Raw genomic sequence first — 126,649 nt, 5'->3', positions numbered from 1 at the left:
AATTTGCGGGCAGAACCAGCGACGATCCGCGGAGATTTGTACACGCGTGTCGGGAACGCCTGAATCGCTACGGAGTGCCGGAGTGTGAGTGGGCGAACAGGGTGAGCACCGCGCTCAAAGGCGACGCCAAGACGTGGTGGCAGATCGTCCAGGAGTATGACATGCCGTGGACCGAGTTCGCGAGATTGTTCGAGGCCAGATTCGCGGACGTGAAGACAGAGATGAGAGTGCGGACGGAGCTGTATTGTCTCGAGCAAGGCGCGACGGAGGCGGCGGAGGCGTTTATCATGAAAAAAATACGTCTGTACAAGCGGCTGTTTCCCGGAGAAGAACCTACCGGAGTGCTGGAGCGGGTAGTTGAGCTGATGCGCCCGGAATTTCGCCCGTATTTACGCCCGATGACGCGGCGTCCGGCAGAGGAGTTCGTCCAACAGGCGCGCGTCTTAGAGCAGGACCTACGAGCTGTCAGACCGACCAGGATCCACGCCACCCTGAGCACCAAGCAGGAAGACACGACGCCCGCCGACACCAAGGCGCTGGTGCCCTACACGGCGCCCACCCGAGACCAAGCTAGGCGCGACGAACCCGGACCGAGCGGCCACGCGCAGCTGACATGGCGGAGACGGACTACCGGCGGCAGCCCACCACCTCAGTGCCACACGTGTCCACCAGGCACGTTCCATTGGCACGAGAACTGCCCGGTGAGGAACAAGTTCCGGCCTGACTTCGCGGCGCAGCAGCCGTCGGGAAACGGACGGCAGGGGGCGGCGCGCTAAGACAGCCCACCTCCCCCGCCTCACCTAACAACAACAGACCTACGGCGGCGGGGCCTCTCCTGGGTCACGTGGGAGCGGCGGAGGCCGACCTGTTGCGCATTCCGGTGGTTGTCAACGGGCGCGCAGTCCACGCGCTTGTTGACACCGCCGCCAGCCACAACTGTGTGGCGGCACGCGTGATTGGCCGTGACAACTTCGAGTACCACCCGGGCCAACTCCAGCTGGCTACCACGGGGGACGCCTGCTACACCCAGGGCGTCGCGACGCTGGAGGTGGACGTGCGGGACCAACGGTCCGTCACGACGGCGCTGGTGGTGGAGCAGTTACGTGATGACGTCATTCTGGGGCTACCCTGGCTCTACGAGCAGCACGCAGCCATCGACATCCGGGCCGGCTGCGTCCACGTCGGCACCCAGGGGCGGCGGACCATCCACGGGCTGGGTAAGCCTACTCCACCAGCAGTAAACCAGGTCAGTCTCGACGAGTTCCAGCACGGAGTTCCCCCCGAGTTTCGTGCTACCATCCAGCAGGTCCTCGATCATCAGTGTAATGTGTTTGCGTCCGCGGACCCGCTGAAACGTACCACCATAGCTGAGCATGCCATCCCGACCCATCCTCACGAGCCAATGTTTATCCCACCCGGTAGCTACGGCCACGTTGGTAAACAGACCATCCTAGACCAGGTTCAGGACATGTTGCATGACGGGATAATTGAGCCTAGCGAAAGTCCGTATAATTTCCAGGTCGTGTTGGCAGAAAAAAAAGACGGGAAACTACGCTTCTGTGTCAATTTCAAACCTATCAATAGAGTGACAATTAATGCCCCACCCCCCCTGCTGAACATGGCCGACACACTTTCAGGCCTGGGTAACGCCAAGATATTTTCTTCCCTCGACCTAAAATCTGGGTATTGGCAGGTGCCGATACGTCCGGCGGACCGACCCAAGACGGCGTTCACAGCCCCAGACGGGCGGAGATTTCAGTTTTGCGCGATGCCATTCGGCCTACAGGACGCCCCCGCTACCTTCCAAGGGATGATGACACGGGTCTTAGACAACTACTCGGGCAAGTTTGCGGCCGCGTATCTGGACGACATAATTGTTTGGTCTCAGACGTGGGAAGAACATGCGCATCATTTAGCATTAGTCTTGGAACGCCTGGCGAGCCATGGTCTGACATGCAATCGCGAAAAATGCCACCTGGGGACCACAGAACTAGATTTCCTGGGCTTAGTGGTTAACGCGGACGGAAACCGACCCACGGAAAAACAGCTGAGTGTAATTATCAACAAGGAGCCCCCACGCACGCGCAAGCAACTGCAAAAGTTCTTGGGGCTAGCTAACTGGCTGCGAGCCTTCGTCCCAGAGTTCTCGGTAGTAGCGGCGCCGATGACAGAACAGCTGTCACCCAAACGTCCGTTCAGGTGGACCGTGGAAGCCCAGAACGCTTTTGACGAGCTAAAACGCAGATTTCAACAGTGCCACTTACTCGCGCGGCTGGACCCAGGCAGACCCCTGATCGTACAAACAGACGCGAGCGAGAAGGGCATCGGGGCCATCCTGTTACAACTCGGCGACGACGGCGAGCCTCGGGTGATTGAATATGCAAGCGCCAAGTTCGGCGACGTCGAGCAGCGGTATAGCGTGAACGAGCGTGAGTGTCTAGGCGTAGTTTGGGCCCTCAGACGCTACCGCCCACACCTGGAGGGGCAGAAATTCGTACTGAGAACTGACAGCCAATGTCTCAAATGGCTGGCCACGATGCAGGGGCGACGTTCGAAGCTGACGCGTTGGGCCATGCTTCTACAGGCCTTAGATTTCGAAGTCGAGCATGTACCGGGAAAACAGAACGAACTAGCGGACGAGCTGTCGCGAGATCCGGACGTCACCGTCACAGCCTGTGACGATGCGGAGTGGGAGGAGCTTTTGCCACCACCCAGCGGGCGCATACCCAGGACCCCGCGCACCCCGACAACCCAAGCCGCATTGTGTGCCCTAAACCTTAACGTCACACCGACATTACCGCCAGGCGCGGAGCTTGATGACTTAGACGCCTACGTGCGAGCGGCCCAACTCACGGACACAGACACACAGGAGATCGTGCGCCGTTGCGGGAGCGGAGAATGTGAAGGCTACCGTGTATTGGACGGGACACTGCAGGCGCGACCTAAGGGGACAGCTGGCCAATGGCGGACGTTCGCGCCAGCCGCCACCCGCCGGGAGGTGTTTGACATGTATCACGTGAACAGGCTAGCCGGACACCCCGGCGCAGACCAGACGCGACGCGATCTGCGGGAACAGTTCTACTGGCCAGGGGTAAACAAGTTTGTACGGGACTGCGTGAGGAGATGTAAACATTGCCAGAGGCACAAGGCGCGCCGCACCGACGGGACAGCCCAGCAGGTACCCAGGCAGCCCACCGAGCCATTCCATACAGTCGCCATAGACCTAATGGGACCATATCCCCGCACGCCCCGAGGGAAAAGATTTTTGTTGGTGGTGACAGACTGCTACACGCGTTGGGTGGAGGCCTACCCCCTGGCGAACATCCGCGCCGGCACCATTGCACGCAGCCTGGAAACGGAGTTTTTTCCTAGGTGGGGGTACCCCTGGGTCCTGTTGTCGGACAATGCCACCCAATTTGTCGGGCGCCGGTGGGCGCAGCTGGGGAGAAAATGGCGGGTAATCCTACACACCACCCCCGTGTACCACCCCCGCGCGAACCCCACGGAACGACGCAACCAAGAGGTGAAGGTTCAACTGCGGTTGAGGCTCGCGGATGACCACGCCCAATGGGACACGCACATCCCGGACGTTCTGTACTGCATCCGGCGACGGGTGAACGCGGCAACCGGCGAAACACCAGCCACCATGGTCCAGGGGCGGAACCTCACCCTCCCCGGGGAATATCACGTGCGGCAACAACAAACGGACCCGGACGTAGAGAGCCCCGAAGGACGCCTGAGGCGATTGGCCGAGACGCACGATAGGGCGCGACGTAACCAGGCAGCTTACCAAGCACAACGCACACCCGAGACGACCCGCCCGCCCCCTGAACTGAAACCAGGCCAGCTGGTTTACGCGAGGCTCCACCCCCTCTCCTCCGGCCGACGCAACTTCTGCGCCGGCCTGGCGCCAAAGTGGTTTGGCCCGGTGGCGGTGGTCAAGGCGGGGCCCACGGCGGTCGTGATAAAGTTACCCTCAGGCCGGGCCGCGAAATATCACCGGGACGATGTGCGCTGGGCACAGGAAGAGACGGAGGCGGCGGACGAGGCGGAGACGGGGCAGGAAGAGACGGAGGCGGCGGACGAGGCGGAGACGGGGCAGGAAGAGACGGAGGCGGCGGACGAGGCGGAGACGGGGCAGGAAGAGACGGAGGCGGCGGGCGGGGCGGAAGAGACGGGAACGAGACGTGACGGAGCAGGGACGCGGCAGAGAGAGACGGAGGCGGCGGACGAGACAGACGGGAGGGCGGCCGCACAGCTGGTCACGTCCACCCCAACAGACGGGGGCGGGTTCAGAGGCTTCCCGGACCTGGGGGCGGGACAGGCGACGCCCCTCGCAGTCACAGATGTCCGGCCGAGGCGGCTGTTCGAAGACTCGGGGAGTGACGTCTCGCCTTTCAGGGGATTTCTCAGGGACACGCCCGGAGTGACGGAGGGCCAGTCGACATCCCAACCACTGATAAGGTGGCCGGAGGAAGTAGAGAGTAGGCCGGGTTCGCCGGACGAGCCATTATGGCCGCTGCATTACTCGTTGGCAGACTCCACGTTCAGGGTGACAGTAACCGAACCGCAGGAAGACGAAACACCGCGGGAAGAGAGGGGAGACCGGGCGTCACAAGACCCAGTTCCGGCTCCGCGATACACGCTACGACCCCGAGGGATCGCGAGGAAGCACAGCTGTTGTTGATAAGGGGGCGACCACGCCCACAGGCGACCCAGCGGAAACGTCGACATGACCGGCTATTCGAGGGGGGGGCAATTGACGTCAGCCGGGGCTACGCCCCATGAGCCTAGTCAGTCTCCATTTCCTCAACATTCCTCTCCCCTTCCCCGGCATTTGTACCGCCATGTACGTAGTCGTGTGTTTGAATTGCGCGCCACGAACTACCACAAGAGGGCGCTTAGAAGCAGTGCGGCGATCCCTAAAATTGCTATGTTAATATTAATTGTAAGCCTTTTTGTTGTTTTCATCCATCTTCGCCCCAGTGCTGTGTAGTTTACTTGTGTTTCTTTAATTTAAATAAGTTACCTTAAATAACTATAGACGTTGCCCGGGCGGACCCGAACAGGCACGGACTTGGACGAGGATAGGAATGCTTTTATATGAATTATCATTAAATAAGTAAATAGTAACAAACTTTCCATTGTCAGTAATTTTTATATATTTTTAATGTTTATCTGTAATTTACTCAACTTTCGCCGGGGCACGGAGTCGTAGAATACAGTAACGGTAATTGTGTTGGCGCGAAGGGCGCCATGTTGCCACCTGCGAGCGATGAGCTCAGCCCAGTCGATCTTCATCACTGACCGAGAGCAGACGCGCCAGCACCCCGGGGACTTCAACCTTTGTTCTGCACTGACCAAGTAATCCTGTCTCGTTAAGTATTTCTGAATCTCTTTCGCTCGTCATCCTCGGGGCAGCTCTCGGTCAGCGGACTGTTTAATTAATTAATTGTCTCAGTCGAGTTTCTTTCATCACCGGGTAATAAGTAAACTTTGCAGCATGGCCACGTGTGCGGACCATGCCTTCACCTAAACCGATTCGTGCCTCAGGCTTTTTAACCGTGTAATGTGTAACGTGTAACGGGCGTGTAGAGAGACGTGTTAGTGAAATTAAATCTGGAGAATAAATATAAAGTGAGTACTTATTTAATCACGTGGTGAGTGAGTCTAGGAGTGTGGCGTGCCCGACGCCTAGAGCGGGCCAGGTCTGGGTAGCTAGGATAGAAAGGGCTGGTAACTCGTCCCCACTTGGGCTACGTCACGCCCTGAGTGAGAGACTCCGCCGGGTCCACGTGCCCTTCCACGTGGTGGCGCCCATAGTTAACATCTCGAAATCACCGGCAATGCGCGACCAGCCCTCAGTACTAATGTTTTACTGTCCCAATCAAACATATAATAATGATATCTTTGTTAATAAGTTTTGCTATCAATATTCAGAGTAAACGAGGCTTAATGAATGGATTGATATTTTTCATAGTGAAAAATAAATTAAAATAACTTTAAAAAGGTTAGACTAGCATTTGCAATCATCTATAAAATTTTTTTGATGTTTTACATTTGTGCTTATACACCAAAAAATCTGAGGACTTTTAAATAGACAGAATGGTATATAACATGTCAACACAAGTGTATTTAATGATGCTAAACTTACACTAGTTTTGTACATTATCTTCTGCATTTCCTTATACAGTTTAACTTACAATGTACTTAATACATTTTTGCATAGTGCACTGCCTCCATGGCAAAAAAGTAATGAACACATTTAATTGCAATAAAAATCCAAGAGAATAGTAGGATAAATCTCATATAAAATACAACCGTCAAGCGGGGTGACTACGGTCACGGGGGTGACTATGGTCAAAGCAAAGATATATTTTAAGATTGCTCCTATCCTACAAAAAATTACACTACTAGCAATAACTATATTTTTTACAGAATATATGAACATATTGAAATATAACAGGAGAATGTTAACTTAAACTTCGCCAATATATATATATTTTTTGTTAAATTTTTTGTACCAGCAAATTTACCCCAAAATAAATGTTGGCTAAACTGTTTAACACAGCTGATCAGTGTCATGTGGTATAGCAAAAGGAGTACTTGTGTAACCTGCACCAAGATTTCAGGATTTTAGGTAAGTAAACATGTAAGCATTTATTTTAAAATTGCTGTATGCCATTAATAATTCTAATAAATAGTGTAAATACATAAATAATTTGGGGTTACTATGGTCATTTGTTAATTTTCATTATAACCTATGAAACATGCATATTTTTTAAAATATTAATGTCTACGATAGGTAACCTATTCAGAATTAACTAGCAATTAGGCCTTAAATGTATAAAAACAAGAATACAGATACTTATCACTGTGTTCTTTTTATATTTATTTGCAGGTGATCTTCATGGTGAGAACCTATCAACGATCCCCTGGGTCGCGATCCTACATGGATTACAGCCCAGAACAAATGGATTCAGCAATTACTGCTGTTAGAAAGGGAATGAGCATGACAGCTGCCGAAAGATACAAAGTAAAAATGGAAGTGTTGAGGAAAAGATGCAAGAACATGGACATGAAGAGACCACGGGGACAGACAATATTAACGGAAGCTGAAGAATCTTTGTTGTGTTCTTACACCACCCAGCTTGCTGAATGGGGCTTCCCAATAACCTCATTTGAGTTACGTTTGCTCGTGCGATCAAACTTAAAAAAGCAGGGTAAAACAATCACAAGGTTTTCTGATGGGTGTACCCCAGGAGTAGAGTGGGCTCGGTCGTTCATAAAACGCAACAGTGAAAAAATATGTTCCCGCATGGTCTCAAACATCAACCCCAAACGTTCTCAGTGAAATCCTGAAGATGTTAACAACTATTTTGACAGTATGGCAGACATTAGTAACAGAATCTACAGACTTAGGACTTTTCTTAAAAAATCTCGAGGGGGTTTCTTTATTTGGTCAGACAAGCCAGATGTTTCTGTCATTGACAAAGCACAGGTAATCAGAGTTCTTCCTGCATCAGTTGAAGAGAGAAGAGGCAGGTTAATGTTTCATGTAACGTTTGATAGCTTTAATGTTGGTTAAACTTTTCAACCGAACGTGTGTTTTTTAGTGACGTTGTTGGAGAATTTACAAATTGGTTGGCAAAATGAACAATTATGGAACTGCATGTAACATAACTATGGGTACCATAGATATGATGCCCTATTTAGGACTATTTTATATATTTCACTCTTGTGTATTGCTATGTATTCATTATTTTGTGTGACCATGTTCACCCCTTTAAAAATTCACCATTTTCAGAATGTTTTGCATTGGTTTTGTGTTGTGACCATAGTGACCCCAATCGGTGAGGTGACTATGGTCACAATGTATTATTTTTTTACTTAAATATATAGGCTCAAAAAAATTCATGCTAATAGTATTTTGAAAGCCAGAATCAAGTACTGTGTTGTACAAATTTTTAATGAAATATATAATTAAATATAACAAATCTGGTATGAAAAAACCATTAAAAGTGACCATAGTCACCCCGCTTGACGGAACTGTCTATTTACTTTGCAGGCAAAGGAACTATCTTATTTACTCATGATATGGCATGATAAACCAAAATAATAGGGTAAAGAACAAGTCACAACAAAATACTGTAGTATTTAGAAAAATATATTCTTGTTGTTAACTATAAATACACAAAGATTTTTAACTCGTATGAACACTTAGTTTAACTAAAAATACAATAAGCAATGTGCAGAATTTTTTAGTTATATTTAGCCAACCCACTCTTTTTTTGTTTGTAGAAAAGCATTATAAATGTCAGTCTAAGAAAACAATGTTCTACCTTATCTACAAATATAATTTATTCTAATATAAACATTAGTAAATAATTTTATCTTAAAATTTTTTGAAATTACCTGATCCTGTGATTAGCCAAATGCTATTTTTTTAAATGAAATAAAGTAATGTTAATTAAGTTTTTGGTTTCTAGAGTGAAATTCCAACAATATACCTCCAAATCTATACAGACTCTATTAAACAAATTAAAAATGTATATAAACATATATATAAACAATTGTTACAATTTAGCTGCAATATATGAATTTCTAAAATTCATTTAACTCTCCGTTTCATGTATATTTTAATTGCTTTTGAAAATGCAACAGAAGAAACTACAGTTCATCAAACCATAGGTTTTGACTGAATAAAACTTTTGACACTGTAACTTGAAATTACACAAACCTTTTTTTCTTCTTATTCCTGTGGCTATGATAATTGTACTATACATAAATTATTCTGTGCTTTATGTAATTAATGTTATACTATGTACGCGTAAATTCGACATTATATTTAAGTGTTGGTAAGACAAGTATGCAAGGCACACTGAAAAACTTTGTTATATATGAAAATATTAAATTTTTCAAACTTTATGTATTATTATCATAATGATTGGACTATACATAAACCTGTCAGATATAATTTATTCACTAAGTTCCTTGTAAATCAAACTGTCATTAAAAATGTCTCGCAGATATAGTGCTTTTTGACTGTACAAAGTCTCGTGCTCCACTTGTAGAACTTGATGGGGTCCATTATGATGCAGTGCCACTTGTGGTTTGCTGTCAGCGACACCCTGGAGAATCCTTGGTACAGCAGGTGGTGTCCGTCTGACCCCCAAACCCACCTCCTCGTGATCCAGTTGTAAATTCCTCCAATCCATCTCTCCAAGTGCGCTGCAAAAACAACTTTTACATAAGTACACGTGTGCTTGATTACGTCCAGCAATAGACACAGATTTTGCGCTGGATAAAATCAACATTTGAAGTCATTTAGAGTTTGTGGCAATATGAACCACACAAACCTTAAAAGCACGCCAGAATATGAGAATTGAGGTTGAAAAATAATCGAAATTTGAACAAGAACACAGCTGACTGTCTTTTCAAATTAAATAATGTAACCTATATGCGTTCCTGAGGCAGAAGTCAAGCAAGAGTTATACTGGAAGTATTTGTCTGCATTAGTAAACTGCAGCATGTGGAACTTTAGGTGTCATTTGCCTATGAAATTGTTCGGCACCCAGAAGGTGAATACTATAAGTAAGACGAGCGTGAAGCGACAGACTTAAACTCTGTAACAAAATTGAACTATGGAAATTATTATGTGGCAAGTGAATAGTCAAGAAACGTACATTTGTTATGGCCTACAGACTTTATTTTAAGTGATGCGCATCTGTAGTCTTTAACCTTTAATATTGGCAATTTAGTGATTTCTTAATATTTTTATATATGCCTTTATACCTTGTAATATATACCGAGAGTATTTTGAGTAGGTATCGTTAATTTTCAAAATGGTGTATTTTAGATTTTTAAATTACTTAGAATGTTTGAATATCTTGGTGTTTATTTATCCTTTTGTTCACACTCGCCAGCGAGTATAATGGGTAATAAGATGGTGAAATTCTTTAAAGTATTCATGAAATTAGGAATTCTGATTTAATACAATTTCTTGGATATATGCCATTGCAGTTTTGCACGGTTTGTCATAAGAAAAATTCATAAATAAAAAATAAGAATTAAAAATGAAAACATAAACCCACAGAAAAACAAGCCTAAATCAGCTGATGTCAAACAAATAAACCCAACGAAGAACCTAAACAGGTAATTTAGACAACACGACAACATCAGCACAAATAAACACATTCAAACTTTGATATCACACAGCTCGAGTATTCCCTGGAAGGAATTTAATCATGACAAATAATAATGGTACAGACTAACACAGTTGGCTAACTAACAACGAGACAGTTTCAACAATACAAATGTTGTTTGAGTGCATTTGATATATTTTTTTATAATTTCTAAAAAAAATTTCAAAAATTTTGGGTTATTTTTAAAGATAATTTATATGGTGGCCAAGATGGCTGACAATGTCAGTTGGTAAGTTAACAGGGGGAAGCCTACAACTCACGTAGTTTCGGTTCCCTGCAAGAATTTCCGAAGATTTCCGAAGTTTTGCGTTTTGGTACTAACGCCACTTTAGCCGCTAAATCAGAAGTTTCCAATGAAAACAAGCATGTGACTGACCTGACCTAACCTAACCTAACCCAACCCTTCGATTTTTTTAATTTCGATTTTTGAGAGAAATCCGAAGTTGCACGAACGTGGTAGGGAACCGAAACTACGTGAGTTGTAGGCTTCCCGTTAACAGGTTGGCGGGTTATAAATGAAGCAATATGGTGGTAGCAAACTCTAGCAGATGACAGAAGAATCCAACATGTGGCCAACATTGCTGTCATGACTTCTCACTGGTTGGAGTAATAATATGTTTTGGTTCATCAAGGAGGAAGGACTTGTTTACTTTTTTTTTACAAGTGAATTAATCAGGAATCGAACCAAGGACTACAAAATCCACATGGTAAATGTTTATAAAATATTTTAATTTTAAATTGATTTCTTATCATTGATATATATATATATATATATATATATATATATATATATATATATAGAGGAAAGTGCCCAAAACCGGACTACCCCCCCTAAAGCGGACCCCCGGTCTCCTGGCTCTGCATTCTCCTGAACTCTAGCGGTATCGAGTGCAAACAGTAGCCCAGGCTTCTGCCACGCCGTAGCGGAGCGCACACCTCGCTCGCTTCACTTGTAGCGTGTCCACCCGCCATTGTGTGTTGTGGCAGTGTAAAAAGTTTTTGCAGTGTGCTACATAATTAATCATTTCTCCAAGATATTGGCAGGTAAGCCTTTGGACCTTTATATGTTTTTAATGGTAAGGTGTACTGTAAATGTTTGTATCAAACCCGCTTCATTTAGATGCTTGATTAAAAAATTATTGGGTTAGCAAATTGTTAGCTACAGTCGCGCAAACCGGACCCCCTTCAGTTGCCTAAACCGGACCCCTTGTTCCCTTAACCGGACCCCTTACATATTCATGTCTTAAATCGGCTTCTATTTGTTTATACTCTTATACTTTTGGAATTCTGTTGCAGATTCCAAAAGGGTAATGGGGAAAATTGATCAAAGAAAGTGGAGTCCATCTAAAATGACTAAAGCTATTGATGCAGTTCGGAAAAAAAAATGGGTTGGAAGAAGGCCAGTAAACAGTTTAATGTTCCGAAAACCACACTAATGAGGTTGTCCAACATGAAGTACGGTACTCCTAAGGAAGCAGCAATTACAAAAAGAGGCAGACCTACAGTTTTGGGTGAAGATCTTGAACATGAGCTTGTTCATTATTGTCTTGCTATGGAAGCTTCTTTTTTTGGACTTACTCGTAATGACTTGCGAAGAATTGCTGTACAATTGGCAGAGAGAAATGACATTGAACATCCTTTCAAAGACGGAATTGCTGGGAAAAAGTGGGTAAAACTTTTTCTTAAACGCCACAAAACCAAACTGTCAGAAAGGAAGCCTACTGGAACATCCTACAGCCGGGCTCTCGGGTTCAGCAAAGAAAATACAGAGAAATTCTATAATGTTCTGGAAAATATTTATGAGAAAGGTAAATTTTCTCCTGACAGAATTTACAATGTTGATGAGAGTGGAATTACAGTGGTACAAAGTAAAGTAGCAAAAGTAATTGGCCTTAAGGGTAAAAAACAGGTTGCTGCCTTGACATCAGGAGAACGTGGGGCACTTATAACAATTGTTGCTTGTATGAATGCTAGTGGCTCATTTGTACCACCTTTAGTAATTTTTCCGAGGAAAAATATGAGTGAACAGTTGAAAAAGGGTGCTCCACCAGGAACAATCTTTGCAGCGCACCCTTCAGGGTGGATCCAAACCAACTCCTTCACTCAGTGGTTTCGACACTTCATCGAGTTTGCCCATCCTACGAATGAAAAACCTGTGCTGTTGCTCTTGGATGGTTACTTTAGCCACACACAGAATATTGATCTGATCGACTTGGCAAAAGCGAATAATGTTACCATTCTGTCACTGCCACCTCACTCCTCGCACAAACTACAACCGTTGGATAGAAGTTTCATGGGTCCTCTCAAAGCTTATTACAGTGAGGAAATCAGGCAGTGGTTAAGGCACAATGAGCGCGCCGTCAGTCCTTTTGATGTAATGGAATTGTTTGGCAAAGCCTATATTAGATGCCAAACTGCTCAAATAGCAATCAATGGATTTAAAATATCAGGCATATACCCCTTGAACAAGAAGCTGTTCTCTGATGCTGAATACATTGAAGAGGCAAACAAAAAACGAGATTCAAGTTTCTACGAATCTGTGTTGAAGAAACAAACTGCAGAAAATCAGAGCTATCGAGAGAGCAGAGAAGAACGTAACACAGAGGAACCACGAGTTATTGTAGAGTTTGAAGCAAGTCAACCATCAACGTCTTTGGCACGTCATGGTATTCCGCGGCCATCAGCTACAACTGAGGATCCTCAGAGTTCCACATCTTCTAAGACAAGCCCATTTGACATCACTCCCATCCCAAAAATTAAAAAGAGGACCTCGAACAGAGGACGAAAGGCCTGCAGTTCTACGGTCATTACATCCACTCCTTACAAAACCCAATTAGTGGAAGCTAAAAAAGCTAAAGAAGCCAAGGAAGCAGAACAGCAAGAACGAAATCATGGTCAAGGACGCAAAAGGAATCGTGGCCGGGGACGTGGTTCAGGAACAGAGCCATCAAGAAAAGTAAAAGTGCTCGTGACAAGGCATTTGAATTTTGAGAGAAATGTGAAAGAATCAAGCACCGAAGATGAAAACAGCATGTCATCTGGAAGATCCGAATTGGACTTTCTTCCGGGAGTCTCCCCACCCAAAGATGATGATACTTCGTGTATGTTTTGTGACAGGAAATTTACGGAGGATTCTAAAGGGGAACTTTGGGTCATGTGTGTTATGTGCTTATTGTGGGCCCATGTAGATTGTGCAGGGGCTGAACAGGACGTTAATATTTGCGACTTTTGTCGCTAAATGATGTAATTCTGTTTATAACTAATGTATCTTGACATTCTGTAGGTTTATTTGAAACTTAATCAGTAACTGTTTATATTATGTATATTTTGAAACAATAGATATTATGTTTTCTTTGATTTAATACCTAATTTGTTATTTTACTCTGTGTCATTTTAATAGTTTTTACAAGGGGTCCGATTTAGGCAACTATTTTTAAGATCGTCAAAGTGTAAGGGTTTGGTAAATAATTTTTTTAAAGCAATTTTTAATTATATTTTCCAAAATTACAAATGTAAATACTTTACAACTTAACAAAGTAAATATTTCATGCGTTAAAAACATATTTTTTTACAGTTTACTTTGTGTTTTTATTAAAAAACAAAATGGGGGTCCACTTTTGGGCACTTTCCTCTATATATATATATATATTATTTTTAAATTGAAAATATATGATTGCTCTCACAGAGTCTCAAACAGATGACTCTAAACTCTAAGATACAAATGCTTTTTTTTATTTAAATAGTCTTATTTACGATTTTTTTGTAAAATATTTTGATGACTAGGCTCAATACAAAATACAAATGAAATACAAAGTCTCTTTTGTAAATTTGGGTTTAAAAATTTTTGGTTGCGAATTTTCTCTCAAATTGGGAATTTCCAAATGGAAAAAGAGAATTTTGTGTTATTTTGGGGGCATTTTCAGTCAAATTTGAAGTTGGACAAGATAATACAAGATGGCGACCATGAAATCGCAACTCCAAGATAACAGCTGACAACCACCCACGGGCATTGTTGAGAAGCCTAAGATGTACATCAAGTTCTGTCCCTGCCCGAACACGCCCGAATATTCACCTTCGGCCAACCTCGGGATTTATTTTATTTTTGCGCAGGAAAAAAGAATTCAAATATTAAAAGTGGTCGGTTAGGTTAGCTACATTAAAACACTTTAAAACACTATGGACGGTTAGTTAGGTTAGTATAGCTACATTAAAATAAACAGAGAAATATAATTTTTTATTTTTTTTTCCTAACCTAACTAAAACTAAGTGTATTTTGGAGGGGTCCGGGTTAGGGAGGGACCTAGGCAGGGATGTTAGACGTACCAACTTGTTGGTACACATACCATTTTTCAGGGTCTTGTACCATGTACCAAGTATAAATTGTGCTGGTATGCAGAAATACCAACTTTGAACATCGACCATACGCGATGCGCCATGCATTAACAATTAACATTAGGCGTGGACGAATAATTCGAATAGTTGCGTTTTAATAATTCCATCTGTATACGTTTAATAAAACAGCATTTTAAGAGAAATTTTTAAGTGCTAATTTAATTGAAACCATGCATACTAGGTGCTAAAGTTTTTATGGCCATCTTATAATTTCAGAAGCTAGTTCTGTAGAAATTGATCACAGCGCCATGCCGTATTGCCGTCATGGCGTGCGGATTGAATAAAAAATAGGTTACCAACCTTATCATACTTTATTTGTTGACAATTGTGTAACCTTTTATGTTTCCATAGTATATATCGTATTAAAGCAGTTTATATAAATATCATTATATATATATATATATATATAATCTATGAAACAAAACCTACAGGATCTTTGTCAGTGTAAGATCTTGGAGTGTACCAGTTTTTTTTCTTCAGATACCAGCTTTTAGTGACATCTGTACCAGGTTCGTTGAGCCACTGTCTAACATCCCTGGACCTAGGTGCGTCTCAGGCCGAAGCCTATACGCCTAGTCATGCTGGGATTAGCCATGCAAGGAGAGGGTCGCATGCATCATGTGCTAGGAGGGGATTGGCCAGCCATGGCAGCGATTGGCGCCATGACTAACTCCCCTCACACTTAAATCTAGACTATAACTAGAGATAGGTTGGGCCCAGGTAAAACCTGCATAGACACAGGGAAAACCCTGGGCACATTCATGCGGGATACAAATTGGCATGCATTACGTGTAGGAATTTACAGGAGACAGGATGGTCTGGATGAAGTGTTGGACAGAGTAGAAAAGAGTCTACCATGCGGGGGTTGGGCACTTGGACTCGTGGTCCGCTTTTCCAGTTTTCCAGTACTGGATTTAGTGACCAGGGACGCAAGCGCTCCTGGTGGTGAGTGGTTGCACTGACCACTCACTCCGCCGCCAGTCAGCACCTAAAAAACTAAGAAACTAAAACAGAAAAAAGATAAATGACTTACAAACTAGGCATTTCGTTACGAAATATGCAAACACCCAACTCAGGGATGGACGTGCAATGCTTAAGATATAACTAAAATAAGAACTAAAAATATATTTTTTTTTAATTTTTTTTTTTTAGATTTTTTATTATTATTTTAGAAATATATATTTTTGATGTCTATTACTAAGTATCTAGGACTTATTACTAATTTACAAATCTCTAATATCTACTACTATACTACTAGTTAAATATAGAGGAACTGTCGGTGTATAAAGTTACAGGTGAATTAAGTCAAGACCTATTCGCATTCTGGCATTTGTTGCAAGCTTGTAATTCAAAATCCCATGTATTTCAGAAACACAACCGGCACTGGAGGTGAAGCCTGCCAGGCGGGCCATGCCCATCGTGCATAGGGAGTCAGCCCTAACACAACAGGCAGTGAGCTCCCGGGAGCCAAACCTACACTTGCATGCTTCGGACCATTTTGAATTAGCTAATTATTCATTAATGTCTATAATTTAAGTTTCAACTCGCGGGAGACTGATTGGCCGATCGCTCAGCCAGCCACAGCACACTACGGAGGTCTGTGAGCCAAGATTGAATTTGGCATTTTATATTTTCCATGCAACTCTGGATCTTGTTCGCCCAGTGATGAAATATATGGGTTTCTGCTTATGGCACATTTATCATAGAATTTTTGCGCAGTTCGGAAATAATAATGTTTCAAAAGTTCGAGTTTGAGCTCTCTGTGCATAGCCCTTACGGGGCAATACACAGGCGCATCTGTCGCAATACGAATACTCTTATTCTGAATTCTCTGTAGCTTGATTAAGTGAGATTCCGCTGCTGTTGCCCACACCGGCGCTGCATACGTGATTATTGGTTTTATTAGTGCGTTATAAATTATTATTCCGTTTTTAACAGAGCTACCTAAACGTCTGCTCATGACGGGGTAGAGGGCCATGAGCCTAGTGAAAGCTGTTTTTCTTTTCGCCTCTATGTGATCGCGCCATAGTAGTTTCCTATCCATGTGCACGCCTAAATATTTAACAACATTTTTGTGAGGAATTTGCTCATTGAAAAGTGTTAGTCGTGGTCTATCTTCGAGTGGCGGGAGATGTTTACGCGTAAAAACTATAGCTTCTGATTTAGTAGGGTTTACCTTAATTCGCCATTTTGTGCACCACTGTTCTATTGAATTTAACGCGGTTTACAATCTGTCTGCTGCGAGTTCTAGAATACTAGATCTGCTAAACAATACCGTATCGTCCGCGTAGCAGCCAAACTGAACTGATCGGTGTGCGGGCTTAGGCATATCATGGATATAAATATTGAATAAAACCGGCCCCAAAATGCTGCCTTGTGGGACTCCTGCTTTAATTATTTTTAAATCGGACTGTGCTCCTTCTGTCGTGACTCTAAACGATCGATTTTCTAAATACGAGGCCAGTAATTTAATATAACAATCGGGGAAGCCAGTTTTATATAATTTATAAATTAAGCCTTCATGAAGTACTCTATCAAAGGCTTTTTCTATGTCCAAAAACGCTGCGAGATTATAGCTATTCTGATTGAACGCAGTTATTATTTGTTCTGTCAAACGGACCAGTTGCGTTGTTGAATGCGCGCTGCGGAAACCAAATTGTTCGTCCGGCAGTACGTTATTTTCTTTAACTCGTGCATCCCAGAAAAGGTGGTTAGATTTAAGCAAGATGTACTGACGGTGTATATTAGGGATTTAATTTCTCAGAAAAATAGATTAAGGCGCGAATATACTCGACGTAGGCAGCGCGACATTAAAGCGAGAATTAATGAATTACAGAAAATAATTTCCGATGAAATAACTCTATGGAGGAGCAGCCAATGGGAGACGAAAGTCTCTCAGCTACAGATGCAAGATGGTAGCACCTGGAGTATGACAAAGCGATTCCTTCATAAGATAGATAAAATACCTCCGCTACAAACTCGCACTGGGTTCGCTTTTACACCGACAGACAAGGCACAAAGCCTTCGCGAATACCCTTGAATTAGCCTTTCAACCTAATATCGAACCCTGTGACCCGCAATTTAATGCCGAAATATACAGAGACCTTACAATTAAACTTAATCAGCCTTTAACTTCAAAACCTTACTTAACTCAATCTCAGGAAGTTAAACAGGCTATCAGGCGTATGAAACCACGTAAGGCACCGGGAAACGATGGCATTCAGGCAGTAGTCCTTAAGAAACTGCCCGACGAAATTTTGTAATACCTAGCTCAATTAATTAATGGAATACTTAAACTACAGTATTTTCCATTGCAGTGGAAAGAAGCGAATGTGATAGTTTTTCATAAATCCGGAAAAGATAAGACACTGCCCCAAAATTATAGGCCCATTAGTCTGCTGAGTACATTGTCAAAAGTAGCCGAATGCATAATTCTGCAGCGACTAAATGCTCACATTAATTGCAGTTTGAATTTTAACTGTAAGTTCAGTGACTGCTGATTCGATGTTATCTTTCGTTTCGAAGTTGGCAGCATCGGCTGCAGGCAAATTATCGACTAAATACGTCTGAAAGCCTCTCCAGTCGGCTTTCTTGTAGTCTTTAATTTTTCTCGGAGGACTGATGTCAGTGTCCACGTCATCGAATAGTATATGTACTGGAAAGTGGTCAGACGACATTTCGTGAAAAACTCTGAGTTCGAATCCCGTTTGAACTCTCTTATTTAATGCAATATCTAGAATATCGGGGTTGTGCCTTAGTACTCCGCTATCATGAGTGGGCTCTGAGGGAGCATGTACTTGATAATTTTTGTTAGACTTGTGTCTTTGCAGCAGTAGGCCATTGGCTGTATTGCTCCGACAGTTCCAGTCTTTATGCTTGGCATTAATATCGCCGACTGCTAGAAATGTGGGAGCTGAGCCATATAAGATGTCCAGCTCGTTTTCAGTTAGTGACCTCCCCGGTGGTGCATACATCGAAATAAGCACTATTTGTTGTTTATTGACTTTAAAAGTAATTGCAACAGCTTCTAATTTATTAAATTCAGGTAAATTAAATTCACTATGTTGTATACTTCTGTGGATTAATAGGGCAACCCCTCCACTTCTGGTATCGCGGTCGCGCCTATAAATAGTGTAATTTAAGATAGTTAGACGATCTGTTGGAATTAAGTGTGTTTCGTTTATCGCCGCGATTCTAATATTATGTTTAATTAAATGATCGGTAAATTCGATTATTTTATTTCTAATTCCTCGTGCATTCCAGTAAAGGATGGTACTTAATCTACTGTCTACGGGGGTAGTATTAATGACAGAACCTAAATTAAGGGTGCGCGGCATTAAAGCTGGCCGCTAATGCTGTCACGAAGCCCGTGGTGGCTTTTATTTTGTCCTCTATTGACTTGGACGGATTACACCAAATAGCCATTAAAATGCACATTGGTTCCAGGACGTGTGCAAGGTTAGGGTCCTGTGCAATGGCATCCGATTGGCCTACAAGCTTCAGAAATTCACTCGCGCCCATCGCTGGATTCTCCAAGGGTTTTAGCTGCGGTGAAGCAGTTGGCAATTCTGTTGGTGAGTCAGTCTGCACCGGGCTGGCTTGTTGTTGCGCGACTTTCTTGGAATCACTGGGGGGAGGGGTGGAGTTGGGTGGCGCCTTAGTACCTGGCTGATCCGTCACCTGACCTTGCGCCCGGCCTTTACCGTTTTTGTGCCCCGAATGGTGTTTCTTCGGGGGCCTCTGGGGCAGGGGCTGGCCTCTAGGCCTGGGTGGGTTTGCCAAGACAGGATACTCCAGTTCATGCCTATCGCTCAACACTGAATATTGATTAGGGCTCTGCCATTGCGGGGGGGCGGGGTAGCTCGGGGCTCGCCACGGCTGCCTTGGAGGCTGGGGGCAGTAGCCTGAGGGGCCGGCTTGTTGTGGGGGCGGGCGGACTTGAGCTGCGGCAGCTGCTCGCTTGTTTTCACGCACTGCGCGTTTGGACTGCAGCTCTCTGTCTTTCCGCTCCTGTTGCGGGAGGTGACGCCAGTTCTCCCTCTTGTAGGCCATGCAGCCTCTGTAATTGGCGCAATGCGGGCCTTCACATCGCGCGCACTTTGCCTTCGTCCTGTCACCTCCCTGGGGGCAAACCTCGGTTTTGTGCCCTTGGCTGCACCATCGGCACACAGGGGAGGCTCTGCAGCCTTTTGCGGGGTGGCCAAACCTCTGACAGTTGCCACATTGGAGGGGGCCTTTGGGGTGTCGATAGTCCTCAACACGAATGCTGAGGCCTCCGAATGACTTCAGGTCGTAAATCCTTTCTGGATTTACGGCCTTCGGGAGCTCTACGACTAACTTATTTATAGGCTGCCTGGTCTGCCTGTTGTACAGAAACCAGAAGTTCTGCACTGGAAGCCCCATTGCGGTGAACTCGGCCTGAATGAATTGTTTGTCGGTGCTGCTATGCACTCGACAAAACACAAACTTGTTCGGGATCTCGTCCCATTGCAGCAGCACAGAGTGTTGCACTCCGGCCTGCTCCAGTGCACGCACTGCCCTGTGGTACTCCTCCACGGTGGCAGTGTGAATCATGAGCTGGTCATGGCCGCGACTGACGCACGACCAGCGCTCCTGCAGTGCTGCATCCAGCACTGTTTTAATGGCCGGGTAGCTGTGGCCAGAATCCACGAATACATACAGGGGTTTCACCTGCATTTTCTTTGCCTGAGGGGCAGGGTTTGGCGGGGCAGGGCTCGAACCTGCGGACGTGTTGGCGGCCGTTTGACTGGCCGAGTTGTTTTCCCATTCGACGGGCTGCTTGCGAAGTCGCTCGGCCTGCTGCCTGGCGATCGCGGGGTTCGTCAGTGGGGGGCGCAGTCTTTCGTCCTTTCCTCCCGTTTTTTGTTTTTTTGAGACGACTGTTGTAAAGCCGTCGTCGCTGGACATTTCAGTTTCGTCGTCGCTCGGCAGGGGCACATCGATGCACTCCTGCATCACCTGCTCGTCGCTTAACTGATCAGTCATGTCGCTAGTTACACCCTACAACGTACTAACACCCACTGACCACGCACCCGGTATTAAGCCGGGTTGTGGCTAGGCTGTAGGGTTAGCTACAACCCGGGTTGTTTTGCACGCTTACACTTCTTAGAAAAACCTGGGAATACCACCTGGCCTGTGCGCGAGTAAACAGGCTGTTCCTGGAATCTCGCAGCTCCGCTTGACGCGTCCGTCCTCGGCCAAGGCTCGAAGCGAACTCCCAGAGAAATATAAATATATATAAATAAACCCGAGGTTGGCCGAAGGTGAATTGTTCGGGCGTGTTCGGGCAGGGACAGAACTTTATGTACCTACATCTTAAGCTTCCCGGCTTTGTTACCTAGCTCAGGTCGGTTGAGGTAGCTCCTGATGTTGCTGTCCTCCCAGCCGGTCTCCATGGCCGCCAAGTCTGCGCCGGCGGCTCTGCACGCGAAGAATGCGTCCTGCCACGTCTCCATGGTCGTGCTGAACAGGTAGCAGCCGTTGCTGATCCGCACGAAGCGCGCAGGGCAGTTGTAGCGGCGGCGAGAGCCATCTGCCGTGCCTGTCGCACACTCCGGCCTCAGCATGGGGGAGAAACTCTGATTACCGAGACTGAAGTAGTTATGGGCCCGTCCGCTAGATAGTAGTTTTCATAATATATTGCTGACACAACTACATTATCAGGCAAACAAACCAGTGAAAATTCACTCTATTTAGGTAGCCACTAATTTTGTGGTGTGTAATACAATGATTTTTTGCACCTCCTACTCCTTTATTTATTAAGCATAACGGTTTATTACAAAACAGCATTAAGTATTTTCGCATCGATTAAATTAGTTTCGCGCCACCAAGGAGATAACTTAATATAACCAAAAAAAGTATCAACTAAAAAAACTTTGTATGAGAACCCTTATTCCGATTTTTTATTTGCTGGTAGTTATGGGCCCGCCCAACAGATAGCGACACATGTCGCGTGAAACATGGTTTCAGTTTCCACTGTAAGAGTCGCACTTCTATATCTCCCTCCTTGTTCTGTGGGCCTCAGACACGTTCATCTCAGCAGACTTTCTGTTTTGTTCAGCTTGGCACGGACTCTCTTCTCTTTGATGCCGGACTGAACACTCAAAACTTCTAGGGATCTTATAGTTTGTGTCTTGTCAATCATCTTCAATTTGACAGTTCTCTAACGTAGTAGGCCTACCAGTGGTACCTATTTCCCAACTGATATTTGCAAAGCATTACATGATGTGTTTTTTTTTTTGCGGACTCTGACCAAAAACATTGTTGACAAAACAACTTTGGTAGACCATTTGTACTACTTTTGAGAACTGTCAATTTTGAAGAACGTGACACTGCCTGTGAAAGAGACTTATACAAATATGTATTTATAAACAGATTTTAAAATAATAATTGAGGTACATACCTATAGAAAATTTTGAGAACGAGATCCATACTGCATAATTTGTGTGATACCGGGTCTTGCCATGTTTTACCCCACTTCTGTACCGCAACAATCGCTACTTTTTCTTCCAGCTTTAAAGCCTTAAATATGCTTGTCATAACACAGATTGTGTTTTTCTTTCACGCTATTTCGCCAGTTTAGGACTGAATAAAGTTGTGGAACCTCGTGTTTCAGGCTTCCTTTAATGTTCGAATGCTAAACACGTCGATTTTGAGAGTTGCTAAAGTTTTCGCTCCGGGAAGTTTACGAATTGTTGTAACTGTTTGTACATATTCATTTTTGTGCCAGTTAAAATCATTTGTAGTTGTATGTGTTTATACTTTAATAGTAGAAATAAGACACTTCAACATTAGGTGTAGGAGTGAAGATCCAAATGACCTTGACCACAGTGGCCTTGACATCACGCAGTTAATATATACTCCTGAATGTGGCCCTCGACATCGGGCGCCCCACTCCCGGCCGCTATTTTTGAAATTTCCCTCATCCAATGTATGCTCTAGGTCAAGTGTGGCATTGACTCGGTTGAGGTAGGTGACATCACGGTCGGACATTTTTAAATTGCTGTCACGTGTCAGTCCTGTTTGCCGGACGGAATGAAACTGAAAGTGACTTGTAGCTGGGTGAACATTTCCCCCCCCCCCCCCCCAATCCAATTACCTTCACGCCATCAACTGCCTCGCGCCTGCGAGAGAAAAATTCTGTTTCTGCTGCAGTTTCCTAGGTTGCGTTAGAATCGGAAAAGCCTAAGATGTCCGTAAAGTTCTGTCCCTGCCCGAACACGCCCGAATATTCACCTTCGGCCAACCTCGGTATTTGTTTTATTTTTGCGCAGGAAAAATGAATTCAAATATTAAAAGTGGCCGGTTAGGTTAGCTACATTAAAACACTTTAAAACACTATGGACGGTTAGTTAGGTTAGTATAGCTACATTAAAATAAACAGAGATATATAAATATATATAAATAAACCAGAGGTTGGCCGAAGGTGAATATTCGGGCGTGTTCGGGCAGGGACAGAACTTGATGTACATCTTAGGCTTCCCTTAGAATCGCTCTGTCCCATGCATGCAAGGTCAATGTTTCATTACCCACCAATGTTATTATCACCCATATGGACACATAAAAAATTTTGTATACAAAATTCACTAGAGGCGAGATTATTCGAACCATGACAGGTGGGACCTTTGGTATGAAAAACATAGTCTACGTCTTTGACCACACGCCCGCCGAGACACACAACATAGTATCAACTAAACATAGTATGTATATCTATAAATAATACATATTCCACTTGTATTTTTTTTTTCAAATGGAGAGAATTATTAGCAGCACTTGCTGGAAGTCCAGCATCGACCTTTGTTTTTAAATACTTGCTACTAAAAAACAATCCTGATTTTGTTTTCTAGTAGCCAAAATGCAACGCTACCGTGCATGAGTTTTGATTATTTGAGATTATGATTCAATCAGCATGCTCGGGCCGTCAGTCGAATCTTGTTTCTTACCACTGAGCCACCCTGCTTTTAAATGACGCAATATTTCAGCTTCTGACGTTCGAAAAGACATTTATTGGCGATATTGAGAAATATAAGCTACATTTTCCGTGCAGTAAAATATTTATTTGTCGGAAAAAAAGTAACGCTTAAAAGCAAGAAAACCACAAATTTGTGCAAAAAAATTTTTACTTTAATAAATTTTCCAGATTTGTATATGTTACACAAGTTATTACAACTATTGCAGTGATATCACTTAACAGTTGAAAATAAAGGTTTTTATGTTCATATAATTTGGTAAATATATAATGTGTAATGTCTTTTCAAACAGCTGTTATTTTTTTTAAGATTTTTAAATTAAAAGAAACACCTGTTTAGTGATATTATAAACCAGCACAAAAAAAATGGTAAAGTTCCTAAACATTAGTTAATTAAAAGTTACTAACTTATACAAGTGATTGGGAAACTTACCAAACCAATATGGTTACCTCGTTTATATTTGTATTGGAAAATTTCAAATGCAAGGGAAAAGTCACATTTTCGTATGGGTAGTTTCCCATGTTATTTCAGAAAATGTTATGGAACGTATAGGTTAGTAACTTCCATAACATGTTTAGAAATATTACCCACATTTCTTACAGCGAGGATCGATAATTTTACTAGCTTAGTTTGCAGTGTTGTGTCCCCTGTGTCTGGTGGTGCCTTAGTCCGATTAAGGCCCTTGCGAAACCTGTAACCGTGAGGAGTTTCTGAGTTAAGGCGGTGTCGTTTCTCTACCATCTGCTAATGGACTGCTTTATCCTGAAATACATTGCGTGACGAATTGCACAGCAGAAATTATGTAACTGTAGAAAACCATTACATGTTGCTTTCATAAAATTATTACATAACATGTCGCGATAAAATATTTTAATGTGCACCAAAGCGTTGTTTTAAATTAATGTCCTAATTATGAATTATTGTTTGTTTTTACTTCAAACAAAAAAAAACATTTATTACAGTAAGGTTACATTACCATTAATATTTGGCAAGTATGCTGTTATGTTGATAATTATTATATACAATCCTTTATTTGATGTTCCGCTGGTGTAAAAATATTTTTTTAAAATTTAAATAACCCAAATTTTTTATAGTTAAATCAAAGTATTGTCTAGCCTACTTATTTAACAACGGTAGCGCCACACAAAAATAAATGATGGATGAAATCCCGCTTTTGATAAATGTCAAAATTATTAATTTATATATTTTGATTTGAAACATGGAAAAATTAACACTATGCAATATAAGTCAAAACGAAATAAACCGCGATTTATATTTAAACTTTTGTTCAGTATTTTTCTATTACGGTTTATCTGACAACTATTTGCATTTCACGATATTTCATATTAATAAATTCAACAAGCAACAAAAGGGAAAAAATATACCTACCTAACTATGCATTCTTATTTTTAAAGAATGCTTAAGTTTAAAATGTAGTAGAAAAACTGCGAATACCTACATGTTTGTCATTTAAAACATTATTATTTTGATAAAAATACTTTTTAACGATTTTTATGCAACCAACGTTTTACAAATTAAAAAGTTTCACAATGTGCCATATGAAACAACAGACATAATATTTTGACTTCTTTAAAAAAAATTATATTTCAGTGCTAATCAGATGAAAATGATTTGAAAAAAACTGAGATTTTTACAATTTGTCTCGAAGTTTTAATCCAGATCAAAATAATTAGGAGCATTAGCAACAGTCTTGTTGTGGTAGGCCTATAACAGAAGTTTAAATTATTTATTTATTGTATATTCCACTTAATTAAATATACATTATTCTTATTTAATTTACAATAAAATTCGCGTATTAAAAGAACTCAAAACGAATTAAATTTATAAGATAATAGTTGTTACCGTTAAACACACTTATTGTTGATCGAATAAAATAATTTTAGTAACACCATTCCTCAGGTTTGAACTTGGTGCCTATGGTACTATGGGTTGAATGTTTACAGATAAAACGTATTTAAATTTTCTTAGGTTTTAAAAATCCTCACAATGAAATAAAATTAAATAAAATTATTTTTTTTTCTGAAAGAAGTCCAAACTATATTACGAAGTCACCAGTATCATTGCATTTAAACATGAAATGTTTCGGTTTTGCAGTCCATTTAATTTTCCTTATTTTTACGTCCCAAATCGTTAAAAATGTAACTTCGCCAACTAAATATTCAAAAAATATATGCAAAATAAATATTTTCATTTTGTGAATGTTATGTCATTTAAATTAATACAAGTTCAAATATGTAAAATGCACGGTGAATTTCTCACGAAGCCAAGGTGTCTGGCCTGCAGCTTATTTTGGAAAAATGTTACATGTATGGAACATTTCGCATATTGACCGTTAATGTTTTCCATTCGATCGTTTCGGTTAGTAAATTCCATTATCCGTCTAGGAACGTCACCAAATATTTTTTTTTTTGACGTGACAACGTCAAATAAATCAATGAACGCCGGCTGCACGCACGAAAAAGGATGACTCATTGTGCCGTTACGCACATTGTCCCGTTACGCTCATTGTACGCTTGCGCCGCATCTATCTCTCTTCCACTCGATTGGAACAACCATCGATTTGACTTTTTCGAGGCACATTAAACTTGAAACACTCCTATTCGTTTCCTACTTTTCCTATCATCGTCCTATCCTTAAAAGAATAACACAGATTGGAAGTAAGTTAAATAGCAAACATGTATAAAAGTTATAGTGAAAATAATCTCTTTGTTAAAGTAATAAACATATTTGAATTAATGAGTGCAAATAAAAGTAAATTTATCAATTAAATTGTAGATTTCATTTCACTCCTTCTTTGTATCCATACAAAATAGTGATAATTCAATAAAAAATATTAAATTTTATTCATAAAAGTACGCAATCATTTCATGAATGTTTTGTTATGACGTTGTCACGTTAAACTATCGTCCGTAAACCGACTTTACAGACAACCAACTTTTTTTCTCTCGAGTGGTTTTGTAACTGTCACGCAGCACATGCACGCCCTGACACAATTGTGAGTGATTCCAGGAACTGTCGACCTCCGACGCAGTCGCCGGCGGCGCGCGAACAGGCTTACCGCTCGCGAGGCACCAGAGCAGGATCGCCGTCAGCAGCCGCATGGTGGCCGGGTGGGCAGGTGGCCGGGTGGGCGGGTGGCCGGGTGGCCAGGTGGCCAGGTGGTCAGTGCGAGTCCCGGCGCATGGCGGAGCCGGAGGACAGCTGGCGGCCGTGGGCGGACGAAGAGACTGGAGGGACGACGCAGTCCGACGTTAACCCTCGCCGCGTCTATTTCCAGCCCCGGGCGGCGGTTGTGAGTGTGGCTCTGGGTGGGGCAGGAGTGGGGGGAACAGAGCCGTCTTGTCCCGCGACCCGGCCACGTCGCAGGCGCAAGAATACATCTCGCCTCATCGCGGCCTTCGCCGTCACTCCTCGGCTCGAGTCCACACGTGGTCCACATTCGATCACGGGTCCTGGACCCAGGATCGGATACACCCCCCCTTTCCCCCCAGGGGCGCAACAACTAAATTTCCAAAAGGGGGGGGGGGGCAATATACCTTTTTATAAAGAATCATCGATCCCCCTATTGAAGCGGGGGTCCGGGGGTCCTCCCCAGGGAAAATTTGTATTTCAAGGTGGAAAATGGTGCTATTTAAGCATTTTTATTATCTAAAAATTGATTACACAGCACTTTCTTTGCCCCCGCTTGCCCCCGCTTGCCCCCACTTCAAGGTTTCAGAGGGGGGGGGGCAAAATACCCTTGCCCCTCCCCCCTGTTGTTGCGCCCCTGTTTCCCCCCACCAAAATTTTACAGTCACGTGCCACATTATAATTGCATGGTTATTTCTTACCTACACTCTTTTTAGAATGTTATCTAACCTGAAAATACAGGGTAAAATTATGGTTACTATTTCATAAGTCCAAACTAAGCTATATTTTATAATATTATTGACGTGATTAACGTCTTATAAATCTATGAACGCCGGCTGCACGCACGAAAAATTGTCACGTTCCGCCTGAGCCGAGCGTGCAAGAACCGGCCGACCACCGTGCGAGGAAATCTTCTATAATGTCAAACAGGTTAAGGCGGGCTTCTTAACTAATTGTTGTTCGTGATTTATATTTAAGCAAATTATTTAAATTAAATTTGCAAAAACTGTAAATAATATTTAAAAATTTAAAAAGTATGCAATTTTTCAACAATGTTTTCCTATGACGTTATCACGTTAAATTTTCGTCCGTAAACCGACTTTACAGACAACCCCCTTTTTTACTTTAAAATAACCACAGCGAGTATGTATGAATAATATATAAACCCAGGGGTCCACGCAGCCCTATCCTTGTGGGGGCCATGGTCGCGTCTATCCTTCTAAGGTTAACGCGGAGTAAGTCGAACCGAGGGCTAGGAGTCGATTACGACCACCTAAGAACATTATGGTACTACATACAGCCGCGATTTCTAAAACGTCTTGACTTGATATTAAAAAAAAAATGAACGCACATTATGTTAACTGCCACGCGTGTGGCACTTTTTTGTTCGTGTCGCTTCCCTCGGGTTGGTATCTTATAAGTATTCCATGCCATTTACACGCTCGTGGAGTTGTCAAACTATCTTCGTGTGTCAGTATGTAGTGGCTTCCGTGGAGAAAGAAGCCATCGCCATTTTTAATCGAATGACCTCACTGGGGTCGATCCCAGTAACCTTTTATAAATTATATTATCAAAATTTAATAAAATGAATTTTTTTAAATTTTTTAAATTTTTTCCCAATTTTCTAAATTAATATTTACGGATTTTCAAGATGGTGGACATGACATCATCCAATATGGCGGCCATTATAACCTAATTGTAAAGGTCATGGCCTCAGCTACTAAGGGCGGCTTGTTGATGAGGATTTTAAGTTGCTTTTAAGAATTTTCCAGCTTCTGACGATTTTAAGGACTAAAAGGGGAAATTTTTCCCTCAAAACGGGAATTTTCCCCTCGAAATAGGGAAATTTCTAGGAATTTCGAGTCTTTTTGGAATAATTTTGAGGAAATTTGACAACAAAAATGGCCACTGTGAAGTCACCATTCAAGATGGCGGTCGGCACCTTACGTGCCTCACCCAGAACCCAGGCGCCCGGCTATTATATATTACTACTTACACGTGCCACTTGTAAACTTTATAACAAAAAGCGGTTTTTCACCCATCAAGCAAGCTATTCAACAAGGTGCCTCCAAAATTACAAGAAACATGGTTATGAAGCTCTTTGAAGAACAAGTACGACTTTTTGACTGTCCATTATTTCTGTTTTGTCATTGTTTATTTATTTTATAGTCAGTAATTTAAGTTTCGTTAAATAAGTAATCAGTGCAACTCTTGCCTATTTTTCCTTTTACGTGACTGGCTACATTCACTTCAGGTTCTTTAAAAAAATAAGCGATTATTTATGTGTGTTTATTTGCTTATTTATATGGCGTCATTGTATGATTGTAATTTTTTAGTACACAGTTTTCCAATATCTTTGTGTAAACTCACATACACAAAAGTATAATGTATAAAATAGATTAAATAAAAAAAATCACTGAACTGCATGCTGGAGTTTTTTTGAGGCTCTAACATCAGTGCAAGAGAATCACAACTACCAAATACTGAAAACATTTAAACTTCCAGGTCACATTTAATTGCGTATTTTAAATGGGGGTGTAATTTCTGCTTAAAAAACAGCTTACATATAACAATTTTAGTTTTAAATACATTAATTCAGCTATGCTTGACCGTAAAATATTTCTATTCCTGGCGTTCTTGTATAAGGACATAAGTAGTTTTCACCATCAAATTCTTTATGGTTTTTAACTAGGGACCGGAAAAATTCGCGGGTGCAATGACCTGCAGGATGAACTCCATAGTTCTACGTACACTCGGTCAAATGTAACCCACTCATTGGCTGCTGTCTTGTGAGACGTCCCAACGTAGCAGCCTGTGATTCGATAAAGCTTTGGTGGGGCGTTTCTCATTGGCCCAGAGTCATCGAGGTGAGTTGTGAGCCAATAGCAGAGGCAGTACTGAGGTATAACTATTCGTATTTTAGCCTGTCGCGAAATGAATTCGCGAATTTTTCCGGTCCCTATTTTTAACTAATCAAAATGTTAATAAAGTACGGTCATGAAATTGTTGTTGTTTTCACTGAACATCTTCCGTAGCTGCTCAGTTCTGGTGCTGGCGCACCGACATCTTTGAGGTGACGGAACCGCCAAGTTGATATCGAACCTTGGACCACGGAGTACCAACTTGGTGGTCGTAAATGTGCGCGATGCCGCGAGACGAGGTCGAAGCCATGACCCTCGCCACTCGAGGGAGGGAGACCTAAGATGCACATCAAGTTCTGCCATTCCCGACTACACCCGAACAATTCACCTTCGGCCAACCTCGGGATTTGTTTTATTTTTGCGCAGGATAAATGAATTCAAATATTAAAAGTGGTCGGTTAGGTTAGCTACATTAAAACACTTTAAAAACACTACGGACGGTTAGTTAGGTTAGTATAGCTACATTAAAATAAACAGAGAAATATAAATATATAGAATAAACCCGAGGTTGGCCGAAGGTGAATTGTTCGGGTGTAATCGGGAATGGCAGAACTCTATGTGCATCTTAGGCTTGCGTTAGCGATCTAGGCCACCAAGTACCCCAGCAGCCGATGTTAAAGTAATTTTACACCTACATCTGTTGGTGTATTTTTACTCTTGTGCTCAAGTAAAAATACTATCAATGGTGTATAAGTAGATCTGCCATTTTTATTGTAAATATATCATAGCCGTTGGTTCATTTTTTTTTTACTCTGTGATACATAAATTTACAAATGCATACATGTGTGTATTTACCACAATTGTCAGTCAATTTTACTGACGTTTCGAGTAAATTTACATTAATATTGAACATGTTAGTTTGTATTACTTAAAAAAAAATTGTATCAAATAAATGAACATTGTGTATTTAGAGTAATGTTTTTTATCAACCACAATTTTCCAAGTAATAACGTCCAAAAATCTGAGTGCATTAGCGGGGTATCGAACACACGGCATTTCGGTCGGTAGGCCAGCATCTGAACTAGTTGACGTAAAGTGGTCCTGGAACGCAGTTTCGCAGCTCAATGCGCGCCACGCGTGGAACTGTTGCACTGTTGTTCGTTCGTGCGCGGTCGCTGTTGGGTCCGGCTCTGCTCTGCTGTGGGAACCGGGTCTTGCATGGAGCCGCACCTTGCCACACTTGGTTTCCCCTCCCGCTGGTTCGCTTATGTACACTTGTATGGAGTGTTGTGTTGCGTTGGGCTTGTTTCAGTGAATATAGATCGTATCATGATTATTTTTCTGTTGCTTTTCGATTAAATTGCTGTCTGTTTTATCCGGGTGTGTTATCCGTAGGTGTTTGCAATAAAAATATAGACGATAGTAAATTACAAAAAGGCTTAGCAAGCTTTAGGAGATAATCGTGAAGCAGAAACTCATAAAACGGTTGTAACTATGCTCAATACAAATCTAATTTGTACATCCTTTTTCCAAAGGTTTTTGTGTTATGCTGATTGATACTAACCTTGCAATGCTTACCTCGTCGCTCAACAACTGCTTCAATAGTTGAATCTCACGTCAAATTTGCCATTTCTGTATGATATTGGTCACAATTTGCCATATTCACAGCCACATATGATGTGTATCGATGAGCTGAAAACTTCACTCCTGGCGTTGAGTGCGTGTGAATTCTTCTACTTAGAGGTTCAAAATTAGTGGTAGCAACTATAAGGGGCGCCAGAACACAACTGTAAGAGCACAAACCATATATGCTCGGGGCTTAACCGTTGAAGCACTAGAGGGTGGTACGTGTTTTTTGTCGTGATAACGTCTTATAAATCGATGAACGCCAGCTGCACGCACGAAAAATTGTCACGTCCCGCCTGAGCCGAGCGTGCAAGAACCGGCCAACCACCGTGCGAGAAAATCTTCTATAATATCAAACAGGTTAAGGCGGGCTTTTTAACTAATTGTTCGTGATTATATTCAAACAAATTATTTAAATTAAATTTACAAAAACTGTAAATAATATTTGAAAATTAAAAAGTATACAATTTTTCATCAATGTTTTCTTATGGCGTTATCACGTAAAATTATCGTCCGTAAACCGACTTTACAGACAACACCCCCTTTTTTTTGCTATGAAATGATGAGAGACAAGACAGGAGGAGACGGAATGACAGAACACACTCCTTGCATGCCCAGCGCACCTTCTGAAATGATCAAATGAGCCCCTTTCACAAATATGTTGGTATTGTCGTATCCGGCGCGCGTCTTGCTGGAAAACGTTCTCGGTACAGACCTGCATTGCAATGCAAATCTCTGCCTTCTCTTGATTCGGGTGTGCATCCATCTTGTTTGAGGTCCACAGCATGCAGTGGACTGCGCGGTTATTTTACAGTTGGCTCGAAAGCGCCATCCAGAGCTGAACCGGTTGAGTTCGAACATGCATTGCATTGTAACTTGTGCTTGTCTAGTTGCGTTCTATCATCCCCTAACGTATAAATCACGAATTTCAAAACAATATGTAAATTCAATTTGGTCTTCAATTTGAAAGTGAATTCGTTGCCATTAACGTGCTCATGTACTTGACGTTGAATTTTTCCACGTATTTTGAAGTACATGGCATTGCTTTGGAAGAGTGCCCCCGTAATTAAAACCAGACCTACTGAAATTGTGACAATGCCGATTTCCTCACTGATATAAATATAAATCCTGTGTTAAAATGCGACATGTCCAGATTTAAACATACATGAAGGTTGAGAAGATACAAACACATCAATCATCGTAAAATAATTTAGTTTTGATAATATATCTCTGAAAATATTTGGACTTGCTTATGTACACAATTTATTCAGTCTTGGCTAATGATAAATACAGTCAATCACTTTGTACAAAAAATTACAGGTAACAAAATAAATGAAAATTTGACTATTATCAATGAAAATTCTTAAATCAGCACAACAATAGTTTTAATACATTAATGTAAATAACTAATGAAAAAGTAAAGATTTTGCATACGCGGCGTTACACAAAAAGGACTTCATGGGTAGTACACACTTATCTGTTCAGTTGGAAGAATGTAAACACAAGCGAATCAAAGCACAACCATGATGTTCATATTTTGGTAGTTAAATAAACAAACTTATTCATTACATATTTTTTCTGCGTGAAACTGAAGCATACAAAAAAATACAAAAGATTCCAAACTTATTGTTTGCTTAGTTTGGCGTTACATTTGGCAGTGTTAAAGACAGTTACTGCGTACACAAAATCTTTACAAACACCACATTTGATAGGGGTTTGAATATTACATTGATGTCATAAGGTCATCTTAATAACCATACATACTACACAGACTAATTGTTTCTTGTTCCTTCAACATTTTTCTCATATAATTACGTCAAGATCAGTCATTTTAAACTTGAAAACACAACAAGAATTTGTCATGGTTGTGAACTACCATACTTAAAATTACTGTACCATTGAGTAGCAAACTTTGATATGACAAATTACACATTAACACAAATAACAGCATTAGAACAGATACAGCGGCGATCAATTACGTATTTACTGTTACTCCAGAGCCGTTTACTCCAGAGCCGTTACACAAAAGTACTAGCGAGACATATTTTGTTGCAAAAAAAAAAAAAAGCTCTACGGTGTAACTGTACATAGAAAGAACGTGTGTTTTTTTTCCCCTTGGTAGTGACTTATTTTTGATTACAGTTAATTTTTTTCTGTTAGTAAAAATGCCATCAATTAAAACTTTTTTTTGAAATAAAGGTTAACTTTGTTGCTGCACTTGAAATCAAATTGACAATGAGTTCAAAGTGACATAAATGTTACGTTGCTATGAATTTCCGAATATAATTTCTGAGGAGGTGAGTCCTGCCACAGGTAATGAGAGACAACTGAAAAGCCATACAAGCCAGCGACTTGGAATGCTATCACTGGCGTTTGGGATTTCAGAAACAGACGCCTCGAGTGGTCGGGAACAAAGCGCGCTGCTTAAAGCACAGCCAAGTTATGAAGCAGTTTAGGATTGGGTGAGTGAAGGCCGACGGATTCAGGTAGCACTGTGGGGAAAACCTGGACTCGCATTCGGGACTCACCTGTTTAATGAGGGTTCAGAAACTAAAATCAATTTCAGGGAATAGTGTTTAACTATATTGAGTTTTTCACTCCATTAAGAAACCCTCTCGTTTATCACAATACATATATCTACTTCATAGTGACGAGATTTTTGTCTTCCGATGACAGGGTTTTCCCTGTGTCTATGCAGGTTTTACCTGGGCCCAGCTTATCTAGTAGTTTAGCCTAGAGTTAAGAGTGAGGGGAGTTAGTCATGGCTGGCCAATCCCCTCCTAGCACATGATGCATGCGACCCTCTCCCTGCATGGCTTATCCCAGCATGACCAGGCGTATAGGCTTCGGCCTGAGACGCACCTAGGTCCCTCCCCTAACCCGGGACCCTCCCAAATACACTTAGATTCAGTTAGATAAGGGGGAAAAAATTGCAATTACTTCGTCAGGCAGAAAGTAGTAAGCCACGAGCTGATCTCGAAACTGTCTTCGCGAAGATCGTCTTAATAACTGGCTGTGAAACAGGGAGTTTAAAGGAGATGTATTGAGAAATAAGACGGCCTTGGTCTCGAGACACGAATATGAAATTAACACTTAAACATAAATTACTTATAAAGGCGTGAAGTGTTTGAACAAGAAAGTTTTTACTGAAATTTTCCTCAGTGAGAATAAAGGACATAGAAATGCGGCATAGAATTTCTTTGCACATGACAAAAAGTTATACGTGGCTCCATATGTGGAGGAAAAATATATTTTTACTGCTTAGGTGGCGATATTCTGTCTGTATTGTCCTTGGTTGGCATGAGTAAATCAAGAATGTTTTCCCCAAGTGATCATACTAAAATGCATGCCCTTAAGCGGGAATTTCGAAAGCAAAACGTTTGCCGTGGTTTAACTGTACCACATTCTAGGTAGACTTGAAATATTTACAAAACTCATCTTACTTAGTAAATTAGCATTGGCTCTACTTACAACTTTGTTTCATAAAACGACTTAAATTGGTATCGGAAAAATTTATCAGAAAATTTTGTGCTTAGTCCACCCACTTGGTTTAGTGGCTAGCATGTTTGGCTGGTAAGCCAAGGGGCCCGGGTTCGATTCCCGGAAAGGGAGGTTTTTCATTACCTTCTCCCTGCGTTCAGGACTGGGTGTTTGTGACGTCCCTTTCACCTTCATACCGCGCAAGACAATGGTAAACAACCGCCCAATCATCCTGTCTTCGGAAGCATGGGTGTGTCACGACTGTCACCACTGTGTGCTCACGGCACTCAGTAATATGTAAAAACAACTCATTGCCATCCTGTTGACTACAATTCGCAATTAATGAATGGAAACAAACGCAATATTAAAATATTTGGCTTATCAAGCACCATAGTTGCTTTAGATATCGGCAAAAAAATCTCTTTGTAATTAAAATTTTGGGAAGTCAATTGAAACCATTAATTTACTACGTACATAGCTTACAAATTTTTTTAACAAACCAGTGCTGTGGTGGATGGAAAATTACAATTTTTTTACAAATATTTTATGAGTTCAGTAGTAATCTTAAAGGATACGAAATCGAAGTTTGTAATGTAAGCTCATCTATAGTTGTTCTTATTACCAAAGGCCAAGCAACGATCTAGAAACTAACTTTTAAGATTGAAAATTAATTCAGTTTGTGGTCCCGCTAGCAAAAACCCATGACCCTCATAAGAGAACACAACTATAGAGTTAAGATAAATAAGATCTCTAATATTTTAAAAATTTCTTCAATTCATTGTTCCTTAGAGACTCCCGAACATTAGTGTCACAAGTGCTGTCACAACTGTCACTAGTGCAAGAATCTTTGTCAGATCCTAAATTAAAGTTGTCCGACAAATTATGAAGAAATGCTTTGTAGCGACTATTCTTCCTGGTATCTTTTTTCTCATCCAAACGTATAATTGAGATGCGAGAGTTGGACTTGCAAGTCGACTTGTGGATGCTGGTATCCCCGTACGGCAGGAACATGCTCTTTTCTCCTAGATTCAGCCTGACTGAAGGGTTGTTCGTGTAAACTGTCTGTCCGTTAATCACCACAAAAGTGTCGGACGGTGGCTCAGTTGCTTGCGGCAGCAAGCAGTATATGTGAGACAGCTGGCTGAGTTCTTTGTCGTTCTCCGTTATCCCGTAGCTCTCGTTGTTGAAGTCCCTGAAAGACAGGTTCTTGTCTATCTTCTTCTTGAGCTCGTAGATGTTGCTGGTGGTGGGGTTGGCGAGGCTGGAGAAGGAGCTGAAGCTGTTCTCCAACTGCGAGTCGCCCAGGGACTGCTCGGTGGTGGAGGCGCCCGCGATGAAGCTCTGGTCCGAGATGATCACGGTCTTGGTGTTGATGAACGTGAACTCCTTGCTGTGGTCCTTGCCGCCGAAGGCGTGGTTCTCGCGGCGCGGGGCGGCGGCCTCCTTGTGCTTCATGATGCCCTTGAGGGGCATCTGCAGGTACTGCCAGGAGGAGTAGATGCCCTCCTTGCGGGAGAAGAACTGGTCGGCGGCGCGCGGCCGGAGGGAAGTGGCCACGTCGTCGGATGGACCGCGGCGGCCCAGGTCGAAGGAGTAGTCCTCCAGCACCTCCTGGCACGAGATGAGGAGCTGGTCCCCGGAGGGGAGACCCGGGGACTGGGACTGGGACAAGGAGCAGACGGCGGAGGAGGAAGGCGGTCGTCTAGCCGCCAGCAGGCGCGACCAGGGCTGCTCGCAGCACAGACACAGCGTGCTCAGGCTCAGCAGTAGGTTCGCGGCGCTGAACACGTACTGGAAGGCGTGCCTCAGCTCGGAGAGAGCCAGCGTGCCGAACACCCAGGCGCCGCCGAACAGCGCGGCCGAAGCCACGGCGCACAGAACCTGCGCAGCGGGGCCTCGTCTGACACGCGACCACGTGCAGGTTTACCGGGGGAGCTGAATTGTTGCCCCTTGGAAGGGCAGCCCATCAGGGTATCTTTAACAGTGGTGTTTTTGAAAGGTTGTCTGAATTGTTGCCCCTTGGATGGGCAGCCCTTCAGGATTTTTCTGACAGTGGTTAGTTTAGGTCAGGTTAGGTTAGGTTAGGTTAGGTTAGGTTATGTTAGGTCAGGTCACTTTACAAACTAACCACAATCAGAAAAATCCTGAAGGGCTGCCCATCCAAGGGGCAACAATTCAGACAACCTTTCAAAAACACTACTGTCAGAAAAGTCCTGATGGGCTGTCCTTCCAAGGGGCAAGTTTTCAGGATTATTTAAACACCTAATGAAACATGTTTTCAGAAATTGGATGGGCTGCCTTCCAGTCGCTGTACAAACAAACCATTGCCAGAAAAATCCTGAAGGGCTGCCCTTCCAAGGGGCAGCATTTCAGTCGCCCCGGTTTACCAAGATGAATATTGTATCCTAGACATGCCGAACAATTGTCACACATACATTTAAATACAAAAAAAAATGGGGTTGTCTGTAAAGTCGGTTTACGGACGATAATTTTACGTGATAACGTCATAAGAAAACTTTGATGAAAAATTTCATACTTTTTAATTTTCAAATTTTTATTTACAGTTTTTGCAAAATTAATTAAAATAATTTGTTTAAATATAATCACGAACAATTAGTTAAAAAAGCCCGCCTTAACCTGTTTGATATTATGGAAGATTTTCTCGCACTGTGGTTGGCCGGTTCTTGCACGCTCGGCTCAGGCGGAACGTGACAATTTTTCGTGCGTGCAGCCGGCGTTCATCGATTTATAAGACGTTATCACGTCGAAAACTGAATTAACTTCAGTACAAATATGAAAATAACAACAAAAAATAATAATTTCGTTCACCAAGGACGCTCGGGCGAGGTAGCGAACGAGCGATGCCTTGTTGGGACACAACCGTAACCTAATTCGAGGAACGTGTCCAACATTGAATCCCAGCAACGGAACAAATCGGCAACCGTTTTGATAAACGGTGCGCCCTTGCGCGAGGCTAGAAACTGAGTTCGACGCTTCGATAAACAAGCGAATGTCGGCATCGGGGTCCATGCGAGACGTCGAGGGTAAATGAGATAAGACGGTATCATGAGGGAACCCGCACACACGCAATTGCCCACGGGAGCGTCCAATACATTTCACGCTTTTGAAACATCCGGGTTTGCACCGCCGAGAAATGAACCGGCTAGGTTCGGTGGGAGGCGATTTATTTGACCAATCAACCTTCGTTTTATAGTAAACTAGCGGCCCGTCCCGGCTTCGCACGGGTGGACATGATTTTTTAAAAATATTTTTACCTTTATTTTTATATTTTTTGTTGTTTCATTTCTATATTTTTTTAAACACAGTATCACATTATCTATGTATACTTACAATCCGAATTTGTCCATCGCTTTTTATTAAAGTAACTTATTTAATCTTAAGGGAGACATATTACTTAGTATTTTTTTATTTACATTTTTACAACATTTTACATTTTTATCTGATCCTACCTAATTAAATTTACTAAGTTTTTTTATATATTTACATTTACGATTTGTATTTGAAATCGGAACAGTAGTTTTTGAGTTTATTCATTACAAACATACACACACACAAAAATACAATTTTTTCCTCTTTATAATATTAGTGTAGATGTAAGAAGTAAACAAAAGCATTTTTCAACTTTTATTACAACCTTATTAATAATATCTTTGCAATCTGTCAGGAGAGTCACATGTTAAATGTCGCTGATTAAAAACTTTTAATAAATAAATAATAAATAAATTTTTAATAAAATAACCTGATTATTCTTGTCATCAATTATAAATACTTGGTGAGACATTTTCTCCATGTTGTATGCATTTAACATACTAACAAGTTATTTTCCCTTCAATATTGCTTAGTTGGAATTTATTCGTATTTTCTTACCTGTTTGTTTGTTACAATGACTTCTCCACTCGATCTTATTTTCCTCAAATCTTTCTTCTGAAATACATTTTTGCAGACAATGCTCAAAATAAAAAAATTGACAGTCATTATTGCGCAACATGGCGCAAGATAGGATGTGCAGTAGATGTAAATGTTTTGTGGCATGAAGAAGCAATATTTAGTCTCATCAGATTTGTAGAATCCCAAGTCGTACGCAGCACAAACGGCCACGGCAAAAAAGGGTAAAACTGGAAAAGAAGGAATGATCAGTTTTCTTTAAATTAAACTGCAATCATGAAATACCAGGATTGCCTTAAATAGTCAAAAAATATTGTAATTAAAACTGCCATTAAATTAAACATAATATGTAGAATATTCCATAACTCTACATAAACACATCATTTAATTATTTCTTTTTGGGTGATAGTCCCTGTCCAACAACACTCATTTTGATTTACCACGTTTTCTGAACATCACACCAGATAAATGCCGGTATGATATTTAACATATGCCATGGCCAACTCCTTCTCCGATTTCTCTTGATGAGGCGTAAATAAAGAGATTGCGATAAAACGCATTGACATGTGCAATGTTTGATACGATAACATATCGGGTGTTCTCAGACAGCGTGGTGCCTGAAAACTAATTCCTTGAACATCATCTTCGGAATCGTATAAACTCAAACATTATATACTAACATTTGTTTAAAATAAAAAAAAATAAAAATTAATTTACTATTCACACTTTTGAACTTTTATGAATTCTAATAATAAATAAACTTTATTGGATAGTTTAAGTGTTTACTAAAATATAACTAAATAAGTCAACGCTTATAATTTCATAGGGTTCCCAAACTCCTTGAGTAAAAGCGATGCCTAGATAGTGCTTAGTCTATCACATGCTTGCTAAGATCTGCTAGAAGTTCATGCGTTCCTGACGCGACCGACATTTTCTTTCCACCACAACACTACCATTCAGGCCCCACCCACTCCACTCTACACTGAGAGTAGCTACCGCCCTGTTCTCTTTACCGAGCTCACGCTTGATTGACGATAGTACGACGAGTAATTGACATCGTGTTGGGATGGCAAGCAAAAAAAGGGGTTGTCTGTAAAGTCGGTTTACGGACGATAATTTTACGTGATAACGTCATAAGAAAACATTGATGAAAAATTGCATACTTTTTAATTTTCAAATATTATTTACAGTTTTTGCAAATTTAATTTAAATAATTTGTTTAAATATAATCACGAACAATTGGTTAAAAAGCCCGCCTTAACCTGTTTGATATTATAGAAGCTTTTCTCGCACGGTGGTTGGCCGATTCTTGCACGCTCGGCTCAGGCGGAACGTGACAATTTTTCGTGCGTGCAGCCGGCGTTCATCGATTTATAAGACGTTATCACGTCAAAAATCTTATAAACTAGGGCACAAAGATGTTAATACACCTTTGCATTTCGAAATTTTTTATACCAATAGACTAATGATAACCACAAAATTACTATTGTGTGGTCTGAACACAAATCCTTCTGTATTCGAGTTCAATGGTCACTTCCGTGACACCTCACTCAATCTTATTTTATTGTGTTTTGAAACATGTTAATTATAGTCTCATAAACAACATTAATTACTTTTGAGTCAATTTGGGCAGTTGTATTTCTCGACTTCGACATGCTTCCATCCGAGGAGGTTAAATCATTATTATTTAAAGAAAATTTAAGTCATCAAAATAATTTAATTCTTAAAAAATTAACAATACTTATGAAATGATAAAACGCATAAAATGCAGCAATTTATTTTCTATCCGTTTTACAATTTGATGGTTTAAGAGTAATGCACTTAAAAGAGAATGTATTAATTAAAGGAAGCAGATGTATTTTATTATTTATTTATTTAAATCAAAGAATACAGTACAATAATTAACGGTTTATGTAAACAATTTTAAATTTTAGTTACGTTTTAGTTACAACGTGATCACATAACTTATAAGCAAAAGTAAATATATGTTTATGTTGTTGAATTTTATGCGAACATATTTTCAACTGGCCGTCGTTTTCAAAGAAACACGCTCTTTACGTTTATACAAGAGGGGAGGAAGCTAGGGCTCTGGTCTCCAAGGATGACCTACTTTTGAGCTCAAAGGACTTCTGTGTTCTCGACGCATTTCAAGCGAGTGTGGCTCCACATGTTTACTGCTATCAGATCTCCGGCGTGTATATTTATTTTCTCTCTGACCTTTCTTGGAAGTCTCGCCAAGAAAGGGGAACAATTCTGGTCTCGCGTCAGCAGAAGCAAGCGTTCCGGACAGACGTCGTGTTTTGATATTTCAAAAACTGACGGAAACACTTGATTGCTAAAAATATAATTGACAATAATCGATGTTAGGGATTCTCATTAAATGTAACAGATTTTTTGATAAATGTCATTTACCATGTCCATGACTGGCCCAACTATACATAATATTTACATACAGTTCTTTTTTTTCTGAATCCAAACGAGACATTGCGTGATATTAAATAAATAGCTCTAACTAATCATCATGGACACCGATGAATCATGACTTTTTTTTCTGTCCAGGGAGGAATTATTCAGAGAGGTATGATTATTTTTAACCCCATCCAAGTATGGATCGTGGTAGCATAAATAGTCGGTTCGAGCCCTGGGTTCTGGGTGTACTGTCTGTGTTGGAAACCACCATATCGGATTTGTGCAGAAAAGACAGCAATATTTTGTGATCTTGATCACGGAGGTCGCCTTAGATAACGTTATAATCGCTAGCTTTACATAATTTGACATTACATTCAAATAAAAAAAAAAATTGGTTGTCTATAAAGTCGGTTTACGGACGATAGTTTAATGTGACGTCATAACAAAACATTGATGAAATGATTGCATACTTTTATGAATAAAATTGAATCATTTTTATTGAATTATCACTATTTTGTATGGATACAAAGAAGGAGTGAAATGAAATCTACAATTTCATTGATAAATTTACTTTTATTTGCACTCATTAATTCAAATACCTATATTTATTACTTTAACGAAGATATTATTCTAACTATAACTTTTATACATGTTTGCTATTTAACTTCTTCCAATATGTGTTATTCTGTTAAGGATAGGACGATGAGTAGGAAACTAATGGGAGTGTTTCAAGTATAATGTGCCTCGAAAAAGTCAAATCTATGGTTGTTCCAATCGAGTGGAAGAGAGATAGATGCGGCGCAAGCGCACAATGAGCGTAACGGGACACAGCGTAACGGGACAGTGCGCGTAACGGGACACTTTTTCGTGCGTGCAGCCGGCGTTCATCGATTTATTAGACGTTGTCACGTCAAAAATAAATTAAAAAAGCCTGTACGTGTCTACTTGCACAATGGACGTTGGAGTTCTTGGTTCAAACACGAGGAGGGCCTTTAAAGGAAAATTACATACTTCATCCATGGTGTCCACAAGCAGACTGACTCTTACCACTTTTACCAAGTCAATTCATTGGCATAAAGGGAGCATTTGAGAGATAACTTTGTGTGTTCCCAGAAAATGTTATCCCATACCTAGATAAAATCAAAATAAAGACACCGTGTATAACAACCTAAACTTAAAAAAAAAAAAAAAATATTGCAAGGATAACAGAATGTTTTATAACAGTTTTTAAAAATGGAAAATATGACATCCTGCGAAGATTTTTGAAAATATAACTGACAATAATAATAACTTAATATTGAAACACTTATAATAAAACAATTATTTACATATACTTTACACTTTGAATATTATCATTACTAGAGACCCGGAAATTTCGCGGATTCTTCTGGCCTCAGGATAGAATTCAAAGTTATAGGTGTGCTCGACCCATTTTTACTTTCCCATTTGTTGATTTCTTAGCGAGAACATTTTTATACTTGTTATTAGGCACTACCTGATTCGCTTACTTCTCTCCTAGCTGGGCATGATTGGCTCGCGGTCGTAGAGGGGCGTGTCCAAACAACTGCGTGCCAATCATGAACACAGTGCGGGAGTGTGAAGGTTTGCATTCTAGCTTGCGACTAAATGAATCCGCGAAATTTTCGGGGACTGTAATCATTACTTATTTCACAGATGTTTGTACTTACTCCATGCAAAGAATATCTTCTTAAGCATGAAACTTTGTCCGTGTATTTCAGTGGCGTTGGTTGTGGCACAATACATGTCGAACGCAACGAACACCATCCATATGAGGCAGACGGGGACCAAATAGTGGTTCAGCAAGGCTGCGCCAGTGCAGAAATCAACCAGAGTCACGTAGTCTTTGAAAGCCAACGTCAAGAACGACAGGTTGGTCAAGATGAGAGACACGCATAGGTTCACAAATATTCTTCCTGTGTGTGTAACATTCAAGTTCCTGTGAAAAATAAATAAAAATATCTTATTTAACACCTTTGTAATATAAGTTATTTCAAGCTCATATTTAAAATTCAGTTATGAATGTAAAATGATTGTTTTTTTTTATTGTAAACTCATATTTAATTATTTTGTTATGGCTTGGTAAAGATAACTTAGTTCAATGTACACGAATCATTGTACAAAAAATATTAAACTTGTGGTTAATTAACACATAAAGACTATCATTGTTTCAAAGTTTACCTGCATGGCTCTAGAGAACTGAAAGTTAATTTTTTTTTTCAAATTGTCAAGTTTGTTAAAATAAGGGTTTAAAAAATTTAAAAAGAAGAACTCAAGTATTTTTTAAATTTGTTCTGACATATTTATTTGGAGTTTATTACATTTAATTACTTTTATAATCTGTAATGTCTACAAAAATAATGTGGCGACAAACAATTACTATTTTATCTTTTATAAGAGTAACTTAAACATTTATCTGACATTGAAATAGTGACAGACAAGTTAATGATTTAAACAATAGGTTCTTAAATATATCCATAGTTGAGAAATTACACGTCACACTGAAAATCTGTATTTTTTTCTGTTTTACACGTCTAAGCACGGAATAAAGAATTTTTTTGAATCTGCATCGTCGATGCAAAAAGCGAGATCATTTTATTTTCATACGTAATATTCTAATTCAAAACTAATTAGCCTACTTTACACAAAACCACTTAAAAAAATTTAAGTATTATTATTTTCTTATTCAAGAAATGATGCATTTTTAACTCAGTAAAAGTGATTTTAAAATATAAACATACTGATTTATTGCTATGCACGGTTAAAATTACAACATTTGTTTACATGAAAGTTTTTGGTGTTTTGTTTTCGTTATGTTTTGCTCTGGTGATATTTATGATAAAGTTATTTATGTCTTCGTTATTATGCTAGTAGAAGTGCCATCAATAAAAGTTTGTCGTTTTCATTAAAAAATGTGGAAAGTGAATAGATATTTAATATACAGTAATATAATGTACAGTAGAAATACTTATATATATATATATATATATATATATATATATATATATATATATATGCGTGTGTTGGTGTGTATGTGTGAGCGTGTTGAGAACAAAAATTATAGTTCAATACCTTGATAAATTGGTAATACTGAAATACACAGAATTTCAATAGAAAACAACAGAAAGCGTCCAAAACCCGCAATGGATACAACAGAAAATTTCTCTTGGATTCTGTTTATATATCTGTTGTAATTTTGGTAGGGTTTTTCAGTGAATTTTAAGTCCAACATCGCATACGTCAAATACCGTGTCATTACTGTGTAACTCCGTTCTTCATAAACCACGCACTTCTACATTCCAGCACTTATTTTCAGACATGTGTGTGAATTTATCAAAACCTTTTACTTCACAGTTTCCCCCAACTAATTCCCAGAAAATCACATTTTTCAAGAGTAAGTTCTTGAAATAAATCAATTTGGTGCTCAAAAAGTAAAAGGTAGGAATTGGGTTTTTCGTTTGTTTTTCCCCAAGTTGATAGCAAATTTTCCATCAACAATCTTGACGAAGTTGGTTAGGTAAGTTAAAAATGTGAAAACAGTGTGAATAAATTGTTGAAAAAAAATCTTTCTTAGACGTTGTAATTTAAATTCAAACTATTTCCGATTTTTTTTACACAAAAACCATTCATAACATGGGTTTTTAAGGGTGATGAATATCACTTTTAGCATTTTAAGGTCGTATGAAGGTGACTTGTTTAAACTATTTCTAAATATCCACTCGGAACAACCTCCAGAAATAATTTAGGCGCGTTTACTAACAAACTACCTGTACAATACCTGTAAAATCTTGTATACTACATGTTCAGGGTAGAAAATAACACATTACACACATTACCCACGAGACCAGTGTATTGGATGACATGCATGGCCCCCACATTCAATTGCGGGCCCTGGACCCAGGATCGGAGACGCCACCCCTCCCCAACCCAGGATCGGAGACGCCGCCCCACCCCATCCCAGGATCGGAGACGCCGCCCCTCCCCATCCCAGGATCGGAGACGCCACCCCTCCCCAACCCAGGATCAGAGACGCCACCCCTCCCCATCCCAGGATCGGAGACGCCGCCCCTCCCCATCCCAGGATCGGAGACGCCACCCCTCCCCAACCCAGGATCGGAGACGCCACCCCTCCCCAACCCAGGATTGTAGACGCCACCCCTCCCCATCCCAGGATCGGAGACGCCATCCCTCCCCAACCCAGGATCGAAGACGCCACCCCTCACCATCCCAGGATCGGAGACGCCACCCCTCCCCATCCCAGGATCGGAAACGCCACCCCTCCCCAACCCAGGATCGGAGACGCCACCCCTCCCCATCCCAGGATCGGAGACGCCACCCCTCCCCAACCCAGGATCGGAGACGCCACCGCTCCCCATCCCAGGATCGGAGACGCCACCCCTCCTTATCCCAGGATCGGAGACGCCACCCCTCCCCATCCTAGGATCGGAGACGCCACCGCTCCCCATCCCAGGATCGGAGACGCCACCCTTCCCCATCCCAGGATCGGAGACGCCACCCCTCCCCATCCCAGGATCGGAGACGCCACCTTTCCCCATCCCAGGATCGGAGACGCCACCCCTCCCCATCCCAGGATCGGAGACGCCACCCCTCCCCATCCCAGGATCGGAGACGCCACCTTTCCCCATCCCATAATCGGAGACGCCACCCCTCCCCATCCCAGGATCGGAGACGTCACCTTTCCCCATCCCAGGATCGGAGACGCCACCCCTCCCCATCCCAGGATCGGAGACGCCACCCCTCCCCATCCCAGGATCGGAGACGCCGCCCTTCCCCAACCCAGGATCGGAGACGCCACCCCTCCCCATCCCAGGATCGGAGACGCCGCCCCTCCCCATCCCAGGATCGGAGACGCCACCCCTCCCCATCCCAGGATCGGAGACGCCACCCCTCCCCATCCCAGGATCGGAGACGCCACCTTTCCCCATCCCAGGATCGGAGACGCCACCCCTCCCCATCCCAGGATCGGAGACGCCACCCCTCCCCAACCCAGGATCGGAGACGCCGCCCCTCCCCATCCCAGGATCGGAGACGCCACCCCTCCCCAACCCAGGATCGGAGACGCCACCCCTCCCCATCCCAGGATCGGAGACGCCACCTTTCCCCATCCCAGGATCGGAGACGCCACCCCTCCCCATTCCAGGATCGGAGACGCCACCCCTCCCCAACCCAGGATCGGAGACGCCACCCCTCCCCAACCCAGGATCGGAGACGCCGCCCCTCCCCATCCCAGGATCGGAGACGCCACCCCTCCCCATCCCAGGATCGGAGACGCCACCCCTCCCCATCCCAGGATCGGAGACGCCACCCCTCCCCAACCCAGGATCGGAGACGCCACCCCTCCCCATCCCAGGATCGGAGACGCCACCTTTCCCCATCCCAGGATCGGAGACGCCACCCCTCCCCATCCCAGGATCGGAGACGCCACCCCTCTCCAACCCAGGATCGGAGACGCCGCCCCTCCCCATCCCAGGATCGGAGACGCCACCCCTCCCCAACCCAGGATCGGAGACGCCACCCCTCCCCAACCCATGATCTTAGACGCCACCCCTCCCCAACCCAGGATCGGAGACGCCACCCCTCCCCATCCCAGGATCTTAGACGCCACCCCTCCCCATCCCAGGATCGGAGACGCCACCCCTCCCCAACCCAGGATCGGAGACGCCACCCCTCCCCATCCCAGGATCGGAGACGCCACCTTTCCCCATACCAGGATCGGAGACGCCACCCCTCCCCATCCCAGGATCGGAGACGCCACCCCTCCCCATCCCAGGATCGGAGACGCCACCTTTCCCCATCCCAGGATCGGAGACGCCACCCCTCCCCATCCCAGGATCGGAGACGCCACCCCTCCCCATTCCAGGATCGGAGACGCCACCCCTCCCCATCCCAGGATCGGAGACGCCACCCCTCCCCATCCCAGGATCGGAGACGCCACCCCTCCCCATCCCAGGATCGGAGACGCCACCCCTCCCCATCCCAGGATCGGAGACGCCACCCCTCCCCATCCCAGGATCGGAGACGCCACCCCTCCCCAACCCAGGATCGGAGACGCCACCCCTCCCCATCCCAGGATCGGAGACGCCACCCCTCCCCAACCCAGGATCGGAGACGCCACCCCTCCCCATCCCAGGATCGGAGACGCCACCCCTCCCCATCCCAGGATCGGAGACGCCACCCCTCCCCATCCCAGGATCGGAGACGCCACCCCTCCCCATCCCAGGATCGGAGACGCCACCCCTCCCCATCCCAGGATCGGAGACGCCACCTCTCCCCAACCCAGGATCGGAGACGCCACCCCTCCCCATCCCAGGATCGGAGACGCCACCCCTCCCCATCCCAGGATCGGAGACGCCACCCCTCCCCATCCCAGGATCGGAGACGCCACCCCTCCCCTACCCAGGATCGGAGACGCCACCCCTCCCCATCCCAGGATCGGAGACGCCACCCCTCCCCAACCCAGGATCGGAGACGCCACCCCTCCCCATCCCAGGATCGGAGACGCCACCCCTCCCCAACCCAGGATCGGAGACGCCACCCCTCCCCATCCCAGGATCGGAGACGCCACCCCTCCCCAACCCAGGATCGGAGACGGCACCCCTCCCCATCCCAGGATCGGAGACGCCACCCCTCCCCAACCCAGGATCGGAGACGCCACCCCTCCCCATCCCAGGATCGGAGACGCCACCCCTCCCCATCCCAGGATCGGAGACGCCACCCCTCCCCATCCCAGGATCGGAGACGCCACTCCTCCCCAACCCAGGATCGGAGACGCCACCCCTCCCCATCCCAGGATCGGAGACGCCACCCCTCCCCATCCCAGGATCGGAGACGCCACCCCTCCCCAACCCAGGATCGGAGACGCCACCCCTCCCCATCCCAGGATCGGAGACGCCACCCCTCCCCAACCCAGGATCGGAGACGCCACCCCTCCCCATCCCAGGATCGGAGACGCCACCCCTCCCCATCCCAGGATCGGAGACGCCACCTTTCCCCATCCCAGGATCGGAGACGCCACCCCTCCCCATCCCAGGATCGGAGACGCCACCCGTCCCCATCCCAGGATCGGAGACGCCACTCCTCCCCAACCCAGGATCGGAGACGCCACCCCTCCCCAACCCAGGATCGAAGACGCCACCCCTCCCCATCCCAGGTTCGGAGACGCCACCCCTCCCCATCCCAGGATCGGAGACGCCACCCCTCCCCAACCCAGGATAGGAGACGCCACCCCTCCCCAACCCAGGATCGGAGACGCCATCCCTCCCCATCCCAGGATCGGAGACGCCACCCCTCCCCATCCCAAGATCGGAGACGCCACCTTTCCCCATCCCAGGATCGGAGACGCCACCCCTCCCCATCCCAGGATCGGAGACGCCACCCCTCCCCATCCCAGGATCGGAGACGCCACCCCTCCCCATCCCAGGATCGGAGACGCCACCCGTCCCCATCCCAGGATCGGAGACGCCACCCCTCCCCAACCCAGGATCGGAGACGCCACCCCTCCCCATCCCAGGATCGGAGACGCCACCCCTCTCCATCCCAGGATCGGAGACGCCACCCCTCCCCATCCCAGGATCGGAGACGCCACCCCTCCCCAACCCAGGATCGGAGACGCCACCCCTCCCCATCCCAGAATCGGAGATGCCACCTTTCCCCATCCCAGGATCGGAGACGCCACCCCTCCCCATCCCAGGATCGGAGACGCCGCCCCTCCCCATCCCAGGATCGGAGACGCCACCCCTCCCCATCCCAGGATCGGAGATGCCACCTTTCCCCATCCCAGGATCGGAGACGCCATCCCTCCCCATCCCAGGATCGGAGACGCCACCCCTCCTCATCCCAGGATCGGAGACGCCACCCCTCCCCATCCCAGGATCGGAGACGCCACCCGTCCCCATCCCAGGATCGGAGACGCCACCTTTCCCCATCCCAGGATCGGAGACGCCACCCATCCACAACCCAGGATCGGAGACGCCGCCCCTCCCCATCCCAGGATCGGAGACGCCACCCCTCCCCATCCCAGGATCGGAGACGCCACCCCTCCCCATCCCAGGATCGGAGACGCCACCCGTCCCCATCCCAGGATCGGAGACGCCACCCCTCCCCAACCCAGGATCGGAGACGCCACCCCTCCCTAACCCAGGATCGGAGACGCCACCCCTCCCCATCCCAGGATCGGAGACGCCACCCCTCCCCATCCCAGGATCGGAGACGCCACCCCTCCCCATCCCAGGATCGGAGACGCCACCCCTCCCCAACCCAGGATCGGAGACGCCACCCCTCCCCAACCCAGGATCGGAGACGCCACCCCTCCCCAACCCAGGATCGGAGACGCCACCCCTCCCCATCCCAGGATCGGAGATGCCACCTTTCCCCATCCCAGGATCGGAGACGCCATCCCTCCCCATCCCAGGATCGGAGACGCCACCCCTCCCCATCCCAGGATCGGAGACGCCACCCCTCCCCATCCCAGGATCGGAGACGCCACCCGTCCCCATCCCAGGATCGGAGACGCCACCCCTCCCCATCCCAGGATCGGAGACGCCACCTTTCCCCATCCCAGGATCGGAGACGCCATCCCTCCCCATCCCAGGATCGGAGACGCCACCCCTCCCCAACCCATGATCGGAGACGCCGCCCCTCCCCAACCCAGGATCGGAGACGCCGCCCCTCCCCATCCCAGGATCGGAGACGCCGCCCCTCCCCAACCCAGGATCGGAGACGCCGCCCCTCCCCATCCCAGGATCGGAGACGCCACCCCTCCCCATCCCAGGATCGGAGACGCCACCCCTCCCCAACCCAGGATCGGAGACGCCACCCATCCACAACCCATGATCGGAGACGCAACCCCTCCCCATCCCAGGATCGGAGATTGTACGGTTATTTTTTACCTACACTCTGTTTAGAATGTTATTTAACCTGAAAATATAGGTTACAATTACGTTTTCTATTTTATAAGTCCAAACTAAGATTTATTTATAAGATTATTTTACTCTAGAATAACCACAGCGAGTATGTATGTATAATATATAAACACGGTCCCCTCCAGTCCCACCCTTGTGGGGGCCATGGTGACATGTGTTTAGCTGGCAGACCAACTAGTCTGGCGTGAGAAGGTGAAGTGCAGGGGTGGTGACCTTGAGAAGGTGAGGGTGCCGATGGCGACGGCGAGGATCAGAATGCCACAGGCCGAGCCGAGGTAGGCGAGGTAGGTCAGTCCGACGTACTCGCTGCTCGCTGAGCCTCGACCGCCGTCCACGCGCACAGAGAACACAGTCATGTGGGAGGAGTAGCAGTTGACGACATGCTCGCTCTGATTGGTCGTCAGACCGTCCTCGTGCCATGCTTGAGCTGCAAGTATAAACGTCACGAGATCAGAACTGGGCATCCGACCAGCCAACACAGAGCATACCTGAAATTAAAATGTCTCCAGTTCTTTTTATGCTGACTACAACCTAGAAGAAATTAATTTGTGCCTATTCTTTCGGTGACTGAATTCCACAGTTTAAAATGAAGATATTTTTATTTCTGATCAATTCGAATGTCTCGGGCTCTGATTTCCATGGACATTTTCATTTTTAGCATTTAATGGTTTCAATGCCTGTTTTAAATATAAACCCACAATAGTAGTGGTGAACAGAAATCGGATTTCCAATGGATGGTGCACAGCTAGGCTAGTATATAAAATTAAGTTATTTATTACTCTGCTATACAAGTCATAAATATAGGCGTATACAAATCATATACTCTAGTGTCGATACATTTTCGCAAGAAAAAACACTATTTATAGATAAGAGACAGTTCTAAGTAAACATAATATTTCAATTATTATGATGAAATTTCGGTAGAAGGAGCATATCAATTCTGAATCACACAATGTTCCAATTAAAAAAAAAACATTAATTTTAATTATTCTTCGACCCTATCAATGAGTGTCAATTATGTACTCATAAATCTCAATTATAGTCAATTACTCATACCATCAATCCAAATTAGCACTCCACACCTACCTCTCAATTACTTTCGAAGTGTTATTTTTTTTCCACAACTTCTCCTTTAGTCACGCTATTGATTGGTTTCTAGAGGCGTTCTCATCACCTTCCGCACACACAAGCCCAACCTTTGTGCCGAACTTTGTTGGAATGTGTCGGTATTGTCGGCCATGTTGAACAATAAGTTCCGAAGCTCTTTGCTAGGTGGCACTGGTAGCGTCCTGATGATGTCACACGCGGTTGAAGGCGTTGCTGTTGGATGGCGCCACCATCACCGCACATTACTGATTTTTTTTAGATTTCCATTCAATCGTGAGTGTGGCTGGTGGGTTTTGAACTACGAGAGCAGCGTGATCTCAAAGTCGTTGAGCGAGCATGCTGACCACAAGACCACGAGTCTAGTTGAGAATAAGAGGATGAAATAAAGTGTACAAGATTAGTAAAGGAGAAGGACGGTAGATAAGGAGAAGGGTGATGAAATTTGGCGAGGCATATTACAGGGTGAAAGGAGTGGAAGACAAATATGAGAGTTTTAAAGTGTTGGTGGCCATCTTGACCACATTCTTGGAGAAATATGAAATTATATGTTTAATATATCGAAGAAATGGAGTCAACAAGATTAGCAAAGAAGCGAATTAGTGAAAGAATGAGGGAAATGTGCAAGGAGGGACTGTATGAACTGATGGAAGAATGTTTCGTGGGTATACAAATGAAAGGTTGGAAGGAGGAGCAGACAAATATAAGAGTGTTTAAGGGTTGATGATATCATGTTGGAAATAACTCTGTTGAAAAGAATCATATCTTTGGTGAGAGAGAATATTAAAGTGTTGGCGAACATCACTAGAGTAACCTGAAATGTGGAAGACTATGTAGGTCCTCTGTGCAAGTCTCATTATCCCGGCTCGGTTTAGTCGTCTACATTTTAAAAGTGTAATTATAATGAAAAATAATTATGTTAAAAAGTATATTAATATTATAATAGGCATATGTGCTGAGCAATAAATGTGTTTATTCACTAGTCTTTGCTGCAGGAAAAAACAAAATCCAATGTGGAATAACTAGGAATTAATAAAATTTTAATTGATATTTAATGTGTAAATATATTTGAACATAACACTAGCATTCACATTACAGAAAAAGAACTTGAGATTACAAGTAGCCTACACTCCAATGTCTAGACAACCCCGCCACATATACATGCATATGCGATTGCTGCGATTACAGGCCTGTGTCACTTAACCAATTTCTTGGACCAACAACACACGCAATATCATAGTAGCATCGAACACTCGCCTTAGCAATCGCCATCACATTGAGATGCACTTTCACTTCAATTAAGGCTCTTCGGCACTATGCAGATAAAAATAAGCATTATTATTTTAATTTGACAAGGATTTGAAGTAAATAACATACAGAAAAAAAATAAACTTTTATACTTTGTTACTCAATAAATGCTTAAAAATAATATTATAATATAAAAAATTCCTATTTTCATCTGTAATCTCAGAGGTTGACTCTCATTTGAACTCTCCACACCACCACTAAAAATGATGAATGGTTCTGCCACATTTTTCAACATACACCTCAATCGCAGCACCAGTCCCAGCAATGCTTGCATACAGAATGGCAGTCGATGCAGGCGAAAAAAGCGTCCAGAATCTCCGCAGTTAATCTTTATAATGCATCGTTAACAATGCACACTAGCTCCAGCAAAGTCCCGATTATCGTGGAAGACATAGGAAAAAATATCTAAATTGCAATAATAGCACTCAATCGATGATAACACACTGCACTTTGCTCCTACACGCTCCTCGCAGTATCTCCCTCCCCGCCTTCAGAAAGAGCGTAGGTTCTCACGATCGCAATTCCCACCTTCTTTCCCTGACAATCCATCAGAGGGATAGACACTGGCCCCTATCACAACAGTACCCCGTCCCCGCCAACTATCCACAGCAGAGCCAAATGCACAAAACTACACATTGTCGATCGCACTCATAGCCAACCTCACCAAGGTCGGTATTCCAAGACACAAAAGTAAAGGTTTATGTTTTGAATATGCTGCACTTGTACCCTAACCATATTCCTAGTGCACGATAGGACATGTCCAGTCCCTTATTTTTGGGCAAACGATTTTTTTTGTCCTATCCGTTGCCATTCTTTTGCCAAAATTACGCGCATGTGCAGAGCTCACTCTTTCGTTTATTTCGTCCAGATGGCTGAATCGAATCTGGCGCCATTAACTCATATATAGTCATTTTTATGATAATCGGGGGACGTACCAAGCATGTTGGTGTACCAAATGAGACTTTATGATAGCGAAACCATTCTGGAATACATTTTGTACACTTTAATGGTCATAACAAGAAATAATCGCAACTTTAAAAGTACTTGAGAAAATTTAAATTACACATTTTAATCGCACGATAGTGCTGCTATTTGGCGTAACAAATGTATCGATGGTTGCCAAATGTCCGCTATAATGCACTGAAACCAGTTTCTTTTCTCGTGCAAGGCACAATTTATTAAAACAGTTGCATTTTCATTACCTAACAGGGATTGGGTTTGTACACGTTTTGGAATACGGTCTGAGAGTTTGGTTAAAGTTGTATCACAACAAGGTAGTGCTTAGATGCTACCTTATTCGAATATCTTAGAATACCACCCTAAGAGGGCAAAATGCCGTTGGGCCTCAAAGATGGAGAAAAACTCATATTAAATATTAAAAAATTCTAAGTATCAGAAAAGGGGTGAAAAACAGGAGTGTGGAGATGTTTAGTGCAAAACATATAATCTACTCTCTCTCTCTTTACCCTCCCACTGTTTAAGCAAGCCTCCTTAAAAAAGACAAGTTATTTATTTAAAAAAATATGTATTTAAATACATTAATAAGTGCATCCATATGCAGTTAGCATTCGGCATATGTAAGAATGTTAGTCACAGCGTGTGATTTAGTTAACCAAACAAAATAAGCCCCTTTTCGCAAAAACAGCTATACTTCCTTGCAACATATCTTGACTTAAAAAAAAAGAGACAACACGCCACTAAAATAGGAATATTGTATGCACGCACAACTGAAATAAATAACTAATAACTCCAACATAAAAACTTTGCAAGATAAGCAATATACCAGCAAAAATATTTATTTACACAGAAGAAAATACTCACATAACACTGTTTGATAATACTGATTTATACAAGTAATTAAAATAATAATAAATACATATTTTTACTACATGTTCATCCATTTGAAGATAATATCCTCCAGCTACTTACATTTGAAAACCATATCATTCAAGACAGTGGCCTAACTGAAAAAAACAAACTAAAATCCCTTTGTTCTTACTTTAAAATTAGGTGGCAAATCATTCTGAAAAACCCAACCACACAGCCAGTATTGAAAGGGAAATTTCTAATTCAAAATTACGAGAGATAGGAACAGGGTTTGACACAAGACAAGCGATTACGGCCCCCTTCACAAGGCAGAAAGACACTCACCAACACCCATGGAAACCACCATTTATTAATTTAAAATTGTTAGTCATGATATGAGCAATCCACTATAATTGAGATTGATGGGTACTCATTTTACACTTATTTATTGAGGAAGGGGAGGTTGGCAGAAGGGGGTGACTAATTGAGATTAATGGTTTTTTAATTCACTCATTGTGTGGTCCAGATGTGGTGTGCTCCCTACTCTTAATAATACTTTGGCCAATTATTAAATTTTGCAAATTTTATTTCAATGTTCATTCTATGTTGGCTTTGGTGACTTAACATTTAAGCGGTGTATTGTTTATCAATCATAAACATTTTGATTTATCACATCTGAGAGAAAATGAGTTGCATAGTCCGGTAATACATAATTTTTTATTACCAATTATATTTGGGTTTAACGTCTAGTAGACCACAAGACCATCAGAGATGGCTATACACACTCAAAATCATGGATAATTGGAAAGTAATGGGTAAGTGAACAGCCCACAATTCGCCTGGAGTGATCTCGGGAAACTGTGTAAAATCCAAAATCGGGAGGACCAGTCCATTGTTCTACCATTCGCTCCACCAGCAAACGTTGGCACATTTTGTTATATTGTAAAGTGTTTCTTTTTTCATACATGAGTTTAGAGAAATTTGTAAAAATTAGATTAGAATAATATTTTCTTAATGCTTATGAGTCAAAACTGTCTTCATACAAGTATAAATTTATTTCGACGGATTTTCAAATTAATTTGATTCATGGCTTGTTCAATACTCTGGTATGGTTAATGTTCTCCGTGGATCCCTAATTCGTTTTCTTGATTTTGGAGGAGTAATTACCACAAAGAGCTACGCAAGGGAAGAGAAAGGTTTTTCAAGTTTTTCCGTATTTGTAACAGGGCACTGAAAGTTGGTCTCAATGAAAGTAACCATAACAAATTATAATTTGATTGGATTATTATACTATCATCTTATTAATCGTAATTTTGGTTGAAAACCGTTCAACATAAGCTCGCTAGGCTTCAAACAATAACTTTTAATATTTTTTTTTGCAATATTCTGATAGAAACTAATGGAGAAATTTATTTATGTTAAAATACGCCATACATTTTTTTTTACGAAAATCTTGTTAATTTCTATTAAATAACATAAATGTATATTGTTGTGATATGTGCTCATATCAACAAAGTTCTAATATTACTATTAAAACTGTATGTAACACGAGTGACGGTATTTATGGTACACTTACTTTCTGGATCCCAATACACACAGATTTGTTTGAGTTTTCCATACAAATTAGGCAAAGTGTATGTAACAGCTTCTGAAAGATTAATCATACTATTGTTGAGAATAGTTGCTGTTATTACACGCTGATCAGTAAACTGTAATTTCTCTTCTTGACCGCTGTACTTATATTTATCCACATTTGTTGATGTTCTGAAGAATTTGCTGTTTGTAAAGGACACAAAAAATATCCTGACTTTTGTTTGATTCTTTATTTCCATCAGAACTTCGGCGGGAATGTTAAAAGATGTATTCTGCAAAAAAAAATATATTATGTAAGGTTAAAAATTTATTTTAGTAACAATTAGGTTAGGACTTACAGAAATAAAAAGTTACTAACACTACTAAGCTGAATCCAAAAATAATATAATTTTTCAATTACACTCATTTAAATTAATTTATTTTAAAAAATCTCTTTGAAAATGTCAGTTCTTAAAGCTATAATATAAAACATAGTGTTTGTTTTTGACGGAAATCACAAGCTATGCTTAAAATTATGTTAACAGCTATTTAAATTTAAATATGGTACCTCAGTAGTTCTTGAAACCAGAATTCTAATTCTTAAACTGTACTAAATAACAAGACCTTGGACGTTAATATTTTTAAAAGCGTGAAAATTTTTAATCGGGGAAATTTTTCAGAAGTATTCCTCGGAACAAAGCACGAAAATTTAAAGAAAATACATTTTTATAAAACAATTACTCTAGAACCATACATGGCCCCGAGCAGCAAAAGTCGTTTATTTGACCTAAACAGATTTCGCTTTAGTGAGTTAATTACACTTTGTTGTTATAAGTTTGTTAACGAAAGCCGTACTGTATGTAACTTTAAACGAATAAAACATTAACACCTAACATATTCTGCATTATTTCAGAGTAATTTACTTACAAAATAATATAACTGTAAATAAAATAACTGTCAATAATACTTAAAAAATATATATACCGATAAATGGTTGAACACACAACTCACTGACTGATACACACTTAATTCTAATATTTTATGTACAAAAGCAAAATTTTTAAAAATGTTTGTTTGAGATTTATTTATAACATGTTGGAATGATAATGCTACAGTTACTAAAACGCTATAAAACTAAAAAAAATATATATATATTTTTGCAAAACTCCGTTCCCCCGGAGAAACCCCCGGAATGGCCACCGCATGGGGAGCCCAAGAAAAGAAACGGGCTCCCCATTTGGAAGCCACCTGGAAGGTTTTTTTCTGTTCCACCCACCGTTTCTTTGGTAGCCTAACTTGTTACAAGGGATTGTATTCCTACCAGAGAAAATGCCACCATTTTGTCTGGGCAATCCGCCTTGGAGGAGCCGGGGCGCGAACCCGGGTCCTACAAGTCACAAGGCAGGCGCTCTACCCCAGAACCAGAGTGGTAGAGCGGATACTTGCAGTCTTCTTAACACTGACATTATGTAGTTTCGTGTGTCATTAACACGTGAAGTACGATCTGACCTCGGTAACGAACAAATTTATGTGTTCTTATGTTGTTCGTTCAGCATGAATTATGTATTTTCATAACAGTGAAATATAACTTGTATAACTAGTCTGGCAATTTTTCAGTTTATTTCCTGCAAAAAAAACTTACAGCCCCGCTGCACAATAATTATATAGAAATATAGACTAGTAAAAAAATATGTAAAGAGCTTGCACTGTCGATGGTAAATTTATTTTGAATGAAATGTTGGATATTAAAAGAGTATGTTTAGTTAAAATATGTGTGTGCTTACAAGCATGAAGTTATTGTATAACATTTTATTTATTTGGTTTTAAAGCCACAGAAAAGTTAACCTTGTTATTTCACTTCTGTTTTTTTTTTTTTTTTTTTTTTTTTTTTTTTTTTTTTTTACCGTGCTTAATATGTGCAGCTAATACTGGAAAGCTATTCAAACAACTGTTTGCAAATAGGCATTTTCAAAATCTTAAATTAAGTACTAATTCAATGATCGTGTTGGAGATGTCAAATCAAAAGATACATTTCATACTGACATCGCCGGAATTATAGGTAATGATAGTACTGACCTTAAATCGATCAGTTTCTGAAGACTAAGAATTTAGATAACACTAGTTTTGTGAGATTTGCTTACTTATTAAGAAATATTCACATTATTTGATTACAACTATATTTTATTGGAACTTAAGTACTCCTGAGTACAGAATTATTGGTAATAGCTAACATCAGGGTTGAGCAGGAGCATAAATGTTTTATTTCATACAATGAAACCCTCAGAAACTTAATTAAATCATCGGGATTAATAAACATGAACTTCTTTGAGTACACAACTACAGAAATTTTTTATTTAATATTTGTGCACATCCAAATGACATCGCTATTTAATTATTTGTAGTTGTAATTGTAACAAAAATTGGAATTCGGTGTTTTTATTTTGGATGTGTAATATTTATACTTGTAATAGTTTAAAACATGTATTATGTTTTAACTGTTACAGTATCAAAAGTTCATTTAATGGTTGTGTATGTTTATTTTCGCCCAAAAAAATATTTTGTGCAAAAAAAAATATCCTACAACAGATTTCACTTTTCTTATAATTTTGTTGTTTTAAATTATTATGTTCGAACCTTTCCTTCAGTTCAATAACTTAAGTAGATATAATTTCGTTATGAAATTAAATTCTCCATACATACTATACTTGATATTTTGAGATTATTACGAAATAATATATAATTTTATTTTAAATACAGAAACATAATGTGGGTATTATTAATTATGAAGTAACTTACACATTTTTGTGTGAAATAATTCATGCTTAAATTTAGTTTATCGTTCCTTTGATAGACATGACGTAAAATAAACTCAATTAAATTGCCACCTCAGTACTATAGATGACTATACACCTGATGGTGATAATCTGTCGTGGAATTTCAAACATATGATATAAATCGTGCAATATTTTACTTACATAACCATCGGTTGTCAGGTAATTGTGATTTTCGGTCACTAGAGTGCATTTAATTTCAACTAGTGACCTGGAGTTAAAACATTAATTAGAATCACAAGACTTTGTATGCTACTTATTTATACAAATTATTTCTAAGATAATAGACATGATTTAATCATGTCGTTCGAGTATTAGGACTGTATGGTCGCGTTTTAACTTATGATAGTTTTACATTATGGCACCTTTCTGTCGCCCCCCGGCGGAATTCTTCGATTATGGTAGTCTTCCATTATGGCAGTCTTCCATTATGGTAGTCTTCCAGTATGGCAGTCTTCCGTCGACCCCCGTCAAAACAGAAGGAAATGTGCCATAATTGAAAACTACCATATTTTTATTTTTACAGATCGTAGTTATAAGTATACAGTGCTGCTTCCTATAACCCATTTTTTGAAACATTTGTTTCTATTAGTGCGCGATCTGTTGAGTTAATTTATGACTGGAACTACAGAAATTCACCGCCAAAAGCGCTATCTGTAACTTTTTAAGTTAACCTAAGAAACAACTAGGGGGTTTACAGCACTACCTAGCGATGTATTCTTCACACTACTTCGAGAGAAAATCAGCTATACTTATTCCATGGAGTTTATAAGAAAACATGGCGGAATTCTACCTCGTCCTTTAAAATTATGGCAGTTTTCAGTTATGGTACTTTTCTGCCTTTTTCGAAGAGGCCAGGCGGAATACTGTCATTATGGTAGTTTTCCAGTATGGTAGTCTTCCGTCGCCCCTATTGGTCCACCGCGTCCTAGATTTGCAGCGTCCATGTTCACGGTTTGGCCTGTGTGCCATTTCACTTCACGTGCTCTTCCGCTGGCACGCACGATATCTGCCACTTGCGCCGTCGCTGCTGAGGTGTGTTTCAACAACTTTATGCCTTGTCGGCGGTTGTTGTGAGCCCAAAGTCTCGTCGACTTCAAGTTCAATACAGATGACAGAGTGGAACAGTGACATAATTCATGTGTGGGGGATACTGGAGTGTCTATGGTCGCCATGTTTCCCTTTTGAGATAAAGTCCGGTCTGACTCCGCTGGGAATTGAACCCAGATCGCCTTGGTGGAAGGCGCGTGGTCCAGCCACTTTTTTTTAATGGGAGGCACACTGCAAGTTTTGACAGTCACCAGTGTGCCAATAATCTCCTCTCCCCTTAATGTTGTATTGTTTTTGTGTCACCCCGAGTCATTGTGAAATTGTAGTTGTGGTTTTTGGTGTATTAAGACAACACAAATTGCATCCATGTCTTACCCGGGATTCAAACCCAGAGCCTGGTGTGTTGTCGACTGCTCTACGGAGGCCAAACACTCAACCATCGTGGCCCCACATGTCCGCAGTTGCAAGCATCTTAACCATAGGCGTGCACAGGACTTCAGTATTGGTGGTGCCAGATTACACAACAGCCCTGTCATTCACGGACCCCGAGCCTAAAGCGGGGGGTCCGGGGGTCCTCCCCCGGAAAAATTTGGATTTGAAAGCGCAAAATGGTGCTATTTAAGGTGTTTCCGAACAAAAACATTAAATACACAGATGTAAAAATTTTAAAATTTTTTATGACAAATTATGGCTTTGAACGTTATAATCACCAGGAAAACTACTAAACTATTTACAGTTTTAAGCTTTGTTGAGCCATAAAGTAAAGTGCACAAATTGTTTGCACGGAATTCATGCTGGTGGCTTTGAAAAACCGTACTTACATGTTTTATGAAGATGCCAAATAAATGCTAGAAAAAAAAATTCTCAAATGTTAAGTTTTAAAATCAACAAATCAAGGGAGTTTTTGTAACATACCTTAAATATGTAAAATATTAAAATAATAAAAATACACAAATAAGAGTGGGCAAAAGTTTTAACTTTTGGAATACAACAAAAATGTTTTGTCAGCGACTGCATATAAGTCATCGAGTAAGCCTATCCTTTTAACTAACTAAACTCTCTCTCTTTTTTTAAATAAACCCTGGCGGACGGCGGCTATTATTCCGTGCGCCTGCCGAGTGGAGTGAACAGTGGACACCGAACGCGCATTCTATGTAATTCGAGGAGAACTATGAGAAGTATTTACATTTCAGAAGTTTCGTAGCCGCGGCCCGCGTGTACCACACAAGTAATTGCAACTGGCTTGTTTCCGAGTGTATAGTTGGTTCGATTGATAATTGATAGTGTTATGAGCACATATCTGTAACTCGACACGATTGGAAAACATATTTTTTTGGAAATAATACGGATTTTGTAAGTATGTATTATTTGTGCTTGTAAAAAACAAAATAACGTTAACCCTAATGGTGGTGCCAAGGCACCTGTGGCACCTACCGTGCGCACGCCTATGATCTTAATCATTTTGGAAGGCCATCACTCTGAGAAAAGTAAAAGCGGCCACAAGTTTGCTTATGTCTCATTATTTATATATTACGTTAAATAAGACTTGCATTCAACACCATTTTTATTGCATTTTAATATCACTTGTAAATATTGCACCGAAACTTGAGATTTTAGACAAAAGTTTTGGGAAAGAATGTTACCATATTTAAAAAAAAAAAAAAAAACCTACCTTGTTCACGGCTTCGTTTCCTTGAGTGTTTTGTAAACTGTATTTTCCATGCACTGGTGAAAATGAAATACCTTCATTTATTGTTTCTTCATCTATGATAACATCTGAGGTCTTCAAGGCAATATTTTCTGATGTAATAATTTCTTCTCCGTACGATAGTTTTGTGAAGGAGCAATATTCGTTTATCACATAAACCAGATCTCGAGACAATGTTCCATTCTTGTCACATTCTTCTAGAACTGCTGTGTTTACAGCCATCAGGTTGCTTATGATGGCTACAATGATCTGTGCTATCTAGAACAAGGAACATAAGGAAATTTCAATTTTTTTCCTTCATTAGAGCTAAAAAAATCAATAAACATTTGAAATTAGTTAGTACGTATGTGTTAATTAGTGTTTATTTTCAATATAAGTAATTTTAACTTATTTCTGCATCGTTATTACTTTAAAGCTTTTGAGTTTACAGGAAAAAAGTTAAACCTACAAACACCTTTTCATTGTTAAATGTTAACTTTTTACTGACAGTATCGGCAATATAGCATATGATTTTTAGCCCATAGCCACGCTGTTTATTTTATTAGTGGTGGATCATGAGGTAGTCCTGGGACCACTCAGGACACATGCATAGCTCCACCCTTTGGCTAGAATATAGAAGGAATAACTAAAAAGCACTCCACGCTTTGCAACGCCTCTCTTAAAATAAAAATAAAAATAAAAATAAAAATATATCAACCTCGAAGAATCTTTCACAACAAAGTCAGTAGATACCAATAAATTTTTGGTCTGACTGTTCTAGAAGTTTATGAAGTGTCTAAAAGGACATTATCACGATTGAATAAACTTAATTAAAATTAATTTTTAAATGATAATGCTACGATTATTATTCAAGTGTTATATTTAAACTTAGATTATACTTATTCTAAGAAGCTATGCCATACAGGGAAATATTATCTTAGCTTTAAGTGGCTTTAAAAATATATTTATCAATATACCTAACCACTCATATATACGTCATTATGTACCTATTTAACTACAATACTATCTTATTAATATTTAACCCATTATTCTACCAAACTGAAAATATTTCTCCTATACTGTCATCAATAAACTTGCACTTCATATTACAATCTATACCTACTATTGTGCCTTCCCTTCGATTTATGTACGTAATCATTATTGTGAACTCCTTACTATTTTACTTACATTTTCATAATCATTTACGGGTACCGCAACTTGAGGGGACAGTTTTTCATCATTTTTGTTTTGGTCATTTGGTTTTTTTTTACTGTTGGGTTGTTTGTGATTTTTGTTAATGGAAACCATAGTCATATATAGTATATAGAAGGATGGTTAGCATATAAAGCATAGTCAATGATGTTATTCAATTGAATCTAAAAAAAATTATATATACCCTATTTTTATATATATTTCTAATGATTTTCTAAGATGAAAAATATTTTTTATCTCACCAATAACAATAAACGACTAAATGGTGTGTTATTTTTACCTTTTTCTCACATTATTATGTGGGCACTGAGTCAGTAACACCATAAGTATTAGCCTTTGTTTAACGAAACATTGCCAGATATTACTTAGCCAATTGTTTCATTATTTAAAAATTGCAAACAAATGTTTTACGTAATGCTATCTCAACATTTTCTTTGGCTTCATGAAATATTATGCTAATTATCAACATACATACAGCAGTGCCAGAATTAAAATCTACTAAGACTTGATTATCCTGCGTATGATAGTTATCAAAAATGTTACAAATGTATTCTAGAAAATAATATCACACTAACCTCATTGTTTGCAAGAGCGAATCGCCACGTGTTCTTAAGCTGTTTTGTTGCGTGAGCAAACAAGCTACCATTGATCTGAGCAGGGTCTCTTGTAATTTCTTCAAGCTGCAGATAAGTATTGATCCAGAATAAGTTGAGCTGCAAAACAAAAATTGGTTGTCTGTAAAGTCGGTTTACGGACGATAGTTTAACGTGACAACGCCATAACAAAACATTGATGAAATGATTGCATACTTTTATGAATAAAATTGAAACATTTTTATTGAATGAATACTATTTTGTATGGATACAAAGAAGGAGTGAAATGAAATCTAAAATGATAAATTTACTTTTATTTGCACCCATTAATTCAATATATGTTTATTACTTTAACGAAGAGATTATTTTAACTATAACTTTTATACATGTTTGCTATTTAACTTCTTCCAATCTGTGTTATTCTGCTAAGGATAGGACGATGATAGGAAAAGTAGGAAACGAATGGGAATGTTTCAAGTTTAATGTGCCTCGAAAAAGTCAAATCGATGGTTGTTCCAATCGAGTGGAAGAGAGATAGATGCGGCGCAAGCGTACAATGAGCGTAACGGGACAATGTGCGTTGCGGGACACTTTTTCGTGCGTGCAGCCGGCGTTCATCGATTTATTAGACGTTGTCACGTCAAAAAGAAGCAAACCAAATAAACATACACACAAAGAAGGTGGAAGCAGAATAATGATCCAGGTCCGACTCTGTGCTCCAGCGCAGGATCTAGGGTCTGGTGTGAAGCTCCCGTAAATAATCAAAATACCCAGCCACAAAACTTATTTTCAAAAAAAAAATTTATATTAAAAAAATATGTTGTCCTACAATTTCCTTGTCTCAAGAGTACGCAAACTTTCCCCATTCGACATTAAATTTAATCACTCCAAAATAAAATTAACGAAGCCATAAAAAGCTGATCAAGTCCTGAACAAGTCCAAAATCATAAACTTGTGTAAGTTACCAAAACATTACTAAGCCACTGAGAATATGACACCTGCTCTTGACTCTTGATTGAGACCGTGACCTTGAACTCTAAACATTCTACGGCATATTATATATATATATATATATATATATATAAAATATATATAAACTTTATATATATATATATATATATATAAAGAATTGTAGAATATTCGGTCCTGATAAATATTTATTTTAATTTTTTTTTCTACTTTCCCACTTGACTACCAACCATTGGCTACTTCAAGAAATGGTTTGAATTTATTTCAGAAAATATTAATTAATATTACCTGGCATTTCAAAATTCTCAAATTTGTTACGATTTTGACAGCAAAGAAACATGAAATGAGTTTTTGTGATAGAAATGCAGACCATATCATGAAGTAGCCAGTTGCATTGCAGTTAAACCTAAAACGTTTCAGTTCTGCAATAAATTATATTCTCCTTATTTGTACAACCCAAAAACGTTAAAAATGTAACTTTGGCAGCTAATTACGCAAAAAACTATGCTCTGTATATATTTTTCATTTCGTGAAAGTTAAACAATTGAAAAAGTCTAAAAGCTGATCAGTGATTAATGTAAATATAAAATCATGACCTGAAATGGGAGGCACCCCTCTTAAGGAAGTGCTCCTAGAGGTGGTGATGGCATTCGCTTCATTTATTGGTGAACCGTTCATTTCGATGCAGGACAATGCACGCCCGCATACGGCAAGAATTTGTCACCGAATACTTCGAGCACACGGGAATTGCAGTTTTGGACTGGCCTGCATGATATTATCTTTGAAAGATTTTTGCAATGAGAGTGCATAAATTGATGTAATCTTTTGGACATACGCCATTGCTAAGTACTTTTTCTGTTGAAGAAAACTAAAAAATACCCAAAAGACAAAAAACACAAATTAAGCAAAAAAAAATTGCTGTTGTCAACAGGATATAAACATCACATAATATTCCATAACAGGAATATGGTCAACAAACAAATAAAAATAAATAAAAATGGACTAAGAGAATGAAAAACCCCCCACAAATGATGATCCCCCGATGTGATTCCGATACAGCATTTTTGGGATGATTTAGAGAGACACGTTAGGCATCGTCATCCTCCTCCCAGTGACTTCAATCAGCTTCAATTGCTCTTCGTGAAGAATGGGATGCTGTGCCGGTGGATTGCGTTCACAATGTAATTTCTTAAATGCCGGACAGTGTTCAGGCCTTTCAACGTGCAATATAGGGTAATTAATACGCGTTATTATGAGGCCATCCCTTCTCAGAAAACCTGGAGAAAATGAAGAATTACCAGTTTTAAAAAAGGGTTATATTCTTATATTTATCCATTATAATTTATTTTTACAGTAATATTAATTACAATTATTTTAATGGTTGGCTTTGTTTAAATAACCTATAAAAACTAATTCCTGAAAAATTAAAAAAAAATCATATTTACTAGAATTAGTAGAAGAAAATTAGTGTCCGTTTTTTTTTGCTGCTGGAGTATATGTGGTTAAATTTGTGTACTTAATATATATTTGATTAACACTAGTACTGTACTTATAATAAAAAATTACATAATCATTAATATTACCAAAATATGTTGTAAGGGTGTGTGCTGCCATTAATGTTTTCCCTGACACTTTTAATTTGAAAATCTGACGGAGGTTCAATGGACGCCGTCGAGCCTGAGTCTGGGCCTGTGGATGTGTGCATAGTCCGGGCTGGCAAAGAACATTCTACTGCACCCACCAGGAATGGAACAGTCCGCGCCAGGGGGTGTACATATGGGGCCCGGCGCACGACTGTCGACATAGGCTGGCGGGAAACGACAAAAATTCGCCCCCGAAACAACCAGTACCACCCAAACTAATGCGGACAGCAATGTCCAAGTTCCCGCCCTTTGCTTAGTAGTTTATTTCTACTCTGCCCAAATCTTCTTCCAGAACCATCCTTCTGTTTCCTGTAACCAACCTGCTTGTTATTAATGCATGAAAATTTTGCATCCCACATGTCAGAGCTCAGGGTTTTCCCTGTGTCTATGCAGGTTTTACCTGGGCTCAACTTATCAAGTTTTAGTCTAGAATAGTCAGTGAGGGGGGTTAGTCATGGCACCAATCGCTGCCATGGCTGGCCAATCCCCCTCCTAGCACATGATGCATGCTACCCCTCCTGCATGATTAGAGCGTATGGGCTTCGGCCTGAGACGCACTTAGTCTCTCTCCCTAACCCGGAACTCTCCCAAACACACTTAGTCTAAGAGTCGACGAGGTGCACCATGTGGCGTCATGCTGGTTCGTCTCCACGTACACGTCGGTGCTGCCACTCCAAGGGGGTCGCTGGTTGGAGTCCCGCGGGCCTGGGTGTTCAACCTTTGAGTAGCCACAAGTCGCCAGATACTCCGCATTGCAGGCAAAAAAGTCACATCATTTCTGTCTGGGTTATTCCGTGTACAGTTTCTTATGTGTGTACCACAACCCGCTTGGTGCCAGGACCATGGCCGAATGAAGTAATCGACGATCAACTGCATATTGTCCCAGAAGCTGTACAAACCATATCAATCAATGCACATTAGTGATGGGCAGAACGGATCTTTTGACCGAATCGGTTCTTTTGGATCAGTGCCGTGAAATGATTCGTTCAGAACGATTCGTTCATCTCGGTCAATTCGTTCTTTTCTGTGTATAGGATCTGGCTCTTTTATCAGGTGTCGTAACTCGTTCATCCTTTAGAGTATTACGTACGTGTTTTTGTATTTGAATTTGAACATTGCTTTCCGTAACCAGTGAATCACAGTTGCGTATATGAAACAAGATTATTTATATTTTATTACTTTTTAAGTTACAAATATTAATATATAGGCTATTTACACTCTAGTGACAGTAAAGTGTTTACATGTAGACCAACACATTTAGAGAAAAAAGACAAAAATTTAATACTACTACTGCGATTCAGTATGAAGAGAAACAAATGAAGTACATTAATTAACCCAAAAATGGTAAATGTGAACATTTGTAGTTACATTCCCTGTTATTTTTTAATTCATACTGTTTTTTTTTTTTAGTTTTTTATTTCCAAATTTGTGTATGTGAATGTGAAAAAGCAATTTTAAACCACTACTTAACAGTTGACATTTTCAGGTATAGATACTTTTCATGTTACCCTATTTTATTTGATCAGTTATCGTTTGCTCTTGTGAACATGCACACGCTGTGATTACTAATTCTTCAGACTCCTGACGTCATGAATCATTTCACGAACGAATCGGACCGGGCGCGTGGCTGGTTCTCTCATCTCGTTCTCTCGTTCTCTCCGCGTTTTCGTTCCTCCGAATCTTTCAAGGTACCGGCTCTCAAAGAGCCGGTTCTTTACATCGCGAACGAATCGCAAGATTTCGTTCTCTCAAAGATTCGTTCTTTTTGAACGAATCGTTAACGAACGACCCATCACTAATGCACATGTAATGCCAAACGTATTGTTGGAAACTAATAAGCCAGTTAGTTGAAATTGTAGATGGTCGAATTCACATAACCAACTGTTCCCGAAACCCTACACAAAAGCGCGCCACTCTGCTAGGCAGGTGTGCATCATGTGCCAATAGCACATAATGAGGCACAGTAGCACACTGCGGGGAACAATAATAATTAGGAATTATATTTGTGAATTTCTGGGTTAGTGTTGGTTGTTTGTGTGTACTTGGGAATACGCTTTCATCATCTCACAGGTGCCTCTTGGACACAAGAACAGTCCAAGTCCACTCTTCTACAAATGCTGAGCGATCTGCGCATAGACGAGCGGGAGGTTGTGTCCATCACGTTAGAGGAACTGCGGCAAATAGCCCGTACGGCGCAACAAAATCCCACATAAACATTCAATCTGCTGATGCCGATGTTCAGAATGAGGGTAGATTTAGTCCAGTAGTGAGTGATCACTTGCTCAATCCATTGTTTGGACAGCTACCCAAATTAAGTTCTTCCAAACTAGAACAATTGATTCAAATTTTGGCTGAAGTTCATGAAATTCTAGCTAGCTAATTTTTGTTTATTCTGTCTTGCTATTGCATGTACCCGCTGTGTTACAGGACATTTTGCCAGAGGCTCGTAACAAGATTCCAGTTGAGAGAATGTCAGAGAAAAATCTTTGAAGCTTGCGAGTAACACTCGCATGACTGAATTTTTGTGTCGAAAGTTTTTTTTTGTGCCGCAAACAGGAACCGAACGAATCAGCGGTTAAGTATATGGGTAGCATACTTAAATGCATCAATGAGTTGGGTATGCCATATCCCGAGAGAGAAATTGTCGAGATCCTAATTGATTACATGCAACCGAAGATTAAAGCGAGCTGTTTTGCATCTGTGCATATGACTCGTACAGACTCTCAGCGAGTTAGTGAGGCAAGTATGTTGCAAGGGGGTCGGGGGGGGGGGGGGGGGTTGAGGACAGGGCAGCTAGTAGGGAGGCGAGTAACTCCAAGGGAAGTGAAATTTCAGAAAGGCACAGGCCTCGTCGCGCTTATATTAAGCCATAACATGTGTGTGGTAAAAACAACCATATGTTTAAAAATTGTTAATTTAAGCCTGCACGGGGTGCGAGTGAACGAGTCGTGGAAAATACAAACTCTTACTGACGCTACACAGGAGAACGAAAAGGGTGTGTGGCACAGCCCACCATGCATTTAGCAGGGAGTAGAATAAATAGCCTGAGTTCAGTGAGGCAAGGAAGGTCATGTCAGGAGGTCGCGTCTTGCAAGAGCAGGACACGAAATAAACAAAATTAATGGGAAGGAAAATAAGGGACAGCCCCGAGAAATTACCCAGCGTGAAAAAAAAAAACGTCTGGGGAGCGAGTTGAAAGCTCTGGTTGACAAAGCGGTTTTGATTATTCAAGATTGATGTCATCGTTCGATGCGGCAATGCCCGAAAGGAACGATTCGCATCGCTCTGGTTGCTATTATTCCCTTATGTTTGATGAACGGAGAACTGATTACCGCCCACGCCCAGACGGTAACTTTTGAAAAATGGAGAAATTTCTTGGGGATTTTCATTTTGTGTTCATCCCCGGGTTAGCGTTCGACATTATACTAGGAATGGATGTTCTTAGTCTTGCGGTAGCACGAGTAGATGCGGGAATGATTAGGTTAGAATTTATTATGGGGGAGAAGCAATTTTCCGAAGTTCCAAGTGAGAAACAAATACAGTGAGGGACATGATGGGAGAGAAGGCATGTTGGGGTCACTAAGGTATTAAGGTGCCAAATGATTTGATTGATTTGGTAAGCAGGGTCACAAAATGTAAATTTTTAATTTCATCTACTATGTTGAAAGTCTTTAATCAATGTAAAATTGTATTTTGTTTTACTCATGTGTATATTTTGTAAGAATTTTGTTGTATGTTTTACGTGGATGAAATAGATCACGTGTCATGTAAGCAGTCTTAGTTTGTGTTGTTGAGCAGTACAGGATGTTTGAAGAGTTCGAGTCAGTTTCGTCGTAGATCAGTTACTTTGGGAACAGGGTTGGGGGATGCAATGGCATACGCGGCCATTACTCCTTTCCCCGGCACCTTTACTTTGAGACGCTGACTGGGGCTCGGTGTGCGCTTAGGCAATGAAGTAGTCGAGCCTGAGTCGGGGCCTGTGGATGTGTCCACAGCCCAGGATAGCAAAGAACATTCTACTACACTCGACCAGGAATGAAACATTCTTGAATACCACCATCTATTTTCAGCTACTAGGATAATTTACAATGAATTCATTGTGCTGTACTCCAGGAATAAAGATGAGCACTGGATATAACTTATGCACAGAAATGTCCTTATCAGTACGTCTTATAATGACACTTTCATAATTACGCCACAATTATTTCTAAACAATTTACTTTATAAGAATTTTGCTAACACTCTAACTGACCCATCCTGTTTCTTTTCTTTGCGAAATGTTCTGCGAGGTTTCAACGTTAAAAATTTCTACCAAACGCAAAATGCATACACAATCATTCCTTAAAAATATTTCAGTAAAATTCTTGTAATTGTTTGGTTTTCATTGCTTGATAAAACCATATCATTTATCTGTACAGCTCTGCTATTAACAATTTATTTTATTTAGCCTTAAAAAAATCTTGATTTTCCTGGTATGCTCTTGCTATACCTCTTTTAGTAATAATTTACTAATAATTTAAAAAAATCTGCTTATGAAACCCTGATCACAATGGTTTATTTGATGAAGATAAAATTTAAAACTGATGTATTTTAAAATATATTGTGTTTTTTACACTAACTTCCCAAAATTATATTCATAAAATAAACTTTAATTTGTATGTTGAAATTTCTACTCAGAACCATTATAAGAATTACAATAAATTCGCTAAAATTTGTTCGTTTAGGCTTTATTGTCAATAATTTGTAAACCCAAGAAATATTAAAGCCCTAAATTTGCTTGAATAAGGTACTAATTACAGAGAGTGCTTCGTTTTACTATAAATTTCTTAGAAACTGTTATTTGACTTTCATGGCAGGGTTAGAAGACGTTTGATAAAACTTGCCTCAAAAAATTCAAAATTTTTTCGTAATCACAAATCACAACAATGAGACACACAACATGTAGCATTAAATTAAAATTTTGATATGAAAACTTAAATAAGAGAGTAAATTAAAAATTAGCAAGTGCATAATACATTAATAAAGATTCAGGGTTTATAAAGCTTTATAATCATCCAATTTTAAATATGTTTATAAATATAAAACATATTCGTGCACCAATAAACTGACATTTATAAAATAAATGCTTTAATATTTCCGAAATAATGTTTTATTTTAAAAAAATATTCAATATTATTTTAACAAAATTTGCGAATAAATTACCTCGTCACGCCTGCCAAACATGTACGAGAAGCAACCTTTTTAAGAATATCCGCACTTAAGTTATTTGCAGTTTAATCTCTTAGTACAGCGAATGCTATATTTTACTGAGAAAAATGTATAGGCAGCCACTGACATGTAGGAAAGTATGTTACTCTTACTTTTACTAGAAAGTAATTCAATTTTGGAAAACATAGCAAAAAAAGTAAATAAAAAACGTTTAGCAAAAATAACGCACTTAAGAGGAAACGACGAATAGCAAATGACAAAAATTTGCAATTGAAGGCCTAGATAGAATTTACGAATTTATGTATTATCTTTTTTTTTGTACAAGGAAAGCATACAATATTTGCAAAATTTGTCATGGGGGAACTTTTACAATGTATTTTATTTTTGACAAGAAATGTTTTGTATCTTTAATATGAATGTATTTCAGTTGGATCCGTTAACGAGCACTTAGTGTTTGATACATGCAATATTTTATACATATACTTCCATTCTATGTTACAATTAATATCTTAAATGTATGCTGCGTTTTTGAAAAGAAAATATGTGAAATCAAGCAAAATCAGGATCAAAATTGTCTGTTAAGTTAATGTCACAAACTGTATGTCACTATACATAAAAGCCCTTTAAATATGAAAGAGATGGAAATGTTTGCCAGACTAAAGATTTTGTAATTAAATTCCAAGCTATGTGGTTGGACTAACATTTTACTCTACCTTATTTTTGCAAGCTGAATCATCCATCTTTTCCCAGGAAATACTTCCATTTTCCAACTTCCTGCAATCTCGCACAGCGTAATTCACCCCATGATTCAACAAACCATCGTTTTGGGACACATTCGTGTAACTTTGAAGAAAAGGATTTAAATTATCAAGTTCAAAATCCTTTTTGGTGCTAAATTCGTCGTAGTTTCCTTTCAAAAATATGTGAGGAGTTTTGTAGAAACTTATGAGATTTTCTTCTCTATTGAAATTGGTTTCACTGTTGTCTAAGTAAATAGCATCTTCATTCCAGTGCAATGTCGTAAGTTTTTGGTATGTATTATATGGGCATGGTATAATAGCTTTCTTTCCATACTGTACTGGTGACCACTTGAAGATCCCTTTATCAGTTATCACTGTCTCGTCAGGGCACTGATCTAAAATGAAAGGAAAATTCATATCATTTTGTAAAATTATATAATAATAAGAACAATCTTAATCTGACACTATATATTATCTATAAATATTACATACACAGAGCATAAAAAGAGGAAGAATCATTACGATGTTTAGTAACCATCCAAAATTTTTACACTGTCCTGATGATATGCAGTTACCAGATAATTAAAAAAATTAAAAATTATAAATGAGATATTACGTTAACAATGCAGCACATGTAAAAGACACAATTTTTAAAAAGTGGTTAAAGCAATGCTCCAAATTATTGAACTTTACTGAGACGATTGAATCACATCGCAAAAAAAAAAAAAAAATCAATTATAGCTATTCAAGCATATGTGTGGATTATTCAGACATGAAGAATTGTGTTCTCTATTTTTTTCCTTTATTTTTCGTTTTGCTTTAGGCATAAACATTACACCGTTAAAAGGGCATGGAAAAAGGTAAATGGAGTATTTTAATATATGGATATGTTATACTCATACAGAATGTTCAGGAATTTCAATTTCAGGGCATTAATTTAATGGGTGGCAGGTTATGCCAAAACAAGTATTTTTTATGTAGCTTATTTCTGGAAAAGAAACCCTGCAAAGTAACAGGTGCGAACTGTAGCGCGTAAATTTTAATCTCGCGCGCATTAGACATCACAAAAGCGGCTGAAAGAATCATGTTCGCAACGCAGTGACGTCTAAACGGACACCACACCAGCGACTGAAAGGATCATGCTCGCAGTGCAGTGACGTCTAAACGGACATCACACCAGCGGCTGAAAGGATCATGCTCGCAGCGCAATGACGTCTAAACGGACATCACACAAGCGGCTGAAAGAATCATGTTCGCAACGCAGTGACGTCTAAACGGACATCACACCAGCGGCTGAAAGGATCATGCTCGCAGTGCAGTGACGTCTAAACGGACATCACACAAGCGGCTGAAAGGATCATGCTCGCAGCGCAATGACGTCTAAACGGACATCACAAAAGCGGCTGAAAGAATCATGTTCGCAACGCAGTGACGTCTAAACGGACACCACACCAGCGACTGAAAGGATCATGCTCGCAGTGCAGTGACGTCTAAACGGACATCACACAAGCGGCTGAAAGGATCATGCTCGCAGCGCAATGACGTCTAAACGGACATCACAAAAGCGGCTGAAAGAATCATGTTCGCAACGCAGTGACGTCTAAACGGACACCACACCAGCGACTGAAAGGATCATGCTCGCAGTGCAGTGACGTCTAAACGGACATCACACAAGCGGCTGAAAGGATCATGCTCGCAGCGCAATGACGTCTAAACGGACATCACACAAGCGGCTGAAAGAATCATGTTCGCAACGCAGTGACGTCTAAACGGACATCACACCAGCGGCTGAAAGGATCATGCTCGCAGTGCAGTGACGTCTAAACGGACATCACACAAGCGGCTGAAAGGATCATGCTCGCAGCGCAATGACGTCTAAACGGACATCACACAAGCGGCTGAAAGGATCATGTTCGCAGCGCAGTGACATCTAAACGGACATCACACCAGCGGCTGAAAGGATCATGCTCGCAGCGCAATGACGTCTAAACGGACATCACACAAGCGGCTGAAAGGATCATGTTCGCAGCGCAGTGACATCTAAACGGACATCACACCAGCGACTGAAAGGATCATGTTCGCAATGAAGTGAAGTTTGTGATATATCTGGTTAGTCTGTGATAGAACTCCGGTTAGTTTTTTGACAATTAGAATTTTTCCATGATACATTTAGAAAGTTACTATTAACGTTTAAATCACTTTCACGATAATTTGCATATTCATCGCATATGAAAACCTCTTCAGTATTGATCTTTTTGCATTCACGTTAGTATCACACTCCACAAAAACCACACCAAGCTCATTCAGCTTAATTTTTTGTTTACATATTCATTGTAGCTTTTTCCTACGATAACCAGAAAACTAATCTTCCTCGTGTTTTCCTTTCTTGTTTTTCCTTGGAATTGTTTTGTGTCTGCGATGTTCCCAAACAGATGAAACTTCGTGACGATACATTGAAGCGTCAACTGCTGTTGAAGAAGAGGCTAACGATATTATGGAAATGCCTTTACCATTAGGATTCCTTATTGTTGGAAATCGCTTTTGATTGGCCTTGGGAACTTACAAAATACTGCAATATTCTGCTCATCATTTGGAGACTGATGTGCCTGTGATCGCTCTGTTACCAAAGAATAATCCAGCTATTGCTTGGTCTGTTATGCCACATCTGTTAATCGTAAAGATTCCAGTTTTACGAAAACTACTCATTATTGTTTTTGGGATGGAAATCGAAAGCCAGGCTAGGGTAAGCAAGATTTAAAATCAACCCTGCTCTGTTTCTCGACTGGACTTTAGTGCATAGATGCATCTAGTTCCTTCATTCAGTTTCTCTTCAGTAGTTTGTTCAACCCAGTATCCAGTGGTTGAAGAATGTGAGTCGTGTATGAAGAAAATGTTACAAAGTGGATACAATTTTTGGCTTAAGGCTTCAGAATTTGTTGACTTAAGTGACAGGAATGTCTGTCCTACAAATAATAATCGGCCTTCCTGGACGAATGTTGATCCAAAATTATTAAATTACTCAAAAAACAAATTAGGGTTTTCAAGCCATTATTTGACAGATGAACAGATCAACTGTGATAATTTTGTCAGTAAGCCCATTCACCATTCGAACACCTTGAACATTATGAATGGAGGAAGTGACAATCCTGTTGCAATAATGCATTCTAATACAGTTATGACATATGCCTGTTTGTAGATATATTTTTCCTACGAGAGATACCACCTAGTTTCATTTCATAACAAACAGGTGAGACATGTCTCATCCATTTTCCAAAAGCAACCAACCATATTTGTCACCACCAAGGATTCGGCAAAATTTTCTATCATTAAGCAAAAGCCATAAAAATTGTCCCTGTTTGCTGTTGATGCTCTATACAATGCAAGTTTCTCGGGTTGCATTAGTGTAAGACCAAAACAGTCTTTGAAATTTATCCACGAATACCGCCTTGCCATTTCTTTATTTTGTTTTAATGGATGTGGGACTCCAGATTGCTAGAAAATGTTATCCCAATACTGTCTTTTTTTTACGTTCATCAGATGCTGTGTCTAGGAGTATATCAGTGGTTTCTTTGATTAAAAATCTTATTTAAGAATCTTTAAATGCAACCTTATGGGGCTCGTTTTGACCAAATGATACTTGACTTGCAATTTATTGTATTCTAGGAAGTAAAAAAAAAAAAGTATGGGATTAATGCCCTCAAATTTCCACTTAAATGGTAGAGTTTACAATTAAGTGATTTGTTGTATCAGTAGGGCCTGTGTAATCTATTTCCTGGGCCAGAGTCAATGATGAATAACTTGTATAATTTAACAAGAATTTGATTAATTTGCATGTTAAACAATGAGATTTCAGGAACAAGGTATTATTTTTCACACACTAGCAGTTATGCGGGAAAAAAATTAATTTATAGGAACATCTAGTAACTAAATGAGAGCTGTATGGGAAATAAAAATTACTTGTTCTTATTTACTCTTGCTGTTCAAGGGACTCAATACCTACATACTTTATACACAGGATAAACAACACCCATAAAATATTTAGTGAATAAGTTATATAAAAATACAAAACATATGTTTTTATGGCAAACCTATCTGTAACACATAACTCATTGCTACACGAGGGTTAATGGGAAAATGACAATTATATTTTTTTTACGTTATTCTGACCAGTGGACTTACAAATACAAACTAATGGAACATGTTTACTATCGCATCCTCAAAATGATAAATTAATTTATTGCACGTGGAATAAAAGTAGTTCCCTGTGGTAGGCGACCTATCGCCGGCGACTGCAGCTACCAGATCTCGGCACTGGAGAGCGACCGATCGCCGGCGACTGCAGCTGCCAGGTCTCGGCGACTCGTGAGCAACCGATCGCTGGCGACTGCAGCTGCCAGGTTTCGGCACTAGAGAGTGACCGATCGCCGGCGACTGCAGCTGCCAGGTTTCGGCACTAGAGAGTGACCGATCGCCGGCGACTGCAGCTGCCAGGTTTCGGCACTAGAGAGTGACCGATCGCCGGCGACTGCAGCTGCCAGGTCTCGGCACTAGAAAGTGACCGATCGCCGGCAACTGCAGCTGCCAGGTCTCGGCGACTCGTGAGTGACCGATCGCCGGCAACTGCAGCTGCCAGGTCTCGGCGACTCGTGAGCGACCGATCGCCGGCAACTGCAGCTGCCAGGTCTCGGCGACTCGTGAGCGACCGATCGCCGGCAACTGCAGCTGCCAGGTCTCGGCGACTCGTGAGCGACCGATCGCCGGCAACTGCAGCTGCCAGGTCTCGGCGACTCGAGAGCGACCGATCGCCGGCAACTGCAGCTGCCAGGTCTCGGCGACTCGTGAGCGACCGATCGCCGGCGACTGCAGCTGCCAGGTCTCGGCGACTCGTGAGTGACCGATCGCCGGCAACTGCAGCTGCCAGGTCTCGGCACTAGAGAGTGACCGATCGCCGGCAACTGCAGCTGCCAGGTCTCGGCACTAGAGAGTGACCGATCGCCGGCAACTGCAGCTGCCAGGTCTCGGCACTAGAGAGTGACCGATCGCCGGCAACTGCAGCTGCCAGGTCTCGGCGACTCGTGAGCGACCGATCGCCGGCGACTGCAGCTGCCAGGTCTCGGCACTAGAGAGTGACCGATCGCCGGCGACTGCAGCTGCCAGGTCTCGGCGACTCGTGAGCGACCGATCGCCGGCGACTGCAGCTGCCAGGTCTCGGCGACTCGTGAGTGACCGATCGCCGGCAACTGCAGCTGCCAGGTCTCGGCACTAGAGAGTGACCGATCGCCGGCGACTGCAGCTGCCAGGTCTCGGCGACTCGTGAGCGACCGATCGCCGGCGACTGCAGCTGCCAGGTCTCGGCGACTCGTGAGTGACCGATCGCCGGCAACTGCAGCTGCCAGGTCTCGGCGACTCGTGAGCGACCGATCGCCGGCGACTGCAGCTGCCAGGTCTCGGCGACTCGTGAGCGACCGATCGCCGGCGACTGCAGCTGCCAGGTCTCGGCGACTCGTGAGTGACCGATCGCCGGCAACTGCAGCTGCCAGGTCTCGGCACTAGAGAGTGACCGATCGCCGGCGACTGCAGCTGCCAGGTCTCGGCGACTCGTGAGCGACCGATCGCCGGCGACTGCAGCTGCCAGGTCTCGGCGACTCGTGAGTGACCGATCGCCGGCAACTGCAGCTGCCAGGTCTCGGCGACTCGTGAGCGACCGATCGCCGGCAACTGCAGCTGCCATGTCTCGGCGACTCGTGAGTGACCGATCGCCGGCAACTGCAGCTGCCAGGTCTCGGCACTAGAGAGTGACCGATCGCCGGCGACTGCAGCTGCCAGGTCTCGGCGACTCGTGAGCGACCGATCGCCGGCGACTGCAGCTGCCAGGTCTCGGCGACTCGTGAGTGACCGATCGCCGGCAACTGCAGCTGCCAGGTCTCGGCACTAGAGAGTGACCGATCGCCGGCGACTGCAGCTGCCAGGTCTCGGCGACTCGTGAGTGACCGATCGCCGGCAACTGCAGCTGCCAGGTCTCGGCACTAGAGAGTGACCGATCGCCGGCAACTGCAGCTGCCAGGTCTCGGCGACTCGTGAGCGACCGATCGCCGGCGACTGCAGCTGCCAGGTCTCGGCGACTCGTGAGTGACCGATCGCCGGCAACTGCAGCTGCCAGGTCTCGGCACTAGAGAGTGACCGATCGCCGGCAACTGCAGCTGCCAGGTCTCGGCACTAGAGAGTGACCGATCGCCGGCAACTGCAGCTGCCAGGTCTCGGCACTAGAGAGTGACCGATCGCCGGCGACTGCAGCTGCCAGGTCTCGGCGACTCGTGAGCGACCGATCGCCGGCAACTGCAGCTGCCAGGTCTCGGCGACTCGTGAGCGACCGATCGCCGGCGACTGCAGCTGCCAGGTCTCGGCGACTCGTGAGCGACCGATCGCCGGCGACTGCAGCTGCCAGGTTTCGGCACTAGAGAGTGACCGATCGCCGGCGACTGCAGCTGCCAGGTCTCGGCACTAGAGAGTGACCGATCGCCGGCAACTGCAGCTGCCAGGTCTCGGCGACTCGTGAGCGACCGATCGCCGGCAACTGCAGCTGCCATGTCTCGGCGACTCGTGAGTGACCGATCGCCGGCAACTGCAGCTGCCAGGTCTCGGCACTAGAGAGTGACCGATCGCCGGCGACTGCAGCTGCCAGGTCTCGGCGACTCGTGAGCGACCGATCGCCGGCAACTGCAGCTGCCAGGTCTCGGCGACTCGTGAGCGACCGATCGCCGGCGACTGCAGCTGCCAGGTCTCGGCGACTCGTGAGCGACCGATCGCCGGCGACTGCAGCTGCCAGGTTTCGGCACTAGAGAGTGACCGATCGCCGGCGACTGCAGCTGCCAGGTCTCGGCACTAGAGAGTGACCGATCGCCGGCAACTGCAGCTGCCAGGTCTCGGCGACTCGTGAGCGACCGATCGCCGGCAACTGCAGCTGCCAGATCTCGGCGACTCGTGAGCGACCGATTGCCGGCGACTGCAGCTGCCAGGTTTCGGCGACTCGTGAGCGACCGATCGCCGGCGACTGCAGCTGCCAGGTCTCGGCACTAGAGAGTGACCGATCGCCGGCGACTGCAGCTGCCAGGTCTCGGCGACTGCGACTGCAGCTGCCAGGTCCGCGAGCCACACGAGAGGAACAGTGCGACGAGTGTCCGTTTGTTAGTGTCGAGGAGGATCCAGCCGACGAGATGTGCGACGACGACGTGGCGGCGCTGAGGGCAGCTGGCTTGGGGTGATAGCCTCCTGCTTTAACGCATGCCAGACAGTCAATAGTACTGATTAGACAGTGTGAGCCCGCTGGTTCTACGATGGATCGAAAGCATTGGCATGAAGATTTGCAAGAGGCAGTTAAACATCCAATAGAAGGAGACTGGTCCGAAAGGAAAACCCTTTTGACGGATTACACTAAGGACAGAGGATTGGACTTGAAGAGAGTGACCATACTGGTTGACAAATTGCTGGATAAGAAAGTAAACTGGGCTAAGGAACCAGTACCAAATTTAACTGAAAGAAAATGGCTGCTATCTGTTGGTCCCATAATATGTGAACAAGACCCTACTATAGTTAAAATGATGATAAGGGAAATCTTCAGGAAAGACAAAACTACGGCTGAGAAGGAAGAATCGACTGAAGAGTTTGTGATAAACCCTAAATGGGATGAACAGGAGGTGCTTTCATGTGCTGAAAAATTAATAATTGAGCTAACCACCTACACGACCACAGAGATATCTAAGGTTAACAAAGCATCTACAAACTATATTCTGCCTAGAGTAACACAGCTAAAAGGCCTATTAGATAAGGTTCTGATAGACAATTCCCGGCTTAACGGAGTGATAAAGGGGATAGAATTAAGTAAAGGCCCTGTGATAAGGAAGACGTATGCGGAAGTAACAAGTGCAGCTGAAATTGGAGGGACTACTCGTCAACAGATCATACCTAAACAGAAGAAGGAGTTGCTGATTGTCCTGCCAAGTGACGAAACTCAAACAAGTGACACCACCAAAAGAGAGATCTTAAAGAACATTGATCCAATAAAGAATGGGCTGAAATTCAAAGGAATAAGGAAAATTTCGAAAGGAGGAATTATAATCGAAGCACAAGACTCCAGCACGATTGAAAAACTGCAAAAAGATGAGAAAATATCTAAACTAGGACTACGTACTGAGCGCCCTACAAAGCAGGGCCCGAAAGTTATTATGTACGACGTGCCTAGGGAGTTCGATAACCCTGATATAGCTGGCACAATATTTGCTCAGAATCTGAGCGCAGATGAAGTCTCACTGGAGGAGTTCAGAGCTGGTTTCATGGTGCGAACAAGACGCGGCAGAAAGGATAATAAAGAAACAGTGCACCTTGTCATTGAATGCACACCTAAAATAAGGAATATCTTGCTAAGCAGAACACATATGTATATTGGTTTTTCTGCATGTAAAATTAGGGATTTTGTGTCAATAACTAGATGTTTCAACTGTCAGAATTACGGACACCCCGCACATAAATGTAAAAGCAAAACTATCTGCTCTATATGTGGACTTGATGGGCATAAGTATACAGAATGTAGTAAGAAAAATGAAGGAAATAAGTGTGCAAATTGCAGACGAGAGAATAAACCACACGAGCATAGGGTAGATAGCACTGATTGCCCTGCCTATAAGAGAGCTTACGAAAGAGAAATAGAAAGAACTAATTATGGTGAAATATGAAAATAACATAAAAATAGGGCAACTAAACGCACAACGTTCAGCTGTTGTCAGTGCTGAATTAAATAAGATTGCAGAAAAAATGAAGCTTGATGTGATCTTATTACAAGAACCCTATGTATTACGTGGGCAAGTTGCAGGAATCCATGGTTTAATATATGCAATAGGAGATAATCCGAAATCGGCAATTTGGATTAGAAATGAAACTCTAACTACGATGTTACTCTCCGGCATTTCTAATGAACATCATGTTTGCATGATCATGCAGATGAGGATGATGAAAATATACGTTATCTCATCCTATTTTCAATTCTCAGATCCTATTGAAGTACATATTGATAAGCTTAATTCAATATTGGATACAATTGGACATGAAAATATAATAATTGGTGCAGACACAAATGCAAAATCTTCTTTTTGGAATTCACCAGTGAATGACGAAAAAGGTGAGATCATGAACGATTTTATCATGGAAAGAGATCTATATGTTATTAATGATGATCCATTAACAGGAACATATCTATCACCAGCAACTAATACTGAGACTTTCATTGATGTGACATTGACTGATAACAACATGAAAGAAAGAGTCAATGAATGGAAGATTCATCTGGACAGTTCAAGTGACCACAGATTGATGACTTATGAAATCCAATTGCAAAGAACTGAGATGCCTCCCATAATAATAAGTCCACGGTACATACATAAGAACGCGGATTGGAAGAAGTTTGATGAATTAATAACAAGCAAAATAAATGAATTATCACATGAAGAAGATGTATATAACTCCGCAGAAGCACTCGCCATGAGATTAACAATTATATTACAGAATATCTGTGAGAAATGCTTTAGGAAACAAACGAAAATTATTCCTGGAAATCCCTGGTGGGATGTTGAATTAGAAGAAACTAGAAGAGATCTGGAAAGACTAAGAAGAATCATGAAGAGAGCGGCAAATGGATTTTATAAACTTTTAATTTTACAACAGTACAGAATAAGGAGAAAGAAATATAAGAAAGATATTTTATTAAAGAAGAAGGTATACTGGGAAAAACTTGTCCTTAACAAGGGGAATATGGACCCTTGGGGATATGTGTACAAGGTGATGGCTGGCAAAGTACGAAGTTCTTTTGAAATCCCTGGGATGATGATGGCAAATAGACAAATTACTGACATTACAGAAAATTTGGAAACTATTCTACATGATTTACTACCTAATGACAACCCAGATGAAGATACGAATATTCAAAAGATGAAGAGAGAAGCGATGAAAGAACTGCCTGATACAGAAGACACAGTTTCTTTCACCATCCAAGAGCTTGACAAGATCATTAAAGAGTTAAAACCACGAAAAGCACCAGGTAAAGATAATATAACAACTGAGTTAATTTGGCGAGCTTACCCTCGAATCAAGGAAGTACTGTTACATCTGTATAATTTATGCTTATCTTCAGGAACATTTCCAAAAATATGGAAGGAAGGAGTTCTCAAAATCATATACAAGGGAAATGCTAAGGACCCGAAATTAACTAAGTCATACCGGCCTTTAACTATGCTGCCTAACATGGGAAAAATTTATGAGCGGCTCATTAATGCAAGACTAACAGCTTATTTGGAAGTAATACAGGGAATAGATAAACAGCAGTATGGCTTCAGAAGAGGGTATAGTACAGAAAAAGCGCTATACGATGTAAATCAATATATTAAAAACCTACAAGAAAAATATGTGCTTGGAGTGACGATAGATATAGCAGGAGCATTCGACCACGCTTGGTGGCCTCAAGTATTATGGCGCTTAAAGAATCTTAACACACCTAAGAACCTGTATGCCGCCATAAGGGGCTTTCTGCAAGATAGAAAGTGTGAATGTCGATTGGGCCACATAGTTGTGGAAAAGAAGCTCTCCATGGGCTGTCCTCAGGGTTCAGTCCTTGGTCCGCTACTATGGAATATAATATTTGATGAGCTTCTGAAAATTGAGTTACCAGTAAATAACATTATATATGGCTATGCAGATGATGGCTTGCTCATTATACCCGCTACTTCACGCTACGAATTAGAGCAGACAGCAGAAATTATTCTACGCTCTATCAACACCTGGGCAAGCAGTGTCCGACTTCTTATATCATCTGAAAAAACTGAAGGCGTATTACTAAAGGGAAAATTACATAAAGACAGACCACCTTTAATAAGATTTCAAGAACGAATAGTGAAGATAAAACAAAAAGTTAAGTATCTAGGGGTACAAATCACAACGGGAACAGGATACCAAGAACACATACAAGAAGCATCACAAAAGGCCCTACTGTTAATGCAAAAAATAAGGAGTCATAAACCTACAAATGTAGGATTGAGCACTAATACTATGACAACACTGTACAATGGAGTATACCTGGGCATACTTACCTATGCTTGCTCAGTCTGGTATGAACTACTACGCAATTCACATGTAAGAAGAAGGTTAAACTCATCCCAACGAACAGCTCTAATTGCTGTAACAAAAAGCTACAGAACTACGTCTTTAGAAGCACTGCAGGTTATCGCTGGAGCCTTACCTATAGACCTACTAATACAAGAAAGAGCAAAAGTTGTGATATTAAAGATGAACAAGGAATACACTGCTTCAAAATATCGCAGAATCCACATAGAAAATATTGAAATCTGGCAAGAAAGGTGGCGAAACTCTGACAAGGGAAGGCATACACACAATATATTCCCTTCAATAGAAGAACGGATGAAATTTTCATGGATAAGTACTGACCACTACACTTCACAATTCCTAACAGGTCACGGGAATTTTAAACACAAATTAAACTCTTTTAACTTAGTGGAAAGCCCTATGTGCCCTGTGTGCATGGAAGAAGACACAGTAGAGCATGTTCTAAATGATTGCGTTAAAATAGAAGACATACGAAACAAGTACACAAGGAAGATGGCTATGGAGGATGTTGATATTAAGGATATTAATCAAATTGTGAGAGATAAGAAGACTTATGACATATGGAGAAATTACACCTTTGAAGTATCCAAGAGACTGGAGCGTTTCGATAGTTGGATGCACGAACAATCTCTGATGGAAGATCTGCTTTCCGATACGGAATAACTTACTACAGAAAAATAAAATAACTCTTTGAATCTCCTACACAAGTTTCTTTGGCTGTTCTTCTTGTGTATAGTGTAATCGAACAGCCGGAATATTATATCAAATTAGATAAATGAACTGAAAAGAATTAATTAAGAATAAGAGAATTAAAAATATACACCAGATCTCTCTTTGAAAATAAGAATAAGAATTATGACAGAATAACGCCCTGGAAACCTGTATAAGCAAGCTAAAAGGATATGAATTATTATATAATATAAACTGTATTATATTATATAATATATATATGTGTGTTAAAAATATAATCATGTGTGCAATAAATATAAATAAACTACTCTTGCAAACCTTATAAAAAGGATTATATCCAGAGTAGTCTTTAAGTAAACATACATAATCTATAATATGATTATTTTCTATAAAGCTACAAGATAATCTGCCAGGTCTTGGCGACTCGTGAGCGACCGATCGCCGGCAACTGCAGCTGCCAGGTCTCGGCGACTCGTGAGCGACCGATTGCCGGCAACTGCAGCTGCCAGGTCTCGGCGACTCGTGAGCGACCGATTGCCGGCAACTGCAGCTGCCAGGTCTCGGCGACTCGTGAGCGACCGATTGCCGGCAACTGCAGCTGCCAGGTCTCGGCGACTCGTGAGCGACCGATCGCCGGCAACTGCAGCTGCCAGGTCTCGGCGACTCGTGAGCGACCGATTGCCGGCAACTGCAGCTGCCAGGTCTCGGCGACTCGTGAGCAACCGATCGCCGGCGACTGCAGCTGCTGCCAGGTCTCGGCACTAGAGAGTGACCGATCGCCGGCAACTGCAGCTGCCAGGTCTCGGCGACTTGTAAGCAACTGATCGCCGGCATCTCCAGCTGCCAGGTCTCGGCGACTCGTGAGCGACCGATCGCCGGCAACTGCAGCTGCCAGGTCTCGGCGACTAGAGAGTGACCGATTGCCGGCAACTGCAGCTGCCAGGTCTCGGCACTAGAGAGTGACCGATCGCCGGCGACTGCAGCTGCCAGGTCTCGGCGACTCGTGAGCGACCGATCGCCGGCAACTGCAGCTGCCAGGTCTCGGCACTAGAGAGTGACCGATCGCCGGCAACTGCAGCTGCCAGGTCTCGGTGACTCGTGAGCGACCGATCTCCGGCAACTGCAGCTGCCAGGTCTCGGCGACTCGTGAGCGACCGATCGCCGGCAACTGCAGCTGCCAGGTCTCGGCACTAGAGAGTGACCGATCGCCGGCAACTGCAGCTGCCAGGTCTCGGCACTAGAGAGTGACCGATTGCCGGCAACTGCAGCTGCCAGGTCTCGGCGACTCGTGAGCGACCGATCGCCGGCAACTGCAGCTGCCAGGTCCCGGCACTAGAGAGTGACCGATCGCCGGCAACTGCAGCTGCCAGGTCTCGGCACTAGAGAGTGACCGATTGCCGGCAACTGCAGCTGCCAGGTCTCGGCGACTCGTAAGCAACTGATCGCCGGCATCTCCAGCTGCCAGGTCTCGGCGACTCGTGAGCGACCGATCGCCGGCAACTGCAGCTGCCAGGTCTCGGCGACTAGAGAGTGACCGATTGCCGGCAACTGCAGCTGCCAGGTCTCGGCACTAGAGAGTGACCGATCGCCGGCAACTGCAGCTGCCAGGTCTCGGTGACTCGTGAGCGACCGATCTCCGGCAACTGCAGCTGCCAGGTCTCGGCGACTCGTGAGCGACCGATTGCCGGGGACTGCAGCTGCCAGGTCTCGGCGACTAGAGAGTGACCGATTGCCGGCAACTGCAGCTGCCAGGTCTCGGCGACTCGTGAGCGACCGATCGCCGGCAACTGCAGCTGCCAGGTCTCGGCACTAGAGAGTGACCGATCGCCGGCGACTGCAGCTGCCAGGTCTCGGCGACTAGAGAGTGACCGATTGCCGGCAACTGCAGCTGCCAGGTCTCGGCGACTAGAGAGTGACCGATTGCCGGTAACTGCAGCTGCCAGGTCTCGGTGACTCGTGAGCGACCGATCGCCGGCAACTGCAGCTGCCAGGTCTCGGCGACTCGTGAGCGACCGATCGCCGGCAACTGCAGCTGCCAGGTCTCGGCACTAGAGAGTGACCGATCGCCGGCAACTGCAGCTGCCAGGTCTCGGCACTAGAGAGTGACCGATCGCCGGCGACTGCAGCTGCCAGGTCTCGGCGACTAGAGAGTGACCGATTGCCGGCGACTGCAGCTGCCAGGTCTCGGCGACTAGAGAGTGACCGATTGCCGGCAACTGCAGCTGCCAGGTCTCGGCGACTCGTGAGCGACCGATCGCCGTTAACTGCAGCTGCCAGGTCTCGGCACTAGAGAGTGACCGATTGCCGGCAACTGCAGCTGCCAGGTCTCGGCGACTCGTGAGCGACCGATCTCCGGCAACTGCAGCTGCCAGGTTTCGGTGACGCGTGAGCGACCGATTGCCGGCGACTGCAGCTGCCAGGTCTCGGCGACTAGAGAGTGACCGATTGCCGGCGACTGCAGCTGCCAGGTCTCGGCGACTAGAGAGTGACCGATTGCCGGCGACTGCAGCTGCCAGGTCTCGGCGACTAGAGAGTGACCGATTGCCGGCAACTGCAGCTGCCAGGTCTCGGCGACTAGAGAGTGACCGATAGCCGGCGACTGCAGCTGCCAGGTCTCGGCGACTAGAGAGTGACCGATTGCCGGCAACTGCAGCTGCCAGGTCTCGGCGACTAGAGAGTGACCGATTGCCGGCGACTGCAGCTGCCAGGTCTCGGCGACTAGAGAGTGACCGATTGCCGGCAACTGCAGCTGCCAGGTCTCGGCGACTAGAGAGTGACCGAATGCCGGCGACTGCAGCTGCCAGGTCTCGGAGACTCGTGAGCGATTGATCTCCGGCAACTGCAGCTGCCAGGTCTCGGTGACTAGAGAGTGACCGATTGCCGGCAACTGCAGCTGCCAGGTCTCGGCACTAGAGAGTGACCGATCGCCGGCGACTGCAGCTGCCAGGTCTCGGCGACTCGTGAGCGACCGATCGCCGGCAACTGCAGCTGCCAGGTCTCGGCACTAGAGAGTGACCGATCGCCGGCAACTGCAGCTGCCAGGTCTCGGTGACTCGTGAGCGACCGATCTCCGGCAACTGCAGCTGCCAGGTCTCGGCGACTCGTGAGCGACCGATCGCCGGCAACTGCAGCTGCCAGGTCTCGGCACTAGAGAGTGACCGATCGCCGGCAACTGCAGCTGCCAGGTCTCGGCACTAGAGAGTGACCGATTGCCGGCAACTGCAGCTGCCAGGTCTCGGCGACTCGTGAGCGACCGATCGCCGGCAACTGCAGCTGCCAGGTCCCGGCACTAGAGAGTGACCGATCGCCGGCAACTGCAGCTGCCAGGTCTCGGCACTAGAGAGTGACCGATTGCCGGCAACTGCAGCTGCCAGGTCTCGGCGACTCGTAAGCAACTGATCGCCGGCATCTCCAGCTGCCAGGTCTCGGCGACTCGTGAGCGACCGATCGCCGGCAACTGCAGCTGCCAGGTCTCGGCGACTAGAGAGTGACCGATTGCCGGCAACTGCAGCTGCCAGGTCTCGGCACTAGAGAGTGACCGATCGCCGGCAACTGCAGCTGCCAGGTCTCGGTGACTCGTGAGCGACCGATCTCCGGCAACTGCAGCTGCCAGGTCTCGGCGACTCGTGAGCGACCGATTGCCGGGGACTGCAGCTGCCAGGTCTCGGCGACTAGAGAGTGACCGATTGCCGGCAACTGCAGCTGCCAGGTCTCGGCGACTCGTGAGCGACCGATCGCCGGCAACTGCAGCTGCCAGGTCTCGGCACTAGAGAGTGACCGATCGCCGGCGACTGCAGCTGCCAGGTCTCGGCGACTAGAGAGTGACCGATTGCCGGCAACTGCAGCTGCCAGGTCTCGGCGACTAGAGAGTGACCGATTGCCGGTAACTGCAGCTGCCAGGTCTCGGTGACTCGTGAGCGACCGATCGCCGGCAACTGCAGCTGCCAGGTCTCGGCGACTCGTGAGCGACCGATCGCCGGCAACTGCAGCTGCCAGGTCTCGGCACTAGAGAGTGACCGATCGCCGGCAACTGCAGCTGCCAGGTCTCGGCACTAGAGAGTGACCGATCGCCGGCGACTGCAGCTGCCAGGTCTCGGCGACTAGAGAGTGACCGATTGCCGGCGACTGCAGCTGCCAGGTCTCGGCGACTAGAGAGTGACCGATTGCCGGCAACTGCAGCTGCCAGGTCTCGGCGACTCGTGAGCGACCGATCGCCGTTAACTGCAGCTGCCAGGTCTCGGCACTAGAGAGTGACCGATTGCCGGCAACTGCAGCTGCCAGGTCTCGGCGACTCGTGAGCGACCGATCTCCGGCAACTGCAGCTGCCAGGTTTCGGTGACGCGTGAGCGACCGATTGCCGGCGACTGCAGCTGCCAGGTCTCGGCGACTAGAGAGTGACCGATTGCCGGCGACTGCAGCTGCCAGGTCTCGGCGACTAGAGAGTGACCGATTGCCGGCGACTGCAGCTGCCAGGTCTCGGCGACTAGAGAGTGACCGATTGCCGGCAACTGCAGCTGCCAGGTCTCGGCGACTAGAGAGTGACCGATAGCCGGCGACTGCAGCTGCCAGGTCTCGGCGACTAGAGAGTGACCGATTGCCGGCAACTGCAGCTGCCAGGTCTCGGCGACTAGAGAGTGACCGATTGCCGGCGACTGCAGCTGCCAGGTCTCGGCGACTAGAGAGTGACCGATTGCCGGCAACTGCAGCTGCCAGGTCTCGGCGACTAGAGAGTGACCGAATGCCGGCGACTGCAGCTGCCAGGTCTCGGAGACTCGTGAGCGATTGATCTCCGGCAACTGCAGCTGCCAGGTCTCGGTGACTCGTGAGCGACCGATTGCCGGCGACTGCAGCTGCCAGGTCTCGGCGACTAGAGAGTGACCGATTGCCGGCGACTGCAGCTGCCAGGTCTCGGCGACTCGTGAGCGACCGATCTCCGGCAACTGCAGCTGCCAGGTTTCGGTGACTCGTGAGCGACCGATTGCCGGCGACTGCAGCTGCCAGGTCTCGGCGACTAGAGAGTGACCGATTGCCGGCAACTGCAGCTGCCAGGTCTCGGCGACTCGTGAGCAACCGATCGCCGGCGACTGCAGCTGCCAGGTCTCGGCGACTCGTGAGCGACCGATCTCCGGCAACTGCAGCTGCCAGGTCTCGGCGACTCGTGAGCGACCGATCTCCGGCAACTGCAGCTGCCAGGTCTCGGCACTAGAGAGTGACCGATTGCCGGTAACTGCAGCTGCCAGGTCTCGGCGACTAGAGAGTGACCGATTGCCGGCAACTGCAGCTGCCAGGTCTCGGCGACTCGTGAGCGACCGATCGCCGGCAACTGCAGCTGCCAGGTCTCGGCACTAGAGAGTGACCGATCGCCGGCAACTGCAGCTGCCAGGTCTCGGCACTAGAGAGTGACCGATCGCCGGCGACTGCAGCTGCCAGGTCTCGGCGACTAGAGGGACCGATTGCCGGCGACTGCAGCTGCCAGGTCTCGGCACTAGAGAGTGACCGATCGCCGGCAACTGCAGCTGCCAGGTCTCGGCACTAGAGAGTGACTGATTGCCGGCAACTGCAGCTGCCAGGTTTCGGCACTAGAGAGTGACCGATCGCCGGCAACTGCAGCTGCCAGGTCTCGGCGACTCGTGAGCGACCGATCTCCGGCAACTGCAGCTGCCAGGTCTCGGCGACTCGTGAGCGACCGATTGCCGGCGACTGCAGCTGCCAGGTCTCGGCGACTAGAGAGTGACCGATTGCCGGCAACTGCAGCTGCCAGGTCTCGGCACTAGAGAGTGACCGATTGCCGGCGACTGCAGCTGCCAGGTCTCGGCGACTCGTGAGCGACCGATTGCCGGCAACTGCAGCTGCCAGGTCTCGGCGACTAGAGAGTGACCGATTGCCGGCAACTGCAGCTGCCAGGTCTCGGCGACTCGTGAGCGACCGATCGCCGGCGACTGCAGCTGCCAGGTCTCGGGTATGAAAGGGCTCTTAATGTCAGTTTCTTTATCAAGTACGTCCCCAGGCTTTTGTTGCCGCGTAATCTGTAGAATCGATTGATAGTAGATTGACCGTTTGTGTACACGCAGCACATAGCTTGTTCCGCGGGCTTTGGTCACGACACAGTTGATTTAAGGGTACTTATTTCAGTATTAAGGCCTATAGTTATATTGTTTGCTAATTTTGTGTTCACCGCGCGGAGGTTTCATTTGTTGAGCTGCCCCTGCTATCATAGAAGCAGTAAAGAATATAGTTGTCCATACGTCAAGAGTATTTGCCATTTCATGTTAAATTTCATGTTGTTTGTGTTCATAAATAAATCATGCCTTAGCATACTTTGTATTTCACTCGAGCTACCGTTCTTAAGTCGTTATAGGGCATTCCTATTCCTTGTAGGGGAGTTTATCATAACACATTAACATAGTTTCAATCTATGTTTAGGATAGGGGGTAAAGTCATGGTATCAATCGCTGCCATGGCTGGCCAATCCCCTCCTAGCACACGATGCATGTGACCTTATGTTTGCATGGCTGATCCCAGCATGACTAGGCGTATAGACTTCGGCCTGACACGTACCTAGGTCCCTCCCTAGCCTGGACCTTGCCAAATTAGCTACACTAAGTTTCAGTTAGGTTAGGAATAAATTGCCTTTTCTTGCTTAAGTAAAGGAACGAGCATGCCATTAGCGACTCTGCAAAGTACTTTAAGAAAATTAGTGGTTTTTTCTTACAGGAAGGAAGGCGTTAAGTAAAATTAAATGAGTACCTCTGCACATGGCTTTATATTTAAGGCTTATTTTTGCTATGACGAGGCAGCTCATTGAATTAATGTTTTATAATGTACCACCGAACAGATGTAATAAAATACTTTCTAAACAAGAGTTCTGATAAGTTTTTAAAACCATACAGACCTCTAATTTTTACTATTTTATTTGTTTGCTGTCGCAAATGTTACGAATTATTTTTAGGTTCTTTGGAAGAAATAGTTAAAATGATAGCCAGAATTTCCATTTTCAAACGGAAATTCTTGATAAAAAATTAATTTATTTTTTTCACTTTTCTAACTATAGTTACAAAGAAAATATGAGAAATACTATAATGAGGTTAATTTTAATTTAATACATCTTTTTTACGTAGGTACGAGACGATCTTACCTACAAATTCTTCACATCTTTTCCCTGAAAATCCTTCCGCACAGTTGCATACGTAGCTGTTTGATGCATCAATGCATGTTCCACTGTTAAAGCATGGCTGAGACGAGCAGTCGTCGGATTTCCTCTCACAGTAAACACCTAAAAATATGAACACAATATTAGCACTCATTATTTTAAAACGGCGATCACAAAGCGTCTTTAAAATTGATAATTAGTATTAAGTTACAAACATTCTTTAATTACGTACTTAATAGTTTGCTAAAAAAAGGTAGAGATCAATTTTGCAGCAACTTTTTGAATTGAACCTTTTTAATCATGTTATGAAAACTTCTGTGAAATGAGTATTTAATATTTTGCATTATAAAATATTAAACATATTTTTAAAATAGTTACTACAAAACAATTTCCCTGAGTTGAGAAAATGTACTAATTTTAGCTCCAAAATCAGTGGAAAAAAAATAGCTTTGTTAAAATTAGCACTACAGAATAAAGATTATTTATTTTAAAAGCAGAAACACAATTTTTGTAACAATACAACTATCTAAAGTAAAAGACAATATAGTTGCATTGTTTTATCGGACGTAAACGTGCTGTAGGATTCCAATAACAAACTTACTTAAATGAATTAACATTAAAACAAGAGGAAATATTTCTAATTATATTATATTTCTATTATAAATTGGTTTTATCTAAAATAGGTAATTTTATAATTATAATTCTATTATATATATTATATATTTCTAATATAAATTGGTTTTTATCTAAAACAGGTAATTTTTGAGTTCAAGGTCAGTGACGTTCAAAGGGTGGCTGAGATTGCAGTTAATCCATCTTCCCTGCATTGATGACTGTTTCTAGAAGAATTAAATCATACTAACAACGATGTAGGCTATTCTCACACTGGCTGACTGTGATAGCTTACTTATTAGCTACACTGAAAACAATTTCGTAAAATTACACACACAAATGTTTAGTACTTTCACATATTTGTCGTGGTATTTTGAAAAACTAGTACAGTTTCGTTTAATTTTAAACAAATGTTTCTAGAAAACCAAATTATGCTACAGACACCGGTAAAAATACACAAATGTCCATTTTTTATTACAATAACTAACGTGTTAAATTTAACATTTGGATGATTATTTGAGATTACTCATACATCATGTGTTAAATTATCAAGTGATTTGTGGGGACTCTATTTTTAAGCATGATTTAATGTTTTTATTAGTTTCACAGTTGTTTTCATAGTATAATTAAAGACGCTATATATGAAATTTTTTGGTAAATTGTTTTGAATTAATATTTAAACGACCTATTAAGTATGTGATTAACTGTTTTGTAAAAGTGCAAAATATTTGTCAAGGAAATTTACTACTACCTAGGTACTAAAAAAATATAATATATTTGGCCATTTATACTGACACAATCACATTTAATTTGAATTGGGTAATGTAAGTGGTATTCCCATTACTTAAGGATTTATTAGTGAGCACGATGGTCAAGTAGTTAAGACGGTAGATTAATAATCATAAGTCCATGGGTTCAATAATTCTCGAATTCACTTAGATTGTTTCAAGTGTTTACATGAACATTTAAAGGTGATAAAATTAAAAGTTGCGTGAAAGTACAAATGGTTCATTAACATCTAAAAACTTTAAAAATAGCTTTAGAATTGGTACAATTTTAATATGTTCAGTGTTAATGTAAATTAACTCAACAATGCATTAAAATAAACTGACAGTTGTAATAAAATACGCCATAATTTATAAGTAAATTTATGTACCACAGAGTGAAAAAAAAACACGAACAGATTTGACATATTTACCACACCATAGGAATTGTAGTTTTACACTTTTGATGGTGTTTTTACTTTAACACAAGAGTAAAAAATACTTCAAAACACGTAGGTGTAAAATTACACTAACGTCGGCTGAGACTCTGCTGTCACATACATTTTGTGTAAAATTATTTTTTTTACCGTGTACGCTTATTTTGTAAGGTTTTCGGGTTTAATCCTAATGCTCCAGCATTATTCAAACTTGTTAGTATCGAGTCAGTAATTAAGTGGTACGGAGCTTAAGATACTCTTGGAAATCTTGTGGCTATAGCACCTGTGCATTTTTGGGACGTGAATCCCTACCATAAACCATTATATATATATATATATATATATATATATATATATATATAGAAAACGTTTGTAATTTTTTAAGAACCGTTTTGAATTTATTACAGAAAAGAAGGGTTTGTCTGTAAAGTCGGTCTACGGACGATAATTTTACGTGATAACGTCATACGAAATCATTTATGAAAAATTGCATACTTTTTAATTTTCAAATTTTATTTACAGTTTTTTTTTGCAAATTTAATTTAAATAATTTGTTTAAATATAATCACGAACAATTAGTTAAAGAGCCTGCCATAACCTGTTTGATATTATAGAAGATTTTCTCGCACGGTGGTTGGCCGGTTCTTGCACGCTCGGCTCAGGCGGAACGTGACAATTTTTTTCTTGCGTGGAGCCGGCGTTCATTGATTTATAAGACGTTACCACGTCAAAAAATAAAACTTATTTTATGTCTTAAAAAATGACATTACACTCCACTATTCCTAACCTGTGTGTCCACCCTCGCACCTGCACGTGTACTTAAAATTCAACTTGCCCACACACATTGCTTTGTGCAAGCATGGAGAGTACAAACACGAATCATATTTTTTGCAGTTGGCGCCATAAAAACCAGCTGGGCAGTTACAGCTGAATGTGAAATTGTTTGACCTGAAAAAAAGAAAACATTGTTACTACTTTTCTTTAAACAATGAAGCATGCATCATAAATAATTTACGTTGAATGCTCAAGTCAAAAATAAGGTGATTTGAACTCTTTTCAGTCCATTTTTTTTAGTATCATTTCAAGTTTCTGTGAATATACAGACGTTTACAATGTACATTAACCGAACCAGTTAGGTTTTCAAAAAAAAAAAAGCTTTATTTAAAATGTAATTATTAATTTAGTGTTTACTTAAATCAATTTAGTATTTAACCATAATTTAAAAATTGAAATGATTTTTATTAAATTCAATTCCCTTGTGATTATTCTGATTTCGGTTACGTGATCCCTTGTGAAATATGAAAGAGAAAATTTTTGTATGACTTAACGTAATAATTGTGGACAAACTTACTCTTTAAAACTGGCATCATTTTGTTCCAAAATTATACTGAAAGTACATGAAAACACATTATGATTTTTTTAACCAAACGATATCGGCAGTCTGTGAAATTATAGGCAATTATAACTCTTTCAATAATAGGCGCTACCAAATGATTACCCAGATGCAAGTAATTCCGAACTGATATAAAGTAACTGCCACATGCAAGTAAACAAAAATTTTACATTCTAATGAAACCATTAGTTGAAACTTTTTTTTTGAAAAGAGCTAAAATGTGAAAAAAAACAAATGGTATAATTGCCTGCAAGCTATGCAACCTGTGCAATAAATAATTTACAGTAACACCTGAAAGTGTGCTTTGGCAACGGACACACACAAATTGCAACGATGACGCATCAACGGTTGTCCAGAACTGCACACTGCAGAGAATGAAGTGGCGTTGCTAGTGATTGCACAGGCACTGGTAATCCGTACTCTTGAGTTTAATTTCCATACCAGACTTTAAAACTCAATTCATTGGGCTCAATGTTTGACTCGATAAAGAAACAAAATGAAATTAAATTACAGTTCAGTAATATGATTTATTTTTACACTAACTTGATAAAAATTACTCAATATCTTATAGTGAAACCTGCCTTAGATACACTACATATAATACACCTGAATACCTGGCAAAAATTGCATTTATTCTTGGACAAGAGCAGCAAAAATTAAGGAAGGCTTTGAATTTCTACCAAAAAGCTATTATGTAATTCTAAACGTTAAAAAAATAATTACTTATTAGTATGTACCTAACTCTTGCCTCTGTTAAATGGCGAATGTATAGGTCACCGACATTTTACATGTCTGCTTACAATGTTAAGTGCTTTGGTTTGTGAGCTAATGTTTACCGATAGCCTACTAAATAAGATAAAATATGGTAATAAGAACTGATAAATATAAAATTTCATAGAAATTGAAAGAAAGATTTAATAGACTTCTCTTCCTAGTATGGCCAGTTAAAAAGTTCAAAATACACCATAAAGATATTCAAAATCTTACCTGAATAACTTTTTATTTAAACCATTGTTTATTCGTGTAAAGAGTTACAACACACGGATCTTTAAAAAATTACTAATTGTTTGGAATGTGTTTACGGTAAACGATGCAGTTCCACTATCAAGTGTAGAAGCATGCGTTCAAGACAATCAATACTTATATTTACAATTCCAACTAAGTGAAGCAGTCTGTAAAATACAGTATCGAGATACTCTGTACGGAAGAAAAAAATAACATGGAAAAGTTTGCATTAAGTTTTCTTTCATTCTTGCAATGTCACTTAGGATTAATCTCAGTTCTCCGTTGTTTTATTTTTAGAATCGATTTATATAAAATGAAGTCGCATTTAATGAAATAAATGTTTTACAAGTATTTTTAAGTTAAAATTACTTTTTTTTAACAGAACATGGATCGAAATAAGGACATGAATCGTTCGAATCAAACAATATTTTAACAGGTGAATTTGTTATTTTTAGGATTTCCTTCGAATTATTTTGATATTTCTTAACGATTTTCAAAATGTTGGAGAAGATGGAGGACAGGCGTACGAATGATTGCTAACGATCTGTTGATTGACACTAGTGCATCCTAGCACTATTATGGTTCACTCTAGCATATGGATAGAGAATGCAACGTGGCTAATATGACTATCACGTCACCTTGGAAGTAGTGGTAGGAGAGAGCGGAAGCGCGATCTATAAAAATAAAAATATGGTAATTTTCAATTATGGCACTTTTCCTCCTGTTTTGACAGGGGGCGACGGAAGACTACCATACTGGATTAATTCCACCTGGGGTGACGGAAAACTACCATAAATTAAAACACGGCCATACAGTCCTAATACTCGAACGACATGAGTAAATTATGTCTATTATCTTAGAAAGAATTTGTACAAATAAGCAGCCACTTTTCTAGAAAAAAATCGGTGGGGCTGTATCGAGAGTCACGGCCGTTGGTTTCACGTGAAACTTCTATGTCAGCGAGTCGCTTTTAGTGTAATAGTTTAAAATAAAAATAATAAAAACGAGACATTGTCTACGTACTAAATATTTTAATTCAAAACAGACACTAAATGGTAGCTAACTTAATATTCGACGAATATGTTTAACATTGGTCTGTGATATGATAAATGAGATACCGAAGGCATAATATCAAAATTAATGTTTTTTTTTGGTGAAAGTACAATCTGTATTGCCCTGTGTTGTCGGTTCTCTATACACAAACACAGGAATCACCGCGCTATCACGTCTGAGTCGTGAGCTATACTGAACAGAATTTTTTCTTAACCTAAATTAAAACTAATGTACCGATTTGGGAGGTCTAGGTAAGGAAGACTCTTAAATGCGTCTCAGGCCGTAGACTAGTTAGGGAAATGTTAAAGCAAGATGATACAGACCTTTTCGTCAGACTTTTTCTGGTACCCATATGTTTCGCTGTGATTTTTAAGACGTTTCACGTCAAAATGATATGACAATTACCAGTCGGGATTTGAACCTATGTTCTCTGGAATACGAATATAGTGTCTTACGACTCGGTCCATAAACTTCGATAGTGTATCTTTTCTCATCTTCAGATTGTCTTGTAGTGATTCCTTATGCTACAGGCGTGAGTGTACGATTATTGCATAACAGTACAAATACATAGTTTCAGACTATAGTACTCCATGTAGGTTATCATCACATGTCTTGAAAAATTATTGACATCTAATATTATAAGTACAACTATCAAAAATTACGATCTCCAAAATTTTAATTCACGTCTTTTCAGTATATCGTGTACTAGTGCGTGTAACTACATGTGATTTTGTTTACACATTTACCACGCGTGTAGACAGTATTTGTGGAAGGGGAGGGCAGAAGCCAGTCCCTCCTCCGGAAACTCTTTTACAAAGATAATGCTTGAAAATACATTTGTAGGTTAGTTGACGATCCCTTAAGTACTTTTTGAAATTCCTGCCATTGTAATTTTTTAAAATAAAATTGTTTGTCTAAATAAATCTGGCAACCATACTTTCCCCCTTTTTTTACTACTCTCTTGACACTTATTGTTACAGAAACAGGTTCCTCTTTTAAATAAGCTTCTCTACACTAATATATGTGCCTTGTTAACAGAAGTGTAAACAAATATACAAATATACACATAAAACAAACAAAACACAAATCTGTTTAAAGAAAGTCAGTATCTATGTGAATATCAAGAAATTAAGTGTAGTTCATTATATAATATTTCCACTGACAAACAACATTTTAAATAATAGCTAAATTAATTCAAGATGTAGTTTCGGACATACGCAATTACTCATTAAACTGTATGTCATGAGAAACCGCAGTCTGTTTGTGCCTTAAGAAGGGAATAGATCTCTTTCCCGAAACGCCGCAACTGTTCTCTTAGGAATCATATACTGTATTAGTCTGCGCTTTCATCGTTGTCGTTTTCAAAATATCTGTTTTTTCGCTCAAATGTTGCTTACGGTGTTTGTCTGTGCTGTCATCACTGTTTCTTCACATCGCTGGGTTCACCTGTGCGTCTCTGTGTAGCCGTTGTTTTTTAAATGTTTATCTGTTAAGTTTCATCGTTGAGTTATTATGTTTACCGTTGTGCACAGTAAATTTTCTTTGTAAATGGAACAGAAATTTTCATATAAACTTACATATTTGTACATTTACATGAAAATAACTGTATCACTACAAAATAGTGTTACCATTTATGCTTCGTGTTGCCCCAGTACCTCCAATATTTAGTTATTTGCAACCAATTGTTTGAATAGCTTTACAGAATTAGCTGCGCATATTAAGCACGGTAAAACAAAATAAAGCCAAAAGTAATATAAAAAGGTTCACTTTTCTGTGGCTTTAAAACCAAATAAAAAAATGTTTATACAATAACACACACAAATTTATATAAACACACTCTTTTAATATCTAACATTTATTTCAAATTAAATTTACCATCGACAGTGCAAGCTCTTACGTATGTTTTTACTAGTCTATATTTTTATATAATTATTTTAGAGCGGTACTGTAAGTTTGTTTGCAGGAAATCAACTAAAAAATTGCCAGACTAGTTATACAAATTATATTTCACTGTTTAGAAATTACATGATTCATGCTGAACGAACAACATAAGAACACATAAATTTGTTCGTTACCGAGGTTAGATGTTACTACACGTACTGCACGTGTTATTGACACACGAAACTACAGTACACTCTTTTAATAACATCATGTCAGTGTTAAGAAGACTGCAAGTATCCGCTCTACCACTCTGGTTCTGGGGTAGAGCGCCTGCCTTGTGACTTGTAGGACCCGGGTTCGCGCCCCGGCTCCTCCAAGGCGGATTGCCCAGACAAAATGGCGGCATTTTCTCTGGTAGGAATACAATCCCTTGTAACAAGTCAGGCTACCAAAGAAACGGTGGGTGGAACAGAAAAAAACCTTCCAGGTGGCTTCCAAATGGGGAGCCCGTTTCTTTTCTTGGGCTCCCCATGCGGTGGCCATTCCGGGGGTTTCTCCGGGGGAACGGAGTTTTGCAAAACTATTTTTTTTTAGTTTCTAATAACTGTAGCATTATCATTCTAACATGTTATAAATAAAGCTCAAACAAACATTTACAAAAAAATTTGCTTTTGTATAAAAATATTTTAATTAAGTGTACATCAGTCAATGAGTTGTTGTGTGTTCAACCATTTATCGGTAGGTATATATTTTCTTGAAATAAATTCTAGTCAGAAACCTTAGTTTTGTAGTATTTTAGAAGTTTTTGACGAAAAAATATTTATAAGCACATGAATTTTATTCTTAAAAATATTATTTCTGTAAAACCACATATTTTTCAATCACGCTTATATATATATATATATATATGTGTGTGTGTGTGTGCCAGTATAAATCCAGATGTAAATAACATATTCTATTTATTTCAACATGAGCAAAGCCTTTGATACATTCCAACATAATTTTGTGATTAAAAAAATTATCAATTTTAGGCCTCGTCAATCAATGCGGGGTAAATATGTTTTAATTATCCTACAAATGCAATTTAATGGTATTAGGTGTTCCGCAAAGTAGTTGTTTATCTCAACTATACTCTTTAATATTTAATAAATGATATTCCAACTATAATCAGAATTGATCAAGAAAAGATGCTGATGAAAAAAAATGTAATTGGGAAATATGTTTGTGAAACTATTCAGCAAGATCTGATTTTCAAGTTAACAAACGTCTCTGAATTACGAGAGCATTTATTGTATAACAATAATAATCAAACAACTAATTTAATTAATCAGAATTATCACATAGTAAGCAATGACATCAAAAGTGGTGTCCTCTTTTAAGACCTTCGAGTTATATTGGTGCCAAGCTTTTTTTCCACCAACATGTAGATAATACTATTAGCAACACATGAACATATTTAGGTCTTATTAAATTTAAAACTTTCTCTGCATCAAATGATTTTAATTAGAAAAAAAATTGAAAGTATGCAGAAAAAGTTCTTAAATTGTTATTTAAAAATTTCAAGAATTTAAATTATTTTGAATATGCTACATTCCTATATAACCTATTTGCATTTTCTATTTATCAAGCGTTCGATCAGTGATGCACAGTTTATTACGATTTTTGTTGGTTCAGACATAATGACTCGGTTTGGATTAAGAACTCCAACTTACAATTACAGAATTAGTGACTTGTAACCATAAAATGTGTAAAAAATTATTACTCCTTTTGAATAATCTACAAATATTCATTGGTAAAACTTTTGTAATCTACATATTTATTTTGTATACACCATTTTAGATTAGGTTTAAGATTTTTGTGAAAACCAAAGTAACCAATTGGTTAACATGAACTTTATCAATCTTTATCTATCGGTGTGTTGTGTTGTTTCGTGTTTTGTCGCTTTGATGTGTATGTCTTGTGTTAATATGTTTTTGTTGTTATTTTATGTCATAATTCGTTTATAGGTGCTGCAAGACACAAAAAACTGAACTTCAATTTCATCTGACAGTTTTAATGAAGCAGGATAATATGCTACGCATACCTAGTAATATTTTTTATTTTCTAATATAAAAAATACTTAAATTTCAGCAGAGTTTATTTTTTAAAGCCTGCAAAGTTCATCAACATTCGATGTCTCCCCTAGAGCGCCTGTGCTGCTTGTCCTCGAATTTCAGCATCTTAAAAACACATTTTGTAGACTTTAAATAATTTATTATAGACATTAAAAACCTTAATATCTGAGTTTTGTGTTCTGTCACCCTAATAATGAAATAATTACATAAGGAAATACTTGAATATTTGTGTTGGATGGATTTGCACTCATTAAATAATGATAATGATCTACCAATTACCTCAATTATTCCAGTGTGCAAAAATGTAAATTCTATGAAGCTATTCACATTAAAATTTTACGAGTAGAATGTATAAGAAATTTTGGCAGAATGGAATACTAGGTACCACTTGTATTTTTTTTTTTTTTTTTCGAAATAAAAATAGAGTGCTACCTATAATACATTTTGGAAACATTTCTTTCTTCTCGTCCGCGATCTGGATATGATTTGTTATTGCAACTATCACCGCCAGAAGCGCTATCTGTCAACTTTAAAGTTAACCTGAGAAACAGCTAGAGGGTTGACAGCGCTACCTACCGAGTATTCTATAGGCCTACACTACTTCGAGGACAATGCTGCTGTACTCATTCCATGGAGGGTGTCAGAAAATATGGCAGAATTCCGTTTCGTCCTTTGAACGTATGGCACTTTTTCGTTATAGTACTTTTCCGCCTTTTTTGAAGAGGCCAGGCGGAATATTCCGATATATCAGTCTTCCATCGCCCCAGTGGTAGGGTTCATACTGCTAGAGTACATTATGGATAAAAGATGTGTTGACTATTTTTATTGAATTGTCCTCGTCACATTCAAACCCAGGACTCCGAACTCGGACACGTAAGTACTTTTATTCATTTAAATATTTAACATTTTTATAGTTATATTATTTTTTATAAATAAGTTTTTTTGCCTTCTGCGGGGTCAAACCAGTGACTACAAACTCAATGACTTTCGTGCTTGTTTATTATATTTTAATAATATTTAAAAAATTTAAAAAATAATATTTTATCATTTTTATTTTTCTAAATTATCTTTAAATATTATATATTATATTTAAATTATTTAATCCGATGACGTAAACGGCTTACAAGTGTCTGGTAGGCAGCAATTTAAGCCGCTTTGGAGGATTCTGAATTTTTAAATTTCTCATTGCTAATTTTCCCTCCAAACCGGAATTTTTCTCTCGAAAATGGGATGAATTGAGTCATGAAGGGAAATTTCGCGTCAATTTTGGGGAGTTGTGAATCAACTATGCTAAATTTTGAGTCAATTTTGAAAGTTATGGTAACCAAACATGGTAGTCGTGACGTCTTAATCCAAGACGGCGTAAGACAAACTTCAATACTCACTCACTAGGCATGTACTACTGTCAGATTTTTGAGGAAACACGATAGACGTGGAACATCAGCGAATTATTTTTTTATTTGGTATATAATGTCAGGTAGAACTGTACTGAATACCAGTGCCACCACTACCAGAATGGTTTTTGCGAAGTCAACCGAGACGTTACTCTCAAAATATGAACTAGTTGTAACATTTCAAATTCAGTCAAAATTATTGGAAATTTTTTTAAACTGCTCCAATGATGTAATACTGATTTTCACTTTTTTTTATCAGAAGTTATCACTTTTCCGTAATTTTCACTCATTTACAAATGAATTTTAAAATTTTCACACAGTTCAGTACCAAAATTTAGCAAATTACTTTTGGTACAGTGATGTAAATTATTTTCCTTATGCAAATCAAAAAAATCACTAAAATTATTTACTAAAAACTGGCTAGGCCTACTGACTACTTACACTGTAAAGTATTCCTACGGGCACATACGTTAGTCTTACCGGGAACAGTTGCCACCAGAGAAGCAGGTGTGTTCAATATTTCCACACGACTTGTTCAGGAAGCAAATAGAGCCGTTCATATAGTTTGAGCAGTAACACAAATAATCCGTAGTGTTGTTGGCTTGACAGGATTCTGCATCAAAAACAACATATCAATTCGCATACAAATGACCGAAAATATTCAAATTTATGACCGTTGAATACATATATAACTCTTAAATTTTACGTAAAGATTGTTTTTAGAAAAAAATATATTTATGCTTAGTTCGTGTGAGGTTTATTATTATTATTATTTTCAGTTTAATGGTACGAAGGCATTAAAAAAATTAATTAAGTAAAACGTAAAATACCTATCTCACATTTAAAACATTACTTTAACCATACTAAATGCGTGGCAGTCCAACAATACCTGAGCAAGGACATAATTGGAGTTCATATCCTCGGACCGTTAATGGGTAACTCAAAATGTTTATTTTCAAAGAAGTGCTTTTGTTATAAGTTGTGCATTCGGTATAAGAAACCGGAATGTGTACAATCACAGGACAGGTGTACTGGATTAATTACACTAAAAAATTTTGATTGAAGTTAGCAGTAAAATAATGTTGGTCACAATACAAGAGTAACAATACACATATGGATTTTAAACAATGTCATCGACTCCAGTCATGGCATTGACCAATGAACGTGAAATAATTTAAGATCTTAATTTTTTTTTTTAATGAAATAAACAGATTAATTTCTCGTGATTTAGTATATAAGTGTACCGTAAGTATTCTGGAAATATATTTTTCTTAAAAAATTATGTTATTTTGAAAAAGATTTTCAAGATCAATTAAGCTAGGTTTTTTTTACTGTATTTAAATATTTTTTCCCCAGTAAAATCTTATAATTAAATAAATAATTGTGTCATGTGTTCATTTTCTAGTTAAAAATATGTACTGGAGATAGCTCGCAAATTCCCCCATAAATCTGCCAGTTGCCTCGTGCTTCTCACACTTGATTTGTTATTCAAAGGCAAAGCTGATAACGTTGCACCTGTGAAATAAATATCGTTCAATTTTCAAATACTTGGTGGAATACACGCGTTCCCATTATAGCCGATCTTCTGTGGGTATTTTGTAAAAAAAACAATAAAAAAAAACACGACACGTGACTTTTAGTTTGTCAGTTGTTCTGTAGGGTAAGAAAGGGAATCCTTCTTTTCAAAGACGAGAGAGCCAAACCCCGATCGTGCATCTTCGGTTTTTTTTAAATAAATATGGCGGTGTTGACAAAAGGATACTAATGGTCAATTAGGTTAGGTTAGCTACATTATAAATACTTTAAAACATTGTGGACGGTTGGTTTGGTTAGGATATAGCTACGGGAAAAAAGCATGAACTTCGGGGAACTTCGGGTTTTGGCTCTCTCGTCTGTGAAATGAAGGCTTCCCGGTAACAAATGTCCACAGTTGCACGCTTGTCAGCTTTTTTCTATCATAGAACATTATCCCTAGAACGAGCCAGGTTTGTCTTCACCAGCATCTGCGATTCTCACTGCAAGCCACGGTGTTACCCTTTGGTCCAAATCTGTCTACGTTTGCAACACTGAGACTGATAGCCAGTATGTCATTCATGATAATCGGAGGAAATTTTATACTTATATATTACTACTGGCTAACTTTTGTTTTGTTCTACTGCAGCAGAAACGTTAAAATACCAACCCTGCCAGATAGATAAAAGAATACGACTACTTATAAAAGACAGTTTTCCAAGCTTCAGCTATGCTTTATTTCTTTATTTGTATCAACTATTGCTTACATTTTTTATGAAGAAGAGTGCATTCTGTATTTAAGATACAATGTGCTCTACCATCGACAGGAAATAATACCTGTAAAAGTACACTGTAAAAATATTAGTCAAATTGTGTACACAAAATTTAGAAATTTTACATTTTTGTCTTGTGAGTTTGTAAAACTAGGGTAGTTAGTGTAATCTTACACAGATGTTTCTAAAAAACCAAATAGAGCTACAGGCTTCTGAAAAAATACACGAATATACACCGGTTATTACATCTGGGTTGTAACGATTTGCCGACAGCCAAATCACAAATCGTCGGGTTAGTATCGTCGTGGTATTGTGGCCCTGAGCTATTAGGTCTGTCGTGCTGGAGCCGTGCGGCGGCTCGTCGTGTCTGTCGTGGTATTGTGGCCCTGAGCTATCAAGTCTGTCATGCTGGAGCCGTGCGGCGGCTTGCCGTATCTGTCGTGGTATTGAGGCCCTGATCTATCAAGTCTGTCATGCTGGAGCCGTGCGGCGGCTTGCCGTATCTGTCGTGGTATTGTGTCCCTGAGCTATCAAGTCTGTCATGCTGGAGCCGTGCGGCGGCTTGCCGTATCTGTCGTGGTATTGAGGCCCTGAGCTATCAAGTCTGTCATGCTGGAGCCGTGCGGCGGCTTGCCGTATCTGTCGTGGTATTGTGTCCCTGAGCTATCAAGTCTGTCATGCTGGAGCCGTGCGGCGGCTTGCCGTATCTGTCGTGGTATTGTGTCCCTGAGCTATCAAGTCTGTCATGCTGGAGCCGTGCGGCGGCTTGCCGTATCTGTCGTGGTATTGAGGCCCTGAGCTATCAAGTCTGTCATGCTGGAGCCGTGCGGCGGCTTGCCGTATCTGTCGTGGTATTGTGTCCCTGAGCTATCAAGTCTGTCATGCTGGAGCCGTGCGGCGGCTTGCCGTATCTGTCGTGGTATTGTGTACCTGAGCTATCAAGTCTGTCATGCTGGAGCCGTGCGGCGGCTTGCCGTATCTGTCGTGGTATTGTGTCCCTGAGCTATCAAGTCTGTCATGCTGGAGCCGTGCGGCGGCTTGCCGTATCTGTCGTGGTATTGAGGCCCTGAGCTATCAAGTCTGTCATGCTGGAGCCGTGCGGCGGCTTGCCGTATCTGTCGTGGTATTGAGGCCCTGAGCTATCAAGTCTGTCATGCTGGAGCCGTGTGGCGGCTTGCCGTATCTGTCGTGGTATTGTGTCCCTGAGCTATCAAGTCTGTCATGCTGGAGCCGTGCGGCGGCTTGCCGTATCTGTCGTGGTATTGAGGCCCTGAGCTATCAAGTCTGTCATGCTGGAGCCGTGCGGCGGCTTGCCGTATCTGTCGTGGTATTGAGGCCCTGAGCTATCAAGTCTGTCATGCTGGAGCCATACGGCGGCTTGCCGTGTTCGTCGTGGTATTGTGTCCCTGAGCTATCAAGTCTGTCATGCTGGAGCCGTGCGGCGGCTTGCCGTATCTGTCGTGGTATTGAGGCCCTGATCTATCAAGTCTGTCATGCTGGAGCCATACGGCGGCTTGCCGTGTTCGTCGTGGTATTGTGTCCCTGAGCTATCAAGTCTGTCATGCTGGAGCCGTGCGGCGGCTTGACGTGTTCGTCGTGGTATTGTGTCCCTGAGCTATCAAGTCTGTCATGCTGGAGCTATACGGCGGCTTGACGTGTTCGTCGTGGTATTGTGTCCCTGAGCTATCAAGTCTGTCATGCTGGAGCCATACGGCGGCTTGACGTGTCTGTCGTGGTATTGTGTCCCTGAGCTATCAAGTCTGTCATGCTGGAGCCATACGGCGGCTTGACGTGTTCGTCGTGGTATTGTGTCCCTGAGCTATCAAGTCTGTCATGCTGGAGCCATACGGCGGCTTGACGTGTTCGTCGTGGTATTGTGGCCCTGAGCTATCAAGTCTGTCGTGCTGGAGCCGTGCGGTGGCTTGCCGTGTCTGTCGTGGTATTGTGGCCATGAGCTATTATATCTGTCGTGCTGGAGCCGTGCGGTGGCTTGTCGTGTCTGTCGTGGTATTGTGTCCCTGAGCTATCAAGTGTGTCGTGCTGGAGCCGTGCGGCAGCTCGTCGTGTCTGTCGTGGTATTGTGGCCCTGAGCTATTATATCAGCCGTGCGGTGGCTTGTCGTGTCTGTCGTGGTATTGTGGTGTCGTGCTGGAGCCGTGTCGTGGCCGTGCGAGCCCGCGCACCTGCAGTTGTCTTCAAGACCAGCGTGACTCGAGCCGAGCTGAGCCGGCGCGGAGAGCCGCCGTCCTCCGCCCTGATGGCGAACGAGACGTTCTGCCGGTCCGCGGGCAGCTTCTGCCGCAGCACCAGCTGGCCGGTGTCGCGGTTCATGCTGACCACGCTCTGCTTGTCCATGCTGTAGCGGATCTCGGAGTTGTAGGGCGTGGGGTCCTTGTCCAGAGCGTATACTTGCAGCACCACCGTGCCGACCGGAGTCCTCACGTCCACCCACACTCTGGAATCAGCAGGTCCCCGTTCAGCCACCAGCTGCAACGTCGGGAAGCCGTCTACAATAGCAATGTCCTAAACTGTCTCTGATTGGTCCACGTGACCCTCTGACGTCATGCGTCAAATGGGCGAAGGTCCGAACCTACCTGGTCCGAAGACATTCGTCAATTTGAACTTTTTCTCCCAACCTGTGTACTTCGGACACGGAAAAAGAACAGAACACTCACGATATTTGATTTCCCGGTTCCCGTTTGAAAACTTGGTGTTTGTTTTTGTTATTGAAGGAAATGGAAGGTGTTGTAATTCAAGAAGAGCAAGACGACATTTAAATTAGTGCTGTTCGATTGCTGTGATATGAGTTCATTTTTTAGCATTTACATTTGCCACTTTGCCTTACTGAATAAATATATAAAATTGAACTCCCACAACTTTCAAAAGTTCAATCTCAAACTACAAAGCATCAAAACAATAAACAAAAACATTTTGTTTGGCACATTTACTGCGCTCTGGTAGCAACTTTAGAAATCAATACATTCGGACATCGGACATCGCAATTGTGGACAGGGCAGTTTTCGGTGAGACAATGTGACGTCACTCACATTCGGATAAGGACACGGACCACGCACAGGTTCGGACTATTGTAGACGGGCCTTAAGATGTACATCAAGCTCTGTCCCTGCCCGAACGGGAAGCCTACAACTCACGCAGTTTCGGTTCCCTGCAAGAATTCCCGAAGATTTCCGCGAAGTTTTGCGTTTTGGATATTAACGCCACTTCAGCCGCTAAATCAGAAGTTTCCAATGAAAACAAGCATGCTGTGACTGACCTAACCTAACCTAACCTAACCCTTCGATTTTTTTTTAATTTCAATTTTTGAGAGAAATCCGAAGTTGCACGAACGTGGTAGGGAACCGAAACTACATGAGTTGTAGGCTTCCCCTGTCCGAACACGCCCGAATATTCACCTTCGGCCAACCTCAGGTTTATTTTATATATTTATATTTTTCTGTTTATTTTAATGTAGCTATACTAACCTAACTAACCGTCCATAGTGTTTTAAAGTGTTTTAATGTAGCTAACCTAACCGACCACTTTTAATATTTGAATTCATTTTTCCTGCGCAAAAAAAAAAAAAAACAAATCCCGAGGTTGGCCGAAGGTGAATATTAGGGCGTGTTCGGGCAGGGACAGAACTTGATGTACATCTTAGGCTTCTCGGAGCACATGGGTGCATGCTAGCATTCGACACGAGAGGTTCGCGTGTCAGGTCAGCAAGGACGTGAATGTGTATTGTCTAAATAAGTCACAGATTTGTCGAAGACAATGAAACTGTAAATATTATGGGTTTATAGGTTCGTGGATAATTAAATATCACAAACGAGCCATAATATTTAAATGAAAAAATGAAACTTTACTAGGTTCAATACATAAGATTTTTTAACATTAAATAATTATAGAGAAGAGTAGTTTGAATATATACATATATATATATATATATATATATATATATATATATATATATACATACATATATACACACACATCGTGAATTAAGAGGCTTGACATACAAAAAATATATTTTATATTATTTTAAAGGAGTACAATTTGATATGCTCAGAGTTGTTTATATTTACTAATTATTGTAGTAAAATTGACGGGGTTTTGTGATAAATTTACACATGCATTGCCTATATAACACGGAGTAAATTACATCAACAACTGACAAATTTACAAAATAGCATTTCTACCTTTATTTTTTATTTTTTTGTAATATAACGTGTATATGCGTGGCAGTATATCGAGTTTATTACAAAACTAAAATCAAGTTTATTTCGGGCGCTAACACGCAGCTTATGAACCCAGAAACACTTACCATTCCGCAATTGCAATCCATCAATTAATGCGTGATACAATTTTCTAACCTTATTTATAAGTTTATTTTATCTGCATGAAACAGAATAGGCCTATTCGAAAGTAGATCATATTACATGTGTATTCACTTGAAAAATATCTATAAAATTTTCTCTTCGCGTCATAGTGCTAAAATAAAATGCCATTTTCAATGATATATTAGAAGTGATTTTGCTATGTTCCTCATAAAGTAACATATGAAAAGTATTTTGATTTTTAAGAGTATAAATACTCAACTATATATATATAAACATAAGCATTTCGCTGTAACTATATATTTATAAGAATAATACTCACATATAGTTTGATGAATTGAAGATAGGTGGATAACGATTGTATTCTACTACTCGAATGCTCAGATTAATGTATGCAATTTCTTCATTAGAATATGCTGCGACGACAACCATGTATTTAGAGCCCACCGGACGATCAATGTACCTGTGTAAAGTAAAGTAATAACATTTTGTTCAGTTTTAATGCCGTTTCGATACAATTAGTCATGCACCACATTAAGTATCTATTCAGTCTTTTTTTTAAGCTATTATTCTTTTGTACTATTTGTCACTCTTAGAAAAATCAAAAATATTAGAAATTGCTTTTGTTTATTAATACAAAAACGAAAACCCAAACAGTAAGTTTTAATGAATAATACTAATGTAGCATCACCACCTTATTTGTGTAACGGAAAAGTATTGTAAAAATAATAGTTTTCACTCACATAGATAATCGACTTTTCTCTTGAATATTATTATTGCAGCAAAATATAAGACTTTTTTTAACAGTTCATTAAACAACATAATACTTTTATAGTAATTTCTATGAACTATACATTATAGTCTAAGAAAAGTAACTGTAGATTAAAACCAGTGATACTGTGTTTCTCAGAACGCAAGCAGACAGACTTTCGGTGTCGGTCATAGCCAAACATCTTGTTTGCAACCTGCTTGCTTCAATATCGTTTTCATGGATTGAAATTTATTGACATAATTCGGTCCATATTTTTTAAACAAATTTAAAGTAGGAATCCGCTGCTCGCACTAACCCTTAATATCTTTTAATATATTTTATACCACGTGAGTAGTATAGTAAAGGCGCTCCGGCTACTGGTTCCTGGCTGTGGAGCGTGGAGCCGATCCACCATCTTGGATTATGACGTCACGGCGGCCATTTTGGATGTCAAATTTCCTCAAAATTCCACAAAAATTGACTCAAAAATAATTTGGTGTGCTTGTGGACAGATATATTAAATAGCTGATTCCGAGTATTCATGTTATCTAGAATGCACTGTAAATTAGTTTTTATAAGTTAAAGCATGCTTGCTTACAGTAGGCTACTTCTCCTGATACTAAATAGGCTTATAAATATTTAAACCTTTTTTAGGAATGTTTTGTGTATAAATCTCTAAATAGGAATACCGGTAGGTTGAAGTATGCCGAAATTCTACAATGGCGGTCTGGTATTTACCTTTATCATGTAGGCCTATTGAAGCCTGAAGACATACTTGTAGTTATTTGCATTTAGAAAAGTTTATTTGTTACAAACTATCAAACCTTTTAATTGTTATACTAAAATCTTAATGCCGTACAAAAAACTTCCGTCAAACTATTTTTTATTATAAAAAGGGGGTTGTCTGTAAAGTCGTTTTACGGACGATAATTTTACGTGACAACGTCATAAGAAAACATTGATGAAAAATTGAATACTTTTTAATTTTCAAATATTATTTACAGTTTTTGCAAATTTAATTTAAATAGTTTGTTAAAATATAATCACGAACAATTAGTTAAAAAGCCCGCCTTAACCTGTTTGATATTATTGAAGATTTTCACGCACGGTGGTTGGCCGATTCTTGCACGCTTGGCTCAGGCGGAACGTGACAATTTTTCGTGCGTGCAGCCAGCGTTCATCGATTTATAAGACGTTATCACGTCAAAAACTAATTTATGAATAATATTCAGTAAGTCTACCTGCGCGTTGTTATGTTGCCAGTCTCTGGATGTATCTGGAAATAGTTAATGTCTGTGGAATTCCCATGCAGCATGTAGCGAGGTTTCAGTTCCGAAACGTCTTGTCTGATTGCAGTTATGGTAGTGACCACGACTCCAGAAGGTGCTGCTGAATAAATCCTTGGCTCGTGATCCAACTCAACGAAATATATCGAACCTGCAAACACCAAGCATACCACTTTTACGATATCATTTTTAAAAAAAGCACACAAATAAACCTGGTCATAGTTTGTGTTTTACTTAATGTAGAACAAGCTCAAAAATACTGTGATATAATAAAGGATATAAATAACTTCAAGGATACAACATGGCTTTTAATTAAACGTTGGAATTTTATACGTATTTTGCAACAAAGGTTGATCCTATAGCAAGAATTATAAGACATACACAATTTCATAAAACAGTATTTGTATACTGCAGTGACCAAACAATTAAAATAATAATTCACATAGTGATGTTGGCTTTCAAGAAGCTTGCAGAGTGCCTTTTTTTTACACTTGCTGAGCAAACTTACTAGGCCTAAATTAACTTAAATTCAAATTGGCTTTAACGAAAATGTTCATAAGTAGTATAAGAAAGTATGTCCGGGGACATGGCGCTGGCGCGAGGAGCGAGTGTACGGCGGCCATCTTGGATTTCTGACTTCACGGCGGCCATCATGGATGACGACCTTTGACCTTGACCTTGGCGACCATCTTGGATCCGCCATCTTTAAATCAAGCACCCCACTCACTCTTGATGAAATTTTCGCCACGGCAGCCATATTGATTTTTTTCCTGTTCCGCTGGAGGCCGCCATCTTGGATAACGTCGAATTTGTTTCTGTTGTTTGTTCCTAGAGAGCGCCAGCATCGCTCTTGATTTTTTTTCTGTTCCTTTGGAGGCCGCCATCTTGGATACCGCCGACTTGGTTTCTGCTGTTTGTTCCTAGAGAGCGCCAGCATCACTCTGTCTCATCACATATATCGATGTTCCATTACCTACCAGAGCTATTATGGTCCTTATCGACATTAAATTTAATTTTTTATGCAAAATACATTGGAAGTGTTGTGATTCGAACCATTGCCGCTCTGATATTTAGATTGAAAACATACGCCTTTAACCGCACGACCATCGTGGCAGTTTCCTGACTGAGAATTAAATAAGGTTTATATAAAAATAACATGCATATTCGGACTTGTAATTTTTTTTATTTTGAAGTAATAATATCATCACCTGTTCGACACAGCACAAAAATACGTAATTTTAATGCTAGAAATTCCAAAAAAATTTAAAAATTGCCTAAATCAAATGTTTAGTAACAAAACGAATTCGGTCCTCGGTTCGATTTCCGGCGAGAGTAAACCAGTAATTTATTAATGTATTTAAAAAATTTTCATAAAAAGTCATAAAAGCGTCTTACGGCACACCCGACATTTTGAATTATGTCACCACTGTATCAATTATCGTTACGGACGCCATCTTGAAAATCTTTATTTATTATCAGATTTTAATGGAAAAAAGTTCAAAATTCATCAAAAAATTAACTTATTAGAATACTGATTGATTAGATCGATTCCCGTCCTTGGTTCGCAACCGGTAAGAGCAAAAAAAACTACAGATCCTTCCTCCATGGAAGCCACCTAGACTGACTACTTTCATAGTTTTGACATATATTTTTGCATTCGCAAGCTTGCAATAAGTATGAGTTGGAACTGCCAAGTAAACTTGTCATCTCAACCTTAGTTAAAACCTGACACAAGCTTGATCCAAGATGGCGGACTTGTTACTAGCCAGCTTGATTAAAGCTAATCATGTCTGACTGGTAGGTTGAACTGGATACAAGTTCAGTTTTAATCTAATTTTAACTTATTTAAACATTAGGTATATTATACAATTGTAAAATAAAATCATTGAAATATATTTCGTCACAAGATTTTCTTAGTAAAGGGGCTTTTCGAATGTGATTTAAATAATTTTACATAACCTATTATATATATTTTTTTAAGGTTTCAAACCCTAATTTTATATAAAACCTTTTGCATTTTTTTTCTATCTATATACTGTATTGACTATTTCTGTATATAAAGGTCTCCGAAACGAAACCAACTCTATCGAATTCTGTCAAGTCTTTTAGATTCTAATTTTATATATATTATCGCCATTCATGCACGATGTGATCTTTCATATCCTCTTAAAGCTTTCACACTTGTATTGGCAGGCTTTCTGCAGGCTTTCTGCAGGCTGATTCTGATATCAGAATTATGCAAACAAATCTAAAGGACGAGATTACTTTTTGTGTTAAAAAAAAAGAGACAAAGATAATTCTGCAGAAAGAATAAGGAAAGTAACTAAACAATCCAACATGCAAAACAACAAGAACTGAAAAAAAATTGGTTGTCTGTAAAGTCGGTTTAAGGACGATAGTTTAACGTGACAACGTCATAACAAAATATTGATTAAATGATTGCATACTTTTTATAACTAAAATTGAATAATTTTTATTGAATTATCACTATTTTGTATGGATACAAAGAAGGAGTGAAATGAAATCTACAATTTAATTTATACATTTACATTTATTTGCACTCATTAATTCAAATATGTTTATTACTTTAACGAACAGAATATTTTAACTATAATTTTTATACATGTTTGCTATTTAACTTCTTCCAATCTGTGTTATTCCGTTAAGGATAGGACGATGATAGGAAAAGTAGGAAACGAATGGGAGTGTTTCAAGTTTAATGTGCCTCGAAAAAGTCAAATCGATGGTTGTTCCAATCGAGTGGAAGAGAGATAGATGCGGCGCAAGCGTACAATGAGCTTAACGGGACACAGCGTAACGGGACAATGTGCGTAACGGGACACTTTTTTTCGTGCGTGCAGCCGGCGTTCATAGATTTATTAGACGTCACGTCAATGAATGAAGCTAGACGACACATCGAAGATAGTGCAGTTCAGCCGCTGACGCAGGGAGGCCCCGGAAGAGGGATAGTCGGACGACACGAGGAGGCCCCGGAAGAGGGATAGTTAGACGACACGAGGAGGCCCCGGAAGAGGGATAGTTGGACGACACGAGGAGGCCCCGGAAGAGGGATAGTCGGACGACACGAGGAGGCCCCGGAAGAGGGATAGTTAGACGACACGAGGAGGCCCCGGAAGAGGGATAGTTGGACGACACGAGGAGGCCCCGGAAGAGGGATAGTTGGACGACACGAGGAGGCCCCGGAAGAGGGATAGTCGGACGACACGAGGAGGCCCCGGAAGATGGATAGTTGGACGACACGAGGAGGCCCCGGAAGAGGGATAGTTGGACGACACGAGGAGGCCCCGGAAGAGGGATAGTTGGACGACACGAGGAGGCCCTGGAAGAGGGATTGTTGGACGACACGAGGAGGCCCCGGAAGAGGGATAGTTGGACGACACGAGGAGGCCCCGGAAGAGGGATAGTCGGACGACACGAGGAGGCCCCGGAAGAGGGATAGTTGGACGACACGAGGAGGCCCCGGAAGAGGGATAGTTGGACGACACGAGGAGGCCCCGGAAGAGGGATAGTCGGACGACGCGGGAGATGTCCAGGGTTGCCGCTTGCCGCTGGGACGCCAGCAGCTGACATTTCCCGCGCGGTCGATAGCGAGTCGCGGCGCCCGGACAATCCACGAGCAAACCAGCTGCCACTCGGACAATGGCTCTCGCCGCCAGCCCGTCTGCTAGGGGCCCGCCTGGTCAGCTCTGCGAGTACACTCCACTTGCCCTGAAGTCATTCCACCTAAACTGAATTTCGGCTGAATGCCTGTTAGGTCGAATGACTAGTAGGGCAAATGACGTTTAGGAGATATGACTTTTAGGGCAAATGACTTTAAGGTCAAGTGACTTTTAGACCAAGTGACGTTTAGGAGGTATGAATTTTAGGACAAATGACTTTTAGGTCAAATTACTTTTAGGGCAACTGACTTTTAGGACAAGTGACTTTTAGGTCAAGTGACGTTTAGGAGGTATGACGTTTAGGGAAAATGCCTTTTAGGTCAAATGACTTTTAGGGCAACTGACTTTTAGGCCAAGTGACTTTTAGGTCAAGTGACGTTTAGGAGATATTAATTTTAGGTCAAATGACGCGCACCGAGCTCTGTGCGTGTGTTAGCGAGGCGGTGCTTCTAGTGCGGTATCTCCTGTAAGCTCCTCTTCTCGTCGTGCGTCGGGCTACTGTGATATCTGAGCGATAACCATTACATTATATGACGAAGGAATTAAAACTGAGTGTGTATCGCAAGTCCCTTAAGTGCTTTCAAAAATATTCACCTGTTGTTTCATGCCTGAAATATTACTCTGAAAACACGCTTTTTTAGCAATTTTCACGCTTTAAAAAATACCGTTTATAAACTCAATCCGGCAACAGAAGTTATTATCCGCCCTCGGAAAATTCTTAAATGATTTTTCGCAAACAGACCCCACTCGGAAATCTTTGGTGGTTTCCAAATCGCGTTATTTTTTTTCTGAAGCTCTGCTCACCGTGTGTTCCGGCTCTATGAATTTTCTCGTCAGTTCACACCATTTTTTTACCCTCCCCCCACTTTGGTAGTGGGATGTGGGGGCTGTGAGGGGAAATTAAAGTAAAATGGTGGGCATTGAAAAGTTCAAGCCAATAGGAAACTTTACATAAAAAATTTAAAATAAAATAATAAAAGTTTTAAATAAAATAAATAGCGTATTTTCGAGCAGTTCCTGTGAGAAAATATCCGGTGACCAGAAGTCAATGGTAGTAAACCTGAGATCGTCAATCAGTGGTCTTTTTTTTTTTTTTTTTTTAATACGTGTTACATTGCCTTTGAACCTATAAAATTTCTTATTTAACTAGTCATATTTCTGCTGCCATGTCTGACAAAAAAATTTTCTAAAAGGTAGCTTCCAGAAATTAATGAAACCAAATGTGTAAACATACACATATAAAAATAAAATCTCGTGTGTCATTACCATGGGCCAAATCATACATTAATATTAGCCAGTGCAATTGTTTAAATAGATTGTAACACCAAATATCCGTCGCACTTAGTTTTCTCAGTCTTGGAAGTAGCAATACACTAAAATCCAATACTGTTCATTTCATTGTTAACCATATGAAATTATGCACCGAGTCTTCTGAAATAATCATTTCTAAGTCTATTTCAAAATCTGCAGCAGTGCACATGCTAGGCCGCGCCTATATAATGGATTGCATTAATTTTTTTCGAGTCTACTCTGGCTTTGTACCTTTTAACCACATCATTACCTAACTGACATTTCACTTTAATTCCGGTAACCTACCCTCCCAGGATAAAAATAAAGTATAATTATTTATTACACATACCGAACCTAATCATATCATTAATCACGCATTATGCTACTCAGTGTGGGCAAGACTCCGGAATGCAGGCCGCGAAATTGTATTTAGTTTAGTTTCTCTTCGCATGGCCAGGGTCGACCCTCCCTCCCCCTCCCTTGCTCTCTCGGATTGGAGGAGGGCTTGTTCGCTAGCGAGACGCTCGCGTGGCCAGGGTCGACCCTCCCTCCCCCTCCCTTGCTCTCTCGGAGGGGAGGAGGGCTTGTTCGCTAGCGAGACTCTAGCGTGGCCAGGGTCGACCCTCCCTCCCCCTCCCTTGCTCTCTCGGAGTGGAGGAGGGCTTTTTCGCTAGCGAGATGCTCGCGTGGCCAGGGTCGACCCTCCTTCCCCCTCCCTCGCTCTCTCGGAGTGGAGGAGGGCTTGTTCGCTAGCGAGATGCTCGCGTGGCCAGGGTCGACCCTCCCTCCCCCTCCCTTGCTCTCTCGGAGTGGAGGAGGGCTTTTTCGCTAGCGAGATGCTCGCGTGGCCAGGGTCGACCCTCCTTCCCCCTCCCTCGCTCTCTCGGAGTGGAGGAGGGCTTGTTCGCTAGCGAGATGCTCGCGTGGCCAGGGTCGACCCTCCCTCCCCCTCCCTCGCTCTCTCGGAGGGGAGGAGGGCTTGTTCGCTAGCGAGATGCTCGCGTGGCCAGGGTCGACCCTCCTTCCCCCTCCCTCGCTCTCTCGGAGTGGAGGAGGGCTTGTTCGCTAGCGAGATGCTCGCGTGGCCAGGGTCGACCCTCCCTCCCCCTCCCTTGCTCTCTCGGAGGGGAGGAGGGCTTGTTCGCTAGCGAGATGCTCACGTGGCCAGGGTCGACCCTCCCTCCCCCTCCCTTGCTCTCTCGGAGTGGAGGAGGGCTTTTTCGCTAGCGAGATGCTCGCGTGGCCAGGGTCGACCCTCCTTCCCCCTCCCTCGCTCTCTCGGAGTGGAGGAGGGCTTGTTCGCTAGCGAGATGCTCGCGTGGCCAGGGTCGACCCTCCCTCCCCCTCCCTCGCTCTCTCGGAGGGGAGGAGGGCTTGTTCGCTAGCGAGATGCTCGCGTGGCCAGGGTCGACCCTCCCTCCCCCTCCCTTGCTCTCTCGGAGTGGAGGAGGGCTTGTTCGCTAGCGAGATGCTCGCGTGGCCAGGGTCGACCCTCCCTCCCCCTCCCTTGCTCTCTCGGAGTGGAGGAGGGCTTGTTCGCTAGCGAGATGCTCGCGTGGTCAGGGTCGACCCTCCCTCCCCCTCCCTTGCTCTCTCGGAGTGGAGGAGGGCTTGTTCGCTAGCGAGATGCTCGCGTGGCCAGGGTCGACCCTCCCTCCCCCTCCCTCGCTCTCTCGGAGGGGAGGAGGGCTTGTTCGCTAGCGAGATGCTCGCGTGGCCAGGGTCGACCCTCCCTCCCCCTCCCTCGCTCTCTCGGAGGGGAGGAGGGCTTGTTCGCTAGCGAGATGCTCGCGTGGCCAGGGTCGACCCTCCTTCCCCCTCCCTCGCTCTCTCGGAGTGGAGGAGGGCTTGTTCGCTAGCGAGATGCTCGCGTGGCCAGGGTCGACCCTCCCTCCCCCTCCCTTGCTCTCTCGGAGGGGAGGAGGGCTTGTTCGCTAGCGAGATGCTCGCGTGGTCAGGGTCGACCCTCCCTCCCCCTCCCTTGCTCTCTCGGAGTGGAGGAGGGCTTGTTCGCTAGCGAGATGCTCGCGTGGCCAGGGTCGACCCTCCCTCCCCCTCCCTTGCTCTCTCGGAGGGGAGGAGGGCTTGTTCGCTAGCGAGATGCTCGCGTGGCCAGGGTCGACCCTCCTTCCCCCTCCCTCGCTCTCTCGGAGTGGAGGAGGGCTTGTTCGCTAGCGAGATGCTCGCGTGGTCAGGGTCGACCCTCCCTCCCCCTCCCTTGCTCTCTCGGAGTGGAGGAGGGCTTGTTCGCTAGCGAGATGCTCGCGTGGCCAGGGTCGACCCTCCCTCCCCCTCCCTTGCTCTCTCGGAGGGGAGGAGGGCTTGTTCGCTAGCGAGATGCTCGCGTGGCCAGGGTCGACCCTCCTTCCCCCTCCCTCGCTCTCTCGGAGTGGAGGAGGGCTTGTTCGCTAGCGAGATGCTCGCGTGGCCAGGGTGGACCCTCCCTCCCCCTCCCTTGCTCTCTCGGAGTGGAGGAGGGCTTGTTCGCTAGCGAGATGCTCGCGTGGCCAGGGTCGACCCTCCCTCCCCCTCCCTCGCTCTCTCGGAGGGGAGGAGGGCTTGTTCGCTAGCGAGATGCTCGCGTGGTCAGGGTGGACCCTCCCTCCACCTCCCTTGCTCTCTCGGAGTGGAGGAGGGCTTGTTCGCTAGCGAGACGCTGGCATGGTCAGGGTCGACCCTCCCTCCCCCTCCCTTGCTCTCTCGGAGGGGAGGAGGGCTTGTTCGCTAGCGAGATGCTCGCGTGGTCAGGGTGGACCCTCCCTCCCCCTCCCTTGCTCTCTCGGAGGGGAGGAGGGCTTGTTCGCTAGCGAGACGCTCGCGTGGCCAGGGTCGACCCTCCCTCCCCCTCCCTCGCTCTCTCAGAGTGGAGGAGGGCTTGTTCGCTAGCGAGATGCTCGCGTGGTCAGGGTCGACCCTCCCTCCCCCTCCCTTGCTCTCTCGGAGGGGAGGAGGGCTTGTTCGCTAGCGAGATGCTCGCGTGGTCAGGGTGGACCCTCCCTCCCCCTCCCTTGCTCTCTCAGAGGGGAGGAGGGCTTGTTCGCTAGCGATATGCTCGCGTGGCCAGGGTGGACCCTCCCTCCCCCTCCCTTGCTCACTCGGAGGGGAGGAGGGCTTGTTCGCTAGCGAGATGCTCGCGTGGTCAGGGTCGACCCTCCCTCCCCCTCCCTTGCTCTCTCGGAGTGGAGGAGGGCTTGTTCGCTAGCGAGATGCTCGCGTGGTCAGGGTCGACCCTCCCTCCCCCTCCCTTGCTCTCTCGGAGGGGAGGAGGGCTTGTTCGCTAGCGAGACTCTAGCGTGGCCAGGGTCGATCCTCCCTCCCCCTCCCTTGCTCACTCGGAGTGGAGGAGGGATTGTTCGCTAGCGAGACTCTAGCGTGGCCAGGGTCGACCCTCCCTCCCCCTCCCTTGCTCACTCGGAGTGGAGGAGGGATTGTTCGCTAGCGAGACGCTCGCGTGGCGTAGGTAGTGGGTTCGAGTCTGCAACCAACACATTACTTTGATTTCTTGGCACCGTGTGCGTGTAAGTGCGACGTGTGACCTAACACAACCACACATTACAGTGTCCATGACCCGGGTCCGTAGCCATGGAATTTAGCGATAGTAAACATTACAGTTTTATTAACTAAACACGAAAATAGTAAAATGCCTCTGCAAAAAAAATTAATTAAAAGTTTTAATTTTAAATGGCACAACTGTAATTTTTGTTTTAGGTAGAGTGTGAGTAGCATTGGCATTTCAGAACCCCCAGAACGGAATATTGGGACACTCCACTGTTTACGCACGTACGATAGTTTATTTATCCCTAGTCCCCGCCGGCCGTCTAGAACAGTTGCGTCAGTAATAATCTTCAAACTAATGGCGTAATAAATAAACACTGTGAAATATAACCGGATACGATAAACTGTATGTCTATATTTTTAATCTTAACTGACACCTTAGTCTCTCTGAAAACCTTTGATGCCCTCGGTGATAGTTATTACAGTCAGGGGCGCAACAACTAAATTTCCAAAGGTGGGCAATATACCTTTGTATAAAGAATCATCGATCCCCCCTATTGAAGCGGGTGGTCCGGGGGTCCTCCCCCGGAAAAATTTGTATTTCAAGGTGGAAAATGGTGCTATTTAAGCAGTTTTATTATCTAAAAATTGATTACACAACACTTTATTTGCCCCCGTTTGCCCCCACTTCAAGGTTTCAGAGGGGGGGGGGGGCAAAATACCCTTGCCCCCCCCCCGCTGTTGTTGCACCCCTGATTACAGTGCATTTGGACACCGAACAGTAAAATGTCCTGACAGGGTTGGTGGCCAGGCCAGAGGTCCACGGTGTAGAGTTGGGATGCGCGCTCACCTCTGGAGTCATGCGCTGCGGTGGCCAGCAGGGAGAGGCAGGCCAGCAGGGAGACGCAGGCCAGCAGGGGACAGCAGGCCAGCAGGGAACAGCAGGCCAGCTGGGGACAGCAGGCCAGCTGGGGCCCGCAGAGCATGGCGTCTGCGTGACGAGTGGCCCGGCTCCAGCGACTGGAGTCCGCGTCCACAACTACGGCGCGCCGTCACACAACTACGGTACCCGCACGAGAAACACCTCTTCGCTCGTACCGAATACCAACTGTGTGTCCTTTATCGACGCAGCCTTAACCACGGGCTCAATTCAGTGAGAAAGTGTCCTTGAAATTATATCCGAATTGTTTCAATGCAAACGCAACCTGGAGTACCACAAAAAAAAAATCTTTAGCAGACATTAGTTTACGTTTACACATTTTCACACTAGCTGCAGGTGAATTTTAAACTTTTACACATTCACGTCAATCATTAACATAAAAGGTTGTATGTAGACAGCAACTGCCTAGGTGACCAAAATAATATTGTTAAATTTTAACAAAAAAAAATAGTGCCTTGTTGCCTTTTGGATTAAAAGTTCTTTAAGGAAGTGTAAGGAAACTTCATAAATAGGTACCTATATATTTCATTGGTTGTCAGGTATTTAGTTTGTTACTTTTCCCGCGCCGGCATTAATTCTGGCGCTTTTTGCCTCATCAGAATAACAAACACGTTGGAATAATTTGATAGCCCTGAATTTATTAAGGCACATTGTTGGCATTTTAAAAATTTATATATCAAGTTTAGAGAGTTTATTACGTAGTATTCATTGCTAAAGAAAAAAATATTACCACATAGAAGGGGGGAAAATTGGTTTTTGGCCACCACGAACTTCAATTTTTCTTAGTATGGCACTACCAAACATTTTGTGTTCACAACAAAAAAGTAGTTTATTGTTGTCACTAATAATTCTTTTTTTTTTTTTTGACGTGACAACGTCTAATAAATTGATGAACGCCGGCTGCACGCACGAAAAAGTGTCCCGTTACGCACATTGTCCCGTTACGCTGTGTCCGTTACGCTCATTGTTCGCTTGCGCCGCATCTATCTCTCTTCCACTCGATTGGAAACAACCATCGATTTGACTTTTTCGAGGCACATTAACTTGAAACACTCCCATTCGTTTCCTACTTTTCCTATCATCGTCCTATCCTTAACAGAATAACACAGATTGGAAGAAGTTAAATAGCAAACATGTATAAAAGTTATAGTTAAAATAATCTCTTTGTTAAAGTAATAAACATATTTGAATTAATGAGTGCAAATAAAATTAAATTTATCAATTAAACTGTAGATTTCATTTCACTACTTCTTTGTATCCATACAAAATAGTGATAATTCAATAAAAATGATTCAATTGTATTCATAAAGTATGCAATCATTTCATCAATGTTTTGTTATGACGTCACGTTAAACTATCGTCTGTAAACCGACTTTACAGACAACCAATTTTTTTTACCGTCTACAATGTTATTAACCTGCAGAACAAATTATTTTGTCGAGTCTATATTAAAAAAGAAAATTTCGTTTGTGGGCACACAAAGTGTTTGTTGTGCGTATTCCAAGTTTTCAACCGTTGAGTCCTCCTGCATAGCCAAAGAGCGGTAGGTTTGCGTACCGTAGTCATGTGCCGTGGTTACGGTACGTCCCACGGGCCGGCTGGGGCGACCAGCCAGTCCCGCGCATGCGCACAAGCGAGGCCGCGCCCAGCTGCGCGCTCAATCCAGCCGCGCGGCCCGGGGAAGCCAACTTTTCACAGACAAGAGAGCCAGACGCCCGATCGTGCATCTTCGGTTTTTTTTTTTTTTTGTTCATTGTAAAAGGTTAGGTTAGCTACATTATAAATACTGTACAACATTGTGGACGGTTGATTTGGTTAGGATAGCTACATTAAAGATACTGTGAAACCATGTAAACGGTTTCCTAGCCCTGGATAGCTAGATATTAAAAAGGTTATTTGCTAAGAAACCATAAAATGATTTTACAGTACCTACTGTATTTTTAATGTAGCTATACTTACCTAATATAACCAACAATCCACAATGTTTTAAAGTATTTATAATGTAGCTAACCTATCCTAATCGACCGCAAAATTTAATGCCACGCCGGTTTATACAATGAGATAGAACGGAAAAAAAAAAAGCTAGTGTGAACTTCGGGGGACTTCGGGTGTGGCACTCTCGTCTGTGAAATGAAAGCTTCCCGCGGCCCGGCCGGGCCAAAGAGCAAGAGGGAGGAAGAAGCGCGACTCGTAGAGCTCCGCGCGGCATGTGGCGCTATCTGTCGGCTGGGCTCTTCACTACCAGCAGAACAACACTCGGCCGGGGTTTCAAATATTTATTTAACTGCCGCTACTTATTCATCATTTGGGAAATCCCTCAGCGCGGGTGAGGTACAAGTCTTTTTAGGGGCTTATTTCCTCCCTTCGGGTAATCATTATATTAAGAGTGTGAGGGATGGAGTAGCTAGCCCCCCCCCCCCCCCCTCGATTCAACTGTTTGCAGTGCTTGATGGAACATGTGGGTGAATTTCGGCTCCCAAGTTCGCACCTCTCTCTCTCTCTCTCTCTCTCTCTCTCTCTCTCTCTCTCCATCTCCCAAAGAATCGCCCCGTTAACATAAGTGCTAAAATACGCCATTGAGTGACCCATACGACAAAATACATCACTCATTAATAAACCTCGACTGCAAGAAATGTTTCGTAATGTTCCTATACACATAACGGAAGTTAATAAATTTATTGGGTATCAATAATAAACATGCGAAAATTACCAACCACAATTTTAATAGGTATTTTGCAAAATATAACCTCTAAGGGGTGAAAAACATAAATATGGATTAAAGATTAATACAAATTCGCAGAATAAAATTAAGCATAATAAATTATTTTTGTATCAATAATAAACTTAAGAAAATTACCAATCACTATACTACTATTTTTTGGAATTCCAGCTATAAGGGGCGAAAAAGGGGTGTATATGGTTTTAAGATTAATAAATTTAAATTAGAATATAATCAAGCATAATAAAAAGTGAGTACCAATAACATATGTAGGCCTACGAAAACCAAAAACCACAATTTTTACATTTTGCCAAATGCAACCCCCGAGAAGTTAAAAAGGGCGTACATTGTTTGAAGAGCTATATATATCCAAATTAAATTAAGCATAATACATTATTTTGTGTAACTATAACAAACATACGAAATATACTAACCCTTTTTACCATTTTGCAAAATGCAACCTCTAAAGGGTGAAAACGGGTAAAAAATTTTTAAAGATTAATAATATTACTCTGAAATAAACTAGGCATTTAAATAATTTTTGGTAGTAATAATAAACATACAAAAATTACCAGCCACAATTTTACCAATTTGACAAATTCAATCCCTAACGTTGGTAAAACGGGAAGGTGTGTTTATAAAACAAAAAACTAACACTTCAAATTCAATTAGAATAAGAAGTGAGAAACTAAAAATACTTGCATCTAGAGTTACGTATTGTCTATTGTTTGCATTTTTTACTATTAATTTTTTAATTGGGTTGTAAACGGGGTAAGACTACATTTATTAAAAAATATATATCGTATCACGAAACTTATTAAGTAAGATGTAAATTAATGGTAAAAATAATAAACTATTAAATTATTAGTTTACTCTTTTGTAAGATTCCGCTCCTAAGGGTTGTAAAAGGGTTACGTTTGTTTTAATGAAAAAAAAAAAATGTATATTTCCGAATACACTAGATCTAAGGGTTAGAAATGAAGCCCGAACATTAAGCATATAGAGTTACAAATAGTATTTTTTAAGTTATCCGGATTTCATCTTTTAAGAGTGTGAAAAGTGAGTAAGTTTTGTTATATCATAAAAAAAAAATATATCTCCATAGCAAACAATGCTGTATGTAAGAATATCAGCATAATCAATCATACATCCATGCAAATTAAGACGAAGATAAGAAGCTTAGCAATAATAATATACAAAGTTTTGATTTAATAGCATATTTTAACTTTTATCATTTTTCTATATTCGACTGTAAAGGGGGTAAAAGGGTGGTCAATTTTTTTTAATTACCTATAAAAAATAGTATCTCTGAAGCTAATAAAGTAGGAGGTAAGGTTTGTGGTATGATTTATAAACATGCAAAATCTACCAACTCGTTTTACAATTAGCTGAAGTTATACTTTTTAAAAAGTGAAATATTGTAAATATGATCTAAACATTCAAAAATAATATCATCTGACCAAATCAAACTTAATTTAAGATATTGGAAATAACAAATAAAAATACCCCCAGCTACCATTCTTTGGCTCAATACTAGGAGAGGCAAGAAAAAAATAACTTATGCTAAAAAATATTTTTAAAATTAATATCACCTCAATTTAATATTTTACTATAAAAGTCAAAGCTCAGCTACAACAATTAAAACAACTCATTTCCAAAATAATATTTGTTGTTTAAAATAAATGTTACTACAATCAACATTTACATCCATTTACAAACAAATTAATAATTATTTTATATATTAAAGCACATCTTGCACAAATGATTCTTATGACTTTTTATTTGTAAGCTGTGGTCTCACATGTCGTGAAAGGTTATTGAGTAACAGTAGGTGCAGTATTGTTTTCAGTTGTCATAAATAAAGGTTGGTAATTTTTTTCCTTTTCTTTATTGTTTAATTACATTAATTGGGCACACTTATTATGCTTGTTCAGTCCATACCCATTGACCGATACTTCAGGATTGTTTTTCTCAAGAGTTTTCCTATGGGTGGTTTTTACCGAACCGTCACATTACTTTTCTAAGAACATTTTGACGTGACAACGTTTAATAAATCGATGAACGCCGGCTGCACGCACGAAAAAGTGTCCCGTTACGCACATTGTCCCGTTACGCTGTGTCCTGTTACGCTCATTGTTCCGTTACGCTCATTGTTCCGTTACGCTGTGTCCCGTTACGCTAATTGTACGCTTGCGCCGCACCGACAGAAGTGAAAACTTAAAAATTTGTATATAAATGTGTAGTATAAAATAATTTCTACGTCAAATGTACGTAAGAAAATGAATCTGATTACTAGTATAATTTTAAGTATTTATTCTTTTATTATTAAAAAAAAAGTAGCATCTGTCGGCGAGTGCAGTAATAATAGGTTATGTAAGATATTTGATTACATTTTATTTATATGAAAACTTGTTCATAATTATATTTAAACTTTATAGCTAAACGCCAGTTTTTTTAAATTAATTACAAGTCATCTACACGTGAACTGTTTCGTCGACTGTTTATAAAGTGAAGTGAAAAGTTAATGTGGTTTTCATTGCTTATTACAACAACAATTTCGGCAGTAAAGGTTAATTATTCTTGCATTTTAAAAATCTGATTACTAGTATAATTTTAAGTATTTATTCTTTTATTATTAAAATTAAAATGATTATATTTTATTCATAAAAGTATGCAATAATTTCATCAATGTTTTGTTATGACGTTGTCACGTTAGACTATCGTCCGTAAACCGACTTTACAGACAACCAATTTTTTTTTTTTTTTTTCAGTTTGTGACTACCCCTTGATAGGATGCTACCCACAATGCTCCCAGAGAGCCACTTCAATTCGCCTGTAGGTTAGAGAACCGCAGAAGCCGCGCCTGAGGCGCAGGCTGCCCGCACACTTCTCGTGCGCAGAGAACTTTCTCGGCCATTGGGACTGCCCCTGACGGGTATATAAACCCCCGTCTGGAAGTGGAACGAGGCCGGAGGGAGGCGGCAGGCGGCCTGCAGTGTGGCAATTAATGGCATGGTCGAAGCATATTACGACAAGCAGCTACCTAGTAATAATATACTTAGATGTAGGTATAGGCTGGCTGGCAGCCTGGCGAGAAACGACAAAAAGTCGCCCCCGAAACAATCAGTGCCACCCAAAGTAATGCAGACAGCAATGTCCAAGTTCCCGCCCTTTGCTTAGTTATTTCTACTCTGTCCAACTCTTCTTCCGGAACCATCCTTCTGTTTCCTGTAACCAACCTGCTTGTTATTAATGCATGATATGTTGCAGCCTGCATGTACGTGCCCAGGGTTTTCCCTGAGTCTATGCAGGTTTTACCTGGGCCCAACTTATCTAGTTTTTAGTCTAGAATAGTCAGTGAGGGGAGTTAGTCATGGCGCCATTTGCTACCATGGCTGGCCAATCCCCCTTTTAGCACATGATGCATTCTTCCTCTCTCGCATGGCTTAAACCCTGCATGATTAGAGCGTATAGGCTTCGGCCTGAGACGCACTTAGAGTCTTTCCCTAACCCAGACCCCTCCCAAACACACTTATTTTTTAGTTAGGTTAGGAAAAAAAAGAAGAAAGAAATTGGAACTAGGAGAAGCAGCACAACCACCGTACCACAATTTGAGGAGCGAGTTAGTGTGTGCTACTATCCTCCATTTTGTGTCACTCGTTCAAGTATGAAGAAGTGAGTACGGGGTTGCGACAATAGTATTCGGGTACGAGTTTATTGCAGCATTGGAGAATGCTGACATCTGGATGGAGCTCATACGAGGAGGCGGTAGAAGTTCGACGACACTCATGCCAGGAGGGAGTGAAGGGAGAACGATCTGTAGACTTGTTGTAGAACTCGTTGATGCTCGACAACAGGACTCCTCGCGCGAGCATGTAGAGGCGAGCAGTTTTATAGTCGATACCACATGGTCTGCGGTGGCTAACGTATATTAGACCAGTAAAGTTCATAACAAGTCAATTTAAAGTTTAAAGCATTTAGTTTTGCATATTAAAATATTGCTTTTTGTAATGTATATTTTGTATTGTAATGTCATTTCAAGAGTGTACTTGCACTTTGCCTTTTGTTGCTGTCACTCTAATAACGTTCATATAAATATTTTTAGAATTTTAATATTGTTTACATTTAGCTTCAAGTCCTTTATTTAATTTAATGATTCTTAGGTTATAAATATTGGAATTAAGAGAAAGTGTTGGAATTTAGTGAACGTTGGTTTTAATGAGGCATAAATGGTTGAATTTTATTGCAATGCTGTCATGCAGTTTTGCCAAAAGTCGTAACCGCATTTTAATTGAAGGCAATATAAATTTTTCTTAAAGCCTTTGAATTGTTAAGCTTGTTGATATTTTTCTTAGTTTTTCTTTATATGTGTGTTCACAGCTGAAGCAACATCGACTACTAAATTTTGAATGGATTGTGAACCATCTTGATCTTGTGCTGTTTGTTAATAAATGTTTGCACGAATCGCTCGCTCGCTTATTTCCTAATCTGTTGCACCCCTAAAACAT

At 42.0% G+C, this 126,649-nt stretch overlaps 2 protein-coding genes across 2 annotated transcripts; both read right to left on the bottom strand.

Annotated features, from left to right (window-relative positions):
- Positions 1 to 6,113: 6,113 nt before the first annotated feature.
- Positions 6,114 to 26,899, bottom strand: LOC134529834 (regenerating islet-derived protein 4-like). The gene is made up of 3 exons (XM_063364323.1): positions 26,667 to 26,899; positions 20,956 to 21,159; positions 6,114 to 9,231 (listed from the first exon to the last, which is right to left on the bottom strand). The coding sequence occupies exons 1-3, from the start codon at positions 26,707 to 26,709 to the stop codon at positions 9,002 to 9,004; spliced, it is 477 nt and encodes a 158-aa protein (XP_063220393.1). The 5' UTR covers positions 26,710 to 26,899; the 3' UTR covers positions 6,114 to 9,001.
- Positions 26,900 to 32,463: 5,564 nt separating this feature from the next.
- Positions 32,464 to 125,155, bottom strand: LOC134528995 (uncharacterized). Its single transcript, XM_063362662.1, has 16 exons — positions 125,029 to 125,155; positions 119,333 to 119,521; positions 109,973 to 110,168; positions 108,303 to 108,443; positions 105,830 to 106,101; positions 101,842 to 101,974; positions 93,309 to 93,469; positions 90,694 to 90,831; positions 71,676 to 72,097; positions 63,125 to 63,262; positions 61,323 to 61,616; positions 55,774 to 56,062; positions 50,193 to 50,406; positions 42,708 to 42,976; positions 38,593 to 38,840; positions 32,464 to 36,585 (listed from the first exon to the last, which is right to left on the bottom strand). The coding sequence occupies exons 1-16, from the start codon at positions 125,153 to 125,155 to the stop codon at positions 35,455 to 35,457; spliced, it is 4,362 nt and encodes a 1,453-aa protein (XP_063218732.1). The 3' UTR covers positions 32,464 to 35,454.
- Between the last annotated feature and the right edge of the window lie 1,494 nt (positions 125,156 to 126,649).

Source organism: Bacillus rossius, chromosome 2, assembly GCF_032445375.1.
Source record: "Bacillus rossius redtenbacheri isolate Brsri chromosome 2, Brsri_v3, whole genome shotgun sequence".
Taxonomy (NCBI): Eukaryota; Metazoa; Arthropoda; class Insecta; order Phasmatodea; family Bacillidae; genus Bacillus; species Bacillus rossius.
This window is presented reverse-complemented; position numbering and strand designations above follow the sequence as displayed.

Bases quoted from the DNA above. Each gene is read 5' to 3' on its own strand.
- LOC134529834 (XM_063364323.1), bottom strand. From the start codon at position 26,709: ATGCGGCTGCTGACGGCGATCCTGCTCTGGTGCCTCGCGAGCG. The intron at 21,160-26,666 runs GTAAGCCTGTTC...AGTGTGCGACAG, and splicing joins GCTCTGGTGCCTCGCGAGCG to GCACGGCAGATGGCTCTCGC. The intron at 9,232-20,955 runs GTAACAAAGCCG...TTGTTTTTGCAG, and splicing joins CCTCAACCGACCTGAGCTAG to CGCACTTGGAGAGATGGATT.
- LOC134528995 (XM_063362662.1), bottom strand. From the start codon at position 125,155: ATGCCATTAATTGCCACACTGCAGGCCGCCTGCCGCCTCCCTCCGGCC. The intron at 93,470-101,841 runs GTAAGACTAACG...TCTTTTTTTCAG, and splicing joins TCTGGTGGCAACTGTTCCCG to GTCAAACAATTTCACATTCA. The intron at 56,063-61,322 runs GTAGGTTTTTTT...TTTTTTTTGCAG, and splicing joins GAAACGAAGCCGTGAACAAG to AATACATCTTTTAACATTCC.